The sequence below is a fragment of the Coffea eugenioides genome, chromosome 10 (assembly GCF_003713205.1).
Source record: "Coffea eugenioides isolate CCC68of chromosome 10, Ceug_1.0, whole genome shotgun sequence".
In the NCBI taxonomy this organism is placed as follows: domain Eukaryota; kingdom Viridiplantae; phylum Streptophyta; class Magnoliopsida; order Gentianales; family Rubiaceae; genus Coffea; species Coffea eugenioides.
The window spans coordinates 6,440,804-6,565,362 of NC_040044.1; the positions used below are offsets into that span (position 1 = coordinate 6,440,804).

Genomic DNA, 124,559 nt, shown 5'->3' on the forward strand with positions numbered 1-124,559 from the left:
GTTATCGGTAAGTCTGATAATCGATTTTCGTGTGTCATATTGCTGTGTATTCTTGGAGCAAAAGTCTACATAATCTTAAAGAGTTAGTCTAGCAAAAGGCTGGAATACTCCTAAGTGAAATATATATGTGTGTGTGTGGCAACGGAGAAATCCGAAGGCAATGAACGGTGATAGCCCATTGGACTCTTGCCAATTGCCGACCAGCCGGAAACCACTCTTACACAGATATAGTTGTAATAACATGGATTGAATAAATTTTAGAGGAGGGTATAAATCGTGGACAATTGAACACACGCTAGCTTAAAATTCAATTTGCTACCAAAGAAACAAAGAAAAATCCACAGCATGCATCCATATAATTTTCTAGTATACAGCAATTTCATCAGGAATGTGAAAATTAGAAATGAAAGCTTCGATTAATGTTGATGACCTTGTACTTAAAAAGGGTGACAAGCTTTTGGATTGTTACAATCTAGATTACAAGGTAGTTACAGTCTACATGATGGACAATAAGCTGGTTCATAGCAATTAATGTGAAATATGCAGTTTGATCTATCAGCATCAAATGTAATAAATTCCTCGTCTGCATTGAAGCGCTCTAAGGCTCGTTAGTACACGTAGATTACACCTAATTAACCTATCGTATGAATTTTCACACTAACAATTATTACTTGTCTTACATTTATATAATTTTTCTAATTAACATTATTATTTTTTTCAAAACATGAACACCTGAACTCCATTTTAAAGAGTGTCGATTGGGTACTCGTTAGACAAACCCATCTTACCATTCATCTTATTTTGTAGTTTAGTTGAGCTTTGACCATTATTATGGTTGTTGAAACCTGTAACGTTTCCAATATGGTAGTAAAAGTTTGCATAATTAGTACCGTATTAGTAGCTAGTAACTCGAATCACATGCCTGCCAAATTTGGAAACTCCTTCAATCCCTAATCCGCCGAAATTTGTTAGGAAGTTGATAGATAGAATGCAGATGCGGCTCCCGAAATTATTGACTTGTAGACTTAAATTTCAACTAAGGACAAGAAAGCAGGAAAACAGAGAGATGATGTGTAATAGTGAAATCAGATCCAACAAGAAATAATGTCGGGCGGGTTTGGACTTGAGATTTGAAGTTGACGAAGATATTCACAAATTTTTTTTTAAATCAGCTTCAAATAAGATCACAAGTTTGAGTTAGAATTGTTCCAAATTTTTAGGGCAAAAACATTCTACAATAATAGTGGTACTTCTATGTTGGCTTTAGACTCATTTTGTTAGCACACTGAGGGCGTCCACCTCGGCCCTCTTCGGTTTCGCGACTGGGCAAGGTGATCTTCATGAGTCCCGTATCACCTCGGCTCATTGCCTCACCTCCCGAGGCCAGCCTTAGTTTTTCTCAGGGTGACTTCATCTCGACTTGGTCTCCTATCTGATATCTGACGTACCACTGGAAAAGTTGACTTATGCATGATGGAATGACGTGACAGTGACATGGCCAGTGCTATGTCTCTTCCATCAGGCCTAAACCTGACACTGTCAGCCTAAGGCCTATTGGAACTAGAGCCTATCATTTTTTCCACCATATTGTCTCTTATAAATACCTTTCCATCCGTAAGAAAGGTACAGACACACTCACTCTCACTCATATAAGTATTAGAGATACTAAGACCCTTGCTTTTTAGTTTTGCACTTGAGTACCTGAACTGACTTGATCGTCAGAAAGGGACTGGGGGACAAAGCCCCATGCTCTTTATGCATATTTGATAAGTGAATCCCTTCGGTTTGGTCCAGTCATCCGGAATTCGCGTCGTCTATGGAAACTCATTAAGTGTCCCAATATGAAGTCCACGCGCTCCAGAAGTAAGAGAGTTCCCCCCGTTGGGGTCGAGCCAAGCGCTGCGGCCCAACAGGAGGATAGTCAAGAGCACCAGCAGCCTCAGCAAACTCTCCAACCCACCAATGAAGAAAATCTTGCTAGGATGGCCGAGTTTGTTGCTGAAAATTCTGGTATGTTTGAAGAACTGAGAAGATTCTTCAAGAGGCAGAGAAAGGAAAAGATCGAGTCTTCTAAATGTAGACCGGTCAAGTCTCCTGATATTCCCTCAAATGAGGAGTCAGACGATAAGCCCCCCTTACAAAGTCCTCCTATGCATGCCTCCTCCAGGTCCACATCCAAAATTACCTCCATCTCAAAGGCATTCACATAAGGTCTTTTCGGAAAACATTTCAGTGAGAAGTCTAGCCAGCCTGAGGGGTTTGCCACCGATTATATGAGAGCACCACCTTTCACCGATGATATCAATGGGGAGGTAGTTCCCTCCAATTTTAAACTTCCTGTTCTGCAACCCTATGATACGCGAGAGGATCACCTCCATACTTTTATTTCAGCTTTCAGATTATATTGTGTACCCGATCTTGTTATCTGTCAAAACTTCCTCGTCTTTTTACAAGGAACTGCTCAAAAATGGTTTTGGAGTTTGGAACATATGAGCATCTCTGCCTTGGGTGAGTTCGTAGACAAGTTTATCCACCGCTTCGCTTCATCTAGGCCAATGACGAAAATTTCGACCTACCTGATGAACATACAACAAGCTCCGGGAAAGACTCTACGTTTATATGTGTAGAGGTTCTATGAGGAGAACATCCAAATACCAAACTCAAATAGACAGGTCACCATCACTGCCTTTACAAATGGATTAGTGGTTGGGATGTTTAACATCGAAGTACACAGGGAGTATTCCCGAACACTTCGGGAGTTATGGCAAAAGATAGACAATGACATCTAAAATGAAGATGTTAATTGCATGAAAAGGGAAGCTCAGGCAACCCGGACCGGCCAAAATCCTAGTAAAAAAAAGGATCAAAACCGAGGTGAATCCTAGTAAAGAACAAGCATTTTAGTTAAGATTGTTACAAGATATTCCTTGTGTTTTATGTAGAAGTTGGTATCAATTACAACTTAATGATGTTGACTTACTCAAACCGGTCCACCAATAACACGCCCAAACCTGCCCATTAATTTTGAATGGGTCTAAATAAGTACTCAATTAACCATTTAATTTACGTGTAGTAGGTTAACTCGACTCGCCCATTTATACCCATTTAAAAATTATTATACATTTAAACTCAACTTTTAGTGAGTGTTAAGCAAATAAATTTGAATTTCTTACCAATCTAATAACAACAAAATACCGTTATTTCTACTCAAACAACATGCAAAAAAATAGAAAAAAATGTAAAATTTTAAGTGACTAGTAAATTAGTAATTAGGCATTTAAATGAGTATAAATGAATTGACGAAATTATACCAATTACTCAATTATGACTCGTTCATATGCGCCCAAATCACCTATTTTGACACCTCCAATTTTATGTAAAACCAGAATTAGAAAGGAATATAAAACATCATTGAGCCAAAACTCTTACTATCTTGTTAGCTGGAACAATGGTGTGCCACGCAAACGTACCTTTCTTAATACAGCCCGAATAATTGCACGTCCTAAGTAATCGAACCGACACCTCAGTTAAGGCCTTTGCCGATTGTACATCTGTCATCCCATTTAAATTCTTTGTCCTTTGCTGGATATTATTGATCGGTTGAAGCCAACTCTCCATTCTAAACCAATGTTTTAAAATCGATCGGATCAATCGGTTCAACTGATTCAATTAAAAATTTAAAGAATTAATTAAACCAATTAAAATCGATCAAGAACTGATTGAACCGATAAAAATTGGAAGGTTCAATCGATTTTTATTAAGTATTTATTTTCTAAAATAAATATTTTAGTTTTATTCAAAATTTTTAATACTAAAATGAATAAAAAATTATTAACTTTTTGAACCGGAGTTAAATCGATCAAATCGTGAACCAAAAAGTTTTTCGATTCACTCCCCGATCCAGATTTAAAAACATTATTGTTCTAGAGTTTCCCCATCTTCTCCCTAGCCAATGCAGCCGTTCCAGTCCTCTTGATTTTAACTGGCAATATTGATTATGGTGATTTGACTAGCAGATTTTTCTCTTTAACTTTTTCTTTCTCGGAAAATTCACAGCCCATTATTTCCACCGGGTCCTTCTGCATTTCCAAACATATAGGAGTAATAAAGTAGCACTTTTTGGATAGAAGATTATTTGGAATTTTTTTAAAAATAATACTGTAGTACTTTTTTGGGATAATAAGAATAATAAAAAGCCATTGTCAAACACATGCGTGATATAACAAAATTTTGGAAAAAAAAAATGGCTATCCCAACAAAGGAGAATTCTTTGGACAAATAAATGAAATATTAGGAGACCAATTCTCTGATCTTGTTGGCCAGGAAAAATAATGCGCCATCCTAATGTCTCTTTCTTGATGTTACGTTGAGCTAATGCACGACTAATTACACCAATTGAAACGAGACCTCCGTTAGTGCTCAAGAATGATTATGGCCAAATCCATAATTAGCTGAAATGGATAAAAAGACATCTACTGATCAAGAGAATTTATTGAGGGATAGAAACAATTCTGAGCTTAATTTGTAGGCAAAAAAAAAAAAGATAATGTCACAGGCCATAATAAGCTTATATTAAAATGACAAAATTGCCCCTCCTATCCTATGCCCAAATTACATCAGGACTTGAAAAGGGCAATTTTAATATTTTGTGCAAAAATGGCCGTAGAACTGAAAAATGGACCATAGCATTAACAGCTGTCTAATTTGGAGCAGGACTTGACATCAGCACATCGTGAACCAAACTTTCAAGATTTTTGTAGGATGATCCACTCGGGGCAGTGATGGCTTCTTCTGCCAATTTCTTCAGTTCTGCTGCCTTCTTCTTCATCCCTTGTCCTCTATCTCCAACCATCAACTCATTTACAAGTTTCTCAACTTCATCGCTCTTCACATTGTTATCAATTTCCATAGCTGTGCCCAGATGATTGCAACAATACCAACAGTTCGTTTGCTGTTCCGCAAAAAAAGGCCAGCAAACCATGGGAACACCAGCACATATGCTTTCAAGTGTAGAGTTCCATCCGCAGTGTGTCAAGAACCCTCCAATTGAGGGATGTTTGAGAACATCTACTTGAGGGCACCAGCTTGCTAATAGACCCCTTTCTTTAGTGTCCAAAACGAATTCTGGAGGCAAAATTGCAGTTTCTCCAATGACTAAATCAGGCCTAATGATCCAGAGAAATGTCCTTCCACTTTTAGCAAGTCCCCAAGCAAATTCAACCAGTTGCTGGGGGGTCATAACTGTGACACTGCCAAAATTCACATAAACAACTGAGTTAGGCTCTTTGGAATCCAGCCACTCAATACACCCTAGTTCTTCTTTCCATAGATTTGATCCCAAAGATTTCAGTTCATTGTCTGGAAGTTGATCCTCTATCAGATGAAGAGGACCAAGGGTGTAGACCGCTGGCAGGATGGAAGAAAATGCATCTAAAACATCTGGCTCCATTGCATCAAAAGTATTCAGAATAAGAGCAGATGCATCATGAATCTTCTCAGCTTGATTAATAGCAAAATTCAACATAATATCGTTGCGGTCTGTGGTTCTAATGAAACTTGGCAAGTCCTTCAAGCGTATTCCTTTCATTCCTGGAATCCAATCGATTACTGTAGTATCTAGATAACCATTTGTTAAATAACTACAATCTGTAAAATGAAAAAGAAAAAGGAAAAAAAAATCAGTATCAAATCTTGTAAAACAACTTTAAATAATTTCCCTTATAGATGACACCTTTTAAGTATTTTGTAACGTCTTGAAGCCATTTAAATTGGTACACTTTTCTAACACATTCTGTTATTGATTGAACTAGTATTTCTGAAATTAATCATTAGTTGATTTATACGGTACCTTTGAGTGGTGTGTAGCCCTTTTCAACTAGATTTCGATAGTTGAGGTAAGCCATGACACCTCCAGCACCAGTAGTCCAAAAGAAGACATCAGGGATGCCTAGTTCTCGGGCAACTTCAAGAGTGAAGCTCATGATCCCATCAGATACGATGCAAGAAACTGGAGGGACACCGGGACTACTATTGAGCCTAGTAACGAGTTGTCTGAAAGGTGCCAAGCAGTTCTTGCTAGCGGAATCACAAAGGGAGGGGACATCTTGGGTGGCATCTGCATCTGAAAAAGGAAGTCCATCTGGAATGGTTTCAAATTGGAAGGACGGCAGGCCGTCAAGAGCGTTTTTCCCCCTTGATTTCAACAACCTTCTCTGATTGAATTCCGAGTGAACAAAGGTGATATGGAAGCCTTTGTGGTGAAGAATCTTGGCCAATTTGAACATGGGATTTATGTGGCCTTGTGCTGGAAATGGGATAAAGATTGCATGAGGCTTTGGTTTAGTTGCAGTTTCCGTAGATCCCATCTTGCTTTCAAGTTCCAACTTTGAGCTACCCCGATGAGCTGAGTGCAAGAAATAGTAAAGCAAGGTTTGTCTTAGTGCCGCTTACGAGTTGCATGGGGACGCCATAGGCGCTGTTGGGACAGGCGGTAATGTACATAAATAAAATATTTCATATATATTTAATATAACAAATATAATATTTTTTAAATATTATTATAATTATATAATTATAACATACCAAATATTATAGTAATAAATACAATAATTAAACAAAAACGGACATAATAGAACCGTACTGGCCCCATGTCACTCATGCTAGATGCATACATCAAAGGAGGACTAATAGAATTAAAAAGATCTTTACCAAAAAAGAAGAAAAAAAAAAAGAGTACATAATGTAGACTGTGTGCACGGTATCCCAACCTTTTAACTAGACTAATTTTTTTAAGATCGTGTAAAACCTTATTCCAAGAATACATAGTAAAATAACACACAAAAAATGATTACGGAATTTGCTAATAATAATCAGACTACGGACCGTGGGACTGCCCGCGAGGGCGAGTGGTGGTCCTCATCATTGGTTATCTTCTCGTGTTTTGCTTGTCATATCAAGGCCTTGAAGTCGTCCCTTCATTATTTGTGATCTGAAAGAATCCGCTAATAATTGGAGAGAAATTTCAGCCAAGTCTTTAAAAGGTGCAAACTTGAGTTATGTGAGATTAAAAGGAGACGTGAGTTTGATCGATATCGTGGCATCAGTGCCGTGATGAGGCTGGGATTGGGGGGCTTTAGTAGAGGGGCCGAGGATCTAACGCGGTTTTCTCTACCTTGAATCATGTCAATTCATGTCTGAACAATTCTATCCATACCACATATGTGGCAACGGAGTCCACGGATAGTCTAACTTATTCTGTACTAGTATGATAGTTATCGGTAAGTCCGATAATCGATTTTCGTGTGTTATATTGCTGTGTATTCTTGGAGCAAAACTCTACACAATCTGAAATACTCTTGGGTGAAATATATATGTGTGTGTGGCAACGGAGAAATCGGAAGGCAATGAACGGTGATAGCCCATTGGACTCTTGCCGATTGCCGACCAGCCGGAAACCACTCTTACACAGATATAGTTGTAACAACATGGATTGAATAAATTTTAGAGGAGGGTATAAATCGTGGACAATTGAACACACTCTAGCTTAAAATTCAACTTGGGTACTCGTTAGACAAACCCATCTTACCATTCGTATGATTTTGTAGTTTGGTTGAGTTTTGACCATTATTATGGTTGTTGAAACCTGTAACGGTTCCAATATGGTAGTAAAAGTTTGCATACTTAGTACCGTATTAGTAGCTATTAAGTGGAATCACATGCCTGCCAAATTTGGAAACTCACTTCAATCTCTAATCCGCCGAAATTTGTTAGGAAGTTGATAGATAGAATGCAGATGCGGCTCCCGAAATTATTGACGTTGCAGACTTAAATTTCAACTAATGACAAGAAAGCAGGAAAACAGAGAGATGATGTGTATTAATGAAATCCGATCCAACAAGAAATAATAATGTCGGCCGGGTTTGGACTTGAGATTTGAAGTTGGCGAAGATATTCACAAATTTTTTTTTTTTTTATGTAACTGGAGGTGTGTTTACTCACTTTCCACTTTGCAGAAAATTGCAAGTGGTTAAGTAAAAAAAAAAACTAAATGAAAGCTATTCCTATATTTGTATATTATCTCCCTCAAATTTAATGGATCATATTTCCAGAGGTTGTCAAGAAGCGTAAAAAGCTAGCATACCCAGTTATATATGAAAGACAATTTGTACGTTTTAGTATACAATTAAGAAAAACTGTAGAAAATGATTTGAAACAAATAAAAATCGGTCAACAGCAAGTTTCTTTGCATAATTATTTGCTGAATCTATCTGCATCTTAATAAGGAGTTTGTTGTGGAAATTCAAATTTTCCCACATAGAGAATGCTAATTGATGTAGTTTTATACGATGTTGAAGTATAATTAAGTACAGTCATTTTTGTTGATTTCTTTTCGAACCAAAAAGATTAATACGCATTAAAGTGAGAAGGATGGATTTTTTTTCGTATTTAATAGTTGTTTACCATCTCAAAGTTACTATATATAAGCTTCCATGTAACTCAGATAGGGAGGCTTGGCTTGAACTCGGTCAAACCGTGTTCGAGCCAAGTCTCGAGCTACTCGAGTATACATTTGAGTCGAGTTCGAGTCAGAATTTTGTAACTCGTCGAGCCATATAATTTAAATAATATATATGTATTATAATTATAAAATAACCGTTATGGATATAATTTATACTGAATTTACAAGTAAGGTATCGAGTCAAAAAGCTTGATTACTCGACTCGATAAGGCTTGACTAAAGGTCGAGCCTTATCGAGTCGAGTCTCGAGCTTTTAAAGATTTCCTCGAGTCAAGCTCGAGTTTGAGATTTTTCGACTCGATCGAGCTCGAGTCGAGCTCGACTCGGCTTGATTACATACCTAAACTCAGATGGTTTGCTTAACGTGTTAAAAAGAGAAAAGATTGTAGCAGAATTATAAGCATTTTTCACTCGTTCGAAATGAAAATTTTGGGACAACACAAATGGTAATGCAAACTATTGGCGTTGGATTAATCACCGTTAAAATGGTCTTCTTTAACGATCGGAAAGAGTTCCTAATCTTGCATCGCTAGAGTGTTTACTGTTCTTCACGAGTTTCAAAAGAACCAGGCAATACAATTTCCTTTTTTTGTTTTTAATTGAGACTCTAATCCTTAGAAGGTAATGCTGAAAGATGAATCAAGTTACTCGATGCTCGAATGAAACTCAACTTGATAAGAGTTCGTTTAATCTTGATTCGCTAATTTGTCAAGCGAAACTTAAATAGCTTTTTATGTTCGAAAACTTTTAAATTTGATTCAAGTTCGGTTCGACAACTAAACAAATCAAAACTTAAATAAAATTTCAAACTCGTTAAAACAAGCAAATAAATTTAAATTTAAATATTATGATATTCAACTGGATTAGACTCGTTTATACCCATATTACAGAGTAGTGCAAAGAGGAAAGGACTTGAAGTAGAACTAGAAACCTCCCCCCTTTTTTTGTGTGTGTCAATTAGAACAAGAACCTTGTTCTTACCTAATTAATGTATTCGGCAACATGGTTGAGTCTTAAGAACCGGGTATTACAATTCTTCAATGCGTTGTGGTTCCTCAAATGGTTCAGGTTGGGCTGATCTAAGCTAGGCCCTTTCACTAAAGTTTTCTTCAATCGTAACAGATTGGGCTTGAATGAGCTTGCCAAGTGGGCCGATTGCAAATGTGAGGGTTATTGTCAGTGTATTTAGGTTGATTGATGCCAATCTCAGTCCATTTAATTTGGGCCTGGTGTGTCCTTAATACCTCAGCACATTCTTCACCGCTTTAATTGATCAATTCCACGAACCAACCAGTAGAAAAGCCTCCTAACTCATGTTGTTAAATTTAGATCGTGATTCTGCAAATCTCAACTATTACCCCTTCTTTTTTTTAAAATTTATTTTTTAGCTATCAGAAATTGGAAATCAAATTTCTCAATTTTTAATTAGAAGCACAAAATTAGAAGCACAAAAGTATTCATCAAAATTGAAACAACTCCACATTGGGACTTGCCGGTAAACCAAGGATATATTGAATTCGATTAAAAGTCCAAATAAATAGTATGAAGCAAAATCCTCGTGGATTTACCTGTTGTGCTTGTACCTTGAATTTACTGTACAAATTTTTTTACTGTCAAAGATAATTAATTGATTGAGACGCTACAAGACTGGTCATCATGATCAACTATGAACTCTTATATGGGGACGAGTCAACTAAACAAAAAGGGAACGTGTCCTTGTACTTTCATGCAAATCAATTGCATCAATTGATGGAGGAGGAGGAGGAGAAGGGCCATGACCAGAACCAAAGGAAGCAATATGATCTTTCAAAGACCTTTTATGCTTAAAGTCGGAACCGCACATGCAATGCCAACGTTTCCCACAATTCTTCTCATGGGTTCGCCAGTCACCTTTCACGGCCAAGCACTTGCCGCACTTTCGACAAGAAAATCGTTTGGTCCCATGTTTTCTCTTGTAATGAGTTTGCAACGTACGAAAATCCTTCAATGGTCTTGCTCTCGGATGATTTATGTTGTTCTTGCACCCTTCTTCACAGCAATAACATGGAATTAATAACATGGCTTTTGGTCGTGTTCCCTTCAACGATTCTGGCCCCTTCCTATATTGTGATCCGTGACCCCACATATGCATCTGCTAAACAATCATCCTAGGATTAATATTGTCACCAAACACGCACCCAAAAAAAAAAAAAAAAGTAGTAGAAAATTGATTCATATCCATGAGGAATCAAGGATGTAATAGGGGATATATACATATGAATATATTTATTTACCTGGAGATTGTTGTAGCGATTGAAAGTTTTGCTGCAAATATGGCAAGAAAAATGGGTGAAGCCTACGAGAATTTGTGCTCGAGTTGGTATCCAATATGGGGCGGGTGAAAAACCAGTTGCCAAATTTTCCACTCCTTTCTCATAATCATTTAAACTCAAGGAGGCAACCCTGGTGCAAGTACTAGGAGGACCAATGTGCAAGGATATAGTAACATCCTCTTTTTCATCTCCAAATGAACTAGGGTTCTTTTCAAGGTCCGATGATTTCTGGGATTCTTGAGAACTCTGGGATTTGCGTTCTGGGAAAAAATTGAAGTGCTGGATGATTTTGTGATCGGCAGCACTAGAAGAAGAGGCGAAGAGAGAAAGACTAGAGGTAAATGACATGTTTGAATTTGAGTTCTCCATGCTACTACCTTGTACTACTAGTGCAAAACAAAGCCAAAAGGAGTAGTACTATCATTAATGTTGAAATTTTCACATGCAAGGTGATCTTATAATATATAGTATTACAACCTCGGTTGAGTCTTGGTTATGATAACAGGTAAATTGAGAGGAAGTTGCGATTGGAAGGACGGTGGCGAGAGGGAATTAAATTCTACCTAATATTAATTCTGGTGGATTGAAAACAGCCTCCAATATTGCATGGGGGTAGTTAATCTCCACTGTTTTTACCACTTGACCTTTTTTGGGCATTGTAGAGCAAACTACTTAATTGCTACGGCCCCATGGTTACCATATATTGCATGCATGAATTTTACAGCGGTAGGTAACAAAACTAGAAAATTTTGCTAATATTGTTATCCCACTCTTCCTTAGTCCACCTTTCTTGTTACGACACTCATATATATATATATATGGATGCGTTTACATTAGGGGCGGGACTGCATGGCATTTGTGTTTCTTCCTTAAAATTGCTAATTATTGACTTATTTTACTCCTCACGGAGCAGTGAATGCGCATGTCTGCGTTTTTTAGTACAGAATTTGCATTACTTAGAAATAACATTGTGGGTGCATTGCGTGGATCAGCCATGTTAGTAAAACACTAGCTATTTTTTTCAAACGATTTGTTTTGGAAATGTAGCAGTTGGAGAAGGCAACCGTAAATTTATTGTTTTGCCCAGGCACAAAACGACTGTTTGGATGGATTTCGGTCTACCTTAGAACGTTCATCCAACCATTGTACGAAGAGCTTTTACATTTTCATCATGTTGCACAATATTCAAGAAATAGCTGTGTTAATAGCTTCTGGATTCTTTCTTTGTGTAGCACTTAGTTTGGCTTTAAATTATGAGCAATCCTATCTTAGATCGTATTATTGTAGAGGGAACGAATAAGTGTTTTGAGAATTATCTCTGGTAGAGCTTTCTTTATCATTATAATACACGTTAGATAATGTTTTCAACAAAGCCAACATTGCAAGAATGCGTTTGCTCGTTTGTTTGGAAAATTTTTATGATGAAACGATTTGATGTATTTGAAATAAAAAAATGATGAAAAAATATGATCACAAAAAATGTAAAAATTTTTCTTATGGAAGATTTCGATCGCTCATAGATTACAGATTACAGGATTATGGAACTTCCTCGTATGACTAATGTACTCAGTTAAGCACCTATTCGTACTTTAAAATCCTTCACGATCAAAACAATTAGATCAGAATCGATCTTTCCCCTCATCTTCTCCCTTATAGAGATTAGGCAATGCTTCAAATTAATTGCTACAGGTAATAATACTTACTCACGTAGAATACGTAATCGCCCCAAACACAAGCAAACAATTCGATCGTATTCATTCAGCTCCAATATAAAGTTCCACGCCTAGAGATTCTACAGACAACGAGTCTGCATCAAGACCATCATGTATGGTGAAACACGAAACCATACGCATTGCAATAGGACATGTGCCCGGTCTGCGGGAAAACTTTTCTGACGCGGAAACATTCGACTGAGGCCCCCTAGTTTCTTGAGTTTTTTTTTTGGTAATCCACCATAAGTACTATTACTAGATGGTCTTTGTTATTATTGGAGCTTGTAGCACTGAATAGAGAAATTCAATAGACATCATCAATACTTTGGCGATATAAAAATTAGTCTTTATTCCGGCTTGAAAGAAGGAGAGAAAGTTTATCAAGGAGTTACAGGATCAAATATTGGGATGAGTTTTTCTTCAGGATTGGGTTCCCTTCTCTTTTTGGTACACTAATATTAAAAAGACATTAATTGTCTCATAAGAAAATGAGGAAAAAAAATGAATGAAGAAATTCTTTACTTTCCGGAGGGGAAAAAAAATGGCCCTGAATTTGATTTAGTCTGTCTTCGCTTGCCATTGCTGTAGATTTCTTGGAGGAGGTCTGAGTCTGGCAAATAATACAGCAATGGCCAAAGGCTCGGACTCGAAAGAATTATGAATAGCTGAGAAAAGGAACCACTGGGGATTAATTATGGTCTGTCAAGATTGAGAATTAGCAACAATTTTCCCGCAGGTCATGCAATATAACATGTTTGGGTGATCAGCTTCTTAGGCATTTGGACTTTCTGAAGAGACCACCCCAGCTTCTGTTTCTGCTGGTGTTGTTGGGGTTGGCTGTGGAGTCGGTGAACCTGGCAACAAATTTTACCGCAGAATTAGCCTACATACACATACTTAACAATCAAAGAGCAAGATATAATGAAAATTACTCTCTTATTTTTAGTACATCAAATTTTGTATGAATTAAGGGCAGAGGGGTTGGAAAGTCTCACTGGAATGATACTTGTGAGGCAATGCTACATAGGCCCTATTTTCAACTGATTTTCAAAAACTTGATTTTAGATTCTGATCATTTTAGAAAAAAAGGTAATTTTATTGTGTTCTGAAACTGCTATTGATATCCTGATTTTGGTTTTTTTTTTAATCTAAAAAGCTGAAAATCAAAAGCATCTTTTTTGCTGTTTTTTTTTCTAATTTTCCAAAATCAGCTTTTGCACAATCAGAAACAGTTGAGAACAAGCCCTTTATATCCTCAATTTTTTGAGTCTAAAAACAATTAAGAATAAAAAAAAATGTCCATTTTGATACTTTTTATTTAATTTTTAAAATCAATTTTTACACAATCAGAAGCAAGCATCTGAGAACAAGGCCATTGTATCGTAAACCATGTTATATAGTAGAGGCAGTTAGCCTAATCTTTGCTCTAGGTGAATTTATTTTTAAGCAGCAAAGCAGTGACTGAATTTATTGAGGTGCCTATTTGCTTCCTACTATTTTGGAGGTAACATCAGCAAAAGACCTTCAATATTTAGCCTAACACTCATATTTGGAATAAAATTGTCATTTGAGTTTTATAAAGTTTATCCCAATTGAACTTGAAATCCTAATACTTATTTGTGATTAGTTACATTAAATAAATTTGAGAGGTTAGATTAATATAATTAGAAAAATTTAAGGGGTAAGTTGAGATTTTAACTTAAGACAAAAGGAATTATGAATTTAACCATGATTATTTTGCGGACATCGACGGGGGCATCTAACCCATTCATGGCGACATGGGAAACTTGGATCTTAGCCCATTTCCGTCCAGTGTGGAGTCCGAAAAAGCATTAGCCTGTAAGTTTAACCGGCCTCATTAGGGATTGGGTACACTAGGCCTTGAATTAAGGATGGCAATGGGGACGGGTGCCCGCGGGATAGAAATGGGCCCGGGGATGAGGCGGGGCGGGGCGGGGGCAAAATATTTCCCCCCGCTTTAAAACGGGGCGAGGGTGGAAAAACATACCCCCGCCGCATCCCTCGCATACAATAATATATATATATATATATATATATAATACAATCCTAAATTTTTCAAAGTTGCATCCTTACTTACAAGTACAACGCTAGTCAGTGTTAACGACTGCCGCAACAACTGAAGAAATTTCTTGGACTATTGTTGATTTGTTTCTAACGCCCCCCCTAAGACTAAGCTATCCAATTCCAACTTGTTTTGCGCCTAACCCTTTTTTATTTCGATCGATTCCCTTCCTCCGCACTGAATATAACTTGACTTGTTATACTTTATTTCCATCTTGACAGGTTTTTAATCTTATTTAACATTGTTTACAATTGTATTATTGTAAATGAACATTTATGATAAGTTGATTTCTCCCGCAGGAAAAATGGGATGGGGGGAGTTATTTGACAACGGGGCGGGGGGTGGGGGAAGGATCCCCTGCCCCATTGCCACCCCTACTTGGAATATTACAAAACCCCTTTTTTGTTTTATTTTATTTACTTTTGCTTTGGTCTTTATTTTCTATTACTAAGACATTTTTTTAAAGTTTTTTTTCAACCTCCCCACACCGTTCCCACCCCCAATTGTCAGATTCAAGATTCAAACTTTGAACCTGATAGAGAATCCTAAGAGTCCTCCGTTGGCCACCTATTACGAAGATTTTATTAAAAGACACTTTCTTTTTTTTTTACACACTTATTATAACAAGATAACTATACTTGTTTTTTTTTTCCAAAGACAAATTAGACATTAAAAAACACGTTGACCTTTATGCTATTTGAAGCGTTAAAATTTTACTGATTTAATGCATGCAGTTAATTGGAAAATAAACATAATGTACGCACATGATACTTGTATTTTGTATTTACTGTTCTGGAACGGAAGGTTAGAAATCATGGAAAAAACAGACAAGTTTTGGGATTTGGGGTAGCAGACCTTTTTTATGTGAAAAATTGAAAGTGCGATTCATTATTTAATTTTAATGCCGAGGATTCCTCAGTAAAATGAGTGAATTGAGTAAATGCAGACTGCAGAGAGTAACAAAAATTCACCAAGAAGCAAATATGATAGAATTTCAGAATTTTGTCTTGTCACCCATATTGACTTTTCAAACAAATGACTCAAGCCCAAGTCAATTAAAAACTATACTATGTTTGGCAGCCAAGTTTTTTATCAAGTTTATCTGTTATAAGTTTTTTAAAAACTTTATCTACAGTAACCTCAAAAAAATTTTCAAAATTTTTAAACTATACATTTCAAAATATTCAAAAAAATATATTTTAAAAATTTTTTTAAAAACTTTTACAGTAAATTATAGTAAAATTTTTAAAAAATATTCAAAAAATTCACTTGCCAAACAGACCATAGTTTCAGGTTAGGCTCCACCATTACAGGATCAAAAGACCTTATGGCAAACATTTGCAGGTGGCTACCTTTCTGTTTTAGGTCTCTTACTAGTGCCTCTAAGATGGCAGTAGGTAGCATAAAAATGCAGCTAAAAATGTAGCCAGAGTCAATATAGAATCCTTTTCTGTGGGCCTGTGGCATCATTACACACAGCCACTGGATAGTCTGGATTGACTGCAACTTCAGAACCATCCATTCCCTACCTATGAAATTCACATGCAGTCACTATTAGATTACACTTGCGCCTCTCTGGCATGACTTTCCCCAGTTTGACCCATTGAGGCCATGGCCATGCTGTGTCACAGCACAAACTGGACAGCTATGGTCACATGGTTGCAATTTGCACGTGGCCCCATTGTGCCTAACACTAATCTCACCTACTTGTACGTGGATTATGTGTGATGAATGCCTAGAGCTATGCTAGAAATTTCTTGTTTTGGATACTTTGTGAGGGTTTTGATCACAACTCGCAAGCCGTGAATGTGATGCCCTTCATCAAAGTTCTTGACTTCATGCATTGTACAGCACGGATGCAATTGACAAACTATAGTATTCATGACAAAAACCAAAAAAACAAAGAGGGTTGGGCAAAAATTAATACCATAATGTTCATCATTATTGTAGTATTTTTTGTGATATAATGTGATATATATAGATAATGCTTGCATCTGGAGAATTAGTTGCGTGTGAAAGTTAATTCTCAAGACAGTCGGTCAATTTTAAGGACTTGTTTAGGCAAGTCTTTCTTCAGCTAGTGAAATATCAGTGCTGTTTTTGTACTCGTAAAGGGGAAGGGCACAAGCAAAAACATCAATATCAGAAAGAGAAAACGAAAAGGAAAGAAGGGAAGAGTACTTACCAGTCGAAGAGGCAAAGGGATGATGCCTAGTTGGTTGTAATAAAGGAAGAGGAGGAGGAGGGGGATAAGTGGAGAAGGAGCCTTCCATCTGAGGTGGGTAGTACAAATAGGACGGGCCTTGGATACGCTGCGCTGGGTTTGCAGGAAATGTTCCCCTTGATGCTTGCATGGAATATCCGTAAAAATATGGAGACCCCATGCCCGAAGATGAAGGTCCATATAGTTGATGGTAGTATTGAGGTTGCTGAAGTTGTGGATTGTAAATTCCCTGCTCAACAATAAGAAACTGAATGTGGTTAATTTCTTTCTTTCGTTCTTTTTCTTTTGTTTTTCTAACAATTTGTCAGATCCATAATTCGAACCCTAAATCTGACAGTAAAGAAAATTCTAAGAGATCTCTTCTCCGACCACTAGATTCTTTCTTCCATTCAATTTCTTGGATTTGCTACCATCTTTGATTACAAAATCTCAGTCTAATTCATCAATTATTTCTTTGTTTAAACGGACTAGGGAAGGAGTACTGACTTGGGGATAGCCGTATTCAGGTGGGTAAGTCGCGTACCTGCCAAAAAACGATGTACAAAAAAGACATCAAAACAAATATAATTCTTGGTTGTGAAAATTCAACCCACATTATGAGAAAAAGAAAACCATGTGCACCCAATACTAAATGTATACCTTGCAAAAGCGTGCAGATCAGATAGAGGAAGGATATCATTGCACGGACAAAAACCAAAAAAGGTAAAAAATAAAAATAAAAATTGATGATGTATTATAAACTCATCAACGGAAATTTGCTTACTAATTTAACCCAAAAAATTTCTTCTTTCTAAAGTGAAAAAATGACTGGCTTACAGCTTACTCCACTCCACTTTTCCATTTTTTTTCCCCATGATTTTGGCAACTAATATGCCCTTGCACAATTCATGGTGTATGCCAACTGTGTGTACTAAGCTTGTGTAATCTGATAGCAAAAGGTCATTGTACAACGTTTCGATGGTAGCTAGCTAGTTATTGAATGATATAGAGTTGGTATTTTGTGACGAATGACGATAGTTAATTTAAAATAATTACTAAGAATTTTCTTCTTTTATGTAAATGGTCTTTGGATAACGTAAATTATGCATGATTTGTTAAAGCTACTAGTTATTAACAAAATTGGCGACCATCTAGTTCATCTTAATAAATATACTAAAAAGGCACTGCAATTCTATTCTAAAATGTTATACCACCTAAAACAATAAAATGAAGTAAAGTAGAGAAAATAATATAATATTATTTCTAAGATAACCAAGAATAAAATATTTCAAGAACAAGAAGGTTATTTGTCCTTGGTGTCTAGTTTCTTGGGTCGATAAAACAACAAGCACTAATGAACGATGCAACTGACATAAGCAGTCAAAGTTATTATTCTGTCAAACCCAAACATATCATATCCAAATTGCTTAACTGTTGGTGATTAACATCAATAACGCGTTGTTTAGCTGGTTCTTTTTACAAGTCCTGCCTGCCGTTACCGGAGGCTCCAATGTTCTCCAGATTGACATAAACATAAAGGCTGCAAAAAGGGTTCTATCTTTTCAACGTTGTTACAAATTTTCATAGGTTTCTTGGACAAGGTTGCCAATTAAAGAACATTCGATCAATAGCTTGCAAATGTTCCCAACTCAATAAAATAGACAAAAGAGTGAAGATATTAAGATGTTATTTTAGTGCTACTGATGTTTTATACTCTTGTCCATTTTCATACGTTGACAAAGAATTATTCCTACTAGCACAAAAGAAAGTGTTTCTTCACAAGAAAAAGGAAAAATGTACCGGAGAATGGAAGATCTCAGTGCCTTTTAATGCCATGTGGTTGTCTAAAGCGTTGGAGGCTTGGGGATAAAGACACACCACCAAAAAGAAGAAGAAGAAGATGATGATGATGATGACAGATGGTGAAAAGCCAAACTAATACACGACTGTTTTGACTGGTAAATGGGGCATTACCATATTGATTAATTAGAAAATTAAGTGGTAATTGATTACGTTTAGGGTCTCTTGATTTTTTTAAAGTTCCTGTGTCCTCACCAATGATTATGCCATGCCTCTTTCAGTAACCTCTTAAATGGAACTGTAAAGAATTTTTTTTTTTTGTAGGTAATAGGCCCTAATGGCATTATTTTGAAGGCCATTCCATTGGAAAAAAAAAATTATAGTATTAAAATGTGTAACTTTTATTCAAGAAATATAATGTGAAATTCATGAGTTGTTAGAAGACAACAGTAGGTTCAATGAGTACAAGAACAACTCATAAGTCGCTTTCCTTGGAATTCGTGCACATAATTTCTTTACGAGGGTTATTACCCCCAACATTGTCATCTTTCTTCTCTCTCTTTTTTAATTATTATTCATGTATATTCTTGATGGGGCCTAAATACAGATGACTCTAAAAAGACCTTGGATAAAGCAAAATTTTTGTATTTTTTTCAGAGGTCAGTGAAGCTATATTTATCTGGAAGATGGGTTGGATGATTCGGCGGAGGGAGTGTAAGTGAAATTTCAAGTTTTCGTGTCCTTTTCCTTACACTATAAAAAAATAAAGAAAAAAACTCCATTTATAGATTGATTGGCATTTCGAAAAAATTTTTGCTCTTATTAATTATTTCGCATGAATGCAATATGCATGTCCTCCTGGTGAAGCATAAATTTGCATGATTATGTAAATTTCAATTGAATCACAATGATTAACAAGTGATCGATAATCCATGAATCACAATGATTAAATAGAAGAAGACTTCGGCATAGATCATTTTACGGTAAATTTTTTGTTTATTTACACCTTACACTGCAGTTAGGATCAATGTGCACTTCGATTATCACTAATCATGTCTCGTTTAAATCCACCTAATACTTTAAACTGTGCTTATTTATGAGAGATAAAAGCTCGATGTAAAATTTATATCAACTGGTGTATGCTTTTGTGCTCGTAAGTACGCCTTAAGTGAATCTGATATTAATATGACTAGTAACACTATCCATTTCTTGAATGCTAAATCTCTCACTTAACCCAAATCATTGTCACATAATCTTATCATTTCCTGCTCTGACGATGACATTGTACATATTTATAAAGCTAGCACTAGTGAGATAACAGGTGCAAAAACAAGGTTTACACGTTTCTGCAACTGACAACTCATTACACTCGCCATTTTATTTATTGTTGATCTGCCAATACCAACTGCATTGAATAGAATTTCTCGTATTTTTCTTTAATTATTATTGGCAAATTATAAGAATACGACAATTTATCTAGGAAATTTTATCCCACTGGCATTACCTGCCATTTACATCTTTTTCTTTCTGCAGTACTTTCACATGGACCATTTCCTATCAGTATTATGGACTGGCAACAATGGCAGTGATTGAACCCAAAAAAGTTGATTAAAATTAAAGCCAAAAATGAAAGGAAAAAAAATTAAAAAGGGAAACTTATTACTTACCCATATGGTGGATAAACATAAGCAGGTGGTGGTGGGGGAGGCAATGGCGTTGGTGTTGGAACTCCACTATAGGATGATGAAGCACCCTGCTGCGCCATTACTGGTCCTCCTTGATAAGGATTTCCACCTTGTGTTCTTCCTAGAATTTAATTTATACAAATAAAATAATTTTAAAAAAAATCAACAAACCCTGATCACAGGTGAAATTTGTACTGGTGATCATCAATATTATTGATCTCATATAGTACTGAAACTTGAATGTGTATATGTACCTCGAGGTGGTGAAGGTCTAGGCCGTCCGAGCGAAGCAATATTACAATTTGCTCTTCTTCCATCGATCATCGGATTAGGATCAGCACAAGCCCTTCTAGCTGATTCAGGATCACGAAATGTTACCTACGACAAATCAAGAACTACATAAGCTATGATCACATACAATCAGAAGCTAGGTAGGAATTATATATGATTACTGATTAAAGGAGATGCTGAATTTGCTTACAAATCCATATCCTTTAGACTTTCCCGTGTTCTTATCTGTGATGATAACAGCCTCAAGAATCTCTCCAAACTGTTCAAAATATCTTCGCATTACATCGGTGGGTGTCTCCCAAGCTAACCCCCCAACAAATACTTTTGTGTAGGTTGTGTCACCAAATGGTGATCGATAATGCTGATAAGCCATGGCATTTACACAACAAGGACGACCATAGAACTCAAGAATTTGACCCCATGCACCTTCTTCTTGTTTTTCTGCTGGTTTCTTCTCCAAATATGATCACTGAAAAGAGCAAAAGAATGAAGAGGGGTGATAGATGGACAGTTGTAGCTGCAGGTCTTAGTGATATTGTTGCAGCAGTTGTTGTTAGTGTTTGATGGGGTGAGTAGTATACTTGTATCAAATGTTTTTAACTAAAAGAAGAAGGCCAAAAAATAAGGGGGTTGATGAGTTGATGGTGGAAGAGAGAGAGAGAGTGTGATCCGACAGGTGCAAACTCTTATTTGCTGTACATGAAATGAAAGAGTTGAGAACGGAAGGGGAAATTGTGGCTTTGTATATCCAAATGACAGCTGCGTGAATAAGAGCACTTTGACTCTGTCCTTCCCGTCCCTGCATTAATATAGCCCCCCTCCCCCCAATCAATTACTTTCCTTCCAGCATTTTTCTTGCTTCTGCCCTTGTGGCCTTGTGTCGTCTTCTCCATGTTTCCCTTTGGTTTAGGCCTAAATCTTACGTCGTTATACCTTAAGAAGATAAACGATCAATCTCACCATACTTTTCCAGTTTCCTTCCAAATTCTTGATTGACTAATGGAATACTTGACGATGATGTGTATTTGTAGTTTTTTAATCTGATAACTATACAGAATAATATCTCCATTTTTTTAATTTTCTGATATGTACACACATGATATTTGAACTTTCCTGCTCTTTATATCTCACATATGTACTCTTCATATATTGAGATTGTGGACCCTGTGATGAATGACCCGCTTGCACCAAGGAATAAAAGAATCATATTCCATCATTTGGTTAACCATAACGAATAATCCCTACTGGTGGTTGGTAAATGGAGCATTAGTCAAAGAAGATTATCAACGGGGATGAGCAGTTATCCATAATTCCACAACTTTTCCTAAAAGATTTCTGTGTATCATTGTAAGAAGATTCCAACATAACTTTTGGGCCGCGACATGTGAGCTGAGTGGTGATGTATTGGTTGGTTGTATCCTTTTTCCTTACAATACTAGGGATCGCTCTAAGTGACAATTGCATTGTGTGCACTGCCAATGGTTTTGGCTCGATTAATAAGAATGGAATCTTGTTGCTAATTAAATGTGAGAACTTTATTTTTTTAAAAAAAATAATAATGTAGAAGGACGCTCGAAAGTGATCTATGGTTGTGACAGTTTGTCTAGCCCGAAATCAACTAAACTATTATGTACATAAAAGGAAAATGCGTTGTGTTTATTTGGGTTTAAAAACTGCAAATGACTTGTTATATAACATTACTAAATTTAGGGTCTAGTTCACTTAGTAAGGATCAAAACCAACTCAACTATTATATATGTGTATGCATTCATTGAGTTTATTTGGGTTAGAAAAATTTCAATGACTTCTTACACAATATAACTAAACTTAAGGTCAATACAAATTAGTTCAATTAGTAACGATGGATCACTCACTTACGAAAAGTTGCGTATTCGAATCCCATTAATAATGTAAGAACTATGTTGGTGGTTAATCTATTAGTGTCCTTGTAAGTGGCTTATACTTTTAGGAGCATTTTCTGACCCGTGATAGCTACCACGGAATTCGAAACTATTTAAACTTTTATTTATCAAAAAATGAAATACACTAAACTTAGGACATACACCATAGTTACAGGTGCCAACCTCACTCCTAGCTAATGAGGATGGAGGAGAAGATTATGTAGCATCGCATTTAGCCCACGTCTATCTAGTGAAGGATCAAGTCAAGGCCCCTTCACGTTCACGGCTCCCATCATGCGGATATGCATCGGACATTTGAAAGTAAGCACTAGCTAGTACTCATGTCAAATATTAATCTTGTGGCTCACCAAATTGATACTCTAAATACTTTTAACGAACTTATGGTCATACATTTGATGAGCAGCTAACCATATTAATTTGAGCACAAAACGTACGGTTGCATAATGTGGAGACCGCTAGCGCCAAGGGAAAAAATGGGATTCATAATTTGTAACCATGGCATCCTAAATGGCACGAAACTGCCCCGGTAAAAACAAAAGTTAACTAAGTCTTAGTCCAAACCTTAATTAGCCGACCATCAATATTCCCACATGACCCCACGTTCCTTACTCACCACTGGTCGAATGTTAACAGCCAACCGTCCAAACAGCCGAAACCGATTGATATAACAGTTAAGATCGATCCCTTTTAACCCTATTGAAAAAGCCCGTGTCTATAATAGTGTGTATATATATATATATATTCACTCTGACAATCAATAAGATGAGAAAAAGAATACGTATCCACTTAATTGTCACTGGTCGGCTGTCAAAAAGTGAAAAGGTGGTCTAATTTGTTATGACATGTTTTAACAACAACATTTGACCTGTAATGAATCTTAACTAAGTTAATGGAATACCATGATGTTGGCTGTCCAGAGTTTCTCCAAAATCGATGATGAGTACTGCATGGGCACATATAAATACTACTCCAGTTGTATGTACGCCATACTATATTTTATGTACGACATTGACGAAATCTCCAATGGCCTGTGGCCTGGATGCGCATGTTTGTCATTTCATTGTTGTAACTTGGTAAAAGCTTTCGTTGTTGCAGGTAGGAGATGATGATATACATTACAGCTTTATCTATATATGATCAAATATACATTATGAACAGCTTTTTTTTTTCCTTGAAAAGTTGCTCTTTGAGGCCACCATAGGCACACACGCGCACGTAGCATGGAGCGAAAGAAAAAAGGGAAGAGAAAGCAGCGGAAGCAAAGCAAAATGAGGAAAGGGGTGGGAGTATTGGCCATTGGGGGAGGGCTGTGGTGGTCATTATCTAAGCTTGTTGCCAGCGTTAGGGACGAGGAGACAGCTAAAGGGTCCTCTTAGTTTATGTTGAAGTTCACTGTACAAGTCCGTGAACTGGCAGTCCTCTCCACGTGGGGTCCTGTCATGGTTCTTTGAGAACTATGAGCTGGATTTCATCTGCCTTCTTTTACCCCTTCTCCGGTCTAGGGTTTCTGCAAGATCGAGGCGTGTGTACTGTATAGTTTTTTTTTTTTGATAATACTGTATAGTTAGGTAATAACTTAAAAGTTTAGTGCGACTATTATACATGGTTGTTATATTTCTACTAAAATTTAGTGTATGTTTACAAATTAAGTTGTATTTATATGTTGAATTGATCCAGGCAAATAAAATTTAGACGCACAATAAAGTTATATGATAATACACTAAATTATGTAAAAAAAAAAAAAACAAAACAACAAATCGCATATGAAAATGATAATGATAGCCTTAATGGCTTACTTTAAATGAAAATGATTAGGATTAATTGTGGAGCACATATTTCAATGAGTGACAAAATTTGTTGTATTTAAACACGCTATGATCTTAGTATCTATATTTATTATATTAATACATACATCAATTGATTGTCATATATAGTATCAACATTAGAAGTGAAACTGACAGTGGTGCTGAAGTCCTGAACACCCCTTCTCCAGTCTCCACTCTTCCTCCCCATCCTACTACTCCTAGCAAAAGCTCCCAGCCTCTCATACAAGGATAAAAGTCAGGCAAAATATGTATACACCAGATATATATGAGTATCCAAGTTAATTTTTCTTGTAGTTAACTCGGACAAAATGGTTTAATATATAGAATCTCGAAGCTTATTTTGTGAAGGAGTCACATTCAAATTTTGAATTGGAATTATCGACTAGGAATGAAATCTCTCAATTCTGTCAAAGAACGAGTCCCTAGCCATAAATTGCTGGAAGACAACTGCATGAGAAGCCGCTCTGGCTTTAAAAAAAAAAAAAAAAAAGCACACTCTGCTCTTTTATTTCTGGCATACATATTACGCATGGGTGAGTCCCACGCCCACTAGCAGTCTTAGCTCCATTTCCAGCAAACGAAGACCAACTAATCGATGAGATGATATGGCTTTTTAATTTTATAAGGCTGCAATTTCCTTTTTTGAGTGGGAGAAGGCTGATTCCATTTTCCACATTCTGATATCTGATATCTCATTTCTTCAACTAATTAGGGTGTCCGGGATGAACCCTTTTTTCAAGGGAAAAAAAAAATCACCAAACACTTCCATCTTTGTACAAATTTGCATAATGATGCCAAAGGTTATTACCCGTAAAGATGTGCTGAGTCGTTGACAGTTATTTACGAGTAGCATCTTATAGAGTCTAAGGGGCAGAAATACACAGTTGCTATCAGCAACTTTTATGGCAATTATAACGGTTGCTCAAGAATTTGAGCAACATCCACCACGGTTCTACATCATTATGTCTCTGTCTAGTGTCTACCAACTACCCTCCTTTGACACAAAAACAAGCAAAGAACTCAAAAAAAGAGTCACAGTTGATTTAAGGGTTATATTATTGTTCGATCTTAGCCAAATACTAGTTACTTATCTGGATTCCACTAATTAGAAAAATATTTATTACCAAGAGAGAAAAAAAAAAACAAAAAAGTTCGATTGAATGACACTATCTATAGTCGTGCCTTCCACTTAAAATCTTTGGTTCGATGGAACAAATATATAGTTCGGTCTTGCTTGTAGACTAAATCACGTTTATCCTTATCCCACCTTTTCTTTGCTTTGAAATTAAGCATGATTTAATATGTTTTATTCCTTTTGTTTAATTACATTTCTGAATATATTGCGTGTTTCGAAGAAGATCATGGACTGAACGTTTTGTTTGATCAATTTAACAAAAGAGAAAGAAAACCAAATAAAGAAAATAGATTTGACAACTAATCGTGCCCTGCGAAATTTCCTCATTTAGCCATTAAGGAAGTGAACGTGTTTAAGCTAGTCTGAGTCTCCCATGTGAACATATGACTGTTGAATATCGGTCGGCCTGATTTTTCCTACATGGAAACGTACTTGATAATGTAGGAATTAAATTCTAGAGCCTAAATGTCGTTTGATTTTGCTAAATATTAATTGCAAGTTGAATAAAAAATACTCTTAAGTTAGTAATTGATCCATTCATTTGATGGCACCCATTGATAAGCCTAAGCCAGCAAACATTGTCGACCACCATGAGAAGATTGATTGCCAAACTCGAAATGTTCCTGACCAAGGGACATCCTATTTCTTCATTTGTGTGGAACAGGGAAATATGGGCTCCAATTGCCTTCTGAGCTAAGAGCCACAATATTCATTTGATCAAGAAGTTCAGCATCCAAATTTGCTAAAGCACAATCTAGTTGAAGCATACGTTTGCCATCCACGAATTGAATGAGAGCCATTTCAAATCAACTCCTCACTCAAAGGCGGAAAACCCTTGTTATGTACGCTTGGCAAATGGACAAAAAATGGACAATTTGTAGCCTAGCTATGTGATTAATTTCCATTATTCAGCAAAAGACTAATGCTCCCTGCACTATTTTATAAACTTTTCATGCAAAGGATTTGGTGTATGGTCTGTCAAGGATTAGAAGTGGTGATCATCAGAATTGTTTCGGGCACATGGCACTCAGTAAAAGATAGGGTAACATGTATTTGCCTCCCCTAGTGCTATACGTTTTGTGACCGGGTGCATCCGGGGCCTTAAATGTTTTTCTTATTTACTTTCATTTTGAACATGATCTATCCTCAATATTTTGATTTTCTTTTTCTTTTTCTTTTTTTTGGTATTAAGTCCTCAGATATTTATGGTAAAATATGGGTATCTCATGTTTTTTAACGGATTAATATTTCCTACACTGACAGTGTATACACCGTCAGCATTAGATGAATGACAAGTATGTAAAATTTGAATTTGAAATCTAATTTTCGCATATGTGTCACGAATCCAATAGTGATAGTGTATTCACTATTAATATATATAAAATTTATTTTTTTTTAATTGGTAGAAAATTGTTCCACCCCATGAGTTAGACTTGAAAATTTTTTTTCCTTGACTTTTTATTACAGCAAATCGATGTCCCCCCCACCCTTCTTGGTTACTGTTTAATTTATTTACTTGCTGTTTAGATTTTAATGCTGTTAATAGTACTGTAAACCACATTATCTTTTATTATTCAGTAAATCTTTGAAGATGACGCTTGATTTATTATGTCATTAATATTGTTAAACAACGCTAGTGAAGATTGCATGATTTCTTTATGACAAACTGGTTGCATGATTTCTTTCCGAAGAGCAGCTAAGAGAATAAAGAGTGGTATGACATTCTTGTCTTATTTAAATTGTGTAATTTTTACTCCTATCTTAATCGTTCTTTTATTATATATTAACACTCTGAGCGATTAGATACTTTATCATACTTTGGGGGAGGGTTGAGGTGAGCGGCAATATGGAAAGGATTGTAAGTAAAAAGTCATGATTTCAAGAACTTCCACTTATTTAAAAAAAAAAAAAAAAAAAAAACTTTCACGTAATTTACCCAAAAAAAAACACACACACACACACAATAACCAAAGAAAGAACGGAAAAAAGTAGAGTACAGGGACTGCTGCATATCCATTAAGCTCGTAGGCCGTAGCTGAGTGAAATGATGTTTAGAAATGGGTCATAAATTTGGACAACCCAATAAGCAAACAGATGATCGGGCTGAGGCAATGCTTTTTAGATCCTGATACCTAACCGCTGTGGAACCAATTTGCAAGAGGAAAAATGGAGAACTTTACTGTGGATACTAACCTGTGAAGTCCAATGAGATTCGAGGAAATTTTTAGGTACCAATTTGAAAATAATTATGGATAGCAAGGCGACGAAAATCGTGAAATAATTGGACTCGATGCCGAAGGAAAATCAAAGAATGCAAAGCCCAACAATAAGTAAGGAATTTTAACTCCCACGCAAAAAAGGGCTCAAGGACCAAATTTTTATTTTGGAGTTTTTTTGTAAGCTAATTTTTATGTTATAGTCAGGTTGAAAAATGAACCAAATATTCAATACTCGAGTTGAACTCAGTATGATAAGAAATCGTTCAAATTTGATCCGTCAATTAGCCAAATCGAATTTGAAAGCGTTTTATATTCGATAATATTAAAGTTCGATTAAAAGCTCATCTAATCTCGGTTCGGCAAAATAAATCAATTAAATTTAAACAAAATTTTAAATTCGTTAAAATAATTAAACAAATTTGAAGACTAGCGAGTGTAAGTGATAGATGGGTTGGATGATATGAGAGGAGAAAGTGTATGTGAGAAATCTCGAATTCTAATTCGAACCTGATAGTTACATTATAAACAAATTTAAAAAAGAAAAAACTTGAACACTAGGGTTTTTTGCTTGATTAGACTCGTTTATACCCTTATTAGAGTTTACCTTTTATAATATAATGTCATTCCATTGCAAATCGGAGCACGAATATGAAATATGACCATTGAAATGCAAGTAATTTTTACCTTGGGCATAGAGCCGGAGGCAATGATTTTTCTTAGGAAACAGATAATGAAAATTGAGCAACTAGAGATCCCAATTTCTTATAAGTAATCAATTCAATGAGGCCTGCCTTGGATCATTGGTCTACCATGCCGGCATGCATTTGTTCCACTTCGCATATAAAAGAACTCAAGATGGTAGGACATTATTTTGTGCATAATAATTTTTATTTTTCTCGTCTCGTGCCTGTAGTAACATTAGCATCATCAAATTAGCTACTGTTTCTGTGATTTGGCAATCTAATATTGTGATGCTTGTTAAAGATGCCACAGGAAGTGAGATTTGTGAGTGAAAGCTTTCAATAAGGTTCTCTGCAAAAATTTTTTTTGGGCAAACCTTGATTTTTCTATTTCTCTTCGTTCATGTTTGTGTCGGTGAGGACAAAAAATTAATTTTCAATTTATTTAATTATTACTAAATATTATTTGCTACGTCGGACTCGAACAACAAAGGGGTGGTGGCGCAGTTGGCTAGCGCGTAGGTCTCATAGCTTCTGAGTTATCCTGAGGTCGAGAGTTCGAGCCTCTCTCACCCCAATTTGTTTTTCGCTCCCTCGCAGCTTTTTCAGCTCCAGTGGTTCAATAAGGCTACGGACACGAGGGATCTACTTTAGTCTTTTTTTCTCTTCTTCAGCAGAATACAAACAGGCCAAAAAGCACGTTGTTGTTTTACAAAAAAATTTTTACTTTTTTGGGGGAAAACGTATTCACCTTCTGTCCATCCATTGGTTTCATTGTGCAGTATGATGATAGTATCATACTGCACAATATTGGGTGGGTTGGATGGATTGTTGGGTTTTGGGTATAATTGCCACCTCTAGATGATACTTTACTCATTGCTCAAGGTCCTCAGCATAGAAACCCAAAGTTTAGATTTCTGACCAATTTCTGGTGCGTTACACCCTGTAAAATGTAAGAATCGGACAAATAAATGCTCAAATAATGCTGAAATTTGAAGATTTGACAAGGTGTAAAATTGTAACCAACTAATCAGTAACAATAAATACAATGTAGAGTAAATTAAACGTATTAAGGTGTATTGATGTGGAAAAGTGAAATATTCTCTCGAAGTCCTGAGAATTACTTTTCCAGGTTCGCCTTTTCCCCACTTTAAACAAAAATCCCAAGATGACAAATAACTGTTCTTGAGGCTGAGGATTGTTGAGCTTAGCTAACACTGGATTAAGGCTGCTGATGACTACTCGAGTTCTACTCGAATAAAAATTATTGAATTCGAACTCGTCGGATTCTTAAAAGTTGAGTTCGAGCTCAAACAAATTTTGTTCAGTCATGCTGAATTGAGCTCAATCAAGTTTTAAAGTATTTTTTTTTTTTTTTGGTAAAATTCACAATTTTTGTTTACTTGTAAATGTAAATTTGCTATAAATAATTAAAAATTATATAATAATTGCATTATTGTATAAGAATCAACGAGTATTTCGAGTTTTGATTATTTCTACTCGTACTCAACTCGAGTACCTTATCAAATAATTGGAACTCAACTCGAATTCGATCAATGTCGAGCTCAAATCGAATTTTTAACTGAGCTTCCAGCAAGTTCGAGTAAAATAGTTTAGTTAAATCATTTACACTCCTACACTGGGTGATGGCGGTGAAGGTGGCCCTCCCTGCTTCACCTTACAAAATCTTTCCTCCAGCTTCAGTACAATGAAAGAACTTTCTTGTCATAAGAAGCTCATTCAAATCATCGTATGCAAAGGTAAAATTCAAAGTCACATTGCCTACTGAATGCTGATCCTCTATTGGGAATAAAACGCGACAAGACAAAGGATAAGGTCTGTGCATGTTTTCAGGAAGTGGGACTCTCCTCAAGTACAAACTAGCCTAGACACCACCAGGGCACTGTCACAGACTAGTAGTATATGAGAAATCATGCCAACAAACTATCAAAGCCAATTAAGACGTTGGCATGACATATAACCAAATCAATCAGTATTACGTTGATGGTATTGCATTTTCAGCAAAAGCATAATCCTTTCTTTAAAAAAAAAAATAAAAAAAGTTGTCCCACCACTTTGTATCTGCATGTATATAACGAAGAATGAGCGCACTTGGCTAGTGGTCCTAGATTCCAACATTGCACAATTTTTGTTTCCTTTCTCATTCATTATGTTGCAATTGGTTGGTCTGCAAAAAGAGATTTTGTAGCTTAGAATTGCAATCACATATTTGCAGTTTTTGACAACCAGAAACAAATTACAGAGCAAAAGGAATCCAATTCAACTAACTAGTTAATCGTGGTAAGAATGAGGGATTTTGACAAAAGTAGCCGTGTATTATGTGTGTTTCTTTCTTTGGTAGCCAGCCTCTTACTGATCATGCTGATGAAGTGCAGCAATTCGACACGCACTATATGAATTACTATATGATATCCAGTCGTATTCAGGTTGATGTAGCCAGGCACGCATTAGCAACCAGCATGAAGTGGTCATGGCGGACAGCGAGAAATGCACAAAATTTCTTTCAGCCAATCCATTTTTGCTGACAAAAAATAAAGGAGGAATTATATCTGATTATAATAATAATTTAAAAAAAAAAACTCTTAACTTTCCATCAGCAAGAATCATTAAGGTTTACTGATCTAATTAAGAGCAACTATCCCTCGATCTAGCTCTCTTTATACCACCAATTAGAGTGTATTCTAAAACAATTTAATGCATTTTTTGCCGCTCAGGTGATCTATATATTAGCAACTTTAACGAGTTGATGCCAGGAATATGCAAAAATGGTCGAAGTAGTTGGATAGGAGGATTGCTTCCTTGGTAAATTTAATTACTAAAAACAAGAAAATTATGATGATATTATAGATGACGGATAATATTATGTAGGGACCCTTTTTTTTCTTTTCTTTTTTCACATATTTTGTGGGCTGGTCTTTCCTTGTACTAATGTTAAATCTTTCGTTGTTTGATCAGTTAGCTAAATCTCTTAATCAGGAATAGGGAGTTGAGTCATTCATTAGTGATGTAGATGAACATGATGATGAACAATATGAAGTTGACAGCATTGTTCTCCACTACTTTGGCAGGGATAATAGGCAAGCCGAAGCTATCAATGGAAGTGGGGTATGTAAAATGATGAAACCATTCATATGTGCAGGTGAAATAAATTCGTACGTATCCAAAAATGACCAGTGAATATACCTGAAACCCATATTCAACGACACGTTGATGCATTAAATGGGATTTTTGCATCTCACCGACTCACTTTTGAGTCGAAAGTGCAGCAAAGATGAGGATTCAGAGAGGCTAAAATCATCTTGCTTGCTCGGTAATCGATCGGTTGTTTGTTTACTCCAAGCAAGGTTGCCTATGTTTAATCCTGAAATCTGAAATCCGGGCTGAATTTTGCAGGTGAGAAATGATAAGGTACTAGGTTCAAAGTTAGGGGATAAAAACACAGCCGCGAGGGCTTCTTAAATGTGGCATAATTTGTAATGGAGCCCATGTACGTGTTTTATGGATCGCCACAGCATTTCATTAGCCCACAACTTGTTCGTGAGTCTGACGAAAGAACATTAACCACTAGAGGCACGAAGGGAAAGAATTACTCCAAATGGAGGGAAGGTACCGTATGGATTCAGACAACCTTGTATGGCAGTGTACGAACTAGCACGCTAAACGAGTCGAATCAAATCGAATTTTAGTTTAAATGAACAGAGTTCGACTCAAATTTCATTTGGTTCGTACTCGAACTCGAGTTGAATGAAATTTCATTCTAAAACTTGAATTTGAATTCAATCTCTAAGTCGACCCTATTCGAGTAGAGTAGAGTCGAGTTTTGACTTAGATGAGTTAAATTCAATTTAATTTTAATTAGGTTCGAACTCAAACTCGAGTTCAACAAACTTTTATTCTGGAACTCGAGTTCAAACTCCAATTTGAGCCCTGTCGAGCTCGAGTTCAAACCTACTTGAGTTTAAATAAAATTTAAAAAAAAAATTATATTTTTCAAAATATATAAAATTGAAATTTCACCCTAATTAAATAATAAAAATATAGGAGCCATCCATGTAATTCTACTATTAAAAATATATAAATTCAAGCTTACTCGATGAACTAACGAACTAAGTATCTGTGCACAGGTTGAGTTGAGATCGAATTCGATGTTGATCAAACTTAAATCGAGTTTTGATTAAACCAATTCATGAGTGCTTGACTTGTTTGCAGCCTCAATACGAAGTCATTTGTACAAACTTATAGCATGTTTGGCTCACAATCATGTGAACAAAATTATCAGGAATCTCGTGCTATATTCATATGGCATGAACATAATTCGTACAATTGACTTCAATAAAATCATGTAGGAGAAAAGCTATGTGTAAAAGCTATTCAAGTTTACATGTCAAAGCTCAAACTAACTAGTTTTTCCAAGTACTTACAAGCAAGTCTTTCCTCTCACCGTCAATTGGTTTTGAGATGGAATTCAAGTTTTTTTTTATAAGATGTTATGGGGTTATATGGATTCAAAATATTCTGTTAATTAAACACCCCTATATATGATCATGTCCCTTCTTCTATAGATCTTTTGCTGTACTGTCTTGATGTTGAATGGAGATTTGCAAGCTGCATGTAACTGGTTTAGTTAGTTTAGGTGCTAAGTAGAGCTATACTTTACAACCATATGCATGCAATAAACTCAGGAACACTACTGTCTTCCCTACATCCAGCTAATGCCTAAACCTTTTAGAAAGGCATGGATGAAGCCACAATACACATGCTATTACAATAATGCTTAGCCATAATTGGATGAAATGGCCCAAGAAGAACCTTCGGCTACGTAACTCAATATGGAATAGGAATAGATCTATCGTATCGAAAAAAAAAAACGTAACTCAACATGGTCTAGAGAAATGCCGTCTCATTAAAACACACCACATGCAATTTTTTTCCCAGAGTCTTGAGAATCTTGTGGCTTGTGGGCCTTGACGGTGCCATCCCCATTGGTACATCTCATTCAGTTATTATTCTTATTTGATAGAAAAATGCCACATCTATTGATTCAAAACCATGCATTGTGTGAAGCATACGTATGAAAATGAAAATCAATGCCAAAATGATAATATAGCCAAAACATCGTCTAAAAAAAAATTGATGACTTGCTCCAATGTCTAATCGGCCGGAAAGTAGTTAGCATTTCAGCACTTGGCTGAAGTAGAAGTGTGGGTTCCTATGCTGCTTAATTGTCGACCAGAACTAATGGTTGGGCAGTAGTCACAGGCTTACAGCTGACCTCCAAAATCTACACCAATGTGTAGGTGTAGCTGGCAATGCCATCATAGCAATCACTTCCTCCAATCCTTGGTATTCATCCACGTTAACGCGCAGCATACATCCATGGTTTGCACCAGTGGCTCCTAGCAAATATTCGTAGAGATGAAGTGCTCTGCTCTCATAAGTTGGTAAAACCGTAAAAGTTGTGGGAGATATTAGATATATACTTGTTTTTCCACCAATTTTTATTTTTTAAAACCTTTCACTCCTTTCTGCATCCTTTCTACCTCCAACTGTCAGATTTAATATTTGAACATTGAATCTGATAGCGATAAAAACTCTAAGAGCTATTATTTGACGACCGTGCCAACCCTAGTGGTTTCTTTCTACCAATTTGATTTTCCTTGATGTAATTCAATTTCCAACTTAATCTACCTAGCAAATATCTTTAGGTTAATCCACTGTGCAGATTATTTTACATTGAAAAGTTAAGAATTAAATCTCTCCTAAATTTCTTTTTTAAGCTACTTCTAAAGTCATATTTTATGACATGATAATAACCCCCCGATTGTTCCATGTGAATTTTTTTTCCCAAAAAAAAAAAAGAGAAAGGTATACTTGTTAAATACGGGGCTCCTGAGAATCCAGGTTCTTCGTTGAAAACCAAATAAATCAGTATGGTCAGCCTCTTCCTAAGACTCCAAATGCTAAATTCCTCAGAAAGTTGGATGGTGATTCCATAGTGCAATACAGACACAGAAGAATCGTGAACACGACATGATATTTTTAGAGGATCATCATGAAAACAATGGCACTAAAAATACTAGGTAGACATTTACTTAATTGAAAGGCAAAATGATATGGATGGATGCACAATGGTTATAACATTGAAACCAAATTTTTGGCGATTCCCATGTAATCATTTCCCTGTTGACTGTTGACAACCACGAGCACGATTTGTCATCCTGTAGTGTATTCTCCATCATGCATGGACCGATACATTTTATTTATTTTGTCCAGTACAAAAAGACGGAAAAAGGAAGGTGGGAAAAAAGGCTTACATAAAATTAAAAAAAAAAAGGAGAAAAAGATTGATTCGGACGTTCAATAATAGCACAACTTGGCTGGCTTCTCTCTTACTTTGCATCCCCATCGCATACTCGTAAAGATACTGCTGACTTTTGGAGGCTTTGCCAATTATATTTTCTTAGCCAAATTACAGGTGAGCCAAGGACCACCACCGTCGCAGCTATAGCTGATTTTCATGGCCGACGCTTGACTAATGAATACTACATAGTGTCAAATTTATGGATAAAGACTACTTTTCCAAGCATTAATTAGCTTAAATTGAACAGGGATTTCGTTGAATTACATTTGCAAGAGAGTAGTTGAGTTGCAAATTGGTAGGTCAAATGAAGCCAAAACTTGAGTAGACCCTAATTTTCATAGATCTAATAATTCAAATTGTGCAACGTCACTTTGATGAGATAGTGTGACACAATCTGAATTATTAAATTTTTGAAGATCGGAGTCAAACAAACGATGCTACTAGCATGCAAAAGTCTATTAAGTTCATGTGAACTGATTTAAATTTTGACTAAACCAAGAACAGCCAATACCCCTAGCTAGGTCCATGTTGGTCTGCTCATAACGGAACTTAGGTTTTGCTAGATTTTATGTCCTTGTTTTAAAAATTGCCACTATGGAGTCAAAACCTAGGAGATCCACTTCGCATTTAGTGAAAATGTTGACTTCTTGTTGAATTTTATTCGCGGTCACCGGTGAGTGATTTGTGATCTGTACCTGGTTTACTATACAAATCGTAGGGCTAAAAAAAATTGAAAATAATAATAATAATAATCATGAGTTATTACCAAGAAACAGCACCCTGGCAAGACGGAGATGATGGCTGTCTGGGACAAGTAACTTTAACATAAATAATAAAGTGTATTCTAAGAATAAGCAATGATTAAGAAAAACTTTTTTTTTTTGGTTTTCTATTGATATCTACAGTATATATGTATATGCGTTTTAACGTTTTTTCTTTATCATCATATGCTTTCTTAGCTCTCCGGCCTTTTTATAGTTTACTTCATTAACATATCTAACTCTGTTTAGCACTAATTTACCAAATTGATTAATTAAATGTATTCACCATTATGTATATAATGGGTGCATTGGTTGAATAGTCGCAGATCAATCCTTGATTAATTTTTTTTATAACAAAATATATTTCATTATTGGGTTGCTGGAAATCGTCCAACACGATTGATATACATTATTGTCCTAATGGCAGATAAAATATGCACTAAAATTGTAGATCTGCAGTTTAACAAATACAAAAGACCTGAAAAATTAAGAACAGATCTAAAAAATACATCAATTTTAAAATCATCTTCTCATAGAATAAATCGCTGCAGCTCACTCTGTGCATGTTGCAATCATCAGATCTGCTAATAAACAGTTGTAAGTTCCAATAAAGATGATGAGATCCGTCGACATAAACTCAAATCTGAAATAAATTCAAATCTGACAACCAGATCTGAAGTAAATTCAAATTTAAACAACAAAACAAGGAAAAATAACACAAAATCTCACTAGAAACTTTTAGGAGAACAAAAATTCTCACTAGGAACTCTAGAAGAAACAGAGATCTCCCACTAAAAAAATTTAGGAAAGGCTTTATTAGGAAAATAACAAAAACAAAACCTATGGAAGGGAGACCAGGGAAACCATAGTGGTCTCTCTCCCGAAGAGGAAGAGATTAAGAGAAAAGGAGCAGAAGAGAGAAGTTGGAGAAGAGAAGCAGTAGAGAGAAGTTTTGATAATCCTTGATTAATTAACCACTGAGTAAAGAGCACAAAAACATTAATCGACTAACTTCCAGTTTAGTACAGTGGTTTGCCCTGAAAAGGATTAAATTAATAAATTCTGTGCGATATATAATGGTGTCCAAAATAGTCCTAATTAGCTAGTTGGAAAACCACGTGAACTTTACTAATTCACAGATAAAACTGGCTACCTTAACATATCATTTGTTGCTAAACGAAATCAAATAGCTTCTAATACAAATTTAAGAGCGAATTAAGTGTTTTAACTCATCGGAAATCCTTCATTTTTTTTTTGGGAGGTAGATAAATGTCAATGTCGTGATTAAAAGAGCACGTTTCCATGCCGCGTCCTCATCAACACTGAAGCTGAAACCGCCCCTGCAAATACCATACTTGCAAAAGTGGCGTCTTAAATCATACTCATTCAAGGCAGCAGGGTTGGAACTCAAAGAAAATGATCAAATCCATGTAAATAGAAGATGTGCACTTTTAACAGGAAAAATGTTAAGGCTACTTTAATGCTGTATATAGATTCCAAGGCTTTTATGAACCAGCCCTATTTAAGAGTTCCCTTTTTGCGTAAAGAGAAACATGTTCCCTTCACACTATATTGTTGATTGAGGATGAAAATTGAAGAAATTGTTGCAATTAATTTGCAGGGGGAGAACCACAATCACGTTTGAATTATTATTTTTTAAAATTTTTGTAGACTGTAGCAATTCAATATATGTGAAATAAAAAAAATATTAAAAAATGTGTTCACGAAAAACGTAAAAAATTTTCATTAGAAAACTGCAATCCAAACAATATTTATAAATACGTGCCTCTCTTATGTTTTTGCCAAACAATGCCTAATTCACTCTTTTCATCCTTAAATAAATTAACAGCTAGGTGAATTTTGCATGATTTTTCTAGTTAAGGGAATTACTCAAAAAGTCCAACAACCATTAATACCCTTAAAAAGTTCAACAAAATTTTTAAAACTTTAGAAGTTTGCATTTACAAGACTTATGTAAATCTAAAATTTAAATAAATAAATATGGTTTATGTAAATCCAAACACTTCTATTAATTATCCTACTGTCTTGTGCATGATTCACCAGAAAAGGCTTTCTAATACCTTTCCTTCGTCAAAAGAAAAATACAGAATAGAATTTTTTTATAAAAGAAAAAAGGGAAAGATTAACAAAATTTTATCCAATGGTGCCTGTCCATCTTTTTTTGGACAGCCAAAATCTTCCCGATTACCTAAGTTTACGCCCGTGAATTCTAAAATTTCCCTTTCTTGTTTCTTTTCCCAGACAGGGACAAGCCAAAGAAACAACCCAATCACAAGTGAATCGATCTATACCTTAATGTTAAAACAGTAAAAAGCTTTTTTTTTTTTCCCTTAAAAAAACCCCATAAACAAATGATAAAAAGTTCCTAAAAAGAAAAAGCAAAAAAAGCGTTGCTAAGCTGCAACGCACCTTCAGGCGTGTTCATACACCTGGCGACACGTCATCTTCTGTAACTCACCGACACCAGGAACGCGGCCAGGGGGACCCACATTGCGAATGGATGTTTGAAGAAATTTGTCGACACACAAAACTAAAGTCATGTTTATTTGCATGTGTCACCCCTCTTGTCCTCAACATTAAAAATTCTTTTTATTTTCTGTTGAAATAAAATAATACTAAATTTTTTGGCTTCTTTCTTTTCGATCTTTCCATGAAGATAGAATTTTCAGTTCCTCCCTGTTTCCCTTGATTTTGATGCCAAATAATAGTACAGTGATTTGGGATTTTGGGTTGTGTAGATTCTAATTTATTTCCCATGATTTGCTCGGGATGTACAGTACTTTTGGCAATGTGTAGAAATAAATGAAGCATGTCCATTTTCGCCTATGAAAAAGAAATTATAGGATGTCCTCTGCAGTTTCTGACTTTTTTTTTTTTGGGGCAGCCAAATAGATAGTACTGTAGATATGGAATTTTCCATTTTTTTTGTTTCACAAGATATAGAAATTACTACTTGTTGGTTTCTATTGGGGAAACTACTAGCACCCACTTATCGGTGTACGGTTGGTGCGTTAAGACTAATAATAAAGAGCTATATGTACATTTACCTCCCTAGATTGAGTGTGTTTAGATAGGAAATTAAAATGGAATAATTTTTTTTTTAAAAAAATACTGTAACACTTTTTTGACGTGATATATGTGGGATGAACATGCAGTTGAAAAATGTGTTTAAAATACAGTTAAATAAATTTGCAGAATAATGAATATCCAAACAGACTCGTAATAAGTATTATTGTCGTGTAATTTGAAAATAAAGAGAGAAAATTGGACTAATAATAACAATTAAGTGTCCTTTTTTGTTTTACAAGAACAAGACAATCAATTGAGCAATGTAATAGGCATTGTCTAAAACATAAATGATTTTATTTTTACTTTAGAGTTTAGACCGCTTCAACTCCTTTCCCTTGCCTCCCATTTATGAGCATCATCAATTCCTTTCCCCAAATCCCAATAGTATTGTCAAAATTACTTACTGGCAATACAGGTGAAAGAAATGAGTAGAAAAAGAAACCAAGAAAAGAAGTCCATTAATAAGCTACAGTTCTTGGAAGGATTACTCCAACTACTCAACTAGTGATGAAAGTTGACCACGTCGGTGATCAAGTACATGGTGTTATTGCTCCGAAAAGCCAAAAAAAAAAAAAAAAGGGTACATGGAGTGGTCAATTGATTATACAAGAGCTATGAGTAGATATGCATGCTTAAAATAGACTAATTAAAAAAGCTAATTGTTAGTACCAGACAGTCATGGCCACAATTAATTGTGCTGCTGCTTCTCGTAGCTTTTAATGATTTTACATAGTCCTTTGCTTAATTTTATTTTGTACGTCAAAAAAACAAAAAAACTTGTATGGAGAATACGACCTATGTGTAAGTATTTCTTAGTAATTTGTTTGCGTTTTTTCCTACCATTATAGGATGATAATAATAATAATTTTATTAAACTTTTTTTTCATAGGAATGAGGAAAAAGACAGAGAGGAGTAGACAGCCTACAACTGAAGACAAGGCATCCTCAGAAAAAGGGTTGGACTATTGGAGGATTCCTTGCATGGTACTAATTGTTTTGTGAGGGAGGAGGGTTTTGTAATTTACAGAGGCAAAAGGGTTTTGCCTTTTTCTCTGTTTGGATTGACATTTGAATGTGTAATAAGAAGGTGGAGCCTTCCACCACCCTTTTACAGCCTACCCTTTTAGCGGTAGGGTATCACCACCGTAAAATCTGTAATTCCAGCGTCATTTTTTTTGGCTTCATTATTCATAGGATATAAGCAGATAATAGATTCCAATTCATTTTTCCAAGCTTTTGAAGGCCCCAATATTTGTCTCGGTTATAGTTCTTCTACTCTTCTGCAATCGAGATGACACCAATATGAAAATCACATACTAGCAAGAACTTCAGGTTTATTGTCTCCAACATGAATACATCCATCAAGATCACCTCAAGTCTAATCCCATGTGAGGGCTCTTAAAGAAGCACTCCCATGTCTCCATCTTATTTGATCATGGGTATTATCAAAGATGCTTGCTTTGCCCCAACACACACCCCCCCCCTTCCCCAAACCCAAAAAAAAAACCCCTTTCCTTTTTTGGGTAGAAATTCTCCATCTTATTAATCATGGGCATTATTAAGATGCTTGCTCTACACTTATTAAATCAATAAGTGAGTGCGTTTAGATAGCTTCTTATTTACAAAAAAAAAAAAAAGAATTTATTTGATTACATTATAAACACGTTTTTTTAATAATATTTTTATTTTTGGGATTATTGAAGCTCTGCATAAAATCGATCACTTGGCAAAGGTTGCTTTAAGGGGATGGTTTCAAGTCACTATTCTCAAAGATCCCCCACATACTATTAAACAACTACTTAGTCAAGATTTACGTTGGTTTGCAATTCCTAGATTAGTTTCTACTTGATTTGACCCTCCATTGTACCAAAGAAAAAAAAAACTCCATAAAACCATCATCTAAAATCCACCTCTCATGTTGCTCTAGCGTACCAAAAAATACTTATTGTATGGTTGTTTCAATAAGTTTTAGGCCTTGTCTGGAGTGTGATTCTTCACAGAAAAATTTTTCTGTTTCCTGTAAACACATTTTTTAATCTTTTTTTTTTTTACTTTACATATATCAAATCATTGCAATATATATTTCTATCAATCCAAACAAGCCCTCTTAACCCTAATCCAACCCCCCTCCCCTCCGGTTGAATCATGACATAGATAGTCTGTGTTATAAAATCAATGAACATGTCTCAATTTTAACACTTAGTTGCTTTTTTCTTTTAATTTCTCTCTTAGATTTTTGAAACTAGCTCCATTCACCACCTTTTATTTTTTTTTTCCCTTCTCTCTTTTCATTTGGTAGAAGGTTTATTTAAGACTTACCATGCAAAACAAAAACACATCATACATGTGCACATACGTGTGTGTGTGTGTGCATATGTGTTGTATTAGTTGTCATGCATAGGAGCGGGATGTCCGGCGCAAGTTGGTGACATTTGTGAAATTTATTTTCCAAATTCAAAGGCGTAAAAATCCCCTCATTCGTTGTCTCCAATCTCCATCACCACTAGCCCCCGCCCCCTCTTCCTTAATTCCCACTCCCACCCCGATCTACTACTACTAGACTACTAATCTACGTAACATGACATAATTAATAGCTAATTATCCTAAGTCGTTAATCCAAATGCAGCTTTGCATCCACATCTGAATTCATGCTGATGATCCACCTTGAAGTCAATAGCATCTCACGTGGGTTTCCGCAGTCAATATGTTTTACTACCAGTATTTAATTTAATGACTTCTAGTATAAATGCTATTAGTACTTAATTTAATGCAGTGATTAATTCTTCATCGATTAACTGTCTGATGGTAGCTTCTATACGCGCTTTAATAATTTTAATTTTCACGCTTCTTGATACTAATCCTATTAAGAACGAGGCCTAAAACATTTGTGGTCATGTTAAAGGAGCAAATATGGACATGTGCGTTTGAATAACAAGTACGGTTAGTCAAAAAAAAAAAAGACGATAAAATTAATTATTTGTGCCCATTTAATACTCGTCAAGAAAATCCTATTTCAATTTTCAACTTCAACCAAGCTCCGTCTTTGCCAAGGATAAACCACCCAAGTTTCGGTTTAGAGTAAATGGTGAGAATGGTTACTAAATTATTTAAAACGGCATTGTCTAATTATCGAATTTTTTTTAAATAAAAAGGGCTACTTATCTCCTTAAAACAGGTCTTTTGGGCCATTTTTTGATAAATCAACCGAAAAAGAACTGAATTTTAGGACATTTTTAGCCCTGAAAACTTACAACAACAGCAGGTCAAATGTGCTTTTCATTTTTTGTTGGTTTACTAGTTAAATTGGACAATATTACTCGAAAGGCTCGTTTAAGAAGTGAAGTGACTTTTTAAATTAAAAAAATGAGTTTTGATGTCTGAAACGTGCTATTTTAAATAATTTAGTGACAATTTTACTATTTACTCTTGAATTTATAAATAAGGTAAAATTTTAAGTGTCGATGGGATTACTTTTTCGCATATACAAACTAGTATCAAAAGTAGAGAAATAATAAGTATTCAAAAGTGTAAACTTAATATTCATCAAATTTAATATCGTATTTTTTAGTGATAAATATTTACATGATGAATCTTAGTTGATTTTATCACACTGCTGAATTAGATAAAATGGTAGAACTTTGTAGGCAATAATATGAGAGTGTTTGGATAGAAGATTATTTCACATAATATTTTATATGTATCATAAACATATTTTTTAATTCATCTTTTTATATTATCACTTAATTTTTTATTTTACATACGTTACATCATAAAAAGTATTATAATAATTATTTTAAATAATAATATTATATTCTACTATTAGAATGCTTGAAACACTAGTCGCCCGACCTGAGCTAAATCTACCGTACTACTAGCAAACTGTAGTATTTTACTACAAAAGATATAAAAAAAACAAGATAAATACTTTTATACTAATAATTTTCGTAATAAATTAATATGTGAGAACAATTTTTGTTTTCTAATGACCGTGTGAATAGTATATGCGTGAATCAATCTCGTCAAATGATGACATCTCATGCTAGGAATAGGTATTGCACTTGCTGCTTATTTGGCTTCACGAGCCAGCTATGGTTTTGTGACCTGTGATTGGATTTGGATCCATACCGTACTTTAGTTGCCAGCCCCCAATTCTACGCACTACTATTTTTCTTGCTAGTTTCCGTTTTCCTATCTCTCTGCTCCTCTCTCTCTCTCAAGAATTCCACCCCGCGTTTCAGACACTCCCCAGACTCCAGAGAAAGACAAATAGATACATACGTACATTCATTCACCGATATATTTTGGATTGGGAGAGAGAGACTGAAAGCTGAAGGAGTGAGTGAGTTACTGCGTATTGTGTGTGTGTGTGTGTGTGTGAGAGAGAGAGAGAGAGAGAGAGAGAGAGAGAGGGAGACAGAGACTGGGTGAGAAGAAGGGGAAGGAAATGAGGGTGGTGAGGTAAGAGAAGGGAAAGGACAAAATCTTGAGTTGAGGCAAATTCAAGCAAAAGAAGGGGAAACAAATAGACTGAAATTCAGGGGCTTAGATTGGGAGGTGTTTACTCATTTATCTGTCTTGTTGGATACATTAAGGTACTCTCTAAAGATTCTTACTTTCTGCAAACTTAGCTCGAGTAGAATTCGTTCTGTACTGGTATTTGTCTTGTTCGTTGAAAAGATGGCGACTTCCATGGATGCAAATTAATGGGTTTTCCTTCAATTTGATTTTCTGAAGTTGCTTTAATTGGTTTTTGAGTAACTAAGTGAGCTGAAGTTCACCATAATTGAACCACCTTTATTGTTCTTACTTGTTTGGTAAGGTAAGATCTCATTGATACTGGTGTACTTGGGATTTGTTATCACCCCCTTAATAATCTCGTTTTAAGGTTTTATTAGTTATGCAACCAATATTTCTACTAGACGTTTTACTTAGTTACTATTGTTACCAAAAATAAAGGTTGAATTTTTTGGCATATTTCTTCTCGGGTTAGTTAGTGGATCTAATTTGAAAATAGGGGATTAGATCTTGTTTAGGCTTCCCACTTGGCCGTTTTATTGTTTCCTGATATAATAAGTGCTCTATTAGTAATTTTTATCAAAAGGCATTTTAATGTATGACTTGTTTACAGGGGATTTCAGGTGGGACAATGTCAAGGCCTCTCCATCGAGGTGTATCAGGTGGGGGGCGGTTTCCACCGAATAGCCATGATATCTGGGATGATGATTCTCAGATGAAAGATAAATTAGAGAAGGAAGATGTTGATAGAAAGAGTCCAAATGCTGATCAGACTTATTTATCCATTAGCCAGCCCTTTCGTTTTCTTCTCACGGACAATTCATCTTCTAAGCATGGTTTAATGGAGAATGGATTTGTTTCAGACCCATTTAGTCCTGGAGTACTAAGAAATAGACATAAGCGCGCTTTGCTTTTGCTGAGGTTAAGCTTAGTTGTAATTGTAATTCTTGCTCTTACTGGATCCTTTTGGTGGACAATCTCAATAACAACTTCATCCAGAGGTCAAGTATATCGAGGGTACAGGAGCCTGCAGCAGCAATTAGTTTCTGACTTGGTTGATGTTGGAAAGCTTTCTCTTGGTTCTACAAGGTTAAAAGATTTGGAATATTGTTCTCCAGAGTCTGAGAATTATGTTCCTTGCTTCAATGTTTCAGAAAATCTTGCTTTGGGGATTTCCACTGGCGATGAATATGACCGCCACTGTGGGCCAAGTTCCAGACAAAGTTGTTTGGTTCTTCCACCTGTCAATTACAAGATTCCGCTGCGGTGGCCTTGGGGAAGAGATCTTATCTGGGTGGCAAATATAAATATTACCGCACAGGAGGTTCGATCCTCTGGAAGTTTGACCAAAAGGTGGGTTAAAATGAAATGCTGGTCTCTTTTATTGAGAGAAAAGATCATTTGTTTATGTTGGAGGCCTGAATTTTATTTAGTTATTCTAACAGTGTCAAACCACTTCAGGATGATGATGTATGATGAAGATCAAATATCCTTTCGTTCGGCATCTCCTGGGTATGATGACATGGAAGATTATGCTCACCAAATTGCTGAAATGGTTGGGCTAAGAAATGAATCCAACTTCATACAATCTGGAGTAAGTGATTGTGGCTTAATGTGGTCTTAATCTTAATTACCTTGCTATAGGTTTCGTCACCTTTGGCTAGATGAAAATTTAGTTTTATTTATCATTCTACCTCTTGAAAGTTCCATCTATTATGATCTTACTATTGGAGCATTGCATTGGCTGTTTTGCTTGGATTGCTTTTATGTAGCTAATAATTATCCTTACCTGGAATCTGCCAGTTGATGGCACATAATTCTCAATGAGCTCAAGTTTCCAACTGGCTTTTTAGTGAGACCATTATATGTGTTTCCATAACTTGCAAAAGACCTGTCTATTTTCCAATTCCTGCATACTTTGCTTTGTGCCAGTTTTTTGTTAGGCTGTTAGCTTACCTCCCTTGGGACAAATTTGAAGTACTCCTCTGTATTTGCTGGTTTTGCATAGCTGTTGCATACATTGGTCTCATGGACATCAGATGCAGTTACTTTGTTCACCATGATTGTTTTGTTCTGATGGAAGTGCTCTTCATTAGAATTTTGCTTTGTGTTGTTTTTCTGTATTGAATCAGTTTAGATTTAGCTCAACTAGATAAAGCTGTTCTAACCCAAACAACACTCTGATCTAAGGTCCTGGAATTTGGGTTGTTCTTCTTATGTGAATTATGAATGTAGCAAATAGCTTCTACTGGTGCCAGAATTGTTGGATATTTTTGTTCCATCTTGGTATACGAAAAATTTAGCTTCATGGTAAATGTTCTTCACTTTCAGGTTCGAACTATATTGGACATAGGCTGTGGCTATGGTAACCTTGGGGCACATCTTTTTTCCTATGAATTGTTGACAATGTGCATTGCAAATTATGAAGCTTCTGGCAGTCAAGTTCAGCTCACCCTGGAAAGAGGTCTTCCTGCAATGATTAGTTCATTTACTTCAAAACAGTTGCCGTATCCATCTCTTTCTTTTGACATGATACACTGTGCGGGATGTGGCATTGATTGGGATCAGAAAGGTAGGCTTCATGATGTTGGTCCTTCTCTCCTGCACGTTCTTCCTACTTCATGCTAAACCTTTTGTTTTTACAACATAAAGATAACTCCTTGTGTGTTCATCGGGGACTTTTAGGTTATTAAAGTTATGGAATGGATATGCTGAAGATATCTTGAAACAGTATTGTGTCAACAATACATACTAGGAAAGAGTTCCAGAGTAGTCAAATGAAGGATTATTGTAACAAAGGAACACAATGTCGGACTGCTAGTAGAAAGATGTTTGAAAAACATTCTTGATAGACGTAGCATTGTAACTTTTTATTTTTTGCAGTTCAGAAAGCAAACATTGCTACAAGCTCCACTTTAGTGAAAGCACCGTTCATCAATTGAGTCAAAAGTTTCCATGGTTGCTGCTTGTCTTTTGCTGTCTAGATGTAGAAAATACTATATACTAACTTAAGAAAGAGAATGAAGCTTTTCACTTATGTCTGAGGACTTGAGCGTCTTAAACATGTCCTTCTCAAAGACTGACCCTCTTTATCTTAGAAAACATATGACAGTCACTGGATAGTGACAATCAGTCCTGGAATAACTTCTGAGGTGGCAAGAATTCCCATTATTATCAGCAGTACACTAACGTATGAATGCATGGGTTAATACAAATTGGATAGTGCAGTAGTGATCTCTGTGGAAATTAATTGCTTCATTGGAAAAGTTATTTGACATCATGATCAGTTGAATTTTGGCTTCCAATTTTCATTTTTTTCTTTTTACTTTAGAATATTTTCACATATTTAGTAGATATGGGGTAGCTGCAGCTTTTCTGCTTCTCTTGTTCTAAACTATATATACGTGAGCTTAGTTGATGCTGCTGATTTTCCGGCTTGACTGTTGAAGGCTGGTATAAATATCTAAAAAGTAGTAAATGATTTTGACAGCAGACTGGTACTTGAGGTTTATTCATGTTGTTTAGCAGTATTCTCGGCCAACAAAATTCCAATCTTCTTTTTGGAGCTTAGATTGATAGATACTGAAATCGAATCTAAAAGCAACAGAAGTTTTAGATTGGCAAGAATCACTTAATTTGCTAAGATGTCTGACCTGAGCAAAGCGTACTATATATCTTTCATTACCTGTCCTGTAGTGTGAACTCCAGATATTTGCAATCTACAGTTGATCAAGTAGAATGTGTGCACCCTTTGATTCATTTGGCCATTGCCCTTCTGGAATTCTCCAGTACATAATTAGAGTCCTTCAAAGGTTCCAAATAACCGTCTTTCAAACAGTTCCCTGTTATACAAAGAGTGTTACTTACTGTTACATGCTTGTTATTGTGTGGTGCAGATGGTATTCTTTTAGTTGAAGTTGATAGGGTTTTAAGGCCTGGTGGATATTTTGTCTGGACTTCGCAACTGACAAGTTCTCAGCAGTACCTTCGCAAAAAAGAGAACCAGAAAGAATGGAACTTTGTGCATGGTTTTGCAAAAAATCTCTGCTGGGATATGTTGTCACAGCAAGTTGACACTGTTGTTTGGAAAAAGACTAGTAAAAAGAACTGTTATTCTACTAGGTAAGGCATCAATACATTACACTTACATAATTTAACTGTTATGCTACTAAGTAAGGGATTAATGCAAGTACACTTGCATAATTGTTTGTTTATTTATTTTTTCAACTTATGAGCTTTGTCCACCAAAGATATGAATTTTACAGTGTGTAAGTGTGGATTCAACTGATGGTTGTGGATTTGTGGGATTGCTTTTATTTCCAGGAAATCTGGTTCTGGTCCCTCTCTCTGCAACAGGGGCCGTGATGTTGAATCCCCCTATTATCGACCGCTTCAGGGATGTATTGCAGGGACTCAGAGCCGGCGATGGATTCCTATTGCAGAAAGGACTAAATGGCCAGCAAGGACTAGATTAAACTCAAATGAACTTGCAATTCATGGTAAGATTATAATCATTTACTACCTGCTTAATCCAACCATTATTGAAGCAGTTTGCAACCATTAAAATGATGTAAAGTGCATGAAAACAGTCAAGGTTGTTCATGGCTAATCATTTAAAGGATGTTTAGACTGTACGCCATTTTCGATTTGTAGCCTTCCTTGGAAGATCTTCATATAATCCATTTTGGCTGTATCAGGTTTAAATTCAGATGACTTTGTGGAGGATACCCTCAACTGGAACTCAGCAGTTCGGGATTATTGGTCTCTTCTCTCACCACTAATATTTTCTGATCATCCAAAGAGACCTGGGGATGAAGATCCTTCTCCACCTTTTAACATGGTTAGAAATGTGTTGGACATGAATGCTCACTTTGGTGGATTCAATGCTGCATTACTAGAAGCCAAGAAATCTGTGTGGGTCATGAATGTGATTCCCACAACTGGAAACAACCACCTTCCTTTAATTCTGGATAGGGGATTTGTTGGTGTTTTACATGACTGGTAATTTCTGCTCCCTTTCTCTTGGGCAACAATTATTTCCCTCTTTTACTTGTTGATTTGTCAGTTGCATGCAGAGTGAACACAAAGATGATCATTGAATTATCGTACAGTTTAGTTGCGACTTCTATTATGCATTGGTGGAAAGAGGAAACGATTTCAATTGCATATTCAATATAACCCGATGACTTCTTAGACATTGGATTTCATAGCAAATTGATATTTGCAGCTTACCCTGAAATTTTATACTTGCAGTTAATCCTCAAATGTTCTTCTTGCCCATTTGTATTTCGCCTTCTTGTCGTAGTCCTTAATGCAAGGAGAGGATTCCATAACAGAATTTTGGACAGATACCTAGTTGCTTGTGCAGTACAAGTGATAGTAGAAATTTTGACGTCCTCTTAAGTCTCACATGACTAAGACTTCAAAATTTTGGTTCAGGAGCTCTTATTATTCTTCTCCTAGTCAATACACTATCATGCTTCTTCCTAAGTTCTGTGATTTACTTATTATGTTCTTTGTCCTCAAGGTGTGAAGCATTCCCGACATACCCAAGAACTTATGACCTTGTGCATGGAGATGGACTTTTGTCACTTGAATTTGGTGAGAAGCGAAGATGTGAAATGCTAGATGTGTTCATCGAGATGGATCGTATACTTCGTCCAGAGGTACGTCTCTCTATGACTATATTTCCTTGTTATACAAACTATTATAGCGATAGAAATTGAATTGTAGCTGATATTGGCACTTGGTTTAAATAGCAGTCACCTTGACCTTTCTAATTATGCGAGTTTCCAGTGGATAATTAGTCTCATACGTTAGCTTTCAAGTCTCCCGGTAAACATTCTGAGATCGAGGGGTTTTTATCCATTATTTTCTAGGATGCTCTATGGGCTTTTTAGTTTATTTACAAGGACTTTCTATAACTAATTCATTGGGTAACCAGTAATCTGCTTGGTTTGTAAATGCAATTGCGATTAGGTCTAGGCTTTTAACATGCATTTCCTGACATTAGCTAATCTAGATGGCTGTGATGCAGGGTTGGGTTATACTACGAGACACGGCTACCCTAATCGAGTCTGCAAGAACTCTCACCACACTCTTGAAATGGGATGCACGTGTGGTAGAGGTTGAGAACAACAGCGATGAGCGACTCCTAATCTGCCAGAAAGCTTTTGTAAAGAGGCAGGCAATGTAATTCAGGGTTGGCAAGAAGCCAACGTTCATAGACGAACCTTGAGATAAAGTTATGTTTGTCGTAAAGTTCTACAAGAATTGTGGTAGAGTTCCACAGAGTTGGTGGAATTGAAAGTTTTGATTAGAAAAAACAGAATGCAGTAAAAGCAGGAACAATTTTTCTGCTTAGGAGGGAGGAACCACAGGTCCTCAAAATCCTATGGAGCCGTAAGGTAAACATAGGGCCATGTAATTACACAGCCTGAGGCACAGCATGTTCAGAGAAGTATAGGGATATACTTTAAAAAAATTTTCTTTGTGATGTCTCATTTCATCCATACAACCACATTGATAAAATTATAATGTGAAGATTTGCAGAATAAGCAAAGTTGATTTTTTCAGTCATTGTATAGTATGCCCAGCTGCTCCGTTCGCTTGACATCATTCTTTCATTTGGTTTGGACATTCTTTTCCTTTGCTAAATGTATTCACTCGAATGTCTTGACTTGGTGAAAAGTTTTATACTACTATCAATTTGCTCTGGTCCCTCTTATCTTATTTTGAGGCCTTTGCCACTGAAGAAAAATTTCAAAGGAACGCTTCTTTGCATGGAAATAAATTCTTTCTGTCTGGGCGGAGTAGTGGTGGTTATTGGATATCAATTCAAGTCCCATTAGAAGCGCAAAGCTTTAACAGCTGAAGAGAGGGCTGCAAACAAGCCAAATCGAGTTGTGTTTTGATCTAATTGAGTCGAGTCTTGACTTAATTTTATTGAACTCGAACTCCAGTTCGAACTCGACGAGTTGACAATTTAAAACTCGAGCTCGAGTTTGACTTGATTCTAGCCAAGCTCGAGCTCGAAAAAAATAAAGCTAATGAGCTTATTATTTTGAGTTCGATCAACCCGCTCGCGAGTCAGTTCGTTTGCAGTCCTAAAAAATAAAATAATTATTTTTTCTTAATAAATAATAAAATATTAAGGGTATATATAATTTTACTATTAAAATAAAAAATAATAAAATATATATATATACTCGAGCTCGCGAGCTAATGAGCTTATTATTTTGAGTTCGATCAACCCGCTCGCGAGTTAGTTCGTTTGCAGTCCTGCTGATGAGTACTCTAATCTATTTCTACATTTTTTCATAAAACCCTACTAATTAGTTGCGCAGCCACTATTTGCCAAATAACACGTAATGCAGGGTCTAATCGTTAATGAAACTCCTCTCAACCATTTTGATTTATGTAGACCAAAGTACCCCTATATTGCATTGCATATACAACTATTTAATCCATTTTTGTCTCGTTTTAATTGGAAAAGAAAAAAAAAAAGAAAAAACACACTCCTAGATTCCACTGCTCATACAATAATTTGGGTTTTTAAGGTTAATCAAATTTTAGAGGTCTCATGGCACATCCTGTTTAAATTTTTTTTTTTTTGAGATTTCAAAGACTTGCAAAAAATCTTTTTCTTTTTTAAAATTTTCCAACAATGGAGGGATGAGATTTGAAAAGTGGGGAGCGAGAGTGAGATTTGAGCCGAGAACCTTTGAAGCAACTTGCAAAAATCTTTATTTAACCACCATAGTGGGGGTTACTGGTCAGAGAGTTGAACTCCCGCTTGATAGACCAAGGTTTAAATCTTGACTAACAAATTTCAGGTAGGAAGGGAATAAGAGAACGGGAAGGTAAAAAAAAAAGGGATCTTTAGCCATGATACTTGGGAAAATCCCCAAATTTGTCTTTATCTAAACTAAGTTGCTGATGAGTTTGCCCAGAATGCAAATTTGAAAGCAAATACAGGAGGAGTGGATGGATAATCCACCTTATTTTGTACATCAGCTCCTATTAGCCATCTGACTATTAATAAAATCTATCCAACTAACATAATTAACTTTAATTTGTTTGGTGGAGCCATGATTATATAACCGACCTTAGCTCAGTTGGTAGAGCGGAGGACTGTAGTGGTTACATGGCAATCCTTAGGTCGCTGGTTCGAATCCGGCAGGTCGGACGATATCATATGTTTTCTTCAAATTTGTTTTGCATCCTTTAATTTCCTTTCTTTCATTTTCGTCTTTTCCCCTTTCTGACCATTGGGACACCATAGACCATTGCACATCAAACCACCCTGTCACGGTGTCACCACCACCTCACACCAGCACAAAACCCTCCCGCCGCCGCCACATGACACCAATTCCGCCGCCCATGACCCTCTGGCAACACCTTCTTTCCACCCTCACACCACTACTAAAACAACCCACTCCAAACTTCCTCCCTTCAAAACCCTCCTAAACCCCTACTCAAAACCTCACATATTTTCTCTCTTCAACTCCCGCCATTTCTCCACCTCATTTCTAGTAACAAAAACCCCCAAAAAATTCAAGAAAAAACGCAAGAAAAAAGAAAGCCCGCGAACCAAACTTGTTCAAACCCAGCCAAACCTCAGCCCCCACCTGGAAAACATCCTCCACCGCGATGCCCACTTCAGATTTTTAACAAAAACCAAAGAATATCTCTCCAAACAACCCCAACAAGTCCTCCTCCTCGACGAGGCAGGAAAACTACACCAGCAACTGGGCTTCCCCCGCGGCCGAAAAGTCTCGAAATTTATCCAAAATCACCCTTTACTTTTCGATGTTTACCGCCACACGGATAATAAAATGTGGATTGGTTTTAGTGAATTTATGGAGGGACTGTTGCTCGAGGAGCGCAAAATCATGGATCAAATGGAAGTTGAGAGAGTGAATGTGGTCAGAAAATTGTTGATGCTGTCGGTTAATAAGAGGATCCCCCTGAGTAAAATTCATCATAACAGGCTTTTGTTTGGGATCCCGGATGATTTTCGAGATAGAGTGGTGAAGTTTCCCGAGCACTTTAAGGTTGTTGTTGAGGAAGATGGTAAAAGGGTGCTTGAACTTGTGAATTGGGATCCTACATTGGCAGTTAGTGCGTTGCAGAAGGAGTTTATGATAGATGAGGATAAGGTTAAGAAGGCGTTTAAATTCGCGGTGAAACATGGGAAGGCATTGGATTTAGATGAGGATGATGAGAGGAAGTTGAATATGTTGAATACTTTGCCATTGGTATCACCTTATTCCGATGGGAGTAAGTTTGATTTATGGACTTTGGAGGCTGAGAAGTATAGGGTTGGAGTGATTCATGAGTTCTTGAGCTTGACATTGGAGAAGAGGGCTTATATACATAACATTGTGGAGTTTAAGGAGGAGTTTAGTCTAACTAAACATACTTATCAGATGCTTCTGAAGCAGCCGAGAACATTTTATTTGGCTGGGACAGAGATGAATTGGTGTGTTTTTCTGAAGGATGCTTATGGGGAGGATGGTGTATTGATCAAGAAGGATCCCCAGTTGGTATTCAATGAGAAGTTGTATAGATGTGCAGAAATGAAAGATTTGGGATCAAGTGATGATGGGAGTAAGAAATGAAGTTGCAGTAGAGAATTTGAGCATGAAGCGGGTTTTGCCTGAATGAGAGAGATGATACCAACAATATCAAGTATCTCAACAAGGAAAACAAATGAAAGGAAAATGGGCAGACAGAGGCAACAGTTCAGTATGAACTTCTTAGGTACTTTAGAGTTGAACTTGGCAAGTTATGCAGCTGCTTCTCTGTGCTAATCTACTGGGCACTGCTTGATGAAGGGATCTAGTTTTCATTTTAGTGTCATGCTGATTATTTTCAAGTTGATTTTTTGTATTTTAAAGTCACTAGTTGATTAAAAGTCTCGGTCTTTAGTCTTTAGAATATGTAGAGACTTGATCATGTGTATAATTTGCACTAGTTTGAATACGAATCTTGTTTCTACTTTTCATGAGTTCATGCCTATGAATTTATTTAATTGTCAAGAATATGGTTTCTCTACGTGAATAGAATATTTCCGCATGAAATATGATCTTCATGGTTTCACATCCTAATGCAATGATTATCTTATCATCTAACTCTTGCTAGTTTCTGTTGCCAATGAACATTTTGACTAAGATAACTAATTTTCTCAATGTAAGATAGTTGTACGGTAGTGTTGTTGGTTCTGATACGAGTCATTTGATATGATTGCATTCTTGATCTTCGTCAGGCCATGTGGGAAGCAGAGCTTCTAAAGCATGGTAATTGTGTTTTTGTAAGTATGAATAGAAATAGATCGAGTTTCTATTAGTACATAATTTGTACTGATAACTAATCTTGGCTCAGAAGATACAGGTCTGTATTATGATTGAGTATGTTTGCTCCATTTATCAGTGGTAAAAGCACCTTTCTGTTAGTTCTGCAGAAGCACAGGCCTACCTGGGAAGAGAAGAGAGTTGTTGCATATACGCAAGGTGTAATCGGATTGGTCACCATTTTCTGTGAACCCAGACACTAGTCAAAGGAATCCGAATTACAGCCAAAGAACATAGTCCACTGTAGTCATCCTACACAATTTTAGTATCACTTAGAAGTTGACCACTATGTACCGAAGCATTACTGGAGGCTAGAGGTCTTATACCAGATTGCAAATTTTCCTGAATTAAGCTCACCTTGTATGCTGCTGTTTAATTTTTATCAAGGTATCAGCTCATACTAGCCTGACATGCCATCTAGTTTCTTTGTGAAACGTATTATTAGCGTGTAAACTTTTCTACAAGTCAGGATTTTGTTTCGAAACCACTGTTCCATGGCAATGGCATTCTTGTAACGTCAACTGAATAAAAAGCAGCCATTCCTGCCACCCTTGCGATGCCAATCATTCTGAAGATCAGATTCTTTAGAAACAAATCGAGCTTAACAGACAGACAAAATAGTCAAGATACTCAATGACCATAAACATGAAAAGGGAAAAAAAAAGGATCCAGACAACATAAGCAAAACACCTGGTTGGTAACATCAAACACTCCAACTTGAAACAAAATGAAAAAGAAACCTCAAGCTCTCAATGTTGCCCACCGGAAGAGAGGGCATTTTTGGATAACCTGGCTAGACAAGGATATAACAGGGTGAAGATGCAGGATTCACTTGGCCTTTGTGGTAGGATGAGACTGTATGCGGCTTTTTGACTTGTGCCTGTTTTTATACGCAACACTTGCACTGCTCCTATGAACACCAGAGGAAGATGAACCCCCTTGGGTCACTTTCCTTGCTGCTTTTTTACGAGAACTCCAACTGCTGTTGCCGAGTGCAACTTTAGCAATGCCTTCTTTGCCTACCTCCCGTGCTTTTTGAGGATTGATAGGCTGCTTGTTGAGAAAAGCTAACTTTGAGAGAATACTGCAGACAGTTTTCCGTAGCTGATCATCACCAATATTAGTCTGAATTGGATTTCCTAGTAGATTTAAAGCTAGCAGGGAGTTGTAATTGGCCACAAGCTGGCCAAGTGCTTTTGATGTAGTTATCTTGTTGAAGCTCAAGTCCAGAACTGTCAGCTTCAAGAGCCTATGCAGTCCCTCCACATCACTTATCTTGTTTCCAGCAAGATAGAGCTCCTTGATAAGCGTACAATTTGACAAACCTGATGCCACCATATGTGAAACTGCTTCATCAGTAGTATGAAATCTAGTGGAGGGTGTCATATTATCTACTTGGGTGGGTTAGATAAACTGAGACTTGGGTTTAACTTTGGAAAAAGAGGTACTTGCCTTGCCCAATTCTTGAGATTCGGTTGTAACTCAAATCAAGCACCCGCAATCGGGTTAATTCTCTAAGACCATCAATTGTGCTGATCTTGTTTTTGGACAAGTTGAGAGTATGGAGACCCTTTGGCAGTGACCCTGGAGCTACATGAACTGCAAAATGAAGTTGAAGTCTAATTAGTACGTGGTTCCTAATTCTTAATTTAGCACTCAGCTCTTTAAGCAGAGAAAAGAGGATAACTACTACAAGAACAAAAAAGAGAAGGATTTCCACATTAACCAGAATGCATACCTATTAAGTTGCCAGATAAGTTAACAGATCGAAGACTATTGAAGCTCGAGAGGTGGGGAACCACTTTTAGTCCAATTCCCACAATATGAGCAACTTTTGAGGAAGAGTTCAGAGATTGTATGACACTGTTGGCATGCGCGATCTCCTCTGGGACGTTAAAAGTTGGATGCAGGAGCACAGGAGATGAACTCCTCCTTGGTGATCTTCCAGCTTCTGGAGTGCCTACGAGATCAGTTTTATCTTCAGTTTGATCATCTTTCTCAACTGGGACAGGAGTTTGCACCAAAAGCCCTTTCACCCATTCATCAACTCTTGACATCCTGGAAGACGCCCCAGGGAAATCAACCCATTGATTCAGTGGCCACTCATCCGCTCTTGCCATCGTGGAAGATTCCCCAGGGAAAGCAACCCACTGATTTTGTGGCAACAAACCAGAGACTCCATGAAAGCCATCCCACCTCTGGTCGTCATTGTCACAGATGACATTTTTCAACCGCTCTTCAGTAAACAAATTAGGTGATTCCACTTTGCTCAAGTCTACAGCTCTCGTTGGTTCTAGAGTATCTGAACAGTAGCCTCCTTGCTGGTTCAAGGCCGGATTTAACAAAAGTGGAGGTGGTCTAGAAACCTCTACTCTGTGGAGATTCCTATGGCTCCAAAGGAACAGTTTCCACCACAATTTTCGACTTCTAGAAGGTAGTATTTTACTTGATGAATGCTTCTTCAGGATCACCCTGTCAGCACTACAACGTGTCCTCACAGAAAGTGGACTTGCTGGATTCACTTGAAGAACTTCTTCGTTCAATTTCTCAGCTAATTTTTGCAATTCTTCATAAGATTGAGCTTTTGTAGGAGGAAACTGTGCAGCCACTTTGTTGAGCATACCCCTAGTTCCCAAGTCAGAGCAGGACCGCACAAGCTTCGGGGAAGCCCAAAACGCAGCTTTACCAATTCCTGGATCACTTAGGTGTCCACTTTTTGAAATCTCCCTAGCCTCTATATCTTTTTCAGTTCTCTCACACTGGTTGCTCAAATCTGTGCCAAAAGTGTTGTAAAGATTCATCTCTTTAACAAGTCGATCAGCCTCTTCATTTGAGCAGCCAGCATGAGCTTGAAGATCAAGATCAGAGTTTTCCCGCCTCATCGACAAATTTTCGTCATCCTCATCTTCCCCCTCATAAGCTACATCTTCAGTTTCTCTCCCAACAGGACTCTCATGATTCATTACCTTGACCTTACACCTCGCAGCTCCAGGAACGGCAAAAGGTACTGGAAGGTTGAAAGAAGTTGATCTCACCTGGTCATTTTCAGAAGATTTAGAGGGTGCCTCGATCTTTACATGTAAAGTTTTAAGTCCCTTTCCATTATCAGCTGTTTCTGGAGATTTATTTCCTCCCTACAGGCAACAAGCCACATGTAACAAAAACGAAGTGAGCAGACAAAAAATTGGGTAAGGGGAGAAAAACTGTAAGCTGAACAATCTTCAAACTGAATTAAGCAACGAAACCCCCAGAAGGAGCTGTAGATGATATTCCCTATATTTAGTTCATTGTTCTCACCTTAACTTTCTTAGAACTCCCAACAAGCCCACAAAAGAAAATGCGCCAAGCCATTCTGAAAAGTAAGTCCTCTTCAATATATATACAAAAAACCAGAGATGTCCCTCCTTCAATATATCTGCTGTTTCCTTCTACTAATTCTTCTACCGGTGCCTTAAAATTAACTGAAGAAAAGATCTTACATCTTGGAATACAATGAGCCTTGAGCAGATTGATAGAAATATAAAGAAGAATTCTTGACAGTCAAAATTCACACCGGTTCTTATTAGCCATAATCAATAGGCAGCTGCCAAAGCAATGATAGATTCCAATCTGTTGAATCCAAAGAAGAATAAAGATATCCAAGGAATGAAGAATCAAGTCCTGCCTTTCTTGCTTCATCCCTAACCCATCTCAAGGAGCAGCGAAATTCCAATTGAGGGTAGGCCAGAGTGCTAGACCCTGCAGCTTCTCTGTAGAAGCTTCACAGCAAGTAATCCTGGTCCTGCATATAAAAAATTCACAACAATAAGCACCCCATTTAAAGAAAATTCAAGAACCCCACCCACAAAAGTTCAACCTACACACATCTGAAATTTGAACAACCTAGGATTTAACAAACATTTGATGCTCTTACTGTAAAGAAAGCAAGAGACAAGAATGCAAAAGAGCAACCTTGGAGTTGGTAAATTAAGGTAACGTTAGTAAAGAAAGCGAAACATAGATCCTTGATACCTGAGGTTCTGTATCTAGCTTATGAACAAAGAAACCATACAATTTTAAACGACCTTTTGGCACACAAACAGAATAGAAATCTTAACAAAGCCGAAAAGGAGGCAGAAGTAGAAAAGCGCAAGAATAAAATCATTAGTTTACCCGTTGAAGAAAAAGTTTGCCAGTTTTAGGCCTCAGTTGCAGAACCTTCTTAATCTGAATAAGTTAATTGTCTAGAACAGTGTAGTAAATATCATACGCAAGAAATAAGCCTTATTTGCTATGTGCATTAATATATGTCCATGCGTATCTTCTTGTGTGTGTGTGTGTGTGGCTGGCTGGCTGGCTGGGTAGGAGAATTACGAGAAAGTGAGGAAAAGGGTTGGAAGTGAATGGAGAAGTAAAGCTGGAAAAAGACTAGAAATAGGTAGGATGGGAAGCCAAGTACGCGTAACCAACACGGTCCTAAATGGAACCTTGTGCCTGCTTTTTTATTGTTTTTTTGGGTATGATAGACCCTTTTTTACTAAATTATTTCTTGAGTTCTAGTATAATCATCTTTTGATAATTCATAATTAAGAAAGCAGAAACTGGAGCTTGATTTGATGGCTAACCTTAACCACTTGCAATTATTGCCTTTTTTTTATATTGCTCTCATTTTGTCAATTATTGACCTAAAGAATGCTTCTTTTTCAACTGCAGTCTTGCGCTAATTAAGGTTTGTAATCTCCTATTTCCTTTTGGCCTCGTACTCGTCTTCCTAGCTGCTGCTGCTGCTACTATTTTTTTCTCCCTTTCTACAAAGTGATATCGATGCTTCATAAACGGTCCTATCACGATTATGGGATTGCTTTTCCCAAAGAAAGCTAAACTCGTTTAATGGCTTTAATCTTCTATGGTTTAAGTTGAATATCTAAGCTTCTATTACAAACTGGGTTCTGTTAAAACATATACAACATCAAAAGAGATGTACAAGAAAGAAAGAAGTTTACAAGAATAGTTTATATTGGCAATTCTTCTTCTAAGTATAATACTATGAATTAGCGCAGAACAATAAAAGGTATGATGTTTTATTGAAAAGAAAAAAATGCATAGTATAAAAGTTAGAAATGATCATTCAGTTGATGCAATCCAAAAAAAAAACAGCAGAATCCCATTTTATCTCAACAGAGTCTACAGTTTCTTGCCATTGGTGCCTGGAAATTAAAGAGCCTAATTACTCGTCTAGAATAAGATTCAGATTCTCATTGTCTCATGAGCAGAAAGATATCGGACAAAAGAAATATAGTCATAATACCCGTGATTGCTGTTAAGAGGAGTTACCAGCAGATAGAATCAACAGTTACCAGCAGAATACAGGAGGGTTCCAATTCTCCTCTCTCCCAAAGCGGCCGATTTTACCATTTTCCACTACCCCATGAAAAATTTTGAGGCTCCTCTTTGCCCGACCTGGAAAAGGGTAAAGAAGAAAGAAAAAGAAGACGGCATAAATACCCTGATGTAATAATCATAGCTGTAACAATGCAGCAGAAAATTTGCGAAGGCCACAGGGGATTGGGATTTGCATTGTCTCATTGTTGTCAACAATCACATCATTCAACGATTATTGTCAGCAAGATTTAACAACAAATCTAAGTGGGGGGACGCGTGGATGGCAGATAGGTCAGCTGTTGGAGTTTTAACTATTTTTCTGACCGCCGATCTCTCCATCACTTTATCTCCATCATGCCTGTAAAATAATCCTACGGACGGCGTACGAACAAACCTACATTTGACGTACAACTAAAACTGGCACGATGTAGTTGTCAGCTTTAGACAAGGTTGAGAAGCAAATTCGGCAACGTTTGAGACGTACAAACGCCAATGGACCGTACATGTATAATCCAAATTTGACTGATGCATAATGGTCCCTCCTCCCCTCCAATCAGAAACCAGCTAATTCTTGCGGGCAAAACTTATTGATCATCCTGTTTCATGCAACATGGGCGAGTCAAATGAGGTTGTCTTGATTATTAGGTGTCATAATCATCATTTGATGCAAAGAAAGAAACCACCAAGACCTTTGAATATGTGGTGTAGCTCCGGCCACGATTCAGAATGTGTTTGATGAATTTCGGGAAATGATAGCAGCGTGCAGAAATTTTGCTGTGATTGATATATATACTACTTACGATTTTTTTTTTTTTCTGTTTGTTGATTGCAAGGCTTGATTCCATTCCATCAGTTACTTGCCGTAATTTGAAGAAATGAAACAATGGATAACTACAATCCAAGAAACTAACTATCCACGTTATGGTAGAGGCAAGCTTCTTCTACGTTATGAGTTAAAAAAAAAAAAGACTATGAATTTGGCCCTCCTCGTTATATCACCAAAATTTTAGCAACTTTTTCCATTCTTATAATGTTCCATTTTGTAATTTCTAATGAAACTTTCCTCCCCATTCCCAGTTTTCCTTCGCTTCTCATTCCTAATGGGAGATGGTAAAAAATGAGAGAGACGATGGCAAGAGTTCCTCGACAGGATAATCACTACAGATCGACCAAACAGCATTAAATACCCTATCATTCAACGACAGGAATGATTTGCTGAATATCAAGGCAATTTCCCGCTTGCGTATTGCCCCCACAGATATTGAACTTGTCCCCACAGTCGTTCGACGGTGTATTTTGCACCGCAAATGCCCACAATCTCTCCCAAAAGACAAAGTGACAAGTACAACCAAGATGGTATCCCCTCTCTGATAAGTGAGATAAGATCACATTTGAAGATTATCCGAATAAAGAGCATATCTTGACACCCCCAACCCCAGCCACTAGGCCTTTGGCTGGTGATCACCAACAAAGACTTGAAAAGTCTCGGCGGTGTGGGAGCTCAAGGATTCAGTAAATTTGTCACTATATGTGGCGGCCTTAATTGATTTTTTTCAATGGAGTCTCTACTCACATTGAATCCCCCTATCCCGTCCCTCTAAATTAGGTTAGATTAGGTTATAAGAATCTTATCGTTGCGATAAAATAAAAAAATAAAAAAAAGACACCCCCAACCCCCCCCTCCCCCAAAAAAAAATACTGCCTCACACTGTTTAAGAAAAGTTTAGTTAACTTTGTTGGAAGAATAAATCTAATTTATTATCCTTCGAAAATGGCCTTACATTAAAAGTAGACCTACTTAATTTTATATCAGATAAGTTAGGTTATATTCAATAAAAATCTACATTTTTCAATTAAGAATTGAATAAAAATTTGAAGACATATGAAAAAGGAAAGCAAACTAATCAAAATGAGACGGAGGAAGTACTAAGTAAGAGCATGCCTTCTATAATAACCAGAAAAGCAAGGGAATTGGGGGTTGTTTTGAAATTATCTAGTGTAGAGCAGCATAAATCCAGGTGATGTAAAAGACCAATAATGTGTTATGTGCGGTCTAAATTGATGGAGTTATCAAGTTGAGCATTTTCAAAGTGATTCGTTGGAGCTTTTACACGGCCGAAAATTAATGCTTGCAAAATGATTGTCCAGCAGTAACATTAAGTGACCAATAATTCGATGGCTTCTTTGGTAACTTTTCCACCAAGTGATGAAACTAATCACCTGATTGAACGATTCTGACTGATAGAGAATAGAAATTGCTACCACAAAGAGCGATTTGTGGAATATAATAGATAGAATAGAACATGAACGTTTTCTTTTTTAGTACGATGTTTTACTTTCTTGGTTACTTTCTAAGTCGAGTTGACACTCAAACAACCATTGTGAATCGATTCTTTGTGGGACTCATCAAACAAATAAACTCCATTCCCGTTTCTAAAATAGGATTTGGCTAGTGGATTTGTGATCTTTCTACGTGATGAAAGAATGCAATCTAGGCCCATGGAGGCAATTAACTGATAGGACCCAATTTGAAAAGAAGAAATCTGTACTGAAAAGTGAGATTTATTAATTTGGAAAAATACAAAATAATTTGAGAAAATGGAGCATAGAGTTGATGTACACTACATAGAAATCTGTCATATTATTGACATCCAAACAATAATTAATGCGCCCTATATATCCAGATTCCAAACCAACCACTTGTACGCACAAATTTTTTAATTAATTAACGCCACACATTCTTCTTTTAAGCAAATTCATTCTTGTAAATGATCCAAAACTACACAGTTTTGCTCATTCTGAAAAAGACCCGTTGTGGTATTCGTATCTGATGATCTTTGAATGTCTAATTAATGAATGACCCCCCTTTGCGGTTTATTGGCAGCCTGTTGAAGTGACCTCTGTGGTCCAAGGATCAGCAGCTGCTCTAGATCACACACATAATTTCCACATAGATATTTTGATCTCCATTTCTAACTCATTTCCTTCTAGCTCATCGTCCCCTGCTGATGTTAAAGGATATCTATCACTTTCAAAATGTAAATGATGGTTAATAAATCCAGCTTAGAGGAAGCTTATGCAGTATCTTTCAATTCAACAAAGCTTATTTGAACGTATGTAGCTCTATATCACGGATTTAGTAGTAGAAAATTTTGTATATGCGACACGCATCTAAATCTGCTAGTGTATATTTGCGGGTGGACTGTATTATTCCTGTTATACAGCTTGCCAAATGCATGGTCAACATGGACAAAAATGAAGAACAAACATAGAAGAGCAAGTATGCAACTCAAATTCACAAATGCACTTCATCCTGGATTTTTAGTCTCAATATTTGCACTCCCAACTTTTCTTTGCAACAAAACACAAATATCAGGCTAAAAAAAAATGCACACACGCATGCACACAAGTATTAGGTTCATGATTTCTTAATGTAAACACCTACTCCGAATCTAACACTCAAAAGGGGTCACAAAATAACACCCTGCTAATGATATATCCCAATTGATTATAAGTCTATCAAAAGGGCACCCAATTGATTATCGCTTATATTTTCTCCCCTTATATCATCCAATTCATTGCTCCCCTGTAAATATATTTTTTGTGGTTACAGGTTTTAGGTGTTGAATTGTTGTTACATACTCCTATGCCTTTTAAATATTAGAAAGACTGGCATTGAGTCAAATTTAAGCCTTTTAAATATAAACGGAGAGAATGATTTTCACTTAAAATTTAAGCACGATATGATTTCGAAACATATTAATCTTGGAAGGATAGCAGTATAATACAAAGTTCAGGATGTAATAAACTTAGAAAAAAACATGAATATCAATTGGTTTTGATTGTACTATTACTTGCTGCTATAGTAATGTTGATTACCAAATTCAGCTGGCTATTTAGTTTTACTTTTATCCATGGCCGATTCTTGAAAAGTGTGTAATCCCACTGAGAAAAGCTCAAATTAAAGGTTAACCAAAAAGAAGCGTTAATTGCTAACTTGAAAAAGTCTGACCCAAAAAAAAAAAGAAGCGTTAACGATGAAAAAGGTATGGATGGATTTAGGAGGCTCTTCAATTGTCCCACATCGACCAGACAGGGGAAGGAGGGGGAGGCAAGTCAGTATAAAAGAGAAGGATAGACGACCTTTAAAACATACTTACCTGGACGGGGTCAATGGGTGATCAAGAAGGCCCATGGCCTAGGTTGGTGACCTCCATTGCACTTGGGAGGGGTGCCCGCCTAAGGTCTACCCAAAGTGGTGGAGCCTACGTCGTAATTTGTGGCAGTGGGGGCCTGCGTTCGCGCGGCCCCTGCCCAACTAATATCAAGCATTTTCGTAGGCCTAGTGTGGCCAGATCCCAGAGAGTAAGATTGATCTGCCTGGCCCAACATGACATTCTTGAATTGGCACGTCATAAAAACAATGTGGCCAACACAATTTTTTTTTATTCTTTGTTTTTCTTTTTGGAAAGCAAGCTAATACAACAATTTTTCTAAAACGACGCATTTAGTAGGAAAATGGACTCTAATAAAATGAGGGATGGGATGGATTATTGTAACGTCTTGGATATGATTCCCACACATAGGACGGGAATGTCATCAGTCAATGTCCTTTTGATATTTTCTTATTGAGTATAGTCATGGGTAAAACTCAACAAAAAAAGGGTTAAAAAACCTCATGAGCATTATTCACTCACTATAATTAGTTATTCATTTTGACACTTGTGTTTGTATTTATGCACCGTAATACCATTAAATGGATTCATGTTTCTTGTGGATCCAACAGACATGTCTAGTAATGGAACACCAAATCTTCTCCTTCTCACCTCTGTTTGGGAAAGGAGAAAGGAGGGGGAATTACTTAAAAAGGCCTCCAATTACCTCATCAATTCAGGCCAATTCTTTGTTCCCCAAAGCAATATTCTAGTCTAAACTTCTCAAAAGCTAAGGCCTTATTTGGATTGCCTTCTTTTTTCAAAATTTTATTTGGATTGCCTTCTTTTTTCAAAATTTTTTTAATATTTATTATGAACAAAATTTTCAATCACTTTTTTTTATCTTATATTTATTAAATTGTTACAATAGATATATATTTTTTATAAAAACTTCAGAAAATAGTATTCCAAAAGTGATCAAACAGTTGCATGAGTATTATTTGGCAAAATCTTTTCTCAGGTTCTCAACACACATTTTGGAATAATTTTTTATTTTTTCAATTACAATTTTATTTCATATACATACATTACCCAAAAAGAGTTAAAATAAATAATTTTTTTCTGATTAATCTATCATCCAAATTCATGTGAAATTACAATGCCATGAAGAAACTTTAACAAAAATCACATAGGGTCAAACTTTCCTGTTACCAAAATTGGCAAAGCGTCGATATAAAACAGAAATATAACCTTAATAGTATGACAGGTGAAAATGCAAGTAAAAGGTCTCATGTTCGAAACTTCTCATTTACACTAAAAAAAAAACCGCTCAACATCATGAATAATACTAGATGATTAGTAGTTAATTAACTGAATTCATAATTCTCCTATTTTCCATAGTCATAGTCAAATTAACTGGTTTTAGGTGGAAGGGTGGGATTAGAGAATTATAAATAGAAGGTTCAAGTTTTAAAACCTCTCATTCACAGGAGAAACATAATAATATCTTCTGTAGATTAACAAATAAATAGCAAAAACACCCAAAAACAAATAAAATGAAATGAAATAAAAATTTCTCATTCGCCAGTTCGCCTTCAGTTGCTCGTTTCAAAAACCCCAAATTTCCCCCTTTTCAATTTTCAGTTATACCACCACCATGGCTTCCGCCACTGTGGATTCCACCACCGCCGCCGCCACAGCCATCACAGAACCGCCACTCCAAGTAGATTCCATACCAACGGTAGATCTCCACCTCCTCTCTCAATCTGAACTCTACTCTCTTTCCCTCTGTTCCCCTTCGAGTTTCGACCCTCTCCGTGGCGATGACGTCGTTGTTCCCAAAATTGACCGTTCTGTCTTCAATGAGTCGGCCGGTTCTCGCAAACAGACCTACTCCCGCCTCCGGCTCGCCCCGGCTTCCGCCGCGACCTCCGCCTCCTCCATCCGCCGCCGCACGCCTCACCTCCGCCACACCAGCAATCTCCCTTACCAGTATCTGGATACCGACCCGGATAAAGACGAAAACCAACAGATTCTTGCCCTATTGAAGCAGCTTTTTGGATTGGATAGTAGTATTTGTGTGAGTGATGATAGAAATGAGGAATTAGTCCCTATCCGGGTTGATTATTCGCATTCCCTGCCTCAGTTCACGAATGATTCGCATTTGGTGCTGCAATTAGCCAATGTAGGGGTTACAGGACAGAAAAGGAAGCGTGGGCGGCCAAGAAAGAATGAAAATGCCACCGTTCTGGTTGAAAACAAGGTGGAGAGTCAATCTAATAATGACAATTTAGTTGGTACAATGAGTAATGCGATTGTGGTGTATCAGAATGAGAATGTGGAGGATAAGGATAAGGAAATATTGAATAGGGATGGATTTGAGGTGGATTTGGTGGCACTAGCGGCAATGGAGGATCCGTATGGGGTGGAATTGAGGCGTAGGACTGAAGGGATGGAGACTGAGGAGGCATTATTGGAGTTCTTGAGATGCTTGAATGGGCAATGGGGAAGTAGGAGGAAAAAAAAGAGGATTGTGGATGCGAGCGAGTTTGGAAGTGCATTGCCCAGAGGTTGGGCGCTTTTGCTTTCTGTCAAGAAGAAGGATGGCCGTGCGTGGTTGTTTTGTCGCCGTTATATAAGGTTCTTCTCAGTCAATGGTGCTATGATCTTGTGCTTGGTTTTTTTTTCTTATTTTTCATGGATGAATCAATGAATTGGTTTTTGACATCTGAAGAATGATATACACTAGTTATTTGTTGACCCCTTGGATTGTTTTATGATATGTAAAGGATGCAACTTTGAGGAGACATTAAGAAATGGAATAACTAACTTAACAAGAGCAGAAAAGAGGGTGAAAGAGGCAACATAAGAAAAGAAAAGAAAAGAAAAGAAAAGAAAAAAATAGTTTATGGGGAAGAAAAGGAGATTCTAGTTAATCTGTTGCACTTGCATAAGGTCTTTTAAAATGTTGCTTCTCTTTGGCCTACTTTTGTTATATCATCTTGAGTTGTATTATTGTTGTTTGAGTTTGGTATGGTTTATTACCATACAACTTCCAAGGAATGCAGTTAAACATCCTTATAGAGAATGGCAATATACTAGGAATGCGATATACAGTTTGGCTGATGCATGGGGATGAAAATATGAAACATGCAGCAGGAGATACTTTAACATGGAGCAGGAGAGACCTTGGAGTTGGCATCCTTAGATATTTGATTCATTTTAATTTATTTATCCTTTGTCTGGTTTCTAGAGGATAAGACTATATATATCTGCCGCATGCCAATGACATCAAAGCTACAGCCGTGGAAGTAGTGAGATGACTGGAATCAAGTAATGTATTTAAATGTACTAAAAAATTCTGTTGGGTTTTGAATAACCTTTAAAGGACATGGTTCTTCACCCCAAGTGGTTGCGTTTCCTTTGTGTAGCATAGCTTAGATTGTCATATTTTTTCACCCCTCAAGTCCATTGAGCTTGACAATACGATAAGACATATCGTACCCACAAGCAGAACACAAGCAGAACTTCAGCTTTCGCTGTTGCTTGTCTATTTTGTGTCTTGCTGATGCTCCCATGAAAGACGTGATAGCCTTGTTCTTGCCCATCATAGTGGCATTGCCTCATCTTGTCTTGAGACAGTCATGTGGGTTGCTTGTCTTGCATGGAGTCCAGAGGGGTTTAGATAATCTTGTTATTTTGATCTGCGACAGACATTGTCCCCTTTGGCTGCCCATGGGAGGTCCTGTCACATCCAACCTTAGGACCATGTTGGTTGAGGTTGCTGCCATACTTAGTTGTCATGCTTTGAGCCAGCAGGCTCATATAGAGTAGAATATATTGTATGTAGAGGTGCACACCATTTTTTCCTTGTTAAAAAATCGATGTCTTTCGTTGTACATGATTACTTTGGAGCGGCAGACAAGTCATTGATTTAGATAATCTCCTTATACTTTGTCATGGGATACCTTAGGAAATCAAAAACCCTGAGCAAAAGCAGTCTGAGCAAAACCACTGCTTTTTTTAGAATCTAAATTATTGTAAATTTAGCACTAAAATATTTGTCATGAAGAAGAAGCCACAGTGTAAAGTAGACTTTGACAAACCATTGGGGCTAAAATTTTTCTTCTATTTGCAAATTCATAATGTCTGATACAAACTATGGGCTTGATATAGGTTGTGAGGGCTTTAATTGTTTTCCAAACAACATTGTCTTATTTTGCTGAAAAATGAAGCTCCCTGAAAGTAGCATCTGAAGTAGTTTTATAAAAAAATACTTGGGACTTCTTTGCTGTTCCTTACGGAAAGGAGGATTACATAGCCCTTGAAAATTTGGAAAGATTTGATGGTCCATATTAGCTTCAAATAGTATTCCATCCGACCCAATTTTGTAATTGCTTTTGGGAGAATGTGCTTTTCATCTAAGTGGAGTTGATGTGTTGTTTTTATGCTTTGTGTAATGCACCCAGAATGCTTAGCATGTCACTGCACATTCCATGATCAAACATAAGAGTGCAAAGGATGTGCTTTTTAGACAATTTTGCTAAAGTTGCTCAGGCACTTATCTGGGGCGTAATGATACCAAAAAGTTTTCATTCAGCTATTTTACAAGGGTTAAAAATGGAAACCTAGTAATTACTTCTTTGCATAGTATCATAGGTGACAAAAAATTTCTGACACACCCATAAGGAAATTTCAATGGGACAGTGGGAGTAATTTTAATTGCTGATTTGCTTTTGGGAAAGTGGCTATAGGGTCAGACTTTTTGATGTTCCTTTTGGAAATCTACTTGCATCTCTCCTTATAAGATACTTTAGTTTTATTATCAATAGTCATGGTGTGTGTTACTACACTTTTTAAAAAGTATCAGACTTGTCTTGACAGGATGATCTGTTATTTACTGCTAGTAGGTTGTAGCTAATGGCTACATTATCATCAGTTTACTAATTCTTTTTCTTTTTGTCCACCTAGTCTATACAAAAGAGCGTGTTGGACTGTTGATAGGGTAACACACTGTTCTAAATGTACGTACACTTCAGGATGGTTTAGTAGTTCTGAATCGATCTCAACCAGCTGATGCAAAAGGCATCAACAATAGTTCAATTCTTAACACACTCTTCTAAATGTACGTACACTTACGTTCAAGATGGTTTTGCTCTTCTAAATGTACATACACTTACGTTCAAGATGGTTTTGCTATTATTGTCAGAATTCTTAACACACTCTTCTAAATGTACGTACACTTACGTTCAAGATGGTTTTGCTCTTCTAAATGTACGTACACTTACATTCAAGATGGTTTTGCTATTATTGTCAGAATTGAACTATTGTTGATGCCTTTTGCATCAGCTGGTTGAGATCGATTCAGAACTACTAAACCACCAGTCTGGTTGTTTAAAAAGTTCTTCATTGTCTAAGTTGGTTTACCTTAAAAAGGAATAGTTTGTCTGCTTCAAGCTTCTGTAGCACTTTGCTAATGTGAACCCCCCTTCTCTCTGCCTCCCTCTCTCTCTCTCTCTCTATATATATATATATATAGATATATATATATATATGTATAGACACACACACACACATATATGTATGTATGCATGCATGCATGTATGTATTGTGTTTGTTGGCTCTCATATCTCATCCTATCTTGTAATTTCATGCGTCCCTAATTGTGAATTAATGTCATGTCTAGTTATCATTTGATGTTGTTGATTTTGGTACCACTATGTGTTGGCAAGTTTATGCTCATAGTTCTCTTAATTGGTGATATCCAGCCCTAATGGACGGCAGTTTGTGTCATGCAAGGAAATTTCTTCATATTTGCTATCTCTTCGTGGCATTCAAGTTGCAAATCAGCTTACAAGCAATCAAATCAATGCTGAGCAGACTGCTAACAACACGGTTTTTGTCAACGTATATGTTTTGCACTCTTTTTTTGTGAGAAGGTGTTCTTTTTTTTTTTTTTCCTTGGTTATTTTGACTGATAGAGGGTAGTGCAGACTGTAGGTGAGGCTACTGTAGATAAGAAGATTGGGGTGAACCCTGTATGCCAAATATCACCAGCTGTTGCCTCTACACCTGGTAACTTTGTGGTTGAAGTTACTCTGAACACTGGGGAGGACATGCCAGGAGTTCAAGTGGGAGAGGTTTTACATTGTGACAAGTGTGAAATGACTTTTATTGCACAGGATGACCTTTTGCAACACCAGTCATGTCATCGCAGAAGGAGATCAAAAAATGGTGAATCTGTCACTGATGGAGTAATAATTAGAGATGGTAAATTTGAATGTCAGATCTGCCATAAGACATTTCTTGAAAGACATCGTTACAATGGCCATATGGGAGCCCATGTGAGGAACCAAGTTAAATTTTCTGATCAAAATCGAGCTACTAATGTGAAAGATTCTCTTGGCACTGGGACTTTTGATGTTATTCCTCCTGGTTCTTTGGGGAAAACTTCAGATGCTCTAGAAAGCTACATTGCTACTGGAAATCCATGGGCAAATGCTGATCATGTGCTGAATACTTATTCACTTCATTGTAGTGATAAGCAGCATGGAGATCGGAACGAGTCTAATGATATGGTGCGAAAAGTTGACAAGGCTATTGATGTGGATGTCTTGAAACACAACTTACCTTCAAATTCTCAAGCTGGTTTACATAATAATGGAAACAATGATTTCTGTGGAACAGCTGAAGGTTCTAGTGCCATCAAGGGGGTTGCCATCGGAAATGAAGCTGGTGTTAAGATGCCCCATTCTGAGAGCTGTAGACCTGCTGTATTGGATAAAATACCAGGTAGAATTGATAAAACTGTAACAGGGCCGTCTGTTGACATGGAGGAGCCCAAAGTGCAAGTAGATGCTGGGATTGATTTTCTTGAAAATGTTGATATTGGTTTGGATGATGGTCATTTATCTCACAAGGTGATTGAAATTAGACTCGTGGGCAATAAATATGATGCTGATGAATCAAATGTTTTTGACAAGAAACATGATGGGCTAGATGTAACTAGTGGGATTGGACACCTGCAGCATAGTGAAGCCAAAGACCATTTATGCAGGAATGATGATAATTTGGATGGAAAATTAATCTGTAATGTTTTCGGATCTAAACAAGATACATCTTCTGATTACATGGCCCCATGTGTTGATAAGGAAAAATGCTATGACAATGTTTTGAATTATACTCGGCCAAGCCCTAGCTCAATGGTAGTTGGACAGGAAGATAATAGAATCTATCCATTGGTAGGCAAGGAGAGTCATAGTGCTGTCGAGTTGACAAAGGATTCTCCAACTGGCCTCCAGGAAGAAAGGAATATTGGTACTTGTACTGTTCCTCCATCTTGGAATGAGCAAGTTAATTTTATTGAAAAGTACAACGATGAAGTTTCTACTTGCTTTTTAGAGGGCCATGAGCAGCCAAAAGATTCCGGAAGCAGCTTACCATCTATATCTTCTTTTCAGGAGAACTGTGGTGTCCCATTGTATTCTAACAGGATTTCAGCAAGGCAGATGTGGGAGCCTAAAGTAAATGATGTCCAAAATGTCAGGAATAATGGTTTGTTTCCTTTCAGCTGCAGTAGTGATCCAATGAATATGGATTCCATAACTAGCAGTAAGAATGGGAGAAGACCTGAATTTCGTTCATTTTTTCCATCCGCAAGTGCTGGAGATAACATAGACGATGTTCACAATAATCTATCTGAACAAAGTGGAAAGCCGCCATCTGGAAGTGTTTTACTTACTCAGTCCTTCACTGCTGAAGCCTCTCAGCAGCCTTATGATATGAATAAGATCTTTGCCCCTCAAGTCGATGAGTGCAAACTTACTGATACTGGATACTCCAAATTCAAGGACCTTTCTCTTGCTTCTGACAGTCAGCCATATAGTAAAAATGTTCAGCTGGAAGGGTTCCCTGCAGAGAATTTTGACATCCAATCTGGTATCAAGCAAGTGTCTGGTGTTCAGAGTAACTTGAATAATACTGCCCATAATGGTCCGGATAATCACAGAGAAGCTAGAGCTTTTGGGATTGATTTACATGGTCCAGCTTTTGGTGACCAAACATGTGATTTTGATAATAGATTTAACATGATTTACCAAGGCAAGGTTTGGGAGGGCCCAAAAATAGACGATGTTGAAAATTCTGGCAACAAGTTCATTATTGGTTTTGATGGTGGCAATACCCAGCCTGTTGAGGATGTTATGTCTGGCAGCATCTGGAGAACTGGAGAAGGAAATTTCTTGCAAACGGGTTTAGCCAATACTTCAACCCCATTAGAAGAATCATCAAATTCCTTTCGGAACTTTGATATTATATCTCAAAAGGTACATCAAAATTTTCACTTACGATTCATTGGCTTGCTTTTGTTGTTTATTATGATGATGCTCCCTGTGAAGTTTTCCTTATCTCAAAACCTTTTTGTTTCCTTGGCTTCCGTGTTCACGTTATGTCTAGAATACTGCTTAGGCTGTGTTGAGGAGGCATTTCAAAGCATACTTTTGAACAAGGAAGTTATTTTATTCATGAAAATTAAGTTGTTGATTTTTATAGGATTATAAAGCCTTGAGGAATTGACATTATACATAGAGAATTTTGCAGTTCATAGATTCACTACTCTGAATGTGTCAATATAAAGGACTCTTTGCAATTAAAGTTGAAATTATTCCAACCCTTAATTTTTGTCTAATTGTTTTTATTGCTTTAGAAACAGCTTAACTAAAGCATTAACTGCCCAATATGGAGAAAGAAATACAAATTTTTTATCTGCTGCTGTCAGCACGCAACAAAGTATAGCCATGAATAGAACTTGAAATTTTTAACCAGTAAATAAACTTGGAAATGAGAATCTAGGCTATCTTAGTTCCTATCTTGCCCAAATGATAAATTCTTCTTTGTAATATCAGTTCAAATCCGCATGGAGTGTTTCCTAGCTTTCCCCGATAGTATTTGCATCTAAGTTCTCTCTGTCATCCAAAGTTTTATATGTTTTCAAGTTTTCATTTCACAGTGAACATGTGTTCTCTTTTGTTCCGCCAGACTCTATATGATATTCACTAATGATGAGCTACGCATTCAGGGTGACAGACTCTTTGGAGTGAACCAGAACTACGAGGGGGGCACTGGCTTTGAAGGGTTGAGATTAGGAAGAAGTAACCCGGTGGAGTACAGTTTTATGACAGCTCAAAGTTCAAATTCTATTCCTGGAGAAAACAAGGGTTTCTCATATGATGTGAATACAGGGCAACAGTATGATTCCTCATTTTGGCTAGGAAAGGATGCATTGATGCCTAATGTAACTGGTCAGAATCCGGTCCCTACTTTTTGTGTCTGGTGTAGGAATGAGTTCTATCAGGAGGAGCCTGTGCCTTCAGGAGCAGAGGCAGGTGCAATTGGCTCTATGTGTCCAGCATGTAGTTCTAAGATTTCTCAGCGATTCAATGTTTTGTAGGCTTACCCATCACCAGATGCTCCAGCACTGTCAAAGAACCTCTTCAATTTCTTAGTGAAGATTCTTTGTGTATCCATAAAGGACTTATAACAGACGAAAGGAAACCAAATCATTTGTTAAAGACATTTGTTTTTCTTTGATAGATAGGCGGGTAGAAGTATTGCACTGATAGCTGATTATTCTTTTAAATTACTAGTAGGAGGTAAAAGAGCTAAACCTTCCAACAAACTCCGAACACTTTTAGCGGAGGAACATCCCACCTTAATGGCCTTAATCAAGTGCAATCAGCTTTTTCAATTTACCATCACATTACCAACTGCTAAAATACTGGGAAAAAAATCTTGTGGCCAAAGAAGACTTTGGGGTGAAATCAGGGACCCCGTTGTCTCTCTGCTTCATGATTTTCCATCCCAGGCTCAGAGCCCGTGGGTAGATGCGATTTCCATCAAGAAGAATCAGCATCAGGAGGTGGCCGCAGCAGCTGTGGTATGGACCACAGACTGAGCTCTCCTCTCTCCATTTTTGCTTTCTTCTCACCAAGCAATACGAACAACTCAAAACTCAGTTTTACCGACCAAACAAGTTTCTTGCACATTTTGAAATGAACTCTCTCCCGTTAATTTTTTCCACCCATAAAACACGACAATAAGTTCACTCACAGCACTTACCCAGAAAAAACGTAGCTCTAGATTTTTCAAAATTAGTCTGGGAGTGTGTCCCACGACGATTGGTGACCGTATGATTTGAATGTTGAATAGATGAATGCCGGGCATCTGAAGTACTTTATGCCTGGAGATGCATTGCTGCCTTTTGGTACAGTTCTATAATTATCAAGAAGGACGTCATAACTACGCAAGAAGAAGCAGTAGTGTTGTCCCAGAAGATGTACAGTATATATCATCAGGTCTAAAGCATGATAAGAAATTTATCATATATTTCTCGGAAAATCTGGCTGTTATCATTCTAGGATTAGTTTTGAGAGTATTATGGATGACTTTCTTAGATTTGACCATTTTGCTTCTGGGGAGCATGTTCCAAGAAAGTTGAACTTTTTTCTGTCGCTCTCATTTTTAACTTTTCAAGCTTCCACCTCTTCAATGATGAACTTCATTTCATTGTTCCTTTAATCACCTATCCAAAGTAACAAGAAAATTCAAGTCCCTTTTAGCATCCTTAATCCTGAATACGTCCCAATTGATGGTATACTATCGACCATTGACAATTGAGGACAATGGCATGTTATACTCAAATGCGTAGGCGAAACTGGTCCTCCTCCTTTAGTCAACCAAGATGTTCATCAACTCTACCTGCTGGCTACTTGCTCTAAATTTGTACTGCTCCATACTAATGGGAGGTTGGAGGTGGGTTTATAACTTGTGAGAAGCTTGCTTTTCCATCGAAGATTGCTTGACCTGCCACCATGAAAATGACCAATAAGGAATCGTTGATCCAAAGAAGCTACAGCATACCACATGCCTTCAGGGACCACCAAAACTGTGTGCCTTTCCAACTCAATTTCTTGCCGGGGTGGTCGAAGCATACACATATATGTATCTCAATATTAAGCATCAAATATTAATGAAGAAAGAAGTTTTCCCCTCATCCTCATCCGAACCAACCTAACTAGTAAAGGGGAAAAAGTTCAAATTGAAGGCTGAATATGGTAGGTTTCTGTGGAAAGATAAAATAGTCAAGTCTGGGTGGTGTTTTTTCAGACAGCTGCTGTAAAACTATCAAGTACTAATGCAACATTGTTATATTGATAATTCATCAAGTTCCAGACGATAAGAGCCTTGGGCTGAGATGAGGGATGCTTGTGTGCTTCAGCTGAAGCATTTCTTTAGGCACTCAACAAGATTCAGTTCTGCAATTGAGGATTAAAAAGGTTGTTCCAAATGTATCAATTTGATGCGCAAGCTCCAAGTGTATATGTGTTCTAATGATCAAATAACTGCAGTTGGGTTGGGGGCCATCTGCATTTTCAGTCATGTTTGTACAAGCTTTCGACATTCTTGTACGATCGAAAAAACTTTCTTGAACATGTGACAGAATCCTTTTTAACAGAAAGTTTTCCTAGCCTTTTATATTTTATCATCTCTGTCATAGATATAGATATAGATCTATTCTGCTTTACTTGGATGACAGCAGAGACAGACAACACACAGGATATGGAAATCTCCTTCTGCGAACCGCTGCTCTTTATTTTTTTGTTCTAAGGTGGCGGCCGTGGGGCCGGGACTCATGACAAGGGATAAGTCTTTGACGAGTATAAATTTAACATTGTAGTAAATAAATGTTACTACTAATTTTTTTTTTATTTCTACCAAAACAAGCAGTAAAATTTTATATCTTTTAATTGTTACTAAAACTTCAGCTATAATTATCGAGTAGTTTGTAAACTATGATTATTGTATGCTAATCAGTAATGACCATAGTGGTTAAGTTTAGCAATTAATAAAGAATCACAATCTTCAAATTTCTAATTACTATAGGAAATTGTCAGATATCACATTCATCATTTATTAGTTATTTACCTAAATTGTACTTCAATAATGTACTACTAAAGATACTTACCATAATGTGATTCCTTTAAGATTTTGTCTGCATTTTTTTAAGGAATTTTAAACCAGATAAATGCACGCAACTCATTACACACATTTACATCCATTATTGCTAATATTTACTTACTTCTTTGATTTATACTTAATTATTTCATAAGTTAATAGCTGAGATCCATCACAATGAATTAATAATCTTTTACTAAACAAATTACTTTTTTAATTCTAATGATGTAAATTTAATTGTAGCTTTTGTAATTCTGGGTTGAGCATTTATCTTTCAAATTGAGTAACTGGATTCTTTATTAAGTTTATTATTGGTGATTTTACTATATATACTAAACAACAACTGTGAATTTCTCATTGTGGTGACTTGTAAAAAATTTTTTTTGACATAAGTGTTTTTAATAAAAGCACTTTTAAATTACCATAGATTACTTAAGTTACGAAAAATTAATTACTAAATATCGTTAAAAGTAATTTTAGTGCTTAAAAATACTTTTTCTTTAAAACGCATCACAAACTTAAACGTGCCTAAACTACACAGAGTAATTACCCTAAAAAAAAAAAAAAAAAAACTACATTAGAATAATTCAAACCAAGCAAGACTTTCCACATTGTTTACAAAAAAATTAAAATAATTTAGCCCTCTTTTTCATTTAATCTTAAATAATTATTCATAGTAATTACCATCATCATCATCATCATCCTCCATTTAAAATACAGAGCATAAAACCAATGCCAACAAACCTAAGCCTCAGAAACTCGCATGCACCTGGGCTCCTCTCTCCTTTCTCTCTCCCCCTTCAAAATCTCTTTAGGGTTTCTTTTCTGGGTCTTTCTCTTCCCCAGTAAACCTTAATAAGTCTTCTTTTTTTGTTCTTTAATAATTATTTTTTCCTTGTATCTATTCTGAATAATATTTAGTATTTTATTGATTAAAAATGGCGATCTTTAAGGTCTTGGGAGCTGGGTTGACTCTGTTATTTCTGTTCGGGAGGGTAACGGCCTCGGATACTATTAGGGTTCCGTCAGCCTCATCCTTTTGTCCGTTAATCTCCATCAAAGATTCCATTTTGGGGTCCCAAGATCATGCTGATGCATGCCCTGTAGATGGGATCGAGCCTTTGCACATCACTGGAGTAATTGAGGTACTCTAGGTTTCTAGATATTATTTTTGGATGGCCCATATTCTATTTTCCTTATTTTTATGTTAGAATTTGTCTACTTTTTTTTTTTTCGGTTTCTGAGTTGGGATTTTTTTTGGATTATTTTCCCTGAACTTTCCTGATGTTTTCTGATACAATTTGATTGATGTAGATTAAAAAATTAATGTTGAAAAAAGTTTTTGACTAGTTTCTGGAGATGTTCTTTCAGTTTTATTATTCAGAAAATGAGAAATGTATTTTGGGAAATGATGAATCCAGATTTAATTAGAACTAATTGAATATTGGGAAATGTTGTTATTGGAACTTTGAGTTTTGCATGGAAGTAAAAATTGACAGATGTTAAAGTTATGAACTTTGATGATAGTATAGGCACTTGGACAATGCCCTTAAGTTTCCATTGACTACCTTGAGTGGGTGAAACTCAGTTTCTTGTCATGCATGGGACTTAAGTATATGCAGATGGCAGTCAAAATTTGTTTATGTCAAGATGGTTTTTGGGATTTGGAGAAACTTCATGTAATTATTAGTTTATGGAGCTGTATTTAGGCATTTAGCTGAATTCTTTTTGGTGCATAAAGATACAGTATTAGGCTGTGATGAATGTGATTATATAGAAGTTGATACTATTGGTAGAGAGAATAAATATGCTTTGATGGGTAATTTGATTTGGCTTCAGAACGGAGTTCCTGGGAAATGAAAGAAGGTGCTTGTTGTTGAAAGTTGCATGTTTGAACTTCTCTTTGATGTGATTGATGGTTTTTAGATTGCATTAATTGACTTATCCCTGGTAATTGCATGATATAAATATTCAGTAATTGCATAAAGATACAGTATTAGGCTGTGATGAATGTGATTATATAGAAGTTGATACTATTGGTAGAGAGAATAAATATGCTTTGATGGGTAATTTGATTTGGCTTCAGAACGGAGTTCCTGGGAAATGAAAGAAGGTGCTTGTTGTTGAAAGTTGCATGTTTGAACTTCTCTTTGATGTGATTGATGGTTTTTAGATTGCATTAATTGACTTATCCCTGGTAATTGCATGATATAAATATTCCAATATTGCTCAAGCCTGGCATGTGAACAAGCTGAAACTATCAGAAAAGTCATCATGAATGCGTAAAGGTCTTATATAGAATATTTGTGAAAATGAGGAAGTTTATAGCATTAACTTCCCCTACTTTACTAGCATCAAGTGGAATCCTAGTTATAGAAATATAAGAATGTGGGGCCCCTCTTCGTCGAAGGACTGATCTTGTGCGTGAGATAATTGCATGCGTTTTGATCGTGTTTAGAAAATGGAATAAGTGAATAGGTACCAAGGATAGAAATAACTATTTTCAGGTTTTATGTGATAGGAACACAGTTATGTGCTTATGATCCAGTTAAATCATGTCCTTTTCTTGCCTTTATCATTTTAGTAAACTTCTAACTAGTGACAGAAGGAAAGGAAGAATTGTTTCCCTATCTAATTTGATTGAGGAATTGATGCTTTGGGTACATTGAGCAAAGTGTTTGTAGGATTTTCAGTTTTTCTTAATAGATTATTACATTTGGCAGTTGTTGATAAACAAAGCTAGTAATGATCTATACTGGATAAAAATCGTTATTGTCTCGTGGCTTGTAATCATGCATGCTTCAGTGAGCTCATATCACAAAGTTTCACTGCCAAGACAATGATCAGACTAACTTCTTTAGTTGGTATTTTTGTATTTGTTTTCCTGTACAGTCAATCTTGCAGCAAATGGTGCTTAAGATTTCTGACTTTCTCAGGAGAACTGGGGATTAAGTTGTACAGTCTGGTATCCACTGGTCCTGCATGATCATATAATGATGTAAAATTGTATGTCCCTTCTAGGCAGCCTTTTTTGTAACTATTTGGTAATCAAGTGGAGTATTTAGAAAACGGTCAACATAAAAAACAATAAGCCATCCTGTCCATGGTAAGTGATAGCTTCATGTATGCAACACTGATTCTTTCCATGCAACATTTTCTAAGCAGCTAAGTTCCTGAGCCTTGCCAACCTATTATGGTTGCCAAATGTGGCAACTTCTGTTCTGAAGGAAATTGAAACTTCTAAGACTGATGCATAGCTGAGCATCTGTCACATTTCTGTTTCTGCTTCTCCTGCTCCTTCTGTATATTGTATTTATTTTATCTTATTTTTGTGCATTTTGAGATGTTAGGCATTGTGGAGGTAGTAAATAGAGGAGTGTCGAACAACACGCAACTGATTTGAAGGTGGAGTTAAAGTGGAAATTGATCAAATTCTTGGTCAATTATGATTGCTGATATGTAGATAAGGCTCTTGAAAGTAGGAACATCTGCTGTCAATTTCCTGATGAAGCATTCTTCAGTACAGCTATTTGATTCTGCATCCTTTTTAAGTGACATGGGTTTGTTTGTATTTCCAGAGCTATAAATGACAATTCCAGCATATACTAGACCAGAGTACTCCTGGTCAAAGGTTTTAGAAAAGCTAGTAAACATAGAATCCTTCTTTCTAGGCATCAAAAATTGATGAGGTGCATTAAAAGATAATTGGTATTTAAATTCTTAGCTTTGCTAGGTTTCAACGCATGAAGTAAGCTGCCTCTTAAAGGCGGTGATGTGTTTGAACAGGATAACTTCTGAACCTGGATTGTCTTGAGTTCTAGCGCACCTTGGTTTCTTTGGCTGGATTTATAATAATTTGTAGCAAAATATATTGTCTGCGCAGATGTGTTAGCAGGAAAGGTTCATTTGCATTTACATTTTTCAATTTGACTGATTGTTGGTAATGATATTTGTAGAATGTACTCTATGCCTAACCACTGCTTAGTGCTTTTGCTCTTCTGTTTGTAATCATTGAGACTTTTTATACTGATAACTATGGTGCTTTAAATAAAGAGTTGGATGATAGTGGACATGCTTTGAGTTGTTGAATTTTTAATGTTCTTGGCTGAAATCTAATGAATTTTCATTGTCTGTTATGAAGGGGGATGAGGCCTCATTGCAGAGGGCACTGAACATGATTCATGGTAATAAACATGATTATGTTATTCTGCTCTTCTATGCATCTTGGTGTCCTTTCTCTGGAACTTTTAGACCAACCTTTTCCATCCTAGCTTCCTTGTTTCCCTCGCTTCCTCATTTTGCAATTGAAGAATCAGCTGTCAAGCCGAGGTTTGAGCACTTTTGAGTTTTGTCTTCTGAATCCGTGCTTTTTTATGTTGGAAATTGAGGGTTCATAATATGGTTGAATTTTTTGCAGCACTCTATCGAAGTTTGGAGTACATGGGTTCCCAACAATTTTCCTTTTGAATTCTACTCTGCGTGTTCGGTATCATGGTTCTCGAACACGTGAGTCTCTCATCACTTTTTATGAAGATGTGACTGGTAAGGCTTTAAATATTGTGCTATTTGAGTAGATGAAATACTTTGGCGGGGTACTTTCATGAATTGTACATTTTTACTGAATGTTTTAAAAGGTGGAGGTGGTGTGGGAGATGTTTTATCTCTAAGGTGGCTTAAATTCCTGGATGTGAGGAGCAGCGATGGATGCTTAGTAATTGAAAGATACTGGAACTTGTACAAATCTCAAAAACTATTAGCTAATTTGACAACATAGTTAACGAGTGGAAAAGGAAATTTTGTAAAGGCAATATTTATGAGACTTCAGACATGGGAAATAGTTGCATTCTATATTATGGAATTGTGTTCTAATTTAAACCTACGATAAAAGTGCCCTAAAATTCCTTCTTTGAGAATTAAGAGTCAATCTGTATGCATGTTACTATTCCCACATCCAACTTCAAGTGGCTTAGTAGTTACTAAAAGTATATGGTTTGACTGCTAATGTTGAAACTAGTGGATTTGCATGAAGAGATTTGGTCTCTCCACTTACTTTCTAACTGCCCTAGTGCTGTTAGCGCCACTGCCTTCTTCCACCATTTCCGGTGATTGTGGTTGTTTTTTTTCCTTCAATTGGGAGCTTCAAAACTTGCCAATACCTGGACTGATCATTACGTGTTTGTGTCTTTCAAAGCTTTAAACCTGTTGGTGTGAAGGTTAGTGGTGTTGCTCTTGAGAATATCTGGTATAACCACTTGAGTATGTCTAAGCAAATTTTTGCTTTCCACACAAGGAGCCCCTATTCTACCCTTTCCCCATCTCAAGAAGAGTTGAAGTAAAATGAAACTGAAAAGGAAAAGCTATAAAAAGTACAAGATGGGGCTAACAGTATAGAGCACTTGCTCTAGGTCTAGGTAGACCTGTATTGGGCAGAGGGGCGGCTTGAGGCCTAAGTCTCATGGTTATAGTAGATGGTGAATGGGTGAGTTTATGACTTCCTTGAATGATTTTAGGAATAAATTAGCTTAACATGGAGCTACTTTTCTGGTACAGGCATCAAGACAGCATCATTGAGCGGATTATCTCTGGACAAGATTGAATGCTCATCAGATCATCAGAAACACAACAGCAGTGATCCGGAAAGTTGCCCATTCCCATGGGCTAGATCTCCTGAGAATTTGCTTCGGCAGGAGACTTATTTGGCCTTGGCCACTGCATTTGTGCTTATGAGGCTGCTCTATGTCTTTTTCCCAGCCCTGCATAGATCCGGCCAGTTAGCCTGGAGAAGGTATATTTCAAACACGAGGTTAAGGAATCTGTGGGAGCACCCGCTGGTGTGCCTCAACCGAGCAAAACAGTTGTTAAATTCCTTAAAGGAGCCATGCAAGAGAAGCAATTTGCAGGAAGGAGCTATGAATGCCAAGGCCTGGGCTTCCAAGTCTTTGGCTTCTGTTTCATTTGGAGATAGTAGCACTAGCAGGGTTGTACCAGTAAGTTGAATTGACGGAATATTAGTTTGATAGCAGCTGTTAAAGAGTATATAAGGACGGGTTTGCTGGAGTTCGCAAGAGTACTTGTCTTTTAGAATCATTTTAGCTGACTTTGTTGAGTTTCCGCCATGGGGCTTTGTATTGTCTAATAGGAAGGAAAGAAAAGGTTTCATATTTGACAAAGGAAGCGACCTGCTTCATTTCAGTGTATTGTAGATTAGAATTTCTTTTCACCAGCTAAGGACATAATAAGACAAGCGTTAAATGTATGTATAGCTTCAAATGGTCAGCCTCTTCTTTTGAACTTAACAAACCTCTCTTGTTCATCAAAGTAGTAGTTCCCCATTCTTCACATCCTCTGTCGTCGTTCTGAACTTCTGTTTTGTTTGAGGTAGTTCCATTTTTTCTTATTTCCTGTTTTTCTTTGTCGCTGAAAAGATGAGAAGGGTTGTCAGCCTTTGGAAGAAGTCGATGATACAACTCTGAATGATTCCCATAAGCAGACTAATCTTAGTAATGACTAAAAAGTGTGGTATAATTGAAAGTCTTATCTGCCACCGCCACCATTTGCGAGTTGCAAGTGGGATGCATGCATGGTTGGGGGAGACAAAAGGTAGAGGGAAGATCATTGTTGGGACCGAACACTAAAAGCAGCTTATTGATATATTATGGAGACTGGACCAACACTGCCCTTGATTGCTGCTGCTGCTGCTGCTGCTGCTAAGGGTGGACCTATCTTCTTGTTCAAGCGATCATTTACGGGAATCTTGGGTGGTTGGGTGGGGCGGGCATGGTGGCGCTGCTGCTTCTTGATAGCAATGTCCTGGCCTGGGAGTGGCGGATTTGCTTGCTTTCTTTAAGAAAATGAAATAATCATCGAAACGATGTAAGAAAGTACACTGCTACTGAAGTTGTTTCATACAGATGGGCATTGGGTAGTGAGAGATTAACAAGGTGCGTTCAAGGAAAAATTCTATGGTCCATTGAGAACCATCCTCTCAATTTCTATCCCTTAGCGTTGATGGTAAGTCAAATTTTAAATAATTAAAAGTGTTACGATCTAAGGTCCAAACACTTATTTCATCATCAAATAGGACTGTATAATCTATTTTTGTTGCTAAATTCCTTTACTTAGGTTTTGTTGTCAACTAAAACACTGCACTAAATTGATCCAATTTGGCTGATATTTCCTCGTATGGTCCACCTTTTTGTTGGAATAGACAAGAGATAATTAGAGCAAATATAGGACATAAACACTTTTTTTTTTTTTTTTACATACATCACATTGTAATAAGAGATGTTACATTAATTATTTTAAATAATCTCCTACTCAAACACACTCCGTGTTTCCATTCTTCTCTCTTTTGCTTTTTCCTTTCTGCCCCTTACGTTTTTGTTGGAAATGATTTTTTTTAAAGTGTGAGTAAGAATTGTCGAATTTGGGATTTCTCACTTACATTCTCTCCTCCGTACCACCTAACCCATTTCTCTACCTTGTTGACATTGACTTTGAATTTCGTAATTATAGTATATCTTTTCTTTACCTTTTTTTTTTTCAAAAAAATAAAAAATTGAAGGTAGCTTTCTTTGCCGTTTATTAAGCTTAGCGTGCATGATACATCACACATACAAATAAGCTAAGGTAATGGGATTATGTATTGATGTGTGTTGTAAGTGAGCACACAAAATTTACTAGAGAAAATAATATATGTATGATTGATCAACATACAGTGTTGATACACGTCGCTAATGCTCACACAAAATCATTTAACTTTAGTTACTTTATCTTCAAAACTATCTGTTAAACGCAACTGGATTTGTTAACTCAAGTAAAAAAGACATCCTCAGTTCTTAAAATTATTATCACTTTAACTCTCATAAGCTATAAAAAATAATAATGTTCCCTTTTATTTTTTTAAAGTTATTATTTATGCACTTTATAGTAAAATCAACTTAGCATGTTGAAAGATTTTAGATGAAAGTACTTGCCTCTCTTGTATAATTAATATATCAAAAATTTGGATTGATTCTTCTCCTTTTTTTGAACAAAAAAAAAAAGTCAAAATGTCTGTTCTTTCTTTCCCTTTTTCAACATATATAGAATAAGAGCGAGTGGGGGTTTTGGTCTGAGGCTCTTTTCGTCGGCCTGAGGCTCATTTTTTTTCGTCGGCCCTCGTGCTCCTCGCGTGCCAGGCTTTTTTTCGTCGGCCCTCGTGCTACTCACGCCACTCTCCATTCCTTCTCTCTCCTCCTTTTTCCATTGTCTTCTTTTCAACCCTAAACCTCAGCCGCTTTCTTTCTTCTCCCTACTCTCCATTTCTTCCTCCTTTTTCCTTTGTTTCCTTTCAACCCTAAACCGCAGCTCCAGCTAGGCAGAATTCCAACAAAAAATTCTCTCATATCCCTCCAGGCCGCAACTCCAGCCCACTTATACCCTCTCCTCTACAAAGAAGTTGTCAATCACCTCTCTCTCCTTCTCCGATCAACTGCAAAGCTAAAGTTTCCTGGATTCTCGCTTAAATTTTAGAAAATTTTTGGGCAATTCTTCTCCATTTCCCACAAAAAAAAACATGATTTCAATCAGATATCCATGGCCATGATGTAAGCATTTCTGATTTTGTTCTGCTTTTTTAAGGTATTGCCTCCATTGTTCTGTTTCATGCTTTTTGTTTTTTTTTGTGCTATTTTCCCAGCTATTTTTTAGCTTCTGGTGGAAAGAAAAGGGGGCGTTTCTTACTGTTTTTTTTGCTTCTTGTTGTAACAAGTAAATAATGACTTCTTGTTAGAATTTATTGCTGGTTTGATTTTCCTTCGGCTTTTTTCCCCTTTTTGTTGGAACTTCTTGTATATGGTTTATCGAATGAGTTTTTGTACAGATTTTGTCTTTCTTGTTCGATGGTTTTTCTGAAAATGTATTTTTTACCTTTTTCTTGCTTATGTGGATTTTTAAGGCCAACTATATGTTTTGTTGTGTTCGTGGTCCTTTTTTTTTTGTAGTTCGATGTTGCCTTTTATGAGATTTTTTTTCCTTCGAAAGTAGTCTTTGTTTTTTGTATCTGTTTGTTGTCTTATTTCTTTGTATATTTTTTTTGAAAATGTATTTTTTACCTTTTTTTTGCTTATGTGGATTTTTAAGGCCAACTATATGTTTTGTTGGTGTCCGTGGTGCTTTTTTTTTTTTGTAGTTGGATGTTTCCTTTTATAAGATTTTTCTTCCTTCGAAAGTGGTCTTTGTTTTTTGTATCTGTTTGTTTTCTTATTTTTTTTGTCAATGTATATTTTCTTTGAATTTATTTTTTATTCTCTGTTTTTTGTAGCTTTCTGTTTTTCTTTTTTCCAGGTTTCTGCTTTGTATTTTATTATTTATCTTGATATTTTGTAAGATAGTTATCCTATAAGTTCGTGAATTAGATCGATGGAATTCTGTTTGCTATATTTTATATTTAAAATCAAAAAGTGCTTCTGAATTCATCTTATCTTTTAATTATATAATATAAAAAATTTTGTCTTTGTTGATTCAATAACTTAATCCTTGAATAAAAGACCTTTTATAAGTGATCACAGTGCACCAAAAATAAATAGGATAGGCTTGGCTGTAGATGAATTAATGTTATGATAATTTAGCTGGACAATAACTTGGAGGGATTGAAGAGGAATACTGCTGCAAGTTCATACACATTAAGAATGCTCCATTACTGGGAAGAACCTGTGAATGTGTTCCATTTAGTAGTTTTCTTTTTCTGTAGGCTATTATTAATCCCTTGGAGCTAGCAATGGAAGCACTCAAAGAGATCCAATTATGGTTCTATAAAGATTTCCCTCCTCATCCTAAGGAACAAGTTTATGGATTTGCAACACCATCAACAATGAAACCAACTCAATGGTCTTGTAAGTCTTGATCACATTGTGGAAGAACTCGGACAAGTGTGATATTTGACTTGTCATAAGCAGCCAATCCAATTCCATTTTTCTGAATAAGCATTTTATATTACAGATCCAGGTGGTGGAATTAACCAAATCCAGCTGAATGTACAGTTTCAGGGGATGTTAGGTACATATTTCTTTATATATTCTTGTTTAGGATCTTGAACTTCTAAACCCTTCTAACAATGCCTCTTTACTTTTGCAGGTTGACTCCATTTTACAGGTGGAAATTTTTTCCTTTTTTCTCCTTACTAAATTGTGGATGATTTAATTTATCAGATTATGATATTTCACAATTAATTCCTTTGCCTTCTTCATTTTTATGTTTTAGCCTTAAACTAATTATCTTCCTATACTTAGTCTGCTGTAGCTTTACCAGTTGAGTTTAGAAGGATATTCAGGTAACAATTCAAAAGTTTGACAGTATATATTATTCACTCCTCAACAGTGTATCAGATGTGCTGAAGAAGTTACAGGAGTATGTAGAAGACATAAATGAAAATTTTGAGAAGCTTGATACTAGGGACCCTGTTTCAAAATATGTGCTACCAGATGAAAACCTAAGGGGAAGGTATGCCTTTGTCGACTGCTTTGTTTAGTAGAAGCATGCTGAGTGGTTGTTGCTTTCACTTTAAATTTGGTAGGAATGAAAAAGGGGATTGTAGTTTGTCAAATTGAAAATCATTTATCCACTAATTCAAGAAAATTTTGATATACAGAGAAGAAGTATGCATAAGGTAATTACACATCCTAAGATTATAAACACTGCAAGAAACCATATTAGGCCCAACAGTCAACAATGTAATGCAAAAGTTTTTTGTAAATTGACAGAAAAGTTAAAACTGTCCCTGGATACAATCTATGAATATGGGATAAATTCTACATTTTAGATCTTGAACTAAGACTTCTCTGTTGTAAATGGTCTTTCATTATACTCAAAGCCACATGCTTCATCTGGGACTAGGAGGGATCACAGAACCAAAGCTCCCTTGTTTTCTACAGTTTCTACTTCTTATCTTTCCACTTTCCAGAAGTTTAATTGAGTATGCTCTTTCAAAGTTCAAATAAACAGAAAAGAAAGTCCCACATCTTTCTTGCAAACTGGAAAGCATTTCATCGAAGGATATTTAGGTTTGGGCTTCCTGTCATAGACATGCTTCATCACGTTGGGGTTCTCTTTTATCTTTTTCCTTGGGAGTTGGAATGGGCAGCACTGATGGCAAACAACATAAGGGAAAAAAATGCCGATGTCATGAGAACTTCTGTTTCCACATAGGGGATGGAACAGCCTTCCACTAATAAAGACATTCCTTGATCAAGTATTTATGTTGTGAATTGCATTGCACCCTGAGATTATAATTTCAAGCATGGAAGTAGGGTGATGGTCCTATGGAATCAGTTTTCTTTGCATATCAGTACGGTACTCATTGTGTAATATTCAGTTTTACAATTTATTTACCCTCAGAATCACACTAAGTTACAACGAGGCAAATTCTGGAGTTGCTTGCAACCTTCAATCCCCTGGTTTCCATGTCCTATGTAAAACGACTGAAGAGGCAGTGGTGCATGTAAAGCCCTATTCTATTACTGGTAGTTTGCCACTTATTAGAGAATTGCAGGTACAATGAATTTGCTTGTCATAAGACTCAAATCTTTTGGCATCCTTCTAACTTTGTTATTTGGCAGGATGAGGGCTTTGATGTCCAAACTGCAGGCTATGCTAAGATTCTTCCATATCCTACCACTTTTTTATTTAAATAATATAAGCTTATAGCTGTATGCTTCTGATAGTATTTTGTGAAAAAGATGTTTTGGTCTGCATTAGGATTTTTCCCAGAGCTTGGTTGCTTGAATCCTTTCTTGAGCATGTTACTTGCCAGTTATACCATTCTTCTTATCTTAGAAGGAACTCAATGAAAGCATGTTAAGATTCTGTCTTCCTGATAATTATTTCTTCTATATGGCTAACACCTAACCTGGTTGACGTCTTCTATACCCATTCTGATGCAAAAGATATATATGCTGCTGTCAATTTTGGCTACACCAAAACAGATGGATTAATGGATTTTGCTCTTTTCATAAACATGCAGGCTTGATGGCTACATACCATGCCAAGAATGAGTACTGCCTTCTAACTGACTTGTGCCAGGGCTATCATGTGCCTTGGCTATCAAGTACCAAGGCCTTGGCTATCATGTGCCCCTTGTGCCCATGTCATGATAATAATAACGAATAAAATTCATGACTTTCATTATTGATGTGAATGTCAGATGATGGAATAGTGGTAAAGGTGAGGTTATTTTCTTTTAATGTGTAGGAAGTTCCACGAATGGTTGGTGGGCTTGTTAAGACTATATTTTCTTGCATGTGGGATATTCTTTTGTATATTTTCTAGCATGTAGGATATTCTTTTGTGACTTGTGAGAAAGTCATGGTAATTGTTATGTTTCATATGAATAGTTTCCATATTTTAGTTATTCCTATCTGACACATATGGCTCACTCATTGCCAAGTCTTGGAAATTTTTTGCATGGGAGCACCATTGATGGTAATAAATGGAAAAAAAATAACAATTATAGGTGCAGAAATGGTATAATGGTAAGGTTTCTTACACAAATTGAAAAAAAATGAAAGAAAATGATAGGGATGAAAAAATATAAAGGACTTTATGAACTTTGTGTTTCTATAGCCATTTGATATTCACACACAGATTATTGCTTCATTTTGAAACAGGTTGCAAAGGAGGGAATTCCACTGCCTCCAGATAGAATGTTATGCCCTTTGCATTCACAAAAGCGTGTAAACCCATCAGCTGTAGCTGTTTCAGGATTTGTCTTTTGTTATTCTTACATATTTAAATAAGTCTCTTAGGTTTGTTTCTCCATACTTTTGTATTGATCATGGTAAAATTGCAGACTACTGCCAAATATTGTTTCTAAGTGATGCTTTCTCTTATGTCACATTTCAGGAAGCTTTTATCATTTTTCTATATAGTGTACGCTAAACTTAAACAGTAAATTGTACACTGTAGCCAGAAATTCAATTTTGCAACTAATTCTTTTGTTTAATCATACTAGCAGTTGCTTGTTACCCCGGTTCAGTTACATGAGATTTGCCATTTTTAGTTACAATTTGATATTGTTTTGAGTTGCTGATGGGCTGGGATGCTAGGCTATCTAGATCCATGTCTGTCTTTGTTGTTGTAAACTACTGCAGTATCTCTGATGAAAAATTATCTGAGTGTTCTCTCTTTTGGTCAAAATTTTCTGTAGTAGGATATTTTGTTGTATATCATTTACTTTTAAGTTCCAATTCTTTTATGAACAGGACTGTTAGGTCCTTTTCTTTTTCTTCCTTTTTTGGTCGAATTAATGAATGGAAGATTGTAATCGCATGAATATTTTACATTGTGATATCTACTCAAGTTAATGCATTCTAAGAGCATTTGCCAATCTTTGGGCTGACCATCCTTTGTTGTTGTTGTATTCAATCGAAAAGGCATCGAAAAAATGTATCCATGGCATTTTAACTTTCAGCTTCAGCTCAATTAGGCCATAATTAATCACACGCATTTCTGTAATGTATCAATGATCTGGCATTTTAATATATCAGTACTTTTCGATGTTTTAATGCTTCTGTTCATATGCAATGTAAGATTATGCTCTATTTTCCCCAGTAGTATCTTCTTCAAAAAATGTATCTATATTTGCTACAACTATTTCTGCGGCAATGGATTAATTTTAATTGCTTTCATTTACTTTTTGCAAGTTCATCAGAAGGCAGAGGTTATGAATCCAAAAAGGTATAGCATCAGCTTATAAAGCTTCAGCCTGCAAGCTACTAAGTTTCTGTTTATAGTTTTTGCTTTTCGTATCCAGTTCACTAGCCAGTTACATTATCAGAATCGTTGCCCTGTTCATGTAACGTAATGGATTTGAAGTCTTTGCATTACCTTGAAGTTTATAGCACTTTGGAAACAGTAATTTTTTTGATTATCCGCACCAAAAAATCAGTGTTCTTTTCCAAATTTTACAGCTAAAGCAATAATTAGAAATACTGAAGTACTTTGTTCCCAAAGAATTATAAACAAAAAAAAAGTATTTTTAAACCTTATTAACTGATATTGAATCAGTAAGTGAGCTTATCTTCAAGCTTGGATTAGTTATAGAATTCAAGCCAAAAAAATTTAACAAGGTCCAACTTTGACTTTGTTATCCCTCTATGATTTTTGTTTTTGACAAGGGTAAAAAATCTAAGCACATTCATTTCAAATCTTGCCAATAAATGTTATACAAACCCTTAAGACTTTGAGTATTGATTCAAATTTAAAGGACTAATTCCGTTGTGCATTCGCCTAATAACGTATACTCGATTCTAATTTTCCATCTTAAATTTCAATTTTGAACATATTGCACTATAAACTCTTGGATCTAATCCATTTGAATCCAGTCTAAGGAGTTTCTTATCTTACCAACGTCATTATTTGAGGAATAATTCAATTTGCTAAAGCTTTTAAAATTAAGCTTATTCATTATTGAATCAAACTCAAATATAATTTTATTAATTCAAACTTAAGTAGCTTGACATTTTTTACGCAAATCTGAAATTAGCATAAGATTGGGTTGAACTTAAAAATTTACACACTCAAAATGTTATTCATTTCGGTTTCATTAGTTAGTGATCCTCTTAAATGAACTCTTATTCAACCGTTCTCAATTTGAATATCAAGTAAATTGATTTTCTCTTTTAACTCTAAATTTAGATAAAAAAAAAAAAAAAAATTTGCATACCATGCTGGATAAAAGAACAATGCACCGAAATTTAATTGCTCCCTTAATCTACATATTTGACAGATTATTCCAGTCTCTTAAATAATGTATGCTTTGCACACTCCATGTTCATCTTCTAACGATTAGTGTAATCAAACTTATAATTTCAACATTTTTTTTAAATTCGATTGGGAACACAAAGCACTATTACCCACGCATATTTAGCAAATTTGGCAGGGCATATTGTCTTTAATTACCTACGCGCATCGCGCGTTTTATACCTCCTAGTCCATTAATACGACAAAAAACAGAGGGAGATCAAAATGAATTTGTGCACCATCTTATGGCATGGCTAACGATTTCTCAGCCCTGGAAAATTGCTACAGCCACAATCGGAATGAGCCTCGATCTTTGTTTAGGTTTATAGGAAAGGATCCAAAAGAAAAAATCTCTTCTCCAAACTCCAAAGTAAAGTAAGAGTTGGAGAAGGAACAAGAACAGCCGCTGCTGCTACGTGACCTCGATGACTAAAATGGAAGGCTCGACAGTGAAAGGTTCAAATGGACATATCAACAAAATAGTTTAAGGGGCCTCCACGGGTTGCTCGGCTGGCTTCGCGTTCTTAGTTAAGGCGTCGGTCCTGATTTCGATTCCGCAGCTGGACAGCCTGGGGTATCTTCCTGGCCTCCTGGGGATCGGTGGGACCCACTCTCCTCAGGATTAGAGGACTAGTCGGATGTAGGTCCGGATACCTCTAACTGAAAACAAAAAAAAAAAAATAGTTTAAGGGAATCTTTTACTATTCCACTAGTATTATGTGTTCCCACCAATCAATCAATCATGAAATCCCAAATTCAACCTCATCTCGGGCTCCTTGTGTACACACACGTTATCCATGTACCCGTGAATTCATTTTTTATCATATACATAATAATCCTTCTATTCAAAGATTACTTGTATTTTGTTACGACGAAGCACCATAAAAAAAAACTGTGTATTTGTTTTTGCAAAAGAAAAAATCATTATTTCTTTATGTATAAAAATAAAAACTGCATATTAATTTTTAGGACGACTTGATATTAATACTCACAAAAATGCTTCGGACGTTCTTTTCCTTTTTTTTTTATTATTGTAATTCCTCTCAGACTTTCTAGAACTATTGCTAGTTATTTAGATGAAAATGCTTTCTTCCCCTAACTTCATAATATTCCTTTTAACTTCTTTAATTGTAAACGGTGCAATTTTAGCAGTCAATTGTTCCTTTTTCCCAAATAGACCAAGAAAATAACTCAATTTGTGAATAAATTGTAAAAAAAAAAAAAAACATATAGAGTAGGGGAAAAAATGAACCTGATCTAACAAAGGATATGACAGCGGTCTGTAATTGTAGGCAATTCCGGTCCCCATGTGACCGACATGTGACAGCCCCTCCACTCCAACCAGCAGTAAAACATCATCGTCTTCCGCAAACTAAATCCAACGGCCAGTTTTCTCCTTAGATTCCAACACCTGTGGTCCAGATTCCACCATAGAAGCTTCGGAGGTTCAGACACCTCAATACAAAGAGTTTTAACCGTCCATCGTACCCACTAATCCCGCACCAACACCTGCAACAACAACAAAAGGTACTTATCATTTCCAATGGGCCCACCTGCCCCGCGCCTCAAAAACTGTAAACAAATCTTTTTTTTTTTTTTTGCCCTTTTCTTCTGTCTTTGATTTTTTGGGTCCTAAAAAGGAAGGGGATATAATCAATAATCATTGTTGTTGTTTGTCATAACTCATAAGGAGGAAGATTGCTGAGAGGAGGGACTGAAGGGAGAGTGATGGAGAAGGAAAGGGAGAAGCAAGTTTACTTGGCTAGGCTTGCTGAGCAAGCAGAAAGATATGATGGTATTAATTCTTTCTTTGAATTTTTTTTTTCAATTTCTTTTTGTGTAAATCTTTTCTTTTGGGAAGTAGAGATTGAAGATAGAAGGTGGGTTTTGGTTAGATTGTGGTGTTGTATGGCAAAATCCCGAGCTTTATAGATTTTGGTGCTGAAATTTTAGTACTGTTTGGATGAAGGTATTCATCAGAATTTATAGATGACATGAACTTTTAGTTCAGCTTTTTGTTACCAACATGCTTTTTTTTTGGGAAGGGGGGGGGGGGTCGGGGTGTTGGGAGTGGGGATTGGAATGCTGAATTTGTACTTTAAATTGGAAAAAAATTGAATGTTTTACATATATAAATTTGGAGGACTAAAGGAAGTGCTAAACTTGTTGAACAAAAAAAGAAAAATTTTGTTGGCAAAACACATTTTTTACGTTGATTTCCAGTATATTTTTCCATGCTGTGGCTAGCGAAAATAATCTTGAAGAGAAGTTTGTAATAAAATGCTGTGAATTCTTGTACAAACTCTTATGATGTGTTGATTCTTTTGGTAGCTTGTGAAGCGACAAGATATCCAAGTTAGAAAGATGAGGATTTGATTATTGATTGAGTGCTTAAACGGACTTAATTTTGTCGTTGCTTATTAGAGTTTTTTTGTGGATCATACAATGCTTTGGCATTTATCTGTTTGTACTCAATTTTAGTTGGAAAGTTCTAATATTGAATTTTGAAAGAGCAAGATGTGTTTTACATTGAGGTGGTTGTGTAGCCAGGACTATAAGTAAGACTAAACTCCACATTTGAAATTGGCTTACATTTACATGACGATCCTTTTGTGGTTACTACTACAAGATATAATCAAGAGAAGTATGTAAATGGACATGTTTCTTTGACTTATTTGAATTTATTATAGTCGATATTAGACTTTCCAGTAGAAAGTTTCATGGTTGCTTGCGGGATTCTTTACATACCTGTGGTTCCCAATTGGTCTTGATCTAGTTGGCCCTCAATAGGGTTCTAGTTCAAAGGGGCTGGATGTTATCCAATTGCTTGAATCTGACTGCCACAACCCAAAGGCTATTGGTCCTGTTTTTTTTTGTCACTCTGATGGCTTGCAAATTAAAAGGGCAGTTCTAGTCCATAGCAAGCACATCTTGACAATATGGTTACCAGTCTCTCTTTATAACTGCTGCTTAAAGCATTTTTCTTTTATTTGGCCCCAAATTGGGGCAGAATAGGAGCTTCATGAGGTCATAAAGTTCTCCATGACAAATGAATTCTGAACTTGAACAAGTTTTGGTTTTGCCAGGTTCTTGCTAGGTTTGTGAGATCATGGTAAACTTGACAATTGTTGTTGGTCTGCATGAGGGAAATGATGTTGATATTGAACCTACTACATCCAATTCGCCATTTGATCCTTGGAGAAGATATAACTTAGGTTTACTCATCATCTTTGATATGGCCTAACTAATGAAGAATAGAACTAACTAAATCATACTTGAAACTCAAAGGTTTTGAAGTTAAGAAATTCATTACTTGGTTTCTACTTCACTCGGGCAATCCTAGTGATCTTTGTTCATGTTCCAAACAAAAAAAGGTAAAGTAAGAGAGCAGGTAATAAAGAGAACAAATACGCAGCAGGTCTGTGCTAAAACATGAAGACAGTCTCTAGTTTTTCCTTCTCCTTGTATTGTTATGCTTTGCTTCTTGTTTTTCAGTTTTTGACTGCCTTGTCAAGGCATGTTCCAGGATAAGCCTAGCAGTAAAATTTCTGGACAATTGTATCTTTTCAGCTGTATGAGTGGCTTGTATCTTAATATGCCTTTTATATTGTTCTTTATCATATTTCTCTATGAGCCACACCATTACCCTGTCAAGTGACAAGAATTTCAATTCTCACAGTTCTTATATGGTTTTTTTCCCCCTTTTGTTTAGAATTTGTTCTCATTATTCTCTTATTGTTCCAGAGATGGTTGAAGCAATGAAGAAAGTTGCTAAACTGGATGTCGAGCTGACAGTTGAGGAAAGGAACTTGGTATCGGTGGGGTATAAGAATGTTATTGGTGCAAGACGGGCATCCTGGAGGATATTATCTTCCATTGAACAGAAAGAGGAGGGCAAGGGACATGACCAGAATGTGAAAAGGATAAAGGGTTACAGACAGGGGGTAGAAGATGAGCTTATGAAGATATGCAATGATATATTGGCAGTAATAGATGAACATCTTCTTCCATCTTCCTCTACAGGAGAATCAACTGTCTTCTACTATAAGATGTGAGTTGTTACTTTTTCTGAAGTCTCATTCCTTTCAATCTCCTCTTGCCATCACATAATTCCTCCTCCAACAATGCAGAAGAACACACATCTTATAAACTGAACGTTTATTTTTTTTTGTTTGGGCTTGCCCTGGTGGTGGGATTTAGTGGGCTGGACAGAAAAATACTAAAATTCAGCCTTCTTTTGTACGCATTTGTGGTATGTTTTGGAGGGGTTCAAGTGTGTTAATCTGGTTTCATTATTCTCAAAGGTTCAATCTCATTGTCAGGAGCAATTAATTACAGTATGCTGTCTAAGGTCATTGTGGTTTCTTTAATTTGACTATGTCCTTTACGAATTTCAACCTTGTGCTAGATTTCTCACTTAATTTTGTTGTTTAGGATAGAAGTTGTTTACTCTAGGAGTAGTGGTTCCCTCACTTTTCCAAAACTCATCTTAGTTTGAGAGGTGTCTGTTATCATCTAGGTGATGCTTTGGTTTTTAGAATTTGTCATTATTTCCCTCCTGTTTACGATATCCTCTAAAAATGCTTTGGGTTTGTGTACAAACTTGTAACTAAGTATTATGATTTTTTTTATTGGCTATCTTCTGTTTACCTTCTTATATGACTTTCTTCTCCAGGAAGGGAGATTATTACCGTTACTTGGCTGAGTTCAAAGCAGGGGAAAATCGTAAGGAGGCAGCGGATCAGTCCCTCAAAGCCTATGAGGTATTCTGAAATTAAATCTCTTTTCTAGAGTAGAAGTTTTACCTCATGAAATCTCTTTGTGTTCATACTTGGCACGAGTCTCCCATATTTTCTGTGTCATATATTTTCCAGATATATATGGTTTTAAACCTTTTCCATGTAACAGGCTGCCACTGCTTCTGCAAACTCAGATCTTCCACCTACTCATCCAATTAGACTTGGCCTAGCGCTGAATTTCTCTGTATTTTACTATGAGATCTTGAACTCCCCTGAGAGGTTTGACAACTCTCTTATCTCTACTTGTCTCTGTGTCTGTGCATGCACCCGTGTATGCTTGTTTGTGCATGCATACATGTGCATGTTTGTGTGCATATGTTTATCCGGAAAAAGAACAAAACATCCTGAAAGCAATCATATTTTACATGAATAGAAGTTCTCACTTGAAGGATTTGGTTCACCAAGTTTAGCTGAATCTGAGAATTGAATGTTCTACTTTTCATGCACAGCTTCCCTTTTCAAAGTGGTCTTTTCAGATTGGATCAATTATTTTACGTTAAACTTGATGTGCAACATGTCCAATAGATATTTGCTTGGGTCAACCACCAAAAAAGGAAATTGAACCGATGTACTGAAGAAATGAAGTGAATGTAATTGGAATGAGGCTAGAGTTTTTTGGAAATGGATGATAATTATTATTCCTAAAGAAGGTTGCGATCTTGACCATCAAAGAGTACCTAAAGAAACTCCTTTATTACTCATTAAATTTCACAACATTTTAGGTTGTGCATGAACCGTTGGCCCAGCAACACTTGCAGTTGTTGATTTAGTTATCTCATATCACTACATGTAAAGCTTTAGCTGGTATATGCAGTAAATAACTTGCATCTCTTTTTGGTTTTCCAAAATTCACGCTTAATGCAATTGATCATTGGACATGCAAATAAGCAAATATACAATTACAGTGCAGAATGTAGTTGTCTCATAGTGATTTGTCATGAATCAGTTTTAAGTTTTCAGCTTCACAAGTTATTTTCATCTATAGCTTAGTGTTACTTTTTGGGAGATGCACAAGCTAAGTCGCCTTCATTAGTCTGGCAGTTATATCTTGTTGGTTGTTTTGTATGATTGTAAAGCATGATCTATCTTCCACCAGGGCTTGCCACCTTGCAAAACAAGCATTTGATGAAGCTATTGCAGAACTGGATAGCCTCAATGAAGAGTCCTATAAAGACAGCACCCTAATCATGCAGCTTCTTAGGGATAATCTAACATTATGGACCTCAGATCTTCCAGAAGAGGGAGGTAAGTTGAGAAAGGGATGGAATCCTCTTTTCACTTAATCATTCTGTTTCCTGTGTGTTTTTGTTTGTTTGTTACTTTGCTTAAAGAAATGGAAAAAATACTTGCACTGAGAAGGTGTTGGAAGTGGCTTTCTGCTCCATTTAATTTATTAGAACAACAAAGAGGGAAGGAGAACAGTGGCGGAGAATCTTTTGTTTTAGCTGCATTCCTTTATACTTGATGAACCTATAATCTTTCCATCAGCCCAGCTATTTGAAGTAATACATGTAAATTGGGTTAGATATTACTATAACAACACACTATGGCTGCTTCTCATAATGATAGGAGTTGGTTTTAGGTTGCTCGAGTAATGTTGGACTAGGCTTGGAATAGTAAAATGGGAAATTTACTCATGGTTCAATGGCGCACCAGCCCTTACAACTTTTACAAGAAGAAAACTGCAGGTGAAAGGTGGTTGGGAAATTAAGAAGTGTGTATGTGCTCAGAAATATATAGTAATAAGATTGTGTGTACTTTTTACCTGAGAGAGAGAGAGAGAGAGAGAGTATGAACAGTCAAACATAGTACTGCCCAATAATTTGTAATAATTGCCATCTCAATGAATGCCTGATGTTGGAGACCTGAAGTATATCCTAACTTGTGCTTTTATTTGGCAGGCGAGCATTCCAAAGGTGATGAGCCCCACGGTGAGGTAAGATGCTCTAGGAAGTGATTAATTCAACCCTGATTTAGAAAGAATTCAATGCAAAACGTAATGTTATGATATGAATTTCTAAACTGTCACATCTAATGGGCACAATAATCTGTGGTATATGCACAATTGGCTTGTGTAACAAAGTGGAAGCATTTCACCAACCAAAGTGTGGTTGAAGCCAAAATGTCAGCTTTAGCGTAGGCTGTTATCCTTTTGCATTTGCCATGTACTTTATGCGTTTCTCTAACCATCAATTTCTCTAATTTTCCAGAGCTAACTGATATAGACGAATGATTCTTTGACGAAGTGAACCTCCTGCCCCCGAGAGCTGCTATCATGCGAAAGGTCTTATGGATGAAAGATACCTAGGTTAATGACAATTGGCTTGTACGTTGTCCATTTCCAAACCATTGTTGTTGCTTCTTGATGTAGAGATCATTGTGGTTGTGATGTGATTTTTCAATTATCCTCACAGTTTTAGTCCCTATTTCTCTTGTGCTTCTGAAGCATATACTTTCAGGGAAGCAATGAATTTCGTGTGATTTTGCACTCTCTTCCGGTATAAAACTTGTCTTAGCACAGCCTTTCCTAGGCCATTTTGGACCGGGTGGTGGCGTTTGGCCTTTCGTAGAAGGCGAAATGTCTTAGCACTCCCTTCCTTGCTTAGATTTTATCTTTATCTTCAGGTCACAGTAGTTTATTTTTGCTTAGATAATTTAGGATGTGTTGTGGTATCTTTGAAATGGTAGTAGTTGATTAGAAGTCACTAACAAAAATAAAGGAAGAAATGTCCTGCATGAATATGATTCATCTTCCCCGTCTCCCTTCCACTCCACAAGTGGAATTTGTAAGATCTGCAGTAGCTTGATTAAAGAGACAACCATGAATGGGATATTGCTGAAAGAGCTATCCTATCAACCATAGCTGTCAGTTATTTATTCTGGGAAACAAAATGGAGGTAGGAATTCAATAGATTAGAGCATTTTACTTGACGTTTCTAGCCTCAAAAAATGAGTTTGAACGTCAAATTTGCTTCTTTTACGTTGAAGAGGAAAGAATAAAATGCATAAACTGCGTTGGTTGTTTCAGCCTAGGAGAAATTTTTTCAAGTGCTTGCCCAACTGCTTAGATTTTTCAAAAGCACATGCATGCCCTGTTCCTTCAAGGATTATCAGCTCAGCATTCTCTCCCAAGTGTCTGCACAAATCATGATCATATAATTCGTCATTGCAAAATTGAGCCATTCTTTCACTCCTTAAAAACTCATCAATATTCCTAAATGCACTGCCAAAAGAAAGCAAATGAATTGCAACAAGCAAGAGGGAAAGGAGATCATACCCTTTCAATCTGCGAGCCAGTTCTACTGGAAAAACCTGATCTTTATCTCCCCATAGGATCAAAGTTGGCTGCAACAAAATTCCGAGTAGCATTACTGTATTCACTAACAGCATGCCATAACTTTTCTAACTCATGCAGTCTTTTGATTTATGTATGCATTCCTATCATGATAGATGAACTAGCAAAATCCCTTTTAATACAAGTAACTTGAATTTCGAATTGCACGTGTAATTACAACTATTACGCTGCGCTGTGTAGAAAAGATCAATCCAAATAGTTAGTAAGTAGTTATGTACCTGAGGGATCTTTGGAAGGTCTGCAAGTCTCTTATCTAAGGGGATAGCGCGGAGCAAATCTCTCTTCTCCTCCACAAAGTCTAAGCACATCTCCTGCCCCATCACAACGCCACCAACAAATGTTTTTGTTAAATCAATAATGCATCTTAGAGAATTCTGACGCTAAATGGACAAATCATATATAGTATTTTGTCAGTGGTTTCACCACGTGTTTTATTATAATTCTTGTAGGGCTTAATTTTCCTAGCTGAAAAGAGACAAGAAAGCAGCACCACCCACCCATCATACAACTCACAGCAGAAAGACAATTGCATTATTGAGACATGACCCGATGGTCCTGAGGAGACTTCCAGACACTTTAGAAATAGAATAGTAGAAGAGAAATGGGATCACTTTTTTATCTAACTATGGCGATGCCATAGAAGAGAAAAATGAAAATTTAGAAAAGCCCTTGTAGTCCCTTTTTTTTTCGGACACGACAACTGTTGTATAACCTAATCTATTCTACACTAAGGGAAAGGGGGCGGACCTAAGGAGACCCAGGGATAATCCGGAGGGGACTAGACCATCACCGGACCAAACTGATGTACAACGCACCCGTCTGAATTTTTTTAAAGTAAATCACTTAAATGTGACATTTTGGTGGGAGGCAAGGCCACCCCAACAAGCTAGTGGTAGCCACCAGCCCAAAGGCTGGTGGTTCCTTGTAGTCCTTGAACCATCCTATCCTATCCCATCATATATGTGGAAGTTGGAGCAATCATCTTACGACTAGATAGATAAAACAATCAAGACAGACAAATGTAAATATAATAATAATAACAACAACAAATTAGTGGTTGGTGAATAGACAACTATATAGATATTATTGCCAAACTAAAAATCTATCCAAGAGATAAATATAAATGATTTTTTCTTTTCCTTTCTTTTTGGTACGGCAAGCATGACAAAAATGTAAAATTACTGACTTGAAGGAAGTCGTTAATCAAGCAAGAAGGCAGTGGTTTAGGTGGTTTAACAAAAGTATAACGCAGCAATTTCCTGAAAGCCTCCGGCGTCTGCGGCAACAGAATGGAGGCGGCGTCGTCCACGTTATTCACCGGAAACATCCCATCTCTAATATCCTTCTCCTCCAAACACACCGGGGAGCATATTATCACCACCTTCTCCACACAATCTTCAAACTGCAGCGCCATACTGTACGCCACGAACCCACCGTAACTCATCCCCACCAGCCTCATTTTCTCCACCGACTTAGCCTCCATCACTCGCTTCACACACTGAGCCTGGAACGCCTCGGACCGGTCCGGCCGGGTCGTGTGTGACTCCCCGAAAAACACCAGGTCCGGCACGTAGACGTTGAAATGGGGCGTCAGGATTTTGACGGCCTCGAACCATTGCCAGACGGCGTCGGCTCCGAAGCCGTGGATGAGGACTACGTTGGGTTTGGTGGGCTTGGGGGATTTTGGGACCCAGCAGTGGATGGTGGTGCCGTCACCGAGGTCGGTGATGGTTGATCGGAGACCCGAGCAGCTGAAGGCGGATCTAAAGCACCCCCCAGCTGATGCTGTCAAGTTAAAGCACTTGGGCATCACTAACTTAACTGCTAACTTTTCTTGAAAATTTTCACACGCACATGGACATGTTATTGTGTGTGTGTTCGAGTGTTTTTAAGGGGTATCAAGCAAAGATGTTCATTCGAAGTGGTTAACGACAAAATAACATAGGAAGAGATGTTTGAACTTCGAAGCTAGTTTTATAGGATGTTCTTTAACTTTTTTTCTGGCAATAGGTGCAAGGAATAAGGATTGTGTCATTGTGTGGTGAAGATGGGGACAAAGGTCAAAAGTAAAAGCTGAAGGAAGGTATAGAGTTTTCAACAAGACTTTTTTGCAATTTTTCCACAAGACTGGGGACAGATGCCCCATTTAATTTAATTGCCATACAGAACAAACCAAAATAATACTACTGTTGATCTTTATTGTATGGGATAATTGTAGAAAACTCCCACGAGGTTTCTGATACTGGCACTCACCACCCCTACGAGGAAATTAGGGCCTATTGGAGAAACCTAATGAACGAATTTTGCAAAAGAAACTTATTTCTTGTCAACAAATTAAGTAACTAATTAAACTATCTGTGAGTTCTACCATGTTGTAAAACAAAAATATAACTTTTTGAGATTGTTTTCACTCCTAGAAATCTTCAATATTGCCTTTCGGTTGCAGCTGCAATATTTGTTCTTAATTGTGAAAGATGTTGGGGAGTTCCATGATCCTCCCCTATGGCTTGAAGAAGCCATTCTCTTTGCTGCAACACTTCATTTCAAGCTGTGAAACTAAAGTCAATGAGAGTAGCTATGTTACCTCTACAAACAGTCACACATATTGCCAATAGAGAATTTTATGTATCAAGTTTATCCTTTATCAACTGTTGCAATAACCTTCAAATCTAGCCGTTTTAAACTAGCTATTACTTAGTTCATGATGCTTCAGCTGTTTTATGTGAACTAAAAGGGTTTGCACTTACACCACCTAAAGTTTATTAATTGTTAATTGTTTTGTGATGTTTTGTCATTCCTTTACTAATATTACTCGGTATGCAGCACAAAGGACAAATCTGGTACAAATTTCTCATCTCATTTCTTAAAATAATATTTTAATGACATTTTTTTTAGTTTGGACTGAATTAGTAAGTGAGTGCTAGTGTCAATACTCGGCATGCAACAGAATTAGTAAGTTCAAAGGAGGTCAATACTATTTCTTAAATTACAGATGAGGTAAGTTCTAGTGTCAAAACCTCAAAAAAGTTTCTGCAATTTTTCCTTATGGTATAGATTGACAGAGTATACGGATGTATGATGTATTATCATATAAGTAAAATTGAAATTTAAAATTTAAAATTTGTACATGTATCATAAATGTAAAAATGACACTATATACACTGATAATATATATATATATATATATATCAAGTTAGGTAAAAAATTACACCAATAACACATAGTACACCTTCTTGGTTGCTCCATTCGCGATCGTAAAATACTAGATGGAGACACAATATCAGTTGTCTTGTGACCTTGGAAAAATGGGAAAAAAAAAGAGTCCCATTCCTCACTTTTGCAACCTCATCCTCATGCATGAAATCTCAAAGTTTAGTGGCTGAACTTCAAAATTTTGCTCATATGGCATGTATTTAGATCCGAATGTATGCATGTAATTAATACCTAAATCTGTCATTTTGAGGAATATTTATATCTGTTAATCTCGATTGTAGACACGATATTGAAACTCGTATTTTTTTTACTGATCTTGTCCATCAAATGATCAATAATATCTTTAGTGATTGTTCATGTCCCAAGTCCCCCAACTCAAGTCATGATGTGGATGATGCAAAGCATGAAAGTCCATGACACAATATCTACAAGTTAAAAATTAATTACGCAATGTTGGAACAAAAGGCAAATGAAAGGGAAAAACGAAATCTTTATTCAAGAATGTTGTACAGAACATAAAACTGATAAAGAGCATTTACTTCTAGTCACGCTAGTGAGTTGAAATGCATGTATTTCTGTTTTCTCGTAGCTTGCATTTTAAAAATCTAGACTTTTCTGAAAATTTCGTCAGTGGATGCGTAGCGCGCCTGTCTAGGTTGATAGTGATTCAATTCTCTTCGAATTTCCCTTGGACCTTTTTAAAACCCCCTCCCCTGATAAAGAGTAGGAGTGGTCTAGAGTAGAGTTTATCGTGTCCAGGAAAAAAAAAAAGAGTAATTGTCATGGAAAGGGAAGGAGAACAGTTGCATACTTGTTTCTTAGAATTAATTGTGCAAAAATTGATGAATGATCGGAGGAGAAAATAGATACTACTTGGGAATTGTAACCTGTGGTGGTTTTTTGGTTGAAGGATCAAACCTGATGGATACGTTTTCCGAATGTGTAAACTCCAAATTAGAAAGGTAGAAAATATAGAGAACTCGTATTATACAACAGCACAACTGAACAGGTAGGTTTACAAATAAAATTCTTATTTTACCAGTCAAAGAAAAGAAAGTTAACAAATACAAATTGAGTTCCGTAATCATTATTCTTTAGTTTTGAAACTTTTTTTCCTGTTTTTCTTGGCTGAAGTGGACTTCTCATTTTTTTTCCTGGCATCACAAATAGATATAGAGCTCCACAATCAAATCCTTGGAAACTATTATTCCTTTTTTCCCATGGCTGAAGTTAAATAGTTTTTTTTTTCCCTAGCAAGACGAACCAAAGAAAAGGTAACTTTGATAATATATATATATAAGAACGAGTTTAGGACTAGATTTCAACCGCAGGGGTGAGGCTATTTTGGGAATGTGAGAGTGTTTAAAGAGTAATTGGAACATTGAGTACAAGTCATTATAGCTTTAATTTCACTATAATTACTTATATAACCTTTCAGACATTTAAGGTTAGGGGCAGGTTTGGTATGTTACAATGTTTGGTACCAAGTTGAGTATCAAGTACAACTGAATAAAGCTTGTATTTTGATAGAATTACATAAAAGTCCTTTTAATCATTTATTATACTAACATCCAAGCCTTCCAATTTCCTGAAACCTTTCTCATCCGTTAAGAAATTAATTGGATGTTTACATAATTGGATTTTAATTACAATTAATTAACTTAATTATTATCTAAACAATCATTATCATATTTATGTCCCCATGTTTAGCCGATACCCTTTCTTCTTTTTCGGTTTCACCTCTTTGGTTTTATTATGGCTATTAAATATTTGGTGGAATGCATAGCTTTTCCTTTAAATTGAGGTGAGTTCTTTAGATTTGTCTTCTTCGATTGTAGTTTTTTTTTTTCTGATGATTGGTTTATTCAACAACTCCATATAGTTTGCCTTTTGATACTTCTAATTCCAAAAACTGACTAATTGTATTGTTTTCCTTAGTAGATCTTAGAGATTCTGTCTCTGATCAAAGTACAATTTGAGATAATGTTGTCATTTTTTAAAATAATCAGAAAAGCAATTTTATCATCTTCTCCTCCTCGGCCAAGGTATTATCTCCTTATTTAAGTCAAATAACCTTATTTCTCATGAACTTTCTCATATTGTTCTTGACTCCAGGGATCTGTTGACTACATTCCAGCAGTTATGGTTCAAGTAGTTATTTTTTCATGTAATAATCCAGCTTGTGTTTATTTTAATTGGAAATTTTATGATTGTAAAATTTATTAACTTAGAATTTTGTACTTCATTGAAACTAAAAAAGAAAATTAATCATGCTACATAGTACTAAGATGTCATTTGCACTCTATTTGCTTTCCATGTTATGATCTCGTTCTTGTATTATACTGTTTATATAGTTTCAAATACAAAAAATTTGCTTTTTTATGCTATCTAAAAGAATTTGTAGTAGAACTTGATGAGTTTAAATGCTTTAGCTACAGCACCATTTTGATTGCATTGTATTAATTCATTTACTCGTAATTGTATGTTGTACAATGATAAATAATGTTTCTTGATTTGATTGAAACAACTATTATCCATAGTTCAAACGAGTCAATTAAGTAGAGATGTTATATTGAATACTTATACAAGTAAACATTGGGAAATATCATTAAGCAGTTTCTACCTATAGTTTGCAATTCGAATTCATATGAGGAATTTCTTTTGATTTTAGTTACCATTTTCTACAATTTCAAATTTAGAAAATATTATTTGCACCAATTTTTTATAATCAAGATAGTTTCAATTCAGATCTGTAACAATTATGCAGATTTGAACTTATTTGTGAGATTATAAAGAAATGCCCCTAGCAAAAAACACCAAATCTGAATAGTTTCTACAAAACTTTGAAAAAAACCACTTAAGTTTCTTATCTATCTATCATTTTTGGGCATTATTATCTCTGTAAAAAACATGTGATTAAGTCGTATTATACCCACCAAATTATATAAATAGTTAGTCAAAAATAAAATTATTTTAGATTAGATTGGATGCAAAGTGATTGATGGATAAACTTGACTTGATAATTCAGGTTGAGCTTAAGTCGAGGGAGAAATCAGAAGCATTGCTTGAGGGATCTTTCACGAACATATATAGATTCGAGAGATGAAGGGTCCAATTGATACTTTAAAATATTTTATCATCTTGGATAAGTTTTAGAAGAGACCTTTGGATACTTTTCAATTGCACTTCAAACATTCTTACATTTTCAAACTACTCTTATCTTTGCAGTTGAAATTCAAACATAACCTTTGATCACAACGGATTCTTATATAGTATAACGATAAGATTGTTTCATTGCACATCATTTTTATTGACTCACTATGTAACTTATGATTTTTCTATTAAAATCACATGATAAAATCATCATACTTCAGTTTCTATACTACAAAATATTAAACAATAATTATTAATTATCTTGAATCACAAGCACCAAATTCCCGCGCGTCGCGCGGGCTATCCCTCCCTAGTATACTTATAAATTTTGGGTTCTTTCTCACTAAATTATTGAACTATCCTACATTGCATCTTTAATTTAGAAACGTATTTTATGTGTGGCTTAATTATTGTCAAACACCATCGCACCACTTTAGTGTAAAAATTTCCACATGGACTAGCGATCGACTTCAAAGTTGCTGATTAAAAGTAGCGACATTGAAGTCACTACTTAGATATGCAAAATCTCTTCTTTTGAATGACCCCAACGTGTTGGACTAGCTTTGGGAGGATTATGTATAAAATAAAAAAAGAATTGTTTTGATAATCACCCTAGCATAAAGGAAGGATGTATTCCTAGGCCAAAGAAATAAGTGTTGTAAATAAAAGAATATTTTAAAAGATCTTATCACACGGTTACTGCAAAGCAAAAAGTAAAATTTACTTTTCTTTTAAGTTTTATAAATCAGGATAAAGTTTGACTCTTTCCACCAAGAAAATAAGTTCTTATCTCATCAGTTACAAAAGTTAAGCACATTCACAATAAGCACGTTTCTTTTGTGTTATCGGAATTTATCTCTTATCCTTCTGATCCTTCTTGTTTATAATAAAAAAAAAAACGCTTATTTAATGTTGGGAAACATTTCAACCTCTTGAAATAGTTTCTTAGGATATTGCTATTAAGCACAACTCAAAATTTTTGGCTACTTTTCCTACAATAAGTACTACATAAACAACCTTAATTTGTCATTTTCAGTTTAGATATTATTGAGAGGTTAATAGCACCAATTACCTTTACAAATTGGATATAAGAAGGTATCTTTACATTGTATAGATCTATGTGTACAGATTCTTCTGTTTCTACACATGCTGGTCTTGGTGTGGCATGGTAATCCATAGTGCTAGAGATATAATTTGACACCATGATCACATCTTTTATTAAGTGATCAACTTTGTCAACAAAACTTTAAGACTCTAAAACCATGCAAGGAATGTGATTGACATTGACTCCCTTTATCTTGTGTGGCAATTCTACTATCTTCTCTACTATGATGCATTGAGTCAATTAGCATGCAACTCCAAATCGATTTAAAAAATATATATATATATTAAAATTTTTTTTGATGAATTTTCAAGCTAATTTTTTTTGTAACATCAGTCATTAAAGTTGAGGAGATTAAAAAAGAATTTTCTAAGGACGTGTCTTCGAGGATATAATTTCAAGTAAACCTAAATTAAGCGTTGATTTCCAAATTGGGTCAAAAGAGGTAGATATGAGTTTCATTCTCTCTTTTTCTCTTTTTTATGTTTAAATCTCTTTATTCTTCCTTTAAAAATGTACTATAAAACCAACGTCATAGAATTTTTTGCATTCGGCCCAACACAGCACTGGTTAATATGTACGTATTAATGGTGAAAAATCAGGCAGGATTAATCCTTCTGCAAGCTTCAGATATGGGCGAGTTAAGGTTGTTCAAATATCGAATGTAACATCCCACACTTAGGCCACTGGTTTGACCACCCAAGAAGGGATCATGAAAGACGATTTCTTGACATAACAAACGTTGAAAGAGGATTTCTTGACATAACAAACATTCAATAAATGAAATTCATATTACTAGGATAATTATAGTTACACAATATGGGTTCGGGGCAATATGCAGCCAAGTTTGACCAGTTTGTGGCGACTAAGTACCATCAAGAATTAGGTATTTCAAATAGCTAGAATTCTGATAATTGTTCCCTATAATTAAATTAGCCTAACCCTATTTTTCTAGAATTTTTTCTTTCACATCATATAACCGTACTAATTAAGACTCATAAAATTAAACCTTGAGTTGAAATTCGGAATTTGTTTTTCGAAGGGAAAGTCGACTTTTTATCCATTAAGAATTTGGCCATGAAACTATTTTTATTGAATTCAAATAGGGGTACTTTCTTATTTATGTGTAATATATTGAGTATAACATTTACTTAGATGATATTACATGAAAATAAGTCCTAAATGCTGATGATCTAAATTACTTGTGACCTGAACACATTTTACTTAAACCTGAATACACTACAGTGAAATGTGTCAAGGCCCGGTGAATTTGTTTGAATTTGGATCAACAAAACTTGTAAACCAATTATTATCGGTTTTATTTGAGTTTGAGTTAACAAAAGGCTAGAGACACATGGTAGCTATACAAATAAGGAATAGAGGGGACAGAGACTATTTTGGGGACAGAGGATTTGAAACCCTATAAATAATCCCCTCTTCATTTACACACGTAGAAAATTAAAAATTCTTACCTACACTTCTAAGAGGGCAACAAAAAATGAGCTAAAGAGGAGAAAAAAAAAGAGCAAAGATTTTCGTAAAAGATAGGAAAGGAATGCCATAGTAGAGAGATAGTGTTAGAAAAAGATTAACCCTATACAACACCAGGAATATTCAAGTGAGTGTCCGGTCATGTAGTGATAATATCACATTCATATAGTTATTATATGATAGCTTTCTTATTATATATTAAATATATAGTTACAGATCTGCATTTACAGCAGTAGTTATGTTAGGCTCATGGTAAAATTAGACAAAGTGAAATTAATAACTGCTGCTTTTGAGTATTTAAAAATTATTATGATGCATGTTTTTGCCTCATATGAATGATAATTTCTTATTTAAGATGAACATACTTTCCACATTGCTATATTACATATGTGATTATTTGCTTATTAGGCATGCTATTGCTTTATGAATTGGGCGTGTATTTTATCGCACTGAAAATTTTATTTACTAGTCCAGCTTGTTATTGTTTTCATAAATCTGAATGTATATTTTATCACATCGGAAAGTGATTGATTGACTTGGCGTGCGAGTACAATAAAGCTTTTTCCAATTGTATACTTTATTGCACAGAAAATTGCTCACAACTTATTTTATTAAAGAATTGTATTGTGATTACTTGCCTTGTTTGGAAGCCAAGTTTGTCTGCTACAAGTTTTTTAAAAACTTTAGCTACAGTAACCTCAAAAAAGTTTTCAAAGTTTTTAAACTATATACTTCAAAATATTCAAAAAAAAAAAAAACACACTTCAAAAAATTTTTTAAAAACTTCTACAGTAAACTACAGTAAAATTTTAGACAAACACAAAAAAAACTCACCTTCCAAACGGGGTGCTTTATCACACTGATACTAGTGTTATGCTAATAATAGTGTGTCTTAATTCGTTGAGCAAGTAAAAGGTTATGTCAAATACTATTTCACATACTGATATGCAACCAACTACTTAGGCAAGAAGTTGTCCATTCATGGGGTCGAGAGTGAAAGGCATTTCCAGAATTGACCTAAGTAATTATTGAAATAGGATGATGAACTCATGATGGTTGTGTAAAGTGGAATTGGGTCGTCACCCACAATCAATGCTATATCCTTCCATTATGTTGTAATTTATCTATTTTATGTGTTTCCTATATGTTTGAATTTATATTCTCAAAAATTTAATCGCATTTGTACACATAGACCTCACTAGGCTGTTGAATTTACACCAAAACATGAACATTTTTTTTTCAGGATCAAAGTATTTAGGATAGACACGAAGAGAGATTGTCCTAGTATAGCAATGGTAGTTAAGTGCATTAAAAATATACAGAATCTAGTGAATTCCTGTAAAACATAATTTCTGTTGCATAATAATGTAATGCCTTCAAGATATATATTATAAATTGTAAAAGTGCCTTTGCAATAAATGAAAGTTATTGTTAATCTTGAAATTAGTGATTGGGTGAATTCTAGTGCGAGTTAGACCATCAATGGAGCTTTTGAGGAGGGAGTGGAGTTGGGAGTGTGACAATGTACGTGGCCAATGTTGCCATTGTGTGATAGGATTAGAAAAATCAAAATATTTGCTTATGGAACTTAAAAAAAAAAGAGTTTACAAACAAAATTTTGAGAGGATGGACATTAATTCCACCAAAAATAGAGCATGAAGTAGAAGGAAAATAAAAAGAACAGTGATACACGTTGGAGATAGTGCGACCCTCAACTTGATAATTGCTTGACATTGTGAGCCTCATCAGCTTGATACAGAGATACCAATACCCATAACAATTCTTTCTAATGTAAAAATGGAACTAATTAACAACTACTAAAAAAAAAATTACTTACTATACCAGATGCAACTCTCAACTCTTGAATGAAGGCTTGATTGCCAAAAACCTATATATATGCTCTATTTGGATCCCTTGTTTTTGGGGTGTTTTTCAAAAACTAGTTTTTCAAATACAATAAAAATTTTTAAAAAGTACTCTAAAAGGTAATCTAAAAATTAGTTTAAATTTTTTTAAAATTTTAAGAAATATCTCAAAATATGTTCTAAAAACTCTTGTACTCTTAAATATTCTAAAATATTTTTTAAAAATATTTCAAAATATACTCTAAAAACTCTGCAAAGTTTTTCAAAAACACCCCCAAAAATAACTAATCCAAATAGATGTTGCTTACATGCTAAAATTTGTTAAAAAAAAAAAAAAACATTTGGACGTCAACACACAAATGATGAACTATTTGGTGAAACTTTCTGTTAATTGCTTTACACAAATAATTTGGAAATCTTCTGCGTCATTGCTCCCCCCATTGATCCCAAACATTTTCACCCCTCAAGTTCAAACCAAGCATTGTCTTCTTTAGCTTTTTTCTCGAACCGTTGACACCGTTATCTTTCCCAATACAGAAATGACAAGTTCATTCTTCTTGACCGTATTGTTTTTTTGGCAAGTGAAAGAAGAGAGGATGATGGTTAGGCATTTTCGTTGGCCTAATATTTCTCTACGAGTGAACAAGGAAAAAGGCTGAAACAGATATTTCCTTTCCCATTATCCAATATCGATTTTGCAATCCAAAGAGTCCGATCCAGCCATTGTTAAAACTTCCAAAAACACTGCCATGTAAAATCGACAACATGTATAGTTGTATATTCCTCCTACATGTCTCTCCTTTGGTGTGTTAAGAAATGAGAAATGGAGAAGTAGGCTTTGTGTTTATTATAGCAGCATTAGTTAAATTTTAGGGATAATTTCAGAAACCTCCCTTGAGGTTTTTGACAATTTCACTCGGCTCCCCTCAGTTTAAAAATTACACTTACCTCCCTTGGCATAGGAAAATACCTATAATGCCCTCCACTTGATAGACAATTTTAAATTTAAGGCAATAAATTTTAAAAACTAAAAAAAAATCTATTTTTTTTGTCTCTTATCTATTTTCGTTGTTCTCTTTTCTAATTCATATAACCTTTTTTTCGTATCTTCAATTTTGTAAATATTAGCAAATTGAAATTACAAAATCAACAGAGAGAGCAAATTATGTGTCAAATTAGAAGGAAATAAAGAGACTCGCAGCGATACAAAAATAAATAATGAAATTGATGAAATTAGAAGAACTAAAGATGTAGAATTTGTCATATTTTGTTTGTTGTCAAGAAAATCTTTTATAAAATGTCAATAATTACATAAGGATTTCTTTCATTGGATTAGAAATTTTTTTATTATGATTTTATCATGGAGGTAGAATTTATTCTCTATTTTTTGAGATATTAATATTTTTAAAACCATAGGAGAGTTATAATGGCAGTTCTAGGTCGGACTAGCTTTTATTAAAAAGGTATTTGAGCATTGATATTTAATTTGGGGTACAATTGGTTGTCAATGGGGTTTGTGTGTGTGTGTGTTTTTTTTTTTGCTTGGCAAGCATTAATATTGTATATGGAATTTGAAATTTTTTGAATGGCTATTTGGTTTAAAACTTATGATTGAATGATTGTTAGAGATTCGATTTGTTGATTTATGCAAAGTGTGAAAGAAAATGATTGAGTATACTGTATTTTTCTTTCTTAGTTTTGTACAAAAGGGCAATTTAGGATTTTTTGTGAGATCACAAAAATCTAAAGGGAGCTCTGTGTAATTGTCAAAAACCTCAAGGGAGGTTCGTGAAATTATCCCTAAATTTTAAACAAAGTTGAATATATCCGCTACATAAAAAAGGTTTACCCTGTTCAGTCTATTGTTAAGTTTTCGTTGTGTTCACTTCAGTCTGTTGTAGGTTTCTGTTTCTGTCATAAAGTATGCCCTGTTCAGCCTATTGGAATCACGTAGAGGTAATTCTGCAGAAACTTTTGTCATGGAACAGAACAGGGGCAATACAAACTCAGTAGCTCCCTGTTTCACATCTGCCCCCTCCATTTGTCGTCATGGAACATGCTCACCAGTTGCCAGTCCTCAATCCCTCCACAATGTTTTAACATTTGCTAGGTAATTGTCAATTGCTGTTGCCTCCTTCATGCCTTCACCTTCTACATCAGAAAGGGATAAAAGGATTCGCACTCAAACTCGCATTCGAATTTCGAATTTAACTTGATTCTAAGATGATCATTCTTATCCCAATTAAAGCGTACAGCTATAGAGAAGTATCACTGATGAGTCAGAAACAGGAACCAGGTGCCATATTCCTAAACCCTTTTTTAACTTTCGGAAAAAGATGCGATCATATTCCATTGTTCCAACCCCTTATAATAATGCATGTGTGTGTGTGTGTGTGTTTTTTTTTTTTCAAGTACTTCATCGCCATTGCCATAATCGCTTACTAGTGATCTTCTCAAGTACGATAATCCACCACTATTAATTACTTGAGAAATAATAACAACGAATTCCCCATAATAATGTTTCAAGATCCCAATTTCAACAGCCCATCAGTGGTACTGGTACTGTACAGAAAATAAACAAACACACACACACAGAGACACAAGAAGGACTAAGAAAGCCTAAAAGATATAAGTAGAAATATTCCAAAAAGAGGGAACCCAGAAAATGAAAGTGTGGACAAATCTGGGTTTTATGAAATACCCCACTTCTTGAAAAGGATTAAGTGTGTGCCCCCAGAACAAAGCCATCAAGAAATCGATCATTAGATCTCAGCCCTTGTAGCCGAAAAAAGAGGCAATTTTTCACCAAAATTAATACTAATGTCAAAAAAAAAAAACACACACACACACACAAAACCCACAAAGTAATAATCAAGATTGCAAGTTTAGAACTGTGTAGCTAATTAATCCAGCGAGGAAGAAAAAGCACAGAGCTATTGTTTCTTCGGAGGAGGATTCCCATACCAGCCGGCTGAGAAGTCTTGTGACAACTGTCGTCGAAAACCCTAATTTATACTGGCTGGGCTCTCCAATTTAGGGTTTTTCTCTTTCAAAAAAAAATATTTTTTGAGCAGTCTTTTTGGGTCAGAACTTTGACCAAAAAACTAAATAAAATAAAGAAAAAAAGGAAAAGGGAATTACAAAGGGATAAAGTAGAGCAAACATGGCAAATGACTTATTATTTGTTTTCTTTTCTTTGACGAATTAAAGTTTGTTTATATATGAGCAAAAGTTGCAAATGAATTAGTATATGGTAGTATGACATATAATTGTTGTGTCTTGAATAGTTCTAGTTCACTGCAATTTTGGCTAAAGAACAATTATGAACTGCAAGACCTTTATAGTGCAGAGTCCTAGGGGCACAAAAGCTAAAACAAAATTTATTATGAAAATTTGTTGCTCAAAGAAGAAAAACATGGCTAAAAGGACTTTTCAATGCTATATCTAAACATGTTTCTGAAGTTTTGCTGGTTTGGTTCCAGAAAAGGCCAAGAAAATAATTTACAAGGACCACCAACCAATTAAGTTATGAGTATCTCAATATGCTCCTAACTTTGTTATCTTTCTGAAGTTGTCATGACCACTTTAATTTATGAAACAAATTCTGGGTCAATTTCAATCACAACATCCAATCCAGGGCTCAGTGTCTGGTTTTGCCATAAAAAGGTAACAGTTTTCCGAAATGGATTCCATCATTCATGAAAGAACTTGTGCTTTTTCCATAAGCGGTTTCATCAACCATTCATGGATTAGGATATAAAAAAAAAAAAAACATTGATGTAATAACCAACATAAACTACTCTATTCGAACAAGAAAATAAATGAAACAATTTAGTCATAAAAAAATTGAAAAAAAATATTAAATTTACAAAAATCTCCTAATAACTGTACCTTCTTTTCCTATAATCTTTTTGGGTAATTTTCCTGTCTATGACTGCCAGAGCTTTCAGTCACTCTGGAGTAATAGATCCTAAATCTAGTTTATGTGCATAAATTGGCTTTGCATGTAAAAGACAATTGCTTTCTTTCCCCTAAATTCTGCAGTGGACAAGCAACACATCACAAGAACGCTTATTTCCTAAATCTAACAACAACACAAGAAATATCATCTTTACTGTCTCTGTTCAAGGCTTCAGCAGTTAACTGTTCCGCAGCTTTCTGAGGGTCTTTTGGTCTTCTAGCAATGTCGACTGCTTCTTGATTGGTCATTACCTGTGTTTATGTAGAAGAAGAACAGGAGATTGGAAAATGAACCATTTCTCAGAAGTTAAAATTTTCGTACTTGTTAGTTCTACACAATGACACAGAGAGCAAAATGAGCTTCATGAAAGACCGTTCACCTTCCAGATACCATCACTTCCAAGGATAAGAATGTCGCAGTTGACATCGACATTCATATCGAGAATGTCTGGATCTGAACGCAAATGTGACTTGAGACTTTTATCTCCAAAAGCACGAGAAACGGCCAGCTGTCCATTCACCCTAGGCACGTCTCCTGTGAAAAGATGCAGAACACATTTATAATACAGATTAGCTTTGTCCAAAAGATAGAAAATTTGAACACATTTATAATACAGATTAGCTTTGTCCAAAAGATAGAAAATTTGATCGTATCCACACCAGGCCCAAATAGGGAAATAAAGTAATATAGCCATCAAGAATTGCTGAATAAAGCAGGATTGAACATGGAAGAATAGATTTGCTACGACAAAAGTGCTCAATGTGCTGCTACTTAAAGTATATGCAAATGCTATAATTGCGTATGAAAATTTCCAATATCTGAATGAATTTATGCCTGTGCACTAAGGACTATATTAAGTCTACAGAAGGAGGCAGATGCTTGTAATTATACAGCTAGATTAAGATGAAAGATGGGATGAGAAGTGCACGATAAGAAGAGGAAAAGAAGAAGTAGGTTAAACGCCTGATTATCATTTGTACGGTAAGGAAGGAAAGGTGGGGAAGTAAAAAGTGTGAGTATTGACCTTATTTGCATCCTTGGTAAGCTCAAACAAATTTGAGCAAATAACAAGAACAAAAGGAATGGCACAGTTAAGATAAACATCTCTGCAACCCCAAATAAGTGTTAAGAGAACTTAGATCTCACAAAGAAATGACAGCATAAGTATGTTTGAGAGGAGATATAATTTGCATGCATATCTGCAGCATTAGAATAATTAGGAAGTATTTTTGAATAGATGGAAAAAGAAACTGAAGCAGATCTGTGCATTGATTGCAAAAATTAAAGAAACCAGAGAGAAAATGCCAGTAATGAAAGATTCTGAAAACCTTAAAAAACAGTTAGCTTTTTGCATCTGCCTTACAGAAAAACAAGGCTATTCAGAAGTCGAGAGGAAGAAGAAGAAAGAAAGGGTAAGCCATACATATCATGGTTATGACTCCAATACCATACTGGAGGCAAGAATGACACAGGCAAAGCATTCTTTACACATGGAGCAAACTGCAATCTCAAACCAATTGTAGTTTGAATGACTGAAAAGGGAAAGTGCCAGCAAAATCATCAACAGTTCAGCAGGAACAAGGTCAGATGTTCCCAACAATCAAAGCCCCCATTAAGGGTTGTGGTAGCAAATTCTGAGATGTAGCCTATCAGGCTGAGACAAACAATGCAAATATCTTCAGCTATTAGAACAGCTCTATGCATGCTGGCTGTACAGTAAACATAGAAAGAAAAGGAAATTATCGACATGAACTATGTATCGCATAAAGCCAGCAATTCTGATAGATGCCAGGATAGAAGGATTACTATCTCCAAAATCACTGGCGTAGTATAACTCTTATATGCTAAGACCATATGAGGGGCAGTTTTAAAAATATTCCCAACCATACTACTGTGTGTGTCACCTAGTTCCAAAATAGAGCTGCACCCCAGGTAAAGTGGTGGATGCCACACACATTTCAAGTATGTCATTACCTGAAAAGCATCAGATACATTCACCACAACTTATATGGATATTCCCATGGTTTTCCATTTCTAACAACCTATATAAAAGTTCACTATAACTTGAAAAGAGAGCCACGGAAGGACAAGAGACTTGAGCAGCTCCACAAGTCGGTGACTACAAGATTGATGAAGAAATTCACATAACAGCTCTTCTGAGTTAGATTGCTTTAAGCTTAATTACATTATGTTGTCTGTGAGTAAGATGCTAAAAACTATAACAAATAAGTAAGCAAATAACCTGGCATGTTTGAGACGAAGCCTCCTTTGTTCTCAATGCTGCCTCGTTCAGTACTAGGCTCATGGTCTATTGTCACCTGAATAGCCTGGCCTCCACGAGACAGAATAGCTCGTGAATCCCCAACATTCGCCACCCATAATCTTTGACCATTTATGAGAATTGCAGTCACAGCAGTGGACCCACCTCGCCCTAAGTTCGAACTGTTAGACAGAATTTCCTGGTCAGTTTTCTCATAGGCTTTTGAGATTGATCCGCCAGGATCTGTCCAGAATGAGCCCTAACATATTTAGAGACCAGAGTATGAGATACCAACCCAAAAGTACAACCATATATGTGAACAGCTGCCGGAGTCAACAGCCAACTTACTTCCTTTAAGATATTGTCAAACAAATGTTTTTGCAGGTATGCAGGAACTGCATCCCCAAGATGGCCATCAAATATGGCAAAAAGCCCGAGCTCATGTCCATCAATCCGCACAAACTTAGCAACATGGTAGTCTTCCATTGGATGACTGGCCTTGCCTTTCACTAGGCTGAAACCATATTTGATTTTATTCTCGCGACTTTTTCCTTTGCCAGAACTACCAGAAGACTCACCCCTGACACACTGCAGAAGAGAAAAAGATAAGTCATACCTGCAGATGAGTGTAGAATGACTCAAAAAGGAAATAAGATTCAACAATGATGATACAGAACAAGTAAAGTAGATGATAAAAGATCAAACACAATAGTTATAACAAAAAAAAAAAAAGACAAGTATTTAATACGGCCTGCTAACTTTACCATTCAAAGCAAATGAAAACCTAAGAATACCTTCGACTTTGGTTTTAATTGAATATCATGATGCATGAATGGACCATAAGGATGACACAGCAACAAAACCGAGGTGGCTATAACTTTGAATACTCAGACTCAAATTGGAAACTTTGCCTAGCCCTAGTATAGGTATCAAAAATCAACTTCCATGCATACATGAACAAAAAACGACAAAAGCAATGGTAATGGCATTGTGAACAGAAGAATGACAAAATTTTTTTAGGGGGTTAGGTTAAACTAAATGGTTGTATCGAGTCAAAAAGTAAGAGGAAACTGAGCAACAAAGCTTTTGGCAAACCTAATTGAAGCCATTGAGTACTTTAGCACATGGAAACCCGAATTGTCCTAGTCATGCCAGCTTTTTCCATAATTCATCAAAGAAAAATTATTCAACCTGTTGTCACTATAAAATTTACAGTATTCTGTGAACCACAACGGCTAGTGATATACCTACAATTACATGCCGGGGAAAGAGCAATTAGATCTCTCAGAAGGTGGATGAATGCAGGATGTATCAGAGTAAATCTGCAAATGTACACACACACACACACACACACATATATATGATTTTTTTTTTTGGATTTTATTATAGAGCCAACTAATGTAGAAATATATTGTTGTACTAAGCCATCAGCACCAAAAATACCAAAAAAAATGATACTAACATTCTCCACAAAAATAGTAGCCGAATCCTGCAGTGTTCATCCATAACATGAGATTAAATGAAAATTCTCCTTGGAAGGTTCCATAAAAACCAATACCAAGGCCCTCAATGTCCATCGAAGACAGTGTCATTAAATCATTTCAGGTCGGCGAGTGCTCCCCAGATGCATGATCCACAAAATTACATGACCATCACAAAACTTGAATAGAAGTTTTGAATGGGAAAAATTACCTGACCACAACCAGCATTGAAGCAAAAAAACTTATCCATCAAATGATCTGCCAACTGGATAAAAATTGAATCTTTTCAGTTTTTCTCAACATGCAACAGCACAAAATCCTGTGATCATCAAAGAAAAGCACAAAAGCTCCTTAATAACAGTCCACACCATTAGAAAACAAGGAATCAGTCACTGAACAAGAACCCTCGTAGCAAAAAGCCAAAAAACCCAATAAAATTAAAAATTTAAGAAGAAAATGAATTTGAGCAAATTCACCAAGTGAACGGACAAATTGGCCAATTGGGTTTTCAATAATTCATCCAACATACCAAGATTAATCAGTGAAGGGGCTTAACTTGTACTAGCACATATCAGCTTTTGTAGCTGTTGCTTTTTCTTCTTATTATGAACTTGCAAAATGGAATTAAATATGTGAATGGGATTCAGAAAGAAAGGAAAAGGAGACACTTAAACCCTTCTAATCACTCAACAAGTGTTTCCCATATAACAACAGTGATTGGAATCAAATTCATCTGTGCCTAGATATATAGCAGTAGTTGGAAAGAAACAGCCGAGGGATGCTCTTTATGTACTATTTGCTTGCTATTTTCTCAACCGCCCTCCCCCCTTTCCACGCATTAAAAAAGGGGCAAATGTGGAACAACATATAACCTTGTTGACTTTGCTGTCTCGGGCTCAGCTGTCTGTTGCCATTACACAGCTCTGTGTTGTGTGTTTGTTTAGGCTGAGTCTCAAAAAACTTGCTTTTGATGGACACTTTTTAAGAATGATTTTTAACGTTTTATGAGAAGCGGCAGAGGTAACCCAGGGACCTGACACATGTGCTGCGCTATCTTTGTGTGTGTGTGTATATATATATATATATTTTTTGTTTCAGAATTATCCAATTTCTTGGGTGCAATTTCAGATTTGCCCGCATGCCCTCGATAATCTCGAGAATAAAAAGTGTCTCGTACATGTGTATAAACTCACTTAACGCATGTATATACTCCAACAGTAGATGTACAGATTGACCATTTTGTGTACTCCAATATTATCATTATGTACATCATCTTAACCAATTAAATGAATTTGGATGCAATCTCGCAGCAAATTACCTAGTTGTGGCCCATTTTTGTAATTGTCGATGGAGGGCCTTACATAGTTTTAGCAATGGCCATTTACATAGTTGTGCAACACACAATATGCATGTATACTTCTTGCATAATGAAAGTACAACTCAACATTGAACGCGTCAACATTGAACGTGATTTATTGAGAAATCTTGACCATTTACCTTGACTTCAATTATTTATAAATTGCAATTTGTTACGTGCTGTAATTGTAATCGTATTAGACTAGCATAACTCTTCCAAAAAAAGAACCAAGTAAAGAAGGATTAATCTTTTCTACACTGATAGTGTATACACTGTCAGCAGCGTTGGATGAATGACAACGATGCAAAATTTGAATTTCACACATGTAATAAATCAAACGGTGATAATGCATACACTGTTAGTGTATATAAGATTTACTTATAAAAGAATCAAAAAGAAAAAACCTTCTTGGTTAAGTCTAGTACAAGACGTATAAACAGGGTGTTAAAAGCAATGAAATTCAATTAGATGTCAAGTTAAAAGCATAGCACACTAATTGGGTTTTTGCGCATTTGCATGCTTTAGTTAGACAAATCAATCATTTACATGCTTCATTGCTACGAGTAGCACTGAAAGTTAGAAAGAAAACTGTCACGTAAACGTAGTGGGCATGGACTAGTTCTGTTTATCTAGGACTGACTGATCATTCATTAATCTCTTGTTTTAATGTCTACAGCAATTTTTCAAAAGGTGAGGGAAGAAAAGTATATATAAAAAAATAAAGAGTACTAAAATGAAAACAAAAATTGCCGAGTTTGTTACAGCAAGAAGGCAAGGAAGTAGGATAAGGATGCGAATGCGGTTCCGAAAGTGAATGAATAAATTGCAAATGTACAAGGATCTTAGATAGATCTGTGGAGGAGAGGAAGAAAGCAGTGGATAATCACTCCAAGGGTTGAATCTTGAATTGCCAGCTTGAACAAATGCTGCAATAACGTGTCTAAATTGTACAAGAAAAACCACAAATACGATATAGATATGATGGATATACAAAATACGGAAGAAACCCTGCAACTGTTCAATAATTTATTGCAGAGTTGATAATCGGTAACTTGGTTGACCAGGTCAAGAAGATTGACCTTGAAAATGTTCCTTGACTTGAGCGGTCCCTGTCCACCAAAATATTTATCCATCGCCTTCACTTCACTGTCCACCATCAGTAATCCGGACGTGCACAGCACCACAACATATTTACTAGTATTATTAATTTAGGTGGATTTTCTTTTTAATTTTTTCAAACCAAAAAACAGTCTCTTACTATTTAGTTGGTTAAGGAAATGGTGGCTAAAATTAATATCTTTTGGAGTCGAAACTTTATTGTCTAAATAAAATTAGAATGAAATACCTTTTATTCTGTTATAGTTTGATATTTTGCTACATAACCTCCCTATGATTTGAAAATTTTATGCACAACTTTCTCATGATTTGGATTAAAGTGCGGCTGTTATATTTTTAGTTAAAACTAGTGGTCTACATTAAAAAGTTAAAATCAAACTAATAAATTGACAACTTTAACCATTTGCTACCTTTTTTTTCTTTCTCTTTTCCTTTTCTTTCTCATTTTCCTTTGAGAAGAGAGAACCTAGGTAACCAAATTAAACTGACCAAAACTATGCAGCCCTGTAAGAATTTTGGAAATAATAAACAAAAGAAAAGAAAATTCTAAATTTACACTAAGAAATTGGGGGTGTTTGAGAGTCAAGAAAGCAATAAACTGATTTGACATTCATTTCAGAATTCTATTCTGTCCTTCAACATGTTAAGGCAAAGTTTGGAACTACAAATTTATATCAAGACCTTAAACAATAGTCTCAATTTCTCTCGATTATCCCAATTTCAGTCCAAGTCCCTTCTTTTTTTTTTTCCACGGTTGAATAGAGATTTTCTCTTTTCTTTTCTTTTTTTTTCCTTTTTCTCCTCAATTTGTTTAAATTCAAACTAAGCCTTCTAAGTTACTAATTGCATGCAACATTATTGGACCCTAACAATAAGTATGAAGAAAAGTTACAACAACTGAGGCAACATGGATGGTAGGCTTCATGGCTATTGGCCTGAAAAGTTGTACCCTTTTCAATTAGGTCCTACACTTGTCATTTTCTCATTTACAACGTACTTAAAGAAACCCCTAGGACTCTTAACACCTAAAACTCAGATTAAAACCAGGCATGATCTCAGTGGCCATTAATCATATATCCTAATGGAAGCAAAATGTTACTATCTCATTATTGATATAAGACGGTCTACATGGAAGTGCTATTACTATAACTCCATGTCGTGGGACACAATGTTGAAAAGCTTTGATTTCCGAAAAGGCAAAAATAGAGGAACATGATTATAGTCGTTTATGCCAACTACTAACGTGCTATCCTTTAGCTTTCCACATTTGAAAATTGCGATACAAATTTAACCATTCAAAGGGTTAATTAAGAAGGGGATAATTTCACAAACCTCGCCTCAAGTTTATGATAATTTTAGACAGTACCCTTTAAGTTCGAATATTTTGAGGGTATGGGAACTTATTTGCAAGAATACCTTTTAAAAGTATGTAAGTAATGTTTTGAGTTTAACATTGTCAAAGAACTTTGTTTTTGTGGAGGATAATTATCTAAGGGCATTTTAAGATTATGAACGGGAATTTTTTGCTCATATTAGCAAACCGAGCATCGAACTATTTTTCTTGATGGAAGTTTCTACAATTTTTCAAACCTAAAGGATACCGAGAGTATTTGGATATCAAATTTTTTCAAATAATATTTCACTTACATCATAAACATATTTTTCAACCCACCTTTTTATATTTTCAATCATCTTTTTATTTCACATATATTACATCACCAAAAGTGTTATAGTAATTATCTCAAATAATACTGTATACTAGAGAAAGGAGTAGTTTTAATCTTAAATAGAGAAAGGAGTAGTCTTAATCTTAAAATTTTGACATTTATATGCTAGAGATTGTTATGCACTTTTCAACGGAAAAGATAAATGGGAATATATCTCAAAATTTAAGAGTAACTAAGCAACTTCAAAATAAACTAGATCAAACAATTGGTGACTTTTGCACTCTAATACGTTCTTAATCGAGTTTACGAAAAAACAATAATGTTCTTAATCTTCAGAAAAAGGCTTGAAAAATTGATAAATGAAGTTAACACATGAACAGCTCATGGGCCCTATCATTTCTTTGGACAAAATGTTGGGGTTTAACTCGATCTATATAGCTGTTGCCATTGCGACATCTCATTCCTCAATTCGGTGAGAATCGTGGATGACATGGTACCTAAAAGAGAAGAACAAAATATTGAACGTATTTTTAACCTACAGTCGTACTTTGTCTTAAAACGGGTTACGCTAGCTAGCTCCAACTTACATCATTATTGTTTGAAACAAAAAACCCAAGGCAAAAGAGCTCCAACCCTTTGAAAAAGAACCGATCAACCGATTGCCCCAAGTCAACTTACGTAAGATCGTTAAAAAGAATCAATAAAAGCATCGGTTTGCAAAGCTATCCCCTTTGTTTTCTTCCCCAAAACATGCAATTCTTGAGAACGAACAAGACAAATGATGCAAGCCGTTGCACATGAAAGGTTTGCAGATTTTTTTGCAATCCAGAAAACGTTAAACGAAGAGGAGGTGGCTAAACGGAGAACGCAACTTGGAGGAATAAAGCGTCCTTCAAACCAGAAACTTCACCGAATGCTTTTAACGGGTGAAGGCGAGTTTTATTTTAGGCGAAAGTCAGCCGTCGGTCACCTTACTTTGCAGTAACTCGATTCAATTAATCTACGTACAACCCAACATTTTTTGTGCACCTATTTTTGTAACGGCCAACGCCTTGGGTTCACTTCTTCGGATCCTTGATGCTATTTCTATAAGGCCTTGGAAGGTCGTACATGACACTTACTTAGTTCCTTGGTCCTTGACGGTCCTTGATATCATTTGTAATGGTACCCGATCCATAGCTCAAGGACCGCCTAACATCTCAGGTTCACTTCTTTGGGTCCTTGATGCTATTTCTTTGACATCTCATAAGCACCTACGAGACACTTAGTCCTTGATACCATTTGTAACGGTACTGAATCCATAGCTTATTGGTCCTTGATGCTATTTCTATAACGTGTCGGATGCTCTTATGTGACACTTAGTCCTTGATACCATTTGTAACGGTACCGGAATCATAGCTCATTGGTTCTTGATGCTATTTTTATAACACCTCGAGTTCACTTCTGAGGAACGTGATACTTTTAATAACGCCTTGGCGTCACTTCTGAAAAATGTGATATGCCTCAAGTTCACTTCCTCGGGTCCTTGATGCTATTTCTATAACACCTCGGAAATTCCTACATCACACCTAATCCTTGATACCATTTGTAATGGGCCGCGAACCATAGCTTATTGGTCCTTGATGCCATTTCTATAATGTCTCGAGTTCACTTTTGAAGAATATGACACGTCTCGAGTTCACTTCTTTGGATCCTTGATGCTATTTCTACAGCACCTTAGAAGTTCCTATGTGACACTTAGTCCAAGATACCATTTGTAATGGTACTGAACCCATAGCTTATTAGTTATTGATGCTATTTCTATAACGTCTCGGACTCACTTCTGAAGAACATGACACTTTTATTAATGCTTTAGGTTCACCACTTCTAAAGAACGTGACACTTAAATAACTTCTAACACGATGTTATTTTTATAACACCTCGAAAACTCCTACATGACACTTAGTTCTTGATACCATTTGTAACAACATCGGATCCATAGCTTATTGGTCCTTGATGCTATTTCTATAACATCTAGAGTTCACTTCTGAAGAACATGACACACATTAAGTTCACTTCTTTGAATCCTTGATGCTATTTCTATAACGCTTTGAAAGCTCCTATGTGACACTTAGTCCTTGATACCATTTGTAACGGTATCGAATACATAGCTTATTGGTCCTTGATGCTATTTCTATAACGCCTCGGATTCACTTCTGAAGAACGTGACAATTTTAATAATACTTTAGATTCACCACTTCTAAAGAATGTGACACTTAATAACTTCTAACACAATGCTATTTCTATAACACCTCAAAAATTCCTGCATGACACTTAGTCCTTGATACCATTTGTAATGGCATCAGATCCATAGCTTATTGGTCCTTGATGCTATTTCTATAACGTCTCGAGTTCACTTCTGAAGAACATGGCACACCTCAAGTTCACTTCTTCGGGTTCTTGATGCTGTTTCTATAACGTTTTGGAAGTTCCTATATGACACTTAGTCCTTGATACCATTTGTAACGGTACCGGATCCATAGATTATTAGTTATTGATGCTATTTCTATAACGTCTCAGATTCACTTCTGAAGTACGTGACACTTTCGATAATGCCTTAATTTCATCACTTCTGAAGAACATGAAACTTATAACCTTTTTAATAATGCCTCAAGTTCAACTTTTTAATAATGCCTCAAGTTCACTTGAATTCACTTCTAAAGAACGTGACACTTTTAATAATGTTTCAAATTCACCACTTCTAAAGAAGTCTCTAACACTTTTAATAACAACTTTTAATTCAATTGGATTCACTTCTGAAGAACATGGCACTTTTAATAATGTTTCAGGTTCACCACTTCTAAAGAATCCTCTAACACTTTTAATAATTCATTTTAATAAGGTCTCGGATTCACTTATGAAGAGCGTGACACTTTTAATAATGCCTCAGATTCACCACTTCTGAAGAACGTGACTCTTATAATCTTTTTAATAATACTTCAGGTTCACCTTTAATAAGGCCTCACGAAGAATGCCTCTAATAACACCTTTTAATAAGGTTTCGGGTTCACTTCTGTAATGGCACTTGAAAACACTTGACAATTCCATTCGTAATGGCACTTGATAATCGGATACAATTGGTAACGGTATCGAATCTATGGACTAATCCATGGGTCCTTGATACCATTTGTTACGGTATCGAATCTATGGGTTGAACCACGGGATCAAAATGATTAATCAAGGTTATTTAATAATCCATTATCTGAATCTTAAAATCGTTCCTTCGTGGGATAGGGAGCTCACATTCTCATGCAATACCTTCCTCCACGGTGAGAAATGGAAGTCTCCGGCTCGGTTTTGTCTACTATGACTAGGGTTGCGGTCTAGTACTCCTCATGATATATAGATGCCTCCTCGGGTTCAAATATCTCACAATTTTGTTAATAAGATCTGATAAAATGATAGTCTCTATGAGTGGTGGAACTAGGGTCCAAATAGATTAGATAACCTAAAGAATTTTTTTTTTTTTTTAGTATAAGCAGGAAAATTCGAACCCGAGATCTCTCACTTACATTTCCTCCCCTCGTATCACCCAATCCAACCTTCCCCCGAACGTAAAGAACTCTCTAATGCTCTACAACTCATAAAAGTACCCTTTCTTTTGGCCTATAAAAGAAACTCACAAGTAAAATGAACTGCCTACAATGTTGAGTCTATGCTTGAGGTTATCATTTTTCTAATTGAAAGTTGTTAACAATTGACTGATTGGTACAGTATTGTACTGAATTTCTACCAGTCATCATTGATAAATTAGACGGATAAATTTTTTTTTTTTTTGGACAATCATGTGTCTTGAATTGAAAAATTCCTTTCCCTACTGACCAATAAGTAGATCCGTCACTAATCTCTATGTTGGTACTTCTACTTCTATGGTTACACAAACATATATGTAGTAGTAATAATAAA

The 124,559-nt window shown here is 36.1% G+C and overlaps 11 protein-coding genes, 2 non-coding genes and 1 pseudogene across 16 annotated transcripts; 8 read left to right on the forward strand and 6 right to left on the reverse strand.

Annotated features, from left to right (window-relative positions):
• Positions 1-4,510: 4,510 nt before the first annotated feature.
• On the reverse strand, positions 4,511-6,476 carry LOC113748746 (7-deoxyloganetin glucosyltransferase-like). Its single transcript, XM_027292292.1, has 2 exons — positions 5,849-6,476; positions 4,511-5,646 (listed from the first exon to the last, which is right to left on the reverse strand). The coding sequence occupies exons 1-2, from the start codon at positions 6,363-6,365 to the stop codon at positions 4,700-4,702; spliced, it is 1,464 nt and encodes a 487-aa protein (XP_027148093.1). The 5' UTR covers positions 6,366-6,476; the 3' UTR covers positions 4,511-4,699.
• Positions 6,477-10,211: 3,735 nt separating this feature from the next.
• On the reverse strand, positions 10,212-11,199 carry LOC113750293 (protein TRANSPARENT TESTA 1-like). The gene is made up of 2 exons (XM_027294289.1): positions 10,792-11,199; positions 10,212-10,649 (listed from the first exon to the last, which is right to left on the reverse strand). Exons 1-2 carry the CDS (start codon positions 11,197-11,199, stop codon positions 10,212-10,214), a joined length of 846 nt encoding a protein of 281 aa, XP_027150090.1.
• A 1,706-nt stretch (positions 11,200-12,905) lies between these two features.
• LOC113750079 (RNA-binding protein 38) lies at positions 12,906-21,285 on the reverse strand. Its single transcript, XM_027294000.1, has 6 exons — positions 20,795-21,285; positions 20,568-20,691; positions 20,296-20,434; positions 17,336-17,372; positions 16,811-17,078; positions 12,906-13,396 (listed from the first exon to the last, which is right to left on the reverse strand). Exons 1-6 carry the CDS (start codon positions 20,975-20,977, stop codon positions 13,314-13,316), a joined length of 834 nt encoding a protein of 277 aa, XP_027149801.1. The 5' UTR covers positions 20,978-21,285; the 3' UTR covers positions 12,906-13,313.
• A 21,427-nt stretch (positions 21,286-42,712) lies between these two features.
• On the forward strand, positions 42,713-49,824 carry LOC113749027 (probable pectin methyltransferase QUA2). 2 transcript variants are annotated; one of them, XM_027292657.1, is made up of 9 exons: positions 42,713-43,211; positions 43,748-44,487; positions 44,596-44,728; positions 45,466-45,706; positions 47,031-47,256; positions 47,458-47,633; positions 47,832-48,135; positions 48,662-48,800; positions 49,172-49,824. In XM_027292657.1, the coding sequence occupies exons 2-9, from the start codon at positions 43,766-43,768 to the stop codon at positions 49,328-49,330; spliced, it is 2,100 nt and encodes a 699-aa protein (XP_027148458.1). In that variant the 5' UTR covers positions 42,713-43,211; positions 43,748-43,765; the 3' UTR covers positions 49,331-49,824. The 2 variants fall into 2 exon arrangements, with proteins under 2 accessions (XP_027148458.1, XP_027148459.1); XM_027292658.1 differs by having other exon boundaries at positions 43,758-44,487.
• A 1,412-nt stretch (positions 49,825-51,236) lies between these two features.
• On the forward strand, positions 51,237-51,322 carry TRNAY-GUA. Its single transcript is given in 2 exon segments — positions 51,237-51,273; positions 51,287-51,322. It is a non-coding gene; the product is annotated as a tRNA-Tyr (tRNA).
• A 79-nt stretch (positions 51,323-51,401) lies between these two features.
• Positions 51,402-53,141, forward strand: LOC113750294 (protein WHAT'S THIS FACTOR 1 homolog, chloroplastic; the record flags this gene model as incomplete). The annotated part of the gene is made up of 1 exon (XM_027294290.1): positions 51,402-53,141. A coding segment is annotated over one exon (1,356 nt), but the record flags the coding sequence as incomplete, so codon positions are not given.
• An 899-nt stretch (positions 53,142-54,040) lies between these two features.
• On the reverse strand, positions 54,041-58,821 carry LOC113749367. Of its 2 annotated transcripts, none has more exons than XM_027293070.1 (5): positions 58,803-58,821; positions 56,787-57,270; positions 55,228-56,623; positions 54,942-55,088; positions 54,041-54,814 (listed from the first exon to the last, which is right to left on the reverse strand). In XM_027293070.1, exons 2-5 carry the CDS (start codon positions 56,838-56,840, stop codon positions 54,318-54,320), a joined length of 2,094 nt encoding a protein of 697 aa, XP_027148871.1. In that variant the 5' UTR covers positions 56,841-57,270; positions 58,803-58,821; the 3' UTR covers positions 54,041-54,317. The 2 variants fall into 2 exon arrangements, with proteins under 2 accessions (XP_027148871.1, XP_027148870.1); XM_027293069.1 differs by lacking the exon at positions 58,803-58,821 and adding an exon at positions 57,642-57,852.
• Positions 58,822-63,002: 4,181 nt separating this feature from the next.
• On the forward strand, positions 63,003-63,164 carry LOC113750915. Its single transcript, XR_003464685.1, has one exon. It is a non-coding gene; the product is annotated as a U1 spliceosomal RNA (small nuclear RNA).
• A 1,448-nt stretch (positions 63,165-64,612) lies between these two features.
• LOC113749366 lies at positions 64,613-72,594 on the forward strand. The gene is made up of 4 exons (XM_027293068.1): positions 64,613-65,644; positions 68,773-68,911; positions 68,998-71,328; positions 72,081-72,594. Exons 1-4 carry the CDS (start codon positions 64,662-64,664, stop codon positions 72,450-72,452), a joined length of 3,825 nt encoding a protein of 1,274 aa, XP_027148869.1. The 5' UTR covers positions 64,613-64,661; the 3' UTR covers positions 72,453-72,594.
• Positions 72,595-75,774: 3,180 nt separating this feature from the next.
• Positions 75,775-81,355, forward strand: LOC113749368 (5'-adenylylsulfate reductase-like 4). The gene is made up of 4 exons (XM_027293072.1): positions 75,775-76,161; positions 79,158-79,345; positions 79,434-79,558; positions 80,567-81,355. The coding sequence occupies exons 1-4, from the start codon at positions 75,955-75,957 to the stop codon at positions 81,010-81,012; spliced, it is 966 nt and encodes a 321-aa protein (XP_027148873.1). The 5' UTR covers positions 75,775-75,954; the 3' UTR covers positions 81,013-81,355.
• Positions 81,356-81,671: 316 nt separating this feature from the next.
• LOC113750295 lies at positions 81,672-87,836 on the forward strand (annotated as a pseudogene).
• A 3,399-nt stretch (positions 87,837-91,235) lies between these two features.
• LOC113749370 (14-3-3 protein 7) lies at positions 91,236-97,128 on the forward strand. Of its 2 annotated transcripts, none has more exons than XM_027293075.1 (8): positions 91,236-91,321; positions 91,485-91,589; positions 93,539-93,845; positions 94,470-94,557; positions 94,703-94,812; positions 95,690-95,838; positions 96,495-96,529; positions 96,804-97,128. In XM_027293075.1, exons 2-8 carry the CDS (start codon positions 91,523-91,525, stop codon positions 96,807-96,809), a joined length of 762 nt encoding a protein of 253 aa, XP_027148876.1. In that variant the 5' UTR covers positions 91,236-91,321; positions 91,485-91,522; the 3' UTR covers positions 96,810-97,128. The 2 variants fall into 2 exon arrangements, with proteins under 2 accessions (XP_027148876.1, XP_027148875.1); XM_027293074.1 differs by having other exon boundaries at positions 91,284-91,368.
• Positions 97,129-97,308: 180 nt separating this feature from the next.
• On the reverse strand, positions 97,309-99,985 carry LOC113749369 (lipase 3). Its single transcript, XM_027293073.1, has 4 exons — positions 99,135-99,985; positions 98,167-98,259; positions 97,871-97,938; positions 97,309-97,729 (listed from the first exon to the last, which is right to left on the reverse strand). The coding sequence occupies exons 1-4, from the start codon at positions 99,756-99,758 to the stop codon at positions 97,618-97,620; spliced, it is 897 nt and encodes a 298-aa protein (XP_027148874.1). The 5' UTR covers positions 99,759-99,985; the 3' UTR covers positions 97,309-97,617.
• Positions 99,986-112,653: 12,668 nt separating this feature from the next.
• LOC113749896 (probable protein phosphatase 2C 9) lies at positions 112,654-117,206 on the reverse strand. Its single transcript, XM_027293772.1, has 6 exons — positions 117,004-117,206; positions 116,686-116,793; positions 115,342-115,581; positions 114,976-115,252; positions 113,113-113,267; positions 112,654-112,984 (listed from the first exon to the last, which is right to left on the reverse strand). The coding sequence occupies exons 2-6, from the start codon at positions 116,722-116,724 to the stop codon at positions 112,844-112,846; spliced, it is 852 nt and encodes a 283-aa protein (XP_027149573.1). The 5' UTR covers positions 116,725-116,793; positions 117,004-117,206; the 3' UTR covers positions 112,654-112,843.
• Positions 117,207-124,559: the final 7,353 nt, after the last annotated feature.

Coding starts and splice junctions, on each gene's coding strand:
- LOC113749369 (XM_027293073.1), bottom strand. CDS start 99,758: ATGCCCAAGTGCTTTAACTTGACAGCATCAGCTGGGGGGTGCTTTAGA. Junction 97,939..98,166: donor ACCTTCCAAAGATCCCTCAG/GTACATAACTAC, acceptor ATTTTGTTGCAG/CCAACTTTGATCCTATGGGG. Junction 97,730..97,870: donor CTGGCTCGCAGATTGAAAGG/GTATGATCTCCT, acceptor TGATTTGTGCAG/ACACTTGGGAGAGAATGCTG.
- LOC113749370 (XM_027293075.1), top strand. CDS start 91,523: ATGGAGAAGGAAAGGGAGAAGCAAGTTTACTTGGCTAGGCTTGCTGAG. Junction 91,590..93,538: donor GCAAGCAGAAAGATATGATG/GTATTAATTCTT, acceptor TTATTGTTCCAG/AGATGGTTGAAGCAATGAAG. Junction 94,558..94,702: donor AGTCCCTCAAAGCCTATGAG/GTATTCTGAAAT, acceptor TCCATGTAACAG/GCTGCCACTGCTTCTGCAAA.
- LOC113749367 (XM_027293070.1), bottom strand. CDS start 56,840: ATGGCTTGGCGCATTTTCTTTTGTGGGCTTGTTGGGAGTTCTAAGAAA. Junction 56,624..56,786: donor GGAGTTCTAAGAAAGTTAAG/GTGAGAACAATG, acceptor TGTTGCCTGTAG/GGAGGAAATAAATCTCCAGA. Junction 54,815..54,941: donor AATCTCAAGAATTGGGCAAG/GCAAGTACCTCT, acceptor TGGTGGCATCAG/GTTTGTCAAATTGTACGCTT.
- LOC113749368 (XM_027293072.1), top strand. CDS start 75,955: ATGGCGATCTTTAAGGTCTTGGGAGCTGGGTTGACTCTGTTATTTCTG. Junction 79,346..79,433: donor GAATCAGCTGTCAAGCCGAG/GTTTGAGCACTT, acceptor AATTTTTTGCAG/CACTCTATCGAAGTTTGGAG. Junction 79,559..80,566: donor TTTTTATGAAGATGTGACTG/GTAAGGCTTTAA, acceptor TTTCTGGTACAG/GCATCAAGACAGCATCATTG.
- LOC113750079 (XM_027294000.1), bottom strand. CDS start 20,977: ATGGCTTATCAGCATTATCGATCACCATTTGGTGACACAACCTACACA. Junction 17,373..20,295: donor TATGTTTATCCACCATATGG/GTAAGTAATAAG, acceptor GTTTTTTGGCAG/GTACGCGACTTACCCACCTG. Junction 17,079..17,335: donor CTGAATACGGCTATCCCCAA/GTCAGTACTCCT, acceptor ATTGTTGAGCAG/GGAATTTACAATCCACAACT.
- LOC113749366 (XM_027293068.1), top strand. CDS start 64,662: ATGGCTTCCGCCACTGTGGATTCCACCACCGCCGCCGCCACAGCCATC. Junction 65,645..68,772: donor TTTTGTCGCCGTTATATAAG/GTTCTTCTCAGT, acceptor GGTGATATCCAG/CCCTAATGGACGGCAGTTTG. Junction 71,329..72,080: donor TTGATATTATATCTCAAAAG/GTACATCAAAAT, acceptor CTACGCATTCAG/GGTGACAGACTCTTTGGAGT.
- LOC113750293 (XM_027294289.1), bottom strand. CDS start 11,199: ATGGAGAACTCAAATTCAAACATGTCATTTACCTCTAGTCTTTCTCTC. Junction 10,650..10,791: donor ATCGCTACAACAATCTCCAG/GTAAATAAATAT, acceptor ATTGTTTAGCAG/ATGCATATGTGGGGTCACGG.
- LOC113749027 (XM_027292657.1), top strand. CDS start 43,766: ATGTCAAGGCCTCTCCATCGAGGTGTATCAGGTGGGGGGCGGTTTCCA. Junction 47,257..47,457: donor AAGAACTGTTATTCTACTAG/GTAAGGCATCAA, acceptor TTTTATTTCCAG/GAAATCTGGTTCTGGTCCCT. Junction 47,634..47,831: donor AAATGAACTTGCAATTCATG/GTAAGATTATAA, acceptor TGGCTGTATCAG/GTTTAAATTCAGATGACTTT.
- LOC113749896 (XM_027293772.1), bottom strand. CDS start 116,724: ATGGATAAGTTTTTTTGCTTCAATGCTGGTTGTGGTCAG. Junction 115,582..116,685: donor TCAATGCTGGTTGTGGTCAG/GTAATTTTTCCC, acceptor TCTCTTCTGCAG/TGTGTCAGGGGTGAGTCTTC. Junction 115,253..115,341: donor TTGACAATATCTTAAAGGAA/GTAAGTTGGCTG, acceptor TAAATATGTTAG/GGCTCATTCTGGACAGATCC.
- LOC113748746 (XM_027292292.1), bottom strand. CDS start 6,365: ATGGGATCTACGGAAACTGCAACTAAACCAAAGCCTCATGCAATCTTT. Junction 5,647..5,848: donor GGGCTACACACCACTCAAAG/GTACCGTATAAA, acceptor TTCATTTTACAG/ATTGTAGTTATTTAACAAAT.